This window comes from Aquila chrysaetos, chromosome 11 (assembly GCF_900496995.4).
Source record: "Aquila chrysaetos chrysaetos chromosome 11, bAquChr1.4, whole genome shotgun sequence".
In the NCBI taxonomy this organism is placed as follows: Eukaryota; Metazoa; Chordata; class Aves; order Accipitriformes; family Accipitridae; genus Aquila; species Aquila chrysaetos.
The window spans coordinates 18,544,601-18,688,779 of record NC_044014.1 but is presented as its reverse complement, the minus strand read 5'-3'; the positions used below and the strand labels follow the sequence as shown (position 1 = coordinate 18,688,779).

General features: G+C 40.5%; 3 protein-coding genes across 10 annotated transcripts; all 3 read right to left on the bottom strand.

Moving 5' to 3' along the window:
• Positions 1 to 17,880: 17,880 nt before the first annotated feature.
• LOC115348542 (cytochrome P450 26A1) lies at positions 17,881 to 20,965 on the bottom strand. 2 transcript variants are annotated; one of them, XM_030031404.2, is made up of 7 exons: positions 20,762 to 20,965; positions 20,352 to 20,576; positions 19,951 to 20,238; positions 19,681 to 19,830; positions 19,229 to 19,363; positions 18,863 to 19,015; positions 17,881 to 18,678 (listed from the first exon to the last, which is right to left on the bottom strand). In XM_030031404.2, exons 1-7 carry the CDS (start codon positions 20,948 to 20,950, stop codon positions 18,337 to 18,339), a joined length of 1,482 nt encoding a protein of 493 aa, XP_029887264.1. In that variant the 5' UTR covers positions 20,951 to 20,965; the 3' UTR covers positions 17,881 to 18,336. The 2 variants fall into 2 exon arrangements, with proteins under 2 accessions (XP_029887264.1, XP_029887265.1); XM_030031405.2 differs by having other exon boundaries at positions 19,951 to 20,202.
• Positions 20,966 to 23,841: 2,876 nt separating this feature from the next.
• Positions 23,842 to 32,260, bottom strand: LOC115348541 (cytochrome P450 26C1). Of its 2 annotated transcripts, XM_030031402.1 has the most exons (6): positions 32,056 to 32,260; positions 31,755 to 31,979; positions 31,350 to 31,625; positions 29,541 to 29,696; positions 25,483 to 25,989; positions 23,842 to 25,197 (listed from the first exon to the last, which is right to left on the bottom strand). In XM_030031402.1, exons 1-6 carry the CDS (start codon positions 32,245 to 32,247, stop codon positions 24,835 to 24,837), a joined length of 1,719 nt encoding a protein of 572 aa, XP_029887262.1. In that variant the 5' UTR covers positions 32,248 to 32,260; the 3' UTR covers positions 23,842 to 24,834. The 2 variants fall into 2 exon arrangements, with proteins under 2 accessions (XP_029887262.1, XP_029887263.1); XM_030031403.1 differs by lacking the exon at positions 31,350 to 31,625.
• A 910-nt stretch (positions 32,261 to 33,170) lies between these two features.
• EXOC6 (exocyst complex component 6) lies at positions 33,171 to 131,706 on the bottom strand. Of its 6 annotated transcripts, XM_041127107.1 has the most exons (25): positions 128,990 to 129,121; positions 110,888 to 111,059; positions 109,546 to 109,593; positions 109,330 to 109,420; positions 108,364 to 108,409; positions 100,071 to 100,275; positions 98,743 to 98,898; positions 98,006 to 98,074; positions 94,571 to 94,654; positions 94,435 to 94,481; positions 93,927 to 94,047; positions 91,886 to 91,957; positions 91,171 to 91,268; positions 89,931 to 90,036; positions 89,122 to 89,193; positions 86,247 to 86,356; positions 85,104 to 85,215; positions 83,338 to 83,472; positions 76,404 to 76,583; positions 73,308 to 73,337; positions 67,302 to 67,443; positions 59,041 to 59,114; positions 35,274 to 35,386; positions 34,767 to 34,778; positions 33,171 to 34,294 (listed from the first exon to the last, which is right to left on the bottom strand). In XM_041127107.1, exons 1-25 carry the CDS (start codon positions 129,070 to 129,072, stop codon positions 34,162 to 34,164), a joined length of 2,511 nt encoding a protein of 836 aa, XP_040983041.1. In that variant the 5' UTR covers positions 129,073 to 129,121; the 3' UTR covers positions 33,171 to 34,161. The 6 variants fall into 6 exon arrangements, with proteins under 6 accessions (XP_040983041.1, XP_040983040.1, XP_029885847.1 ...); XM_041127106.1 differs by lacking the exons at positions 73,308 to 73,337; positions 128,990 to 129,121 and adding an exon at positions 131,260 to 131,706; XM_030029987.2 differs by lacking the exons at positions 89,122 to 89,193; positions 128,990 to 129,121 and adding an exon at positions 131,260 to 131,703.
• Between the last annotated feature and the right edge of the window lie 12,473 nt (positions 131,707 to 144,179).

The window sequence follows — 144,179 nt, the reverse complement described above, 5'->3', positions numbered from 1 at the left end:
TAGGAGAATATTAATATTTCCTGAAGCCTGGGGGTTTTTTTTAGGACAGATCAACTATGCCAGGTCCCTATTACAAAGATTTAATCAGTCAATAAATAAAGATGATATTTTGCACAACTCTAGTCACGAGAATTTTTTCATCAGCTTTGAAAGAATTTCATCATTTTGATTCCGAGTGGAGAAACCAACAGATGAAAAAAGCAAGTCAGACAAGCATTTTAAAAAAAAATTCTCCTGCTACTGCATTCTATCCCCTCTGTTACAGGAGGAATTAGCTATTGAATATTGCACTGATATAGCACAAAGCCGCACCTGTTAACAATACCATCACCCATATTTCAGATGCATACATTTTGAATTTTTCCTGACAAGTTAAGAATTGTTTCGTAGGAAATTGTACAGAACCAACATATGAAGCTCAGCTCTACCAGTGAGAATTCATAGTAAATATATCAGAGTGGGTGAGACATTTTATGATGGTTTGTTTTGAGAAAATTAGAGAATTTCTGGGCACAGCAAAAGCCTGCAGCTGAGCACTTGATGCTATGCTTCATAAGTGGTTGTTAGTTCAGGTAGAGAAGGTAGGAGTTGAGAAAGTTGTGAGGTGGATGAGAATTTTGCTGGGGGGAGGTGCTGAAAGGAGGAATATTTGGTCAGAGGTGGTTAGAGGAGAAATTACTACTGTAATTTCTCAATGATCAGTTTTGTGACCATCTTGTTTCATAAGATGACAAAAAGCCAGATGGTAGTGGCATCCAAAAGAGAATGATCAGAATGGCACATGAGAAACAGATGCTCTTGAAGACTACAGTAGCAAAAGTGGAATGAAAAGTAATATATAGAGTACAAGTATATATTTAGCAGCTAATAATGAGAATTTAAATTAGACTAAGGGTCTCATCAACTGGAAACAACAGAAGGAAAAAAAAAACAAAACCAAACCATCAGGAGGTATTACCTGATCATGGAAAGACTGAGTTGCCAACACGATATGGCTGTGAAAAGCTGAAAGTGATCCTGGAATATATGAGGCGAGGCATTTCCCGTGGAAATAGTAAAATATTCGTAACACTGGAGAAGGTGGTGTTTGAGCCTCATCTGCAATACTGTTCACATTAGCCCACATTTTAAATTAATCTTTGTTCAAAATTGAATGACCAAAGAGAAGACTAGCTGCACTTGCAGGATCCTGGAGAACAGAATGAAAAGGCTTTGAGAATGGGTTTTGTGACCAAATAGTAGTTACCTGCAAACAGCAGTGTCAAAGAAGGTCTCTGTTAGTCCAGCGCTATGATAACATATATTGCTTATGATAAAAATACTAGCTCTGATATAAAAACTACCTCATTGTTGCCAATATTAAGTTACCTGTAAGATAACACCTGCAAGGTATTGACATATTAATATAGTTTCTCTCAAAATTCAAATCTAGAAACAACAGTTCTTTTTCTTCCCACTTACTCCCACCACTTGCATCAGCAGATACTAAAGTTCGCAGGAACCACTTTACCAAGCAACAGTAATGGTAGGAATATATTACACAAAATGTTGACCTGGTTATACTGAAAGTTTGGTATATTGTTACTTCCAAAAGAAAACATACCTTAGAATGTGGTGTAGTGTAGAAAGATCTTTTTACAGTCAGTGTGAATATTTTAGTTTCTAGTTTTTGTGGCACGTGGTGATACTATGCTAAGGAGTTATTAGTCTGTAGTGCATGACTTACTGCCCAGTCCTGCTGTTTTAACTCAAACAAGGCGATTCTTTTACATTAATTGTGCATTTGAGTAAGGAATGCAAAATTGGATCCCCATTTACTACATTGAAATAACATGAACAAACCAAATGGGGTATGAGAGAACAAGGAATTTATATTTTGCATTGATTCAGTCCATAACACAGCTGTTTTCCAGATTTAACTCTCATATTCCGAATTCTACTACTACTTGATAAATCACTCAGAAAAGTTCAGGTCTATGAATATCTTTTATTCAATTCCTTTTTCCAGGTAGAGATAATAAAGTGGACGATGTTCACATTCAAGCATGGAAACATTGGTAGCCCATTAGGAAATCTGAGCATTTCTGCAGTAAGTCAGTGTTGCTGCTTCTTGCCTCGCTCTTGTCAGTTTTAACTACTATTCCCAGGACCACAATGAGCAAATACACAGCCCAGGGCATTGGTCTATAGTGACATCATAGGAAACAATTGAACTAAATCATGGAGGGTAAGACTTGAGCCTTTGGAATTAAGGTCCCTAGGAGCTTAGCTTTCATCCTTTGAAGTATTCTCCTCTCAGAACTCAAACTCACTCATCATTAGAAAGGTTGAGTGTTTGTTATCCAGTGCTAAGGTCGTAGACCGCCATGTAAAAAGGAGATAGAGCTGAACACATCAACTCCACGCTTGTCTAGCCATCTCAACACCAATGACAAGATCAAACTCATCCTCAGCCTAATCAAGCTTTCTTCAAAAGACGTACAACTTCACAATAAGTTTAGCCAAGCCCCTCACTTTCAGACAAGCACCCCAACTCCTGTGTTAGAATCCTGCTTCCTGGCCAGACCAGTGAATACTTATAATCTTGCTCTGGCACAATTGTACCAGGCAAAGTCAAATTTCTCCCCCAGAGTTGAGCACTCCACCATGCTGCCAGAGGCTCTGTGGTTAGCAATGCTTCCCCAGCAAGGGGGAGAAGCGTGTCACCCAGCCAATGTATGACTTGTGTTTCCTAAGTCTTGGATGGCAACTTTCATTAGTAGGCAATAAGATGAAAAGGAGACACCATTGCTATTTTCCATCCTTCAGTTGACATCCTGAGCATATCTAGTAGAAAAACAATGCATCTAGGGCCCTCAAGACCTGTAGATTACTGAGCACAAAGATGGGGCAGAAAATACTTTCAGACTTCTAGTCCATGCTTGAGATTCCTAGATGCTATGACAAAATTTTAAATAGTAACAACATAAACAAGGATAGGCTCTTTATAGGACTCCTGGGTAAAGACTGGTTTGCTAGAGAAGTCCTGCAAGAAATTTTGGCTAGATAGAGCCTGGCTTTTCAAATTCAAGTAGAGTTTTGCTATCAGCTCAAATGAGGTTCTCTCCCATATTATACCTTGCTTTTGTATGTAACACTGCATGGTCTCCGTGTTAGACAATGCCATCTTGACATCTTATCGTTATCAATTATCGATTAACTCGATTTGACTGTTTTAGCAATTTCTTAGCATCAATTTAGAATAACATATGTAACAGGGATTGTTTGGTTTTATTATTTTGAAAGAGTTTGGTGTAACTCAGCAAAAAGGTAATAATGCAGCAGCCTACAAATACTGACAAGAGCCTGGTTAGGATTCACTTCTGAATGTCCACCTAAAATTCCAACCCATCAGAAATCAAATTTTTCTTCCATAGTCTTCTATATACCAACATACATATTTTATCTTTTTTGGTAACTTGTCCAGCACGTAAATATATCAAAATCTAGAGTTTCTAACATTTCTGGTTTTCCAGCTTTTTTCATATAGGCAGCTGCGTAGGGTACCGTGACTTTCAGTTGTGGCACATTAGATGGTGTGAACACAGTAGCTGTTACTGCCTTCACCTGAATGTTACCTGTTCCTGAAGGATTCAGAAATGAAACAACTGGGTGCCGGTTTTTCTCAGTAAAACTAGGCAAACTTTTGATCTCATTATGATCTCCAGAAGCTGCTCCTGAAAGTACACTGGATGTGAAAAGCCCTCCAGAAATTTATCTCCCTGCCTTTGAAGTGACATAGTTACCTCCTTAGATTCAACTTGTTCTGCAAAGGCCTTCTGCATGGTGGAGACGCTGGGCAAGGACGAGCTAATGTGCAGAATCTGGTCAGGAGAAAAATGCAACACCATCTGTGTTCCTCAGCCTGCAACTCTCACACAGCCAATGTGTTTGGATGAATGACCGTGACTTCTTGTAGAAACTGTCAGCCTGGGGAATAGAAGTCATACACTTTCCAGTAACTTAGAAAATAACGACCCTCTCTGTGAGGGAAAGGGTCTGATGATCAAAAAATGCTTCTTATGAATTTAGCACTGTTAAGTTATCAGGATGCTGAGCAGGTACCATAGTCATATAAAACTAGAAGGGGTGCTTTGTATCTAATATCCCCCAAAGAAAAAAAAAAACCTGTCCTAAATTAAAAGTAATCCTTAACCAACATCTCACATACCTACAGATTCAGGTAGAACACACCATTTAATATCAACTTGAAATTCTATCGAGTGCTCAGTCATCCATAATATGAACTTATCAGTCTATGTCATAACTGGCACATACCAACCAGAATGTTCATCTGGAAAAAATATATGCCACAAATTACCCATGACATGCTGACACTTTTCCTTACTTCATTTGTACTTTCAATTGAAAACGATTAGCCAGCTAAACTATTATTAATAAAGTTTTCCAAATACTGTGTATATTACTGGTTGCACAGAAACTGTGAGAAAACGTTCAGCCTTTTGTCTGAAAAACCTGACCCACTGATCACTTTCTGCTACCATAAAATATTTCTGTTCTGGAATTACCAGCCAAAGTCAGATTCCATGCCTCCACAGTTAGCAGGCAGAGCAAAGTCTCCCTCCATGGGGCGGAAAGAAGGGATATGTAATACTTCTTACGCAGCTCCCCTTACAACAAGCGGATAGTTTGGGTAAGCCTAGGCACCTTCCCTTCAATGAATCCCATCTATTACTCTTCTCACAATTTAATGGACAGCTGATATTGCTACCATAATTTTACATTCAAATTAAAATATGTGTAAACAGAGTTCTGTTTTGTTCTTTCTTTAATTTTTTTTTGTGAAGATGTATGTAAAAGACTAACAGAAACAAAAGTTTCACCTTCCCCAAAACAAGTCAATGACTCCATTTCTCCGCCTGATGAGACGAAAACCTACACGAATCCAAGATGGGTGCTAGTGTCATTGCTTAGTGCACTTTTGGAAGATGCTCAAAGTGATGAGCACAGCAAGAGAACCTACACAGAACAGATGAAAATCTAGCACAGAAAATAAACAGACTTCTGGACTCAAGCAGCTAACATGAAAGAGCTGTTGGTACAGGTTTGCCTACAACAGCATTTTGGGCACTGGCTTGGCCTGTACGCACCAGCGCAACAGGCAATCTCTTCTTCCTAGCGCCAGGTCATTCTGATAACAACTTTGAATGGAGAAGGGTTAATGGTCAGGGACATCTGAACAATGTTTAAGACATCGTTTTAGTCATATTACTGCATTGTACACCGATGATAATAATGCCTACCATCCAGTTACATGTGTTCATAGCTCTTATGCTTTCAAAGGAGAAAAACACTTTCTGCAGGGGCAGAGAGACATGAAGAGACATACTAAAGGTGACAAGTAAGGAATCAGCAATCCCAGGAAGGGAACTCAAGCCCCAGCTGAGCAGCCTGGGACCTACTCAGAATATGTGGAAACCTCTTTTCTCTTCGGTAAAGAATGGTGAAAAGGGCGCACACTTTTGTCAATAGATAGTGCTGCACTCCATGTCAAAGCGGTGCTATAATTGGCATCCAGCAGCCTCCGCATAAGGCCACATGGTTAGAAGAAATTGCTAAATTATTTGACTTGTAAACCCAGTTTGAAATGCTAACTGCAGAGTATTTGTCTGAGTGATAAACTCTTTAAGGAGAAACCTTTGATCTCCAGTCAAGTAAAGACCCTTAAAAGTCCTGAAGTCTGCAGCAGCCAGCCCTAAAGACCTTTGTTTGCAGCCATCACTGGAAGAGGGGGAGGGAAAAAGCATTTTGCACAGTGATTGCCCAGAAGTTTGGCTTTGCTTGTAAAGCTGGAAGGTGAAAGGCCGTGCAGCAACCTTCCCTCCCCCCAACAAAAAAAAGGTTATCCAGCTTTATGGTATAAGGCAGTCCTTAACTTTAAACTAATGACTTGGGCTTAGCAAAGAAGACTGTAATCTGCAAAAAAAGGTTTATAGACAGTGAATTTTCTTGTTCATGAAAAAACATTTTTCAGATCAAATTTGAAGTGGCCCGTGGTATCCCTTAAGCACAGCATGTTGCAATGCATTTTTGGTTTCTAGCACTAAAATGGGAAAGAGTTCAGTCTGCATACTAGCTCTGGTAGAAACACTTATTCCCTTTATCACTGAGTTCAGATCAACAGGGCCAGAGCTTGCACGTGTGCTAACCGTCATTCTTCAGCCTCGCTCAAACAAAAAGCGGCAGAGTGTTGGGCTGCCGCTGCAGTCCTCTCAGCAGAGTAAGAGGACAGCTGAACCATACGTGAACTCTCTCCTGCCACCGCACAGGCAACCTCTAGGCCAGACAGGCAGGGTTACTAACCTTTTCTGCCTCCTGAGTTTATTCATGGATAATATTCTCAATTTCCAAAATTGCTTGTGACAGAAGGAACTAGAGTTAAAAAAATCTACCAGAAATTGGTACGGCCCCCCGAGTGTCACTCCTCCTACTTCCTCCTGTGTCCTTTCACCACCACCACCCTCCCCCCGGACAAAAGTTCACAGCTGACTAGCAGTGTCTGCGAATGGCAGATCTTTTACTGCTAGCTTTAGCCTCTGCTGAGCTCCCAAATGGGGTGGTGTTGCTTGATGGGGTCATCTGTTTACTTAAAACAGGACTGGGATCAAAAGTTCATTTTCATAGACCATTAAATGACAGTGATATGTTAACAACCTCAGCCACTGCTGAGCTGGGCTGGATGTGACTCGTAGGTGAATGACACCATATGCCAGTCACCCTGTTTCTTACAAGATTTATCTCAAGTACCTTCCCTATACCTCTTAGGGAATAGGGAATCAGCCATCTTCCATACCAGTCTACAAGGTGTACCTGTAGGCAATCTCCGACACATTATCTTCCACTTAGAGGTCACTAGCGATTCATTACAGCGTATTTACAGACATCCCATCAGCCACTGGGATTTGTTTCAATGAATCAGTAACACTCAATTTCTGACCAGCAAAATCTTACTCATCTTCCACTTTTTTGGTCACAAGGAACACTCTGAGAGACTTACTGCTTGTGGAGTATTAAATACTAAAGTCAGCACTTGTGATCCAGACAGAGGGGGGGGGAAGAGAAAGAGTGAAAAATGTAAGTAATTTTGAAGTCTTCAGACAGCAGAACTGAAAAAAGTGAGCAACAATTTACATTGCTTCCAAGAGGCAGCCCCCTGAAAAGTGGAAGAAATATGGCAGTGAATGATTTTTGGTGTAAAAGCCCAAGTTATTTAGGCTTTTAAATTATTTGACAGTGTTTTTGCCAATTAATGACAAAAGCTCCAGTCAAATTTCTACAGAAACACAAAAGAAGACTTCCTTAATCAAATAAGGACACTCAGAGCGTGCAGCTGACTGACACATCTGCTGAAGGCCCAGCATCTGCCTGTAAAAAATGCATTTTCTCCTGGAAAAGTGTGATTCCCCCCCCCGCCATGGCATGTTTAAACACACAAGAGAAAGTAAGGGCCCAGGTCACCAAATGCCACCCTCCTCCGCACAGCCACCCACCCAGTGCACAGCTAACTCCAGGAAGACATGGAGCCCTGTCTGCAGCTTCAGCTGTCAGTCCTTCCCACGCAGGTCAGGTCCTGCCCAGCTCTCCAAAGCCCACTCCAGAGCCAAAGCCTCAGGTCTTTAATGACACATCGTAAGGCCTTTTCTCAACTCGAGGGTGTTTCTCCCTCTGTAGTATGGTGCGTTTTGACCCACCAAATCCCTTAGAAAATGCCAAGGAATGTTGTAGACCAGTGCCACACTGGAGGAAAACCAGAAAACTGGGAAGGGAGAAGTGGGAAACCCCTGTGCCCTGGGCAGCACTAGCACAGCTTAAGGGACTTCGGCTACGGTCTGTAGATCACACAAGTGTCTGGTGGCACCCATTAACTGCTTTCAGCATAACAATGGCTCTTTCTCATCTCTGCCCATCCTCCCCGTCCCAGTTAAATGAGCTATTTCCCAGACAAATAAAGACTGGAGAGACAGCCTTCACTAGGTGTAGGAGGCTGGGGAAGGGAATTCAGATGGGAGCCTACTGAAAGAGCTGGGGAGACCGGGCCAGCCTGAGCACTGCTATGGGAGATGAGGGGAAAGGGAAAGCCTGCCGGTAGGAAGGCCTGGTACAGGGGAAAGAGGTGCAGGGAGCATGAAACCCTATTTACCCTCTGTCCAGGGATGTGCAGGAGGGAAGGGAAGCCACGGTGCAGGGGCAGATATTAGGGATCAGGGACACGCAGGAGGTCAAAGGAGGGTGGGAAAGGAGGAAGCTGACAGTGAGGTGGCCCCGGTGACTGCACCAGCTCAGCTTACAGGAGCTGCAAAGTGCAGAAGCGTTCAGTAAAACCAGCAGGCAAAGGGCTAGGTTGCTGCTCTCCTCACTTACTGTTTTCTTAGCATACCTATGTCCTCTCCGTCCAAAGAAATTGAGCAGGCAGGAGGGCAGCCACACTGACCTTGTCCCAACCTGGTGGCCTGACCCCACTCCTACCCCTTTTCTGCTTTGGCTGCAAGGACAGTGCGTCTGATACAGAAGCTTCTTCTGAAATGCATGTTCTTCCTCCAGCCTCTGGGAAAAGCAAGCAAAGAAGGAGCAGCAGGCAGGTGGGGGACACACTGCTTTAGAGGTGACAGGTCAAACTTCAATTCCACAGTGTATCTGTGTTTCTTTGCGTAGTGTGGGTAATGTGAAGATAAAAAACTCTTTACATATTTCTACCCGACTTTATATAGCTAGATGTATAACATTTGTATAGCGTGGGTAAATATTTCTCTGTCTAACCTGACTGCAGACTTCATGCCGTCAGATAAAGGAAGGAGTCAGTTTTAAGGAATTCAGGAATACAAGATTGGTTTGTAATATCACTATTGTATTTTTGCCCCTTCTACTGAAAACAACTGTTCCAAAACCACAGCCAGCCACAGTGATATAGCAGAGCCCAGAAGCAGGCCTTTGAGAAGTATGAAGTTCAGTATATGAAGAAAGAATAGCAAGACAAAGACTTAATTTGTTAAAAGACATTGAGCAAAATCTTTCTCTACAGCAATGTTAATTATAAAAAAGCAATTATCAAAATAGTTCAAAGAAAACCACTTTGAGTCTGCATCACTGTAAGCCAGCTCAAGCGTAATAGCTGTAAAGTAAAAAGCTTTGGGACCATCATTACTGGTGTATCTAACATCTGTAACCCAACAGTGACCTCCTAAGCATCTTTGCTAAGGCAGCCACCCTGGGGATTGAACCTACTATTTTCTCCTGTAAGAGTTTTGTTTACAACCCTGCTCTCCTCTCCCTGGGGGTGAGAAACAAACCTCTCTGTAAAGTGTGAGGTTGCACCTTTCTTGAAACAAGGCTGCTGGACCTATGAAACTCTGTGTGGCAGGGCGCGAGGAGAGAAACCCCTGCAGTACTGCACAGCTGCTTGCTCAGCTGGCTGAGCTGCGTTAGGGGTGAGTCCTGCAAAGGAGACTCATCTTAGGGGTTTCTTTTAACTCAGAGGGTTCGCTGGGAAGCAGCTGTCAGCAAGAACACTGTAGCAATGGCACCTCTTTAGTCACCCAGAGGGCAGGGTTAGAACACATGGTGGTAGTCCGGCAAGTTCAGAGAAGGTCTCCAGTTTACCGTGAGGTCTGCTCGGTTTTGTAGAAGATAAGCTGTAACGTTGCATCCTGCCCAAATCTTCCACACCAATCTTTTCCCTCCTTGTGCCTTCCCTAAACTCACCACTGGCCTACGTCCAGAGTCAAACTAGAGTAGGATCTTTTGGCGTGAAAAAGAGTCTGACACTAGGAGTGTGGCCTCATGGGCCACTGCAATGAAAGTCCTGTTTTAATGGAAATCGTTCATTGCCATCACTATACAGGAACTAGAAGATTAATGCACCGCTGTATTGTCACAGCTCAGAGAGGGCATAGAGCCTTGGGGAAGACAGTAAAAGCATATTTGAGAACATTTTGATCACAGACCTCCTCAAACGTAATTCTCTGTTGAAAGGATGAAGCTGATCGGCACTGCAATCAGAGCATTACTGGCAGGCGCTGACTCAGCCTTTCCCAGATATCTCCTTCCCAATCCAGCCGCTCCTTAACTCCCTATTACACATGTGCTGATGCTTCTGTACGCAGGACAAGCCTGCTTGTACATGCATCTCTGCTCACCCTTTCCGCAGGCCGCAGTAGCAGGGAAGTTAGCTGAGGGCATACTCAGAGGAAGAACGCTTGCAGGAGAGAGCTTGCAGCGCAGTTTCCCCCTTTTCTCTTCCAAGTGTACTCTCTTCAGTATGCCCCGTCTTAACATTGCTGTGACTTTCTTTTCCCCTTCATGCTGCAATACTGGTGCTGAATTTTGATGAGACAAAACCAGGTGCAGCCAGTGGCATTTATTTATTTAGAAGCAAATGCAACATTTTGATAAGTATTTTGGAATTACCAAGAATACTAGGTCAGCTGCTTCTCTCAATCCAGAATGAGTTCTTATATTTTTATGTGGTCAATTAAAGGAAACACTTGCCTTGAATCCACAACTGTATTTTTTCTTTTAGGTATTCCAGATGCTTTTGGTCATACATTAAAGTTAACATTAGCTTTTTATATAATTCATACAGTAGCCACAGGCACCAAAAAAAAGTTAATTTCTTAACTATAGCTTTCCTCTTTTTATGTTTGCAATTTCAATTAACTGTTCTAAATAACTGACAACATGGAATATAAAACATTCCTGCAACAATGTAGGTCTAACAGCAATTACGTTGATTTACTCTGGACCATGTTAAGTTCAGGGAGTAGGATAAAGAGACAAGAGTTTAAAACTTCTTTCACACTGATGTAATAAATTCAGTACATTGCTTTAAAGTTAGGGCAAAATAGCTGGTAACTGAAAGTCAAAAAAACCCTTGTTTTGTTTTCCACTGTGATAGAAAACAATAGATTATGGGAAAGTTCTTCAGAAGGTGATCAGAGGAAAAGTTCACCAGCATCTATCATGGACTGTGTCTCTGTGGCCTGCTGGGATAGGAGGGAGGGACATAAAGGTGTCAGCAGTTGAACTGATACGGTAAATCACAGTAGGGCTAGTAAAGCGCAATGGCAGCCTAGTGTAAATGCCTTCAGACTTCTATTTCTTCTCCGAGGTTGTACTCGGGACACGTCCCCTCTTTGTGACCTTATCTCTGGGGCAGTGGGTTGTGCACTGGTCTCTCCTCTTTAGTTTACGAGGACTAATCCATTTGCAGGTTAATAAAAGGTGAAAAGAACAATCACCAAGGAGCCACCAAAATAAACAAGTAGTACCTTTGACTGCTTAAGGATTCTCGGTTTTCCTCACCAGCATGCTTGGCCTGTCTCCTCTCTCTCCTTCCAAATACTTTGATAACAAGTACATCTGTAAACCGTTGATTAAAAAAAAGTACTAACACTATGCAAAACAGGAGAACGATAAGGTGATTCCATAAAAAGTGGATGGTTCCACTTTGCAGGCGTGTAACTTGTCTCTGTAAAATGTACTTTTCTGTGTACGTCCCCGTGGTTGAAACTTGCAAATTTTTCTAGAAATGCTGACTGACAATTAGTGCATTTCAGTGACCAGCGCATTCTCAGTCCCAGTTAGAGAAAAGCTTCCCTCAGAATTGTCACAAATCTGAGCCATTTTATTTCATACAACGAGCAAAAAGGTCACAACATGCTGTTACTTCAAGCAATCTGTTGATAAGATTAATGAACTTTTCTCTTTAACTGCTAGATTTATAATGTGTGCACTAGCTTGCTGCAGTGCTGTAGGCAGCATCATTAACATCAATAATGTATATTTAATATAACGACACCAAGGAGCAAGAGAAGTTGGGACAACAAGGATGACACTAGGGTGAAAATCACCACTGCGTTATGCAGCCAGGGCTGCGGTGCCGTGCTGGAACGGTGGGGCTGTTTGCCTCGCTGGTGGTTTCCCTTTGTTCCCACCCTATCTCCTTCCATTCTTCTCAAAGTTAAGGACGATTCACAAGAGAGGAGACTATTGCCAGGTCAGGGAGCAGTTTCCCATTACTCTGTGGTCCCTAGGCTTCCAAGGGAAGCTTTGGAGAGAAGCAGGGTGTTTTATGAGTAGGTGTATGATGTAGACTTATAAGTAAGAGGAAAAAAACCCAACCCTATTCACGCAGGCTGGCACTACTATAGCTAGCAGGGCACTATCCAGGATGTGGTTAGGTTGTTATTTCAGAGGGACCTACATATGAAATAAAGGCTATTAGGTGAAGCATACCACAGCCCCTTGCTTCTTTCAGTCAATTAAGTCAGCAAGCCAAGAAAACCGAGACCTACTATCATTTCACTGCAAATTCAGATCTAATCCCCAAAAGATATTTGTTCTGCTGATGTTTTACAAAGAAAAGCAGTATATTTCTGAGATACAGATATATTAAATTAATGTTGACCCTATACATCTAAAGCAGGAAAAAAACCCAAACTAAGTTGGTGCTCTTCCCTCATAACAGTGATTCCTGGAGGAAGCTATTTCATTTAAAGCAGCATTAACAAAGATGACTTAACACAATCTTGGCAGATATGTGCCTGTGCGCATCTCCTCCTTAAACTGTCTCAGCTGTACCTATGTGGCTGCTCAGGACCCAGATCTCTGTATGACACCGATCTTTTCAGCTTCTAACCACCTCAGAAAGTTACTGACCTGCCTCCCACCTGAAAGAGTGCAAATGGGACTGCTTTTTGGTTACTTTTATCTCTGAGGAGATCCTGTAAGGGGCCCTCAGCTCTGGAATTTATTCCCCCCTTTGCTCAAAAACAGCCTCCAAATATCTTTGACCTTCTGAGTAAGCTGTGTGGCCCAAATCCAAGGATTTGTTTTGGGAGAGGAGTAAGAAAGGTTGGCATTTTTGGGTGTGGTAGGAAAGCATGTTGTCAATAGCTGCTTCAGTCCTTGGTTTATAATTTTCTTGTGTTGTGGCAGTTATCCTGTATGGCGGTGTAAACTTAACGCGTGGAGGCTTAGGCTTTCCTAAATGGTCATAAACTGGGGGGGGGTGGGGGGGGGGGGAATGCATTTAAATCAACCAGTGTATGAATGATTGTGTGTTTGTGAACAACATGACCTGGCAAACAAGTACGTCATAAGTCACTTTTGCTAGAATCGTCCTTCTAGCCTTGCAAATCACACAAGTTCTGCATGTGTCTCTGGGCCACTAACAGCATACATAAGTAAAACAGCGTTGTTGGGACTGCTGATAAAGGAACAAACAACACTTTAATTAACTGAGAATTCTTAATATGTTGCCCTGCCTATGTTGCAACTGAAAGGTGAGCTGTAAACACCTATTAAAACAGCACTATTATGTCCTACTACCAAAGTTCTCTTGTCTGTCACCTTTTACATATTTTAAGCTGAGATTCTTTAAAAGCTGTCTCCGCTGCTCTTACTCTTTGGATGTAAACAGATTTGTTAAATATATTATTTCTAACCCACCCACGAAGTTACATTAATTTACATAACTTAATGAAGGCTGCATTATTCATTGAACTTCTCATATAACATTTTTCATAAGACATTACTAAACAAGTGAAGCAAGCCAGTCTAGTAATGAGTCTTCTCTAAACTTGCTGCCAGTTATGTTTCCTTTCTCCTAATCTATCACTCTAATGGTTGCAACTAATAAACTTTTCAAATCTTTGCTGCTAATCTGTATATGTTTTGCATTGCATGCTGGATAGTATAACTTGACAGAGAATTTACAATACAAACCACCTGGCAAACAAAACTGTCTAGATTAACAAATGCTACCCAAACCTACCCACTCTTTTTTGTTGTGATAGAGAAGACAACTACACGTAACGTAGTACCTTTAAGCCATAAATAAAGTAACTAATTTGGGGCTGGAACATACGCTGCTGAGCAGTGTGTCCCAAACACAAGATGTGTGACTGGCTTTTATAATTTCAAAAACATTGCCAAAAGTCAGTAGATTGAAGTTTGGTTTACGTCAATGTTCAGCAGAGTCACAGCCTTGTAGGCTGTTCTAGGAAAGATGGTATGCAATAATTTTAAGGTAAAGAAATTCTGCAATGGGTTGCTTGCACTTGGGCTACTTAATCTGTATTTGGGACTAAATCAAAAGTAGTTAGATTTTCAGGGAGCCTGAGCAGTGCAGGTCCCTTTGAGACAGATAGCAAATTTTGAGAATTTATAGCTCATAAAACCAAATTCTAATGCTTAAAAAAAAAAGACAGACGGATCCAGGGTCTAATTTTATGCACATTAGTTTTAAATGACTGGAGCATATTCTTTTATCAGCATCCACCCTGAACACCTCTGCCGATGTGTAGAATTAACAAAACACAGCAGTGTTCTGTTCTCAAATGTGACTAGACCCAGATTTGTAAAAAAAGTTTTAAAAACTTCCTGTAGCACTTAGGACTACCACTTGAAAGTCAGAGATGGAGTATTTTACATATTATTAAGTATTTTTCTTGGTACCTTTCCAAAGGTTATTCTAAATCACTGACTGGAACAAAATAAGAAAACATACGATAGATTGAAATGGGGTAGAAAGGAGGACAACCTTTTTGTCAGCCTCTCATCTTGCAAGGTCCGAGAAAAGACTCCTGTAGTAAAGGTAAAAAATAAAATAAGATGTCAGAAAAGTAATCGCAAAATCTTAAGCATACAAGGCTTCAAATTATACTGTCCCTTCAATATGTGCTTTTATGAACCAAAAGGAAGAAATCCTTTCCCAGCTCAACTGCTGGAAACAACATGAAAGTAACTAGGTTTCACTAGGACAAAATAAATAAATCTGACCAAATTATTTTTAATCAATCAATATTTTTTTCCCCAATAAGTCTTCAGCATTCATTTGCACATTTTTTTCTCACTCATATAACCATTACCAAAATTCACTATTACCTGTTCTGACCTCATTTGGAAATACTAATGCCTTTCAATCAGGAATTGATTTATCAAGTAGCATTCCTCAATGTCAATTTACACCAATGCCATTCTTTAATGTAATTTTTAGTCAAGAATGGATATAACTGTGTGTTGTTAATAACCACACATTTAGCATCACAGAGATACTTCAGAAATTCTAAGCACCAAAGATGCTGCTGGCTGGCAGGAGCTATTATTCAGGTGGGTTTAAGAGAAGCGTGGGTTCCAGTAACTCACCTTACCCTCAGAGAAGAACCAGCATGCTACATATAAATCATGGCTTTTTACTCCAGGACCAAAGCATAGCACCAACCTAACTGTGTGGGTGTTTTTGTTTGGTTTTTTTTTGGTAGAGAGACCAAGTCAAAGATTTTTCTTTTAAATGACAGGTTAACTAAGAGGAAGAATATGAAATACCCCAAAAAGGACCAGTTACAAGAAGGGGGTGAGCACTCCTCACCAAATCTGGCCCTTTAATGTGTTTCAGCTTGTGAGCCTTGGAGGACCAATCACTTACAGCAACACGTGGCAACACTTGCAAAAGGAAAGCTAGAGCCTGGCTCTAGGAACTACCTACCTGTTAGCAGAGGAGCAGGCTGAAGCAGCTGCTCCCTTTTCCTGCCCCCTCCATCTCTGCCGCAGCACCCCAGCACAAACAATGTTCACGCAGGGAGTTGGATCGAGGACCTGGTCTGCCCAAAAAACAATTAGGTTTTCTGTAGACAATTTTTCAGCAAGATCCTTTACTAGATCCAACATACCAAGAGGGGTACAAGCTGCGGGTGCAGGAGCTGGTCAGCCCTTAAATAGCAGCCACAGTTTCAGCGTGTGCCCGCACCGGCCGCTGCTGAGCGTAATACATAATACACACCAGAGCTCACCTGAAACTGGTCTGCAGCCAGCATCTAAGCTGTCAAGATACAGCTGCATAGAGGAGATTAGCAGGGGTTGTAAAACCTGCTCAAGAAGTTGGGCAAATATTTTAGCAATTAACCCACACTGAGCTCCATATTACCGGAGCTACACCGCTACCATTTCTTGGCACAGCTTGTTTAAAGCTAGCTCCAAGATGCCTAAATTACACAGCAGTGACAGACCGTTTAACTACAGAGATAAATTATACAGGGGCAGTGCCTAACACAGGTTATGTTGTCGTGATTTACAACAGCTGAGGATGTGCCCCCAGATGTCCAGACAAAATCACATTAGGTATATGTTTTTTTTTTTTCCTCCAAACATAAAAGCCTTGCAAACTTGACTCAAAAATAAAAAAGTAAACAGAGAAATGCATCTATGATCTTAGACTTACACTGTGAAAGTATTCAAATTCTCCATATAGCATTTAGATTCCCATTCTTTATAAAAACAAAATATAAACTAAAATAATATGAAGACCATGCAAAAAGTTCCCACATATAAAAGACTTCAATTAAAAATAAACAAAACATTTAAAGAATATCAGCATCTATTTGGATTTGCAGAATGTTGTAATGTTGAGGAAGAAAATGTTAACAAGGAATACCAAGACAAGAGTCTTGCTGTTCTCCAGACTTCATATCACCTCCAAATCAGGATCAGGGTTTGCAATTTTCCACTACTACATGGGTAATAAAGGGGTCTTAAAGGGGGATTATTCATCAAATCCCTGAAAAACAAAATGTTACAAGAGGTTTGCATAGTAAAAATTATTTAATATTTTAAACACTGCCAAGAAGACTCAGGCACAATCTAAAAAGAATATCTTTTGTATTTTAAGACTACAAAAAATTGAATATGGAAAAGTCTTGATAGTTACGCTCATACGTAGGTTGTATGTAAGGTCTTACATTAGAAGCTTATGTATTTAAAATGCTAGCTGGAAACACATCAAAGGTATTATAGAAACACTCCTTCAAAAAAAAAAAAAATCCAAACCCTAGATGCTATTAAACACCTGCAGTGATTTTGAGCAACTTAACTCCATCCTTAATTTTGACCTTGGGAGAACATAATGAAAAAGTGACTGTTTTCCAGAAGCAAACAAAAAATTAAATTAGTCTATATGGTGCTATAAGTATTCGTGATGCTGAATTACATTGGTTTACTTTATAGATGTTTATAGAGCCAGCCTATGTTGTTTGACTTTTGAGGGAAGACTAATAGGTGTAGTAATGGCGGGGAGGGGGGGGAGCACAAAAAACCTTATGGTTAAGCCAAAACAGGGGTCATGCCTAGGGCATTTTATCTGCCCTGCTTACACACCCCCAGGGAATTGCATCTCAACAGTTGATTCCCTGTTAATCAATTCACATTAGTGCCTGCCTTTTAGTTTTCACTTTGCTGAATTCCAGAAAAGAAGTTTGTAAACCAAATGCATGATCTTTCTCTGACCTAGTAAGAGCTGTTGCATTTCAAGAAGAAATCAGCAGATTTTCTAAGAGACACCTTCATAAGTAAAGATTCCTAGCCAGCAGACTCAACACCGAACAAGATCCAGTGGTCTGTTTAATCAGGTCAGCAGTAATATGGGAGGAGAGGACATTTATGGATTTTTTTTTTTTTCCTCAACCTATTTTCTCCAGCTACAGAGAAAGACTCATGTTACACATTATTCTTCTGCTTCCCTTTACTTTCTTATTTATATGGCTCAAGATTATGTGCTTGATAGAGAGAGCTGGAGCAGTTGCTACCACTCCATACTGTTTTCAGTGAGCATGCATGTTTTTGCACTGCTATTGCCACTTTCAGGCTAAAATTTAAAACAATTTACTATTCACAAGTGAGAACCACATTGGGTGTGGGAGACAGGGGAGTTATGAGCATAGAAATAGCAAATAGCTCATTTACAAAAGCAGATCTGACTTTACAACCAAACCCTTTAGACCCACTGGTTAAGCTGCTCTCTAGCATACACGCAGATCTTCATACAGAGGATCATAAAAAATAAACTTTATTATCAAACTTAAAATTCACACATTCAACATAAGATCTAGACACAAATAATACTGAAAACATTGTTTAACAATAACCATTTTCGGTAATTAGGACAAGTAGCTAGTTACCATTGTTTCAGATGCCTTTAAGAATATTTCTTAATACATAAACCATTGTGAAATGTCTTCAAATGCTTAGCTGGCCAGTTTTCAGTAAGATTTTTAAATAGGGGAAAACTTATTTCTATAGAAATAACATTATCTAATTATGAATCAGAGACCCATAATTGTAGTGCTTGGGGAAAAAATATCATAGCCTTTTGAAATATTTAGAAGACATAAATAACTATTGTAGATTTACAAGTTTAAATATTTAAAGGCCTTCGTTACTATAAAAAGTTACTATGTACATATTAGATGCTATATAGAAATCCAGCCGGAGGCAAGCGTTGAGCTCTCAGATTTGGCCGCTGAAACCTATGAATTTGGTAGGCAGATTGTCCACAGGGTACACTATGGGGCCCGTTTTCATTGTAGGAGGTCCATTCAGCAGCTGCCAGTCACAGCTCCGAGCCAACTCCACTGTAAATATTTTTAGAAGGACTTTTGCAAACTCTTTGCCCACGCAGCTCCTCAAGCCCCCACCGAAAGGAATGAAACTGAACCTAGAGGAATCCTCTGGAGATGGAGACATGAAGCGATCCGGGTTAAATTCATCCTTGTTGGTGAAGAGATCTGCCACATCGTGGGTATCACAGATACTGTAAATAACATTCCAGCCTTTAGGGATCTGGTAACCCTATCAAAAGAAGAGAAAGGAGACATGAAGCGCCTTGCTGTCTTAAATAAGTGTCAGCACAGGACACGTGGGTGCACCCCACCTCCCCTCCTGGCTTCCTGCAGGTCACTCTAAGGCAGACGGGCTACATGAACGCGTTAGCGCTTTGCAGCTGCTCCGAGGAGTTGAGCCAAGCCCCGCTTACATTTAGCTCAAGGGTCTTGAGCGCAATTCGAAATCCTCCAGGAACAGGCGGGCTCAGCCTGAGGGTCTCTTTGATGACACAGCCCGTGTACTTCAGCTGCTCCAAGACCTCCATGTCCAGCTGCTTCTCTTGGTTGGGACTGCACAGTAACCCCTAGAAAGGAAGAGGCTGCCATGACATTCATGGAGCAGGCAGCCAGGGCTCCTGGCACTGCAAAGCAGCCACCCCTCAGCGAGCGGTGTTTTCGTGCCACCCCCTAAAAGTAGGGCACCACCTGGGTCGAGGGGAGCCCTGTCTGGGACACCTCTCCTGGAGGTACCTTCCCAATGCCCCCTCCTGTGGAATGGCTCTGGGGAAGACACACACCTTCACCTGCAGCTCTTTCCTCACTTTCTGCAGGACGTCGTGGTGGAGCCCTAGGAAGGCGATCAGCGACGTGGCAGCACTAGCAGTGGTTTCATGGCCCCCAAACAGCAGCTCTGTGGCAGACTCCTTCAGCTCCTTACACAGAGGACAGAGGAGGGATAAAACAGGTTTTGAACATAGTATCTCTGCCAGGCCCGCTCTACCACCATTGCTCCCAGACTGGGGCAGACACCCAGGGGCCAGGACGGGGGTGGTGCTTATGCTCCCGGCGGACGCAGCTCCCCATCCGATGGCCTGGTTACAGCCTCTGCACCCCAGTGCACTACACAAGCTGGTTTATTTCAGGGGGAGAGGGAGCACCTCCTGCTCTCTCCTTTTGGCCCCAAAAGATAAGTGTGCTGCTGACAGAGGGACTGGGGGAAAGGGATGGATCTGGCCCTGGGGAACCTCACCTGCATGTTGAGCTGCTCCCCGTTGCCCTGTGTGTGCTCCATCAGCAGCTGCAACGCATCCTTGTAGCCGCCCTCAGGCTCCTTGCGGGCCATCTTGGCACGGATGTTCTCCTCGATCTTGGCGTGGATGATGTTGCGTGCCCGCAAGCCCTGACCGAGCGGCAGGGAGAGCAACGTGGGACTTGGGCCGTACTGCCCTCTCTCCCCTCCGTTCCCTGCTGCCCCGGCTGCAGGGGCACCCCTCTCCTGCCTGCCTGCTGGGAGCCTTACCCGGTAGAGCCCGCTGAAGGGCACGTCGATGGGGAGGGAGAAGAGGTTGCGGATCATCTCCTCGAAAGCCTCCACCAGCTGCTGCTCGCCGTCGGGGCTGGCCTGGCGGGGCTGGAAGCCCAGCAGGATCCTCATGGCGATGCGGAACATGAGGCGCTTCACCTCGGGGTACACCAGCAGGCAGGGCCCGGCGGCCCCCAGCCACCGGGCCAGGCAGGCGCTCACCTCCTCCTGGATGACGGGCACGTAGTGCTGCAGGGCGTCCCGGGAGAAGGCCCGCATGATCACCTGCCCGGGGGGACGAGGGGGAGGAGGAGGAGGAGGAGGAGGATGGGGACACGGGCTCAGCCGCCGCGCCCGGGGCGGCCGCACCCGCTCCCCGCCCGCCGCCGGGGCCGTACCTTTTTGCGGTGCTTGTGCTGCCCGTTGTGGAGGTTGGAGAGGCAGCCCGAGCCCAGGATGGTGCGCACCGAGGCGGGCCACTGCACGGAGACGAGCCGGTGCTCGCCCAGCAGGATGTGCCGCACGTTCTCGGCGCCCATCACCCGCACCGTGGGCCGCCCGAAGAGGTGAGTCTTGTAGATGAAGCCGTATTTCCTGCGCTTCATTTGCAGGAATTTCCGCCTCTGGGCAGGGGAGGGGAGGAAACAATGAAATAAGTTTTGAAAAGGAGGAGAGGAAGGGGCAGGGAGAGCAGCTCTTTCCCACCTAGGCACGGGAGCCCGGCGAAGCTGCCGCTCGTCCCCCGCCCCTGCAGCCAGAGGAGGAGCCGGGGCGCTTCTCCGCTCCCCGCGGCATCGCCTCGCCTTACCTGCAGCACCATCTGCAGCGTCTCCCCGAAGAAGGGGAGCCCCATGGTGCCCGGGGGCAGCGGGAGCGGGCAGCTGGGGTCGCGGCCGCTCACGCAGTACAGGTCCCAGAGCTTGACAGCGGCCAGAAAGAGCAGCAGGGGCAGCAGGAAGGTGCACAGGGCGCTGGCGACCAGGGCGGAGAAGCCCATGGCTGGGGAGCGAGTCCAGCCCGGCCCCCCGGGAGCTCCGAGTGCGCGGGCCGGGCTCGCCGCGGGCCGCCTTTTATAGCCTTCCCAGGTTGCTGCCCACCCTACCTTGGTCCGATAAATTAGTTCACCCAAAGTTCATCTTTAATTGCGGATTGCGGCCTGGCTCCTCCCCCCGAAATCTTTAACTATTTGCTTTGCGCGGCACATCCTGCCCGCCGCAGACAGCCGCCGGGGAAGGAAAGGTGCTGCCGGGCGCGGCGGCAGCGGCTCCGGGCTCGCTCCCCGCTGCACCGCGCTCAGCCAGCGGGCCGCGGGACGCCGCCGACAGCTGACAGCCGGGGGCCGGCCGCCTCCTCGGATTTATCGCCGATGCTCGTTGGAGGCCAGCAAGTTGCGCCGAGAAGCGTCCCGTTCCAGCACCCGGGGGCCCGGCTGCCCGGAGGCGCCCACCCCCGGGGCCGCTCCCCGGCCGGTACCGGTGCCGGTGCGCTCTGCAAGCTGCCGAGCTCCTCCGCCCGCCCGCTGCCGTCGCCGGCAGGGAACGGCGAGCCAGCGGCCAGAGCTGGGGAGAAGCCGGGCCGGTTCTGGGGGGCGGCCGGACGGGGCGGGCGCTCCCCCGTGCTGGGGCAGCCCGCTGGCCCGCCGGACAGAGCCGCAGCTGGTGCCGCCGCATCGGCGGAGGAGCCTCCGCTGTCCTCTGGTTCACCTCGAAAGGGCCGGCTTGTATTTCTGCCGGCCGCGGAGGAAGGAGCCGCGGGCAGCAGTCCGTCTCAGCCTCCCGATGCAGGTTCAAGCGCGGGTCACCGAGGGAAAGGGAGGTGAGCGCGGAAAGGAAACACCATACCCGCCGTGCCCGGTTCCCCTCCCCGGGATCCGCTGCCCGCCCTCGCCTGGGGCTCGCCGGCAGCCCGGGGCCTTCGGGGCCGCCGCGGCCGGGCAGAGGCGCTCGGCACCGGCCGGGCACCCCGCCGGCAGCCGCGGTTCGCGGAGGGGCTGCCTCCCGGAGCCGGCGGGCAGGCACCGGGGGTTGCTCGCCGAAAAGGAGCGGCGCGGCCGGCGGGGCTGCGGGGAGGCTGCGCTCGCTGGGGCTGCCGCCGGGTCCCGGCGCAGGAGCCGCCGTCCGGGGGACGCGGCCGCTGGGGAAGGGGCGCCGGCGCGGACCGCGGCTGCGGGGCCGCGGAGGGAGGGACGGGACCGCGGAGCGCTCCGCCGGGCACGGCTGCTACCAATAAACTATCGTGCTCGGGTTTTTTCCCCCTTTTTCTTTCCGTTTTTTTCCTCTTCCCTCCCTGTTACTTTTGCTTTCTTGCTCCCGGACAAGCTCAATAAACGCTGGAAGTTGAGTGTGTGTTTGTGTAGAGGAGGGGGAGATGTCACTTTTAATTACTATTTTTCTGGCAATCAACGCATCACACGGGACCCTCCCTCCTCTTACGATGCCTCGCGGGAGCGGGGCTGCCCGCCTCCGCAGCCCCGTGCCCAAGAGGGACCCCCCCGGGGGTGTGGGGGTACTTCCTCGCCCCGGGAGGCGCGCAGCCCCTCGGGGTACGGCGCGGCTCCCGGCCCGCGCTGGCCCGGAGCGGCGGCCGCGCCCTGACCCGGCGCTCTCCCCTTGCCGGGCGCTGACCTGCTTGTGACCTACAACACGGACCGTGACATCTGCGTGAACCCGGCCGGCAACCGCGCCAAGTTCACTGTCTATCAAAATAACGAGATACGGTGGCCTGAGCACCGATAATTGCCACAGGAAGGCTTTATTATCTCCCCAGCTGTGTATTCCCCAGCCATCGGCTCGAAAAGAATCAAATGGTAAAGAGTGAAAGGGATAATTAAAAACATCTTGGAAGGGGGTCAAGAAATTAACAGCCTAATATGAACAAACTTTGATTACAAGTAACAATTATTACACTTCATTTGTAAATGCTCGTGTTTATCTGCAAACAAAATCAGTTTCCAGTCTTTTTTTTTTTTTTTTTTTTAACTAGATTCATGTTACATTTTTCAGCGGGTGGCTACAGGGCTCGTTAGCGCTCGGGGTAATTTTTATGCGGGCTGCTGGAGGAGCCCCCTCCCTCCCATACCCGGTGCTGGGCACTGCAGACCCAGCCCTGCCCACAGCCCTGCCTGCGGTGGGAGCCTGCATCACCCGTGGGTCACAGCCACGCCAGCAGCTCTTGCTAATTAAAGTTAGTCATTGCCACTTGCAGCCACCACCTACTGATTTCACCTCTGATAGCCAGAAAGATTCACCTTTCAGGACAAGGTCAGGAGGGGCAGAGGCTCTGGTTCACTACAGGGTCGGCCTGCCAACGGCACTTAACTCAGCCCAGCAGTTCAACCTCTTCCAGATTTGACCTGTTGCATTTGGGAGCCACATTTCTGCCCCAGGTAGTGTTGTCCTCGTTACGCAGCCCTCTGACAGCTAACGGCAGCGCATGCCCGGCTGCAGTGCCCCAGCGTGGATGTGCAAGGGGGACTGGCCAGGGCGAGGTCATCTGTAACCTGGCGTTGAAGCAGGATGATGACAGAGATTCAGGGGACAGGGGAGCTCCCCAGAGCCTTTCCAAAGGGACTCTGTCCTCATGCCACATATCTGGCCTCGCAGGTCAGGCTGCTGCTGGTTCTTCATACAGAGCACACTGTGCCACCAGGCCCAGGATGCACTGGAAGGACAAGGCAGATGGTTTCCCCCACTGCTTCCATGCAGGACACCTGATGGTGGAGAGCAGAGGGGAAGCTGAAAGGAGTTTATAAACACATTGCAGTGGAGCAAGGACCTGGGCCCAGCTCTGTTCTCAGTGCACGAGCAACAGGACTCACTTCATTTTACATGGGAGAGAAATACCCTGTGTCTCAGTGAGGCTCAAAAGCCCCCTAAAAAAGGTGCCCTCAGCACCCAGGCTTAGTCCCAGGTACCACCCCCTAGATGGACCCACAGAGCTGCTGTCCTGGCATTTTCCCTGGCAGAGTTAGGCTGCGGGAGGTGACATGGTCAGTCTGGCCAGCCAGTCACCATGGGGCCGGGGTCACCTTGCAAATGCTCCCTCTGGGATGTGAACAGCATCATCAGGAACAGGGGACTTTCCACCACAAATCAGACATATTCAGGAATGTCTGTTTTGCAAATGTTTATTCCCCAAAGCCCCCTCAGTCCAATCCCTCAGTCAGGCTGTGGCTGGGGAGCGCATCCTGCAGAGACCCCAGAGGGGTGCTTCATGGCAGACCCCCAAGCAGCAGCACGGTGCTCAGGCACAACATACACAGCTACTACTAGTGGGTGAATGAGACATGTCCTCTTTGTGCCAGCTCTAATGGGAAGTGCAGGAATGAGATTAAATATTTACAATAAAAACCACTTTGCACCCTATTATTCTAGCTACAGCTGACGCCATGGCTTGGGCAGCCCTGGCCTGTGTTTTCCTGCAGAACCCCCCCATCTTCCCTCTTTTTACATCTAAAAAGCTACAGTGTGCAGGATGTCTGTCCTGCCTCTCCTATAACACACCCACAGGAGATAACCCTGGGACAGAAAAGCTCTGGGAGCCTTAGCTGTGGGGCTGGGAGTTTTGCTCCCCATCCCTGGTGGCTGGCGACCTGCGTGGGGCAGGGGCTGGCTAAGCCCCTGTGGGGGATGCTCTCTGTCAGCAGCTTCAGCGGGTTTTGCGCCCGGGGTGGGGCTGAGGCTCACCCTGATGCTCAGGAGCAGGATTCTGCAGGACCCTCCCTACCAGCTTGCAGACCAGGAGGGGAAAAATAAAAAGACCTTTGGGGTTTTGTTCTGCAGTGACCCAGTGCCATACCCAGCCTGGGGCAGCAGAAACCTGTCCCTGGCAGCCGTGGCGGGGCATCGATGCCAGGGCTGAGGGGGGCAGCGTACCCCTGGCTTAGGCTTCGCTGCCGTGGCCGGGCTGCAAGGGGTGGAAGTAGAGCTGCAGCCCGTCGTCGACAGGGTGCACGATGGGCACGGTCTGCATGGCGGGGTAGCCGGGGGTGGCCAGCTCCCAGCGGGCCGTGCTGACCAGCTCGATGGCCAGCAGCTTGAGGATGGCCTGTGCCAGCTCCTTGCCGATGCAGCTCCGTGCCCCACCGCCAAAGGGGATGTAGTGGAAGCGGCCTGTGGCCTCCATCCTGGCGGCACCGAAGCGGTCTGGGTCGAAGCCGCTGGGAGCGCTCTGGTAGATGGCGGCTGTCTCATGCGTGTCACGAATGCTGTACATGACGCTCCAGCCTTTGGGGATCTGGTAGCCCTGGGCAGGGGAGAGAAGAGGGGAGGAGAGGAGCATTACACACTTGTGCAGCCGGCTGTGCTAGTGGAGGGTGAGCAGAGGGTGCTTGGGGACAGCCCCACCACATCGCCCATCTGCTCCACAGCTCCTTTTCTCCCCAGCCCAGCTGGGACCCACAGAGGTTGCTGGGTGCCACCTTCCCCTGAGCTACACTGCCAAGCACCACCACTGGGCCGGACGCAGGGTACTTGCAGACAGTGGCAGGCAGCAGCTCCCTAGCAGCCCGTCGGCGTGCAAGGCACTTACGTCCAGCTCAAAAGTCTGCAGTGCCGTCCTGTAGCCTCCGGAGACGGGCGGCAGCACCCGCAGCACCTCCTTAATCACACAGTCCAGGTAGCGCAGGCGGCTCAGCTTCTCCAGGCTGATGTCCGAGGGGCAGCGACAGCTCTGCCCTGACGGCGCCCGGAGCTGGGGGCCAGCACAAGGACCGCTCTGGGGGAGGGTGGGCTCTGGCAGGGTGTGAGGCTGGGGGAAACCTTCCTCCGTTGGGCACAGAGGCTGGCTCTGGTCCTCGTGAGCATCTTTGGCCGTAGGGCGGAGAAGTGGCTTCTCACTGTCCCTGCTCCGGGCAGTCAGGGTGTCTGGGCACGGTCCCACAGGGCAGCGCTCACACTGCTGGTACAGCTCGTGGGACGTCAGCTCCTGCCTTATTTTTTCAATCACTGAGGGGTGCTTCAGTAGTAGGAGGATCAGAGAGGTGCTGGCACTAGCCGTGGTGAAAAAAGCAGCAAATATGAGCTCAATCGCTGACTCCTGAGAGAGGAAGGAAGGTGACAAGTTTGAATGCCATTTTAAACTGGTTGTGATTCAGACTGTTCTCACCTTTTGCAGGTTTTGTCTCTGTGCAGAGGGTCCTGCCCCCCCCCCCCCCCCCCCCCCCGCTCTCCACAAACCTGCACCTACCCTGGGTTGGCAGGGACCAAAACAAGACACCTTGTTCTTCCATTTCTGTACAAACTGGACATCCTTGCCAACTAACTGATGCAGAAACACAACTGAGATGAGTATGCATCACCTCCAATCCAGCTCTTCTGAGCTTTCCTCCCCCAAATTACAAATTTTAAAGAAGCATTTTAACATGCATTTTAGCATACTGAGTGAAGTTCATTTCAAGCATTATGCTTTTTACCTTCATCTGCCAATTCCCCTTTGCGCCCAGCTTTTACCTTTTTGCCCAGCCAGTGGTTATGAGGCTGTGTGTTTATGCATAAATCCTAGATGTGCTGGCAGCTAAAATGGGTTGCATTTGATCCATCTCCAGTTATAATTGACCATTTGCTTGTCTGGGAGGGGACTCAAACCAACAGAGTTGAAAAGAGAAAGACCTCCCTGCTATAGCAGGTCAGCCCAGGAGGTGCCGTAGCCGGCAGGGAGCTCTCCCGCAGGGATGCACACACCAGGCAACGGATTTGCTCGCTTTTCAAGCTTTACAGCCTGAAGCACAGCAGTGTTCCTGATAGCTCCGTAGCAGATGTGTCCGTAACAAGTTAGGAGGTTAACCAGCTCAGACGGACCACAGCACAGTCAAATCTGTAATACATGCCTTGTCCCAGCTCATGGATCCCCACGCAGCCTCCCAGTCTTTCCGGGACTGTCTGCAGGGTCTATATGGCACAGCACATGTCAGGTTGCTGTGGGCTGTTTGCAGCACCCTGTGACCAGCTTTTGGCAATTGTTTTCCAAAAGTTAAGGGTTGCCCGGAGCTGGGTCATGGTATTTCACATCTCTGAAAGCCAACATAATGCTCAAAATTACAGCACCACCTGAAGCTGCCAGCGGCTCACTGGGCTGGGAGCGCTGAGGCCAGACCCAAAAGCCATGGAAGAAGCCCAAGGGAGGAGCACAGGGACCTGCCACCCCGGGAGGCGCTGGGACCTGGCTGGCACTATCGAGCACTAATCGCTCCAGCGAAGGGGCAAAGAGGAGCAAAAGCCCAGGGAAACAGACCAGTTTCCTTTCACACAGCTATGTGTCTGGATTTAAAATTGTTCTGACACAACTGGTTTCTGGAGAGGTGAAGCCAAAAACACAGGGAAGGACACCTGAAGCCTGAAGGTACCTGGAGCCAAGTCTGGTAAGGTCAAGGGTAATGTAACAAGGATTTCTCTTTGCTACCATCCCCAGCGCCGTATATTGACTGGACTGGAGGCTTTTGCCAAAGTGCAGCTCTCAAGGGCATCTTTCAGATGAAATAAAACCTCTGAAATAACAGATCCCTGTCGACCCCTATCGTACCTCCTGCAGGCGTTAGCAGGAATTTTTACATTCACAAGATAGCAGGCCCAGATGAAAAGAAATCTCTCGGTTCCACCATTTGCAATTAAAACCCAAGACATTTCAATACAATGTGAGGAATTTAGGGGAGGCTCTGTGATTTGAAATAACAGCCTTTATGACTCCCTGCATCAACCTCTGACAGTGCTGCTGCATAAGTTGTGACACCGAGCTGCTGACTTTCCCTCCCTGCTTTTACAAGGCCAACATAACTGGTGACTGGGAGGCAGCATCTTCCCACAGCTTCACCAGTATTGTCCCTGTACTACAGCCTGACTCCCCATCCTGGGAGGCAGGACTGGTGGCGTTACAGTTCCACCTGTCCAGCCAGAGACAGCACTATTACATAGAATGTTTGTTTTTTTTTTAAATCCTTCCAAGGATTTACTGTTTTAAAACAGTACTTTTGGCAAAGTGATATCTTTTTAACAACGTTTACACTTCAAGGGTCCTGCTGAGTTCATGCCAGCAGTGCAAATCACAGTGTATTTAGGAAAATTTCTGGGAAAACGGTGCTTCAAAATTGTTTGAACAAAAAACAAATTAGTAACTAGTGTGTGCCGGTGTTTGGAGTGTCTCTCAAAGTCAGATATATCCACAACTCTGAGAGAGCTTTGGACTTTTTATGAGAGATCTACTACTGTTTTATTAGAGTGGAGAATATTGGCATAATTGCAAGCATAGGCAGTTTGGTTTGCAAGTCATTTTGTTAAATACAGACAAGGTAGAAATTTTCTAACTGTAAAGGTACAGGACAGCATAGGAATATACTATCATTTGAATCAGCTAGCCTGAGGTCACTGCCACATGACTCCACGTTACGTTTAATATCCCCTTATTCCTACTATTAGTGTCCATTTGTGGTCCGAGCCAGGGACACGATGAGAGATCATGTAATTGTTCGTGGGTAATATCCATGTGAATACTAACAGAGATTAATCAATCTTAATCAATCACATTTTGAGTCTGGCAGTTATTTTTTAAAACATAATGATAATAAAAACATTCTACTAGAATAAATAATATTTAGAATAAAATTACTTTAAGAATATATGCTAGTTCTAACTGTATCTAATAGTTGCTGTAAAGGCTTTCAAATATTTTAGACTTAGAGATTACACTTTTACAAAATATTTATAAAACATTAGTCTTTAGATAGTTTTCCTTACATACCTAAATAAACAGTAAAACTATGTATGTTCAATACTTTCAAACTATATTCAGCTGCTGAAGCCATGCAAAACTGCTTCAAAACTTGTTATAGAAATGCAGTGCCATCTGTCATCCACGGACACCAAGTGACCTGGAGCTACAAATGATGCAGTACCAATGACAATTTTTTCCCAAGATCTTTGGCAAAATACTCTTCACATTCAGTTGGCAGTTTTGGCTCAGTAAGGACTACTGGGTTCATCCCTAAGTCACAGTAATGCATCATGTTGCATCATAGCAATCCACAAGCTAGATGATCTAATTAATGATGAGGTGATAGGGAATGACCCGGAGTCCGTCATTCCATCCCTGGACCCATTTTGACATACTGCCTCAGAGACTTCTGGGCTCACAGCCCTGAGGACATGATTTACACGCCGTGCCATGCTAGATGCTGGAGGAGGTTTGAGGAACACACAACGAGCTCTAAATATTTCCAAGATCGTACCTTGGAACGAGGTTACTGAGTGCACACTGACGTACAAAGCCTTAGCAAAGCCCCATAACCCTAACAGCACCCTAAGTCAGGCTGAAGCCCGGTGGCCATGAAGAGGAAAGGTAGAAGAGGCATTTATTCCCATTTTAAATACCAGCTCTCTTCTAATGCCAAGAGACACAATCCTACGGGAGCATATGAGCACGCTGAGTCCAGGCATTCTCGCTTGCGCTGGAGATAGTGACCTCAGAGTTGGTAAGAGGAGGGCAGGAGCCAGCGGCTGGTGATGTGTCCCCACACAACCCTCCTCCTGCCCCTCAGCCCGGGTCTCTCAAACAGCCACCAGGTCAGAAGGGACACTGCAAGGGAGGGTTCGCCTTACCTTTAGCTCCTGCATGGTGAATTCTTTGCCGTGTTCCTTGGCACTGTTTATTATGAAATCCAGAGCATCGCTGTGATCTTCAGGGTTGTTTCTCTGCAGTTTTTCCTGTATAGCCTTCTCCATAAACTCATGTAGCATGTCCCGTGCTTTGATTCCCTGCGGGAGGCAGACACAGTTCAGGAGAGCCTTAGGAACCGTCCCCCTCACCAGAGAGACCGGGGGACCCTGAGTGTGGCAATCCTTAATCCCAGGATCTGTAACAGCAAGAACTGTTTAATCTGTTGCCCAGCCCCAGAGCCTTGCAAGAGGCAGCAGTTTGGGGAGAACTGCTGCAAATTCAGTTGCCTTGCTGTTGTGAATCAAATACGACAAGTCCCAAGAAACACTCTGAGAGGAAAAGACAGCAGTAAACCCACAGTACCGAGTCCAGAGGTGTCTGTGCCAAACAAACCCACGGTCTTGTCAGGTCCAAAAGAAGCTTGTCCAAAGGGACAAGAAGGGGTAACTTAATAAAACTGAGTCCGAAGCAAGGAACATCTGAGACAGGAACAAATGAGTGGCTTTACTAGAGTATATTGGATAAAGGCACGTGAATCACGCCAAGCTCATCTCCGGTTGTGTTGCACTCCTGTGCAGCAAAACGTTTAGGAAGATGTCAGTGAGTCAAGTGATCAGCAATTTCTTTGCAAAGTGGGGATGGATGGAGTCACAGAGTGTGTGGCTGTGTAGCAAGATGCCTCCTGCAAAAGTCAGAAGGACCAGAGATTTGGGATGAAAAATGGCCATGACCAGATGTTGAGAAGAAGATACAAAGGCTGGGAGTTGAGGTGGGAAGGACTGGACAAAGGAAACAGGACAGCGAGCAAGGGGAAGGACAAGGGGACTTAAATGCCAGTTGAAGAGGTTGGTTTGGGGCCAGAAAGGCTGTGGCTGACTTGGGAGAAGGCAGGGAGGGATAGGATGGGGGGTGAAACCTCGCACTAGTGACAACCTGCAACGGGGAACTGGACAAGGAAAACAAGAGCTTTGAACTGGTGGAGAAGAGCAGCAGGGAGGCTGGGGGAGAACTGGCACCAGAAGGGTAAGGTGATCCAGTGGGGCAGAGCTCACAGGGGAACTAAGAGATTGGGTAAGCCCCGGCTAAAAGGGGCAGGAGACTTGAGCTGTGGTAAGGGTGGAGAACCCAAAGCCAGAGGAGGTAACACAGACTGAAATGGGAGGGGAGGGGTGGGACACAGGATCGACACCTAGAGCCGGAGTGTGGGGAGGCAGGCAAAGAGGGTCAGGACAGCAGGGAAGAAACTGCGGGTTGAAAGAAGCTGTCTCTCTGCTGCTGAGGGACAAGGGACCAAAGACCATAAGTGGGTCTTGAAGTCCTCGGCCTGCCCTGAGGTGCACAGGGAGTGCTGACCTGAGGCGTGCTGTGCCCACCTGCCTTTGCGCTCATGCCCATGGACCCCTCTACCGTGGGCTACATGAGTCCAGGCGCGATGAGATGGGACAGGACCAATGTGATGGACTAACCAGAGCCAACACAGGCAACATACGGGGTGAGGGAGGAAAGGAGCCCCTCGCTGTACAATGAGCTGGAGCCAGCGCAGGGAGGTGCTGGAAGCCAACGAGGAGCAGGTGAGAAGGGGAGACGGCTGGGGTGGGCGAGACACCAGGCCGTCAGACCAGTAACGGGGTGCTGCAGAAGTCCCGGCCCATCAGAAGTGCCCCTTGGCGGGCCTGGGGACGGGGGGGGTCTGTGCTGCCAGGGCCCGGGCCCCTGCCCCCAGGCAGAGGGAGCGGGGCAGGCAGCAGTACCTTGCGCAGCCCGCTGAAGGGTATGTTGAGGGGCAGGGAGAAGAGGTTCTCCACCAGCTGTTCAAAAGTTTTGGCCAGGTCCTTGAACTGCTTTTCCTCCAGGCGGAGCCCCAGCAGAATCCGAGCTGCAATGCGGAAAGTTAAGGTTTTAGCGGAGGAATAAACTGCGATGGAGCCCGGCTCCATGCACCAGCCCCGCAGCTCCCAGCTCACAACCTTCTGGATCCGTGGCAGGTAGCTCTCCAGGGCGGCGCGGCTGAACACTCTGGCCAGGATCTAGGAGGAGAAGGGGGGGAACAGAGGCAGGCGGTTAAAGCGGGGGGCCCCACGTGCCACCGAGACCCAAGCCTGGGCAGGACGTGCCGCCCAGGCCGCGCGTCCTGTTGGGGTGGCGGCGAGGCTCACCTTGCGGCGCTGGCGGTGCAGGTCACCGATGGAGCCGAGCAGGGTGTGGGAGCCCAGGATGATCTGGGTGCTCTGAGGCCACTGCGTGCTGACCAGCGTGTGCTCGCCCAGCAGGATCTTGCGGATGTTCTCGGCGCCCGTCACCCGCACCACCGGCCGGCCCAGGAGGTGGGTCTTGAACACGTTGCCGTACCTCTCCCGCCGGGAGCTGTGGAAGCGGGAGCCCTGCGGACGAGCCGCGGGTCAGCCCGGCGCTCCTGCCGGCCCCTTCCCTCCCCGTCGCCCTCCCCCTGCGCCTTACCTGGAGCAGCCAGTGCAGAGTCTCCCCGAAGAAGGGCCAGCCCATGGAGCCCCTGGGCAGGGGCAGGGCGCTGGCGCGGTCCCGGCTGAGGCTCCAGCGCAGCGCCCACAGGTGCCGGCACAGGGTGACCAGCAGCGCCAGGGCCAGCAGCGCCGGCGCCGCCGCTTCGGGCCAGGAGAGCCCCGCCGGCATCCTCCTCCCGGGCGGCGGGAGACGGGGCGGGCGCGGGGCGGCGGCGGGTCCCCGCCCCGGGGGGGCGCGGGCGGCTCGGGGGGCGGCCCCGGCGGCTGTCAAAGGCAGGGGGCCGGGCGCCCCGCGACTCCGCTGCCGGCGGCGAGCGCTCCGCGGCTGGCCCTGAAGGCTGCTGCCCGCCCGGCCCCGCTCGCCTCCTGCTGCCGGTTCGCCCCTCGGCCACATTTATATAGATATTGGCCACTTACGCCCGATCCACCTTCGGAGATGACGTATCCGCTGCATATTTAAGCAGCGCGGCCAAGTGCGGTGATTGGAGCGGGAGAACCGGGGAGAGTGGCTGAGGGGCGCGGGGACGCGGTCAGGGCGAGCGGGGGCGGCCGGGACAGCCCCCCCACCCCTCCTCGGGGCCGGGGGCCCGCCGCCCCGCTCCCGCCCCCCGCCCGGCCCCTCGGGGCGCCCCCCCCCCCCCGCCCCCGACGGCACGGCACGGCACGGCACGGCATGGCCGGCCACGGCGCCCCCCCGCCCCAGCCAGCGCCGGCTCCGCGGCGGGACGGCTGCCCCTCGGCGCGGGGTGGCCCCCTCTGCCCCGCCGGGACCCCCCCCCGGCGCTCCCTCGGGCCAGCCCTTCCCGCCGTCCGCGGAAGGCCGCGAGTGCCGCCCCGGGCTCCCCCGGCCGGGGAGCGTCCCAGCCCCGCTCCGCAGGCCCCGCCGCCCCCAGCCGCCCCGGACTGCCGCGGCAGCCGGGGGGGGAGGGGGGGGATCCCGCAGCCCCCCGGGCCGCACCCCGCCGTCAGGGCCGCCCAGACCCCCGCCCGCCTGCCCCGGGGGTAAATCACCAAGGGCCGGAACCTGTACAGGTCCCAGCGATACCAGCTCTGAGGCGCGTTCTAGTGCGTGAAATTAAAGAGGAACACGGGTGAGGTTTATATTACTGTATTTAGACCGTCAATAACTTAAAAATACAGCGAAAATGTACATTATTTTTACATGTTCCATTTGGTTTGTATTTGTTAAGACATTCTCGTTGTGTCTAAAATAGCCAGGAGGGGACGGTGCAAAGAGACCGGCAGTGGGATGAAATGCTTATCGCTGGGATGTGTCTGGCGCTAGAAAGCGCATACTGACAAACAGATGCGGCACGAAACCAACAGTGGCAAATCCATTCTTTACTGCAACCTGGGGAAAAGAACCCGGGATCTTACAAAAGTACAGTTAGAAACAGTAACCCTGAGGAACAGAAACAAAACAAAATGTCACATTATAAAGAACTCAAATGGTTATTTACATTCACAACCTCGAGATTAAACCCTTTCAGAGAACAAAGCCTATAAGCCCTAATGCTAAATAAATATCAAGTCTAGTTCTCAGGTAGTTTTCAAAGGTACTAAGAAGATTTTTTCGTACCTCCAGACTACAAAATCTGGTATACAAAATTATGTCCAATCACTTTAAGGCTAATATACATTTAATGCAGGAAAACGATAGGCGGCATCTGAAACGCAAGTATCTCAATGCTTAAAAAACATCAAATTAGGATCATCCAGAAAACAGCAACTAAGGGATCATTTCTCAAATAATTCCTACCTGGAGCAAAATTTTGGACACCGTGTCTGCAGATATTTAAATAACGTATTTACAGTTCAGCGGTTCCATGTACAATACGATTGAGCTGGTTTTTATTGTACAGTCTCGTTTTTCACCATTTGTTTACAATATACAAAATAGTATTCAATCCATTAAAAATACGTACAAAGAATTGTTTGCTGAAGACTCTGTGTACAAGCCATCTACTGCATTTTTCCTTTACTCGGTCAAACAAATGTCCTAACTGATATCACTGTTTGCTTAGTAGAAATAGTGGCTGAGAAATACCTCTTGGCATGATGAGATACCGTCGATTTAACAGGCCTATGTGTGCTGGGACATACCATTCACTAAACTCCTAAGTTGCTTTACTACAGTCTCTATTAGCTTCTGCTTGTCACGATCATTCTTCCTGAACTGAGCAAAAATGTTGTTCTTTTTGCTAGAGTCTTTCATTCTGGAGAAATAAAAAAGCAAATGACACAGACATGTTAGAAACATAATTTGAAGACGAAAAATCCAACTATTTGAATAGATTTACTTTTGTTCCTCTTTTGATCTTTCTGCTAATAAGAACTGAAAGATTACAAAACCTATTATCTATGTGCTCTTAAATTAAGCTTCCACAACGCAGAACTCGTTCTAACAAATATTACTTCACAAATTGCCCGTAAGTATTAAGCAAATATCACTTCGGCAGGAAACTGGCCCTACCAATTGCGTTAGGAGGAAAGCAAACCAAAAAACCCGTTAGTATCATTTGCTTCTGTGGTAAATTCAGACTCGGCAAACGGGTGTGTTTTGTTCACTGTCAGATTACTCGGTATCGTTACTGCTGATCTCCCGTATCAATGGATTTAAAAAACGAAATTCGGGAAATAAAGTAAATTGAAGCAGCAGTATTTGGTAACAATATAGGCGATACGTACCCTCTGTGAACTCTGCAAAATACATATTCATCGCAGGCAGGAGAGGAGAGAAAACACCATTAGAAAATGCCTTTAAATCACAGTGTGTTTTGATGCAGTTCTTAAAAGCAGGTTGATACTCGGCTGGCGGCAATGCGCCCTCCCTTACCCTGCCCGCCCCAGCCCACTCGCCGGGCCAGCCGAAACGCTCGTACCGGCTTTACCGGCGGCGAAACCCCACGCGTTTCCCTTCCCTAAAGCGGCAACTCGGGCAGCCGCGGGCTGCTACCGGGGCTCCGGCACCGCCCGCCGCTCTGCGCGGCTCTCGGCACCGGGACAGCGACGCGCTGCCGCCGGGCTCTCACCGCCGCAGCTCCCGGGAGGGCGGCCCCGGCCCCGGCCCCGGCCCCGGCCCCGCAGCCGCCCCGCGGGCGCCGGGCTGGGAGCGCTGCGGCGCCCGTCCCTGCCCCGCGCCCGCCCCGCCGCCGCTCACATCCCCGCGCCGGCGGCCCCGGCCCCCGCACTTACTTCTCCAGGAGCGTGAGGGCCGTGCTCGGATTGACCCGCAGGTACTTGGAGGTGGCCTGCCCGTAGTCAGCCAGGTAGGTGGACCAGTCCCACACCATGAAGAGGTCCAGGAGCTGCGGGGAGGGGCGGGGGGGGAGAGGCGGGTGAGGGAGCGCGGACCGGCTCCCGCGGGGAGGAGGCGCCCGCCCGGGCCGGGCCCCGCCGCAGCCCCTCGCCGGGAGCCCAGCCGGCAGCCCCTTCACCTGCCCATTTCTCTCTTTAACGCCGCCTCGCCTCCCTCCCTGCGCTGGGAGGCGGCTGTGCAGGTTCGGCTCTCGGAGGGGATGCTAACGGCTTCAGGCTTTGGTGTTTCAGGAGCTTGCTTTACCGTGGGGAGCAAGAAGGGGATACTCGTGTCTGTTGCTGAGTGCTCACAGTAATTTAAACCAGAGGTTCAGGTAGTATCAATTAAGTGAATTAAACAACCCCTGCTGCACTCTCCATGGTGACTGATCCTTGTGACTCAACCCCAAGCCCTGGGCACACTTCTGGCCCAAACAAACCCCAAACATTTAAACAGGAGAACAAAAAGCCTCCAAGCGCAGTCCTGCATGTGGCCGGAGTTTCGAATCAGGCCTTTGACTCACAATCTCAGAGCTGCTGTTCAACAAAACAACCTGCTTTTACAAGCGGCCGCGATGCCTAACCTTCGGCAGCCAGCGCCCTCGCAGCTCTCAAAGCCTAATTCCCCCTCCGCCATCATGGGGTGCAGGCCAGGCACCGCCGGGCACCCTGCCCAGGCTGCCCCAGGCCAGGGCACAGGCGGCCCTGGAGGCTCCGTGGAGCCTTTCCCACGGCTACCTGCAGGCCGGCGGGCCCTGCTCCCATTGACGTCAATGGCAGGGCACCCCCAGCTTCCCCCCGCGTCTGATGCCTGGCCTTGTCTTGCTGCTGAGGGCTAACGCGGGCTTGTTCTCAGGCTGCCCAGTATTAGCCAAACCTACTGTTAAAGTAAGCGTGGGGAACCATTAGCAACACTTTGCTCGCCATGCCCGTGGCTGCTCCACTGAGCCGGGTCCTCAGCGCAACCTGGAGCCCCTGCTTGCCTGGAGGCCTTGCTACATCGGTAATGCTGGAAAGGTGGGGTGGAACAGGATTTTCTGTAACAAAACCACTTTAAGAAACGTAACAGACTACTGCAAGTCGTACCGTTTTGCTATTTAAATAAAGAACCCTGTTCCCTTTAAACATTTGCTTCTGCTAAGCCACACCGGAGCTGTTACAACCAGGGCACAAACAGCATCGGCCCCTGCTCTCACAGGCAGAGCTGCCGCAGGCGCCCGCTCCTCTGACTTCGCAGACTACGCCAAGAGAAGGGCTGCACCTCCGAGAGCCTTGCCTTACTCAGACTTCTCAGTCTGATAAAACGTCACAGGTCTCCAGTAATGCTCATCTCCAAAATTATAACACCAACTTCATTACAAAATAAAAGCATACACCCAGTCTTCATAGCTTCAAATTCATATGCCTCTTTTCTCCAAATTTTTCCACTTCCTAACCCCTTTCTTATGTTATTTTCAAATAAAATATCTCACTTAAATTCTTTTCTAATTAATTACTCCTTCCATATTCGTAGTACAGTCTTTTATGAATACGCAGTAACATTTCCTGGCTTTATAATGGACCTCTGACACAATTACTGCTCTGTCGTTCCGAAGTCGTTCAGGGACCATTACAAACCTCAGTGACATCTAGATTTTACATGTAAAATTTTACATGTCTCATATGGGTGAAAGGTGTATGAAAAGCAAGGAGGCTATTTAATTCTCTACTGACTACGTATCCACGACAGCCATCAAGGTCAAATGCAAATGATTCTTTCTCACAAAGCACCTTCTCAGGATGGGCACCTTCAATTCTCCTACTGAGCTGAAGAGAACATGCCTTTAGTCACTAAGCAAACAGACTTGGGAAAGCTCTGATAACTCAGGAATTAGTGGCATTTGTGAAACCCACAGCCTCAGTTGCTGCTGCGTATTATTCATCAGTTCTTATTACCTGTGTTACAACAGTTGGTAGTGCCCAGTCCTCATAGAGGCTGTATGAAATATTCAAAAGCACAATCAAAAGAGTGGAAAGAGAGGACAGGCAGATGCGCAACACAAGGTGGGAGGATAAAGCTGACAACCACAGGAACCCAACTGGAGACTTCTTGTTTCCTCTCTCTTACAGAGAGGCAAACAGAATGTATTAATAAATTACTACTAATTACAATCCCACTCGTCATGGGCTCCACGTGGGAGATGGTCCTTAAGAAAGAACCGTGCCAATGCTCCCGCAGCAGTTGTGTTCAGTAAATGAAAGGTGAAAGATTTCATTTCTTATCCGTATTGTAACATTGAAATTGAGGATTCTGGGTAAATTCTAAACAACCCTGAAGCTCTGTATCCTATTGGCAATGTGTGGCCCAGAGCCATTGATGACTGATACAGTTACAGTGCTGACAAGTTCAGAGAAACTTTCCTGCCAATATCGCATGAGCAATTTTCATACTGTACTTCCAGTGCTTGAATCAAGCATCTGATTGTGTTGTGGCTCTGGGACATCTCGGTGATACTGACGGCTGGGGTGGAAGATTACACCTCCTTTGTCACCTGACCAAACACAGGTAGGCATGTAGGGCTCTAAACAGACACCATGGAGTCTGCTGCTTTTCAACACATGAGGTAAAACAAATGTCCCAGGACAACGTGAAGCATATTCTGTGCACTCCGAGACAGTCCTGGCTCTGAAGAGTGCACACCCTGAGAGACATTATCGGCAAGGGGGAACGTACCCAGAGCCTCTTCCCTGCTCCACACTTGGTCAAAGAGCTGCACATAACCAGGCTCATGCTAATAAACCTCCTAAGTTAAAGCAGCTGTCACGACATGTGGCAGGTAACATGAAGGACCAGGGACATGCAATCAAATGACACGCTTCTCAATCATAGCTCCCTCCCCTCCTTCCACGCACGTGTTCAGGGGCTGTAGTGTGACAAACGTGCCCTGCTGCTGGAGTAAACGCAACAGGGAGCTGCAGACTGCTGGAGACTGGACTGCTGCTGTGCACAATTATGCATTGTGCATTTCGTCTCCCTCACAGCTGCAGCTCTGCACTGTGGCATATTGCTGTACATAATGGGCTTTGACAGCACGTACTGTACGCTGTGGGTGGGCAAGAGCTGCCTGGTGTGCAGCTCTTCGGATCTGTGTCCTGGCCATTCATATCACCTGCATCTGACTTGGCACTTGGCAGATGTACAGTCAATGCAGGCACTTTGTGAGGGGAGCAGGTTGGCGAGCAGCCAATGGCAGCAAGGACAGTCTAGCAGAAATGAGCTGCTGGTCCCAGGACCATCACGCATGTATGGGAAATAACTTCAATCCACCCAAAAAAAGCTTCCCTCGAGCACAACCCCAAATTCACCTTCACTCCTACAGCCATGCTGCAGAGGTATCAACCCTACAGTCTGCTTCAACCTCTGTTACTCTCTTCCTTTCTGATTTACACTGCCTTTTGCCACCCAAATGTGTGCCTTACTTAAATGAAGCGCATTAATTCCTCTTCCTCGTTTATAAAGACCTCTATTACAGTAGGACTGTGTTGGCCACAGGCATATGATCTAGAAGACAGCCTGTCCATTCAAAGACGCAGAAAAATGTTTGGGCTACTTCATGTGATTTGAACATACTCTCGGAAAGACAAAACTGTCAATGAAGTACTGGCCTACATAATCCTTTGGTAGATGATTTTTATTTTAGTAAAGGATAAACTTATCTTGAAATTTCTACATAAAGATTACTGAAGAGAAGAACATGAAGATGCAAAAAGTCTGGGTTTTAATTCATGCAAACAGATAGCTACATGAAATTCATCATGAAAACTTGGCCAACTCTTCAATAGAGGATAAAAAAAACCCCAAACAACTTCGTCCCTATATTTCTGCTGTATTTTCATTCACAATAGATGCATATTAAAATGATTTTATAATGTGACAGGGACTAGGTGTGTGCAAAACCACAAGGAGAGGGAACAGCCTTTGGTAATGTTACACGGTACTCAAGGTGAAGATATAATGGAAATACTTTGTGGATTTGGCTTGACATGCTGACGTGACTCATACTACAGAGATGTAATATGTGGGATATGTTAAGTTCCTCTGAAATAAAAGAAGGTTGTAAATCTCTGCAGTTTTAAATACTGTTATTACTACTAATATGGAAAAAGAAAAATTGTATCAAGGGCAAGTCTAATCGTAAAAGCGTTAATTTTGCCAAAAAGAGTATCAGCTACAATTAAAAAAAAAAACATTTAGAGGATTTAAGTTCAGGTGAAGCCCCACGGCTTCTCAGTTGTGAAGCATGAAGTACAGGAGAATTTTCTGGTAGTTCTTATTGTGGCAACTAGAATAAACCTAGTAAAGGCCAAATTAAAGCAACATTTCCCTACTACTATTTTATCCACTAAAACTGTCACTATTACTGAGACAGTAAGTGAAAATGAGATGTATTGTCTAGCAAGGAATGGTCCACACTGACATGCACTGTAGAAATACCTGCACAGAGTAGGTCCTGGCAATAAGTACTTTCCTGCCTCAAAAAATCAATCAAAATCCACACAGTGTAGCACATCACACTGGTGCTGCTGGCTGCGACTTCTTCAAGTTTAGAATGTGCATTATTTGCCTTGAAATTACAACAGGAAAAATGTTTTTTTTCCACATGCATCTTTCCAAAGTTAACACATATCGGAAATACTTCAAACCAACAGAAAGGCAATCTCTCCTGCTACTCTCAGAGTCTGGAGGCAGTGCAGACCATTAGCTGTTAGTTAGCCACTCAGCCCCACCTAAGGAGCCACCCGAGGGTGCTCTGTCAGAACCAGCTTATCACGCAGCTGAAACACTGTGAAGCACCTAATAAACTAGAAATACTACACTACTATGAAAGAACAATGGCACTGTTGGACACTCTTTATCCCATAACAACCATAAAAAATAAGCTAAGTCAGAAGCCCTTCTGACTAAGAATAATTTGCAGGGAAGTGTATGTACTTGTGTGTGTCTGAGTTGCTACCAAAAAAAAAAAAAAAAAAGGAACAAGCTTTATCCTTTCTAGTATATCAGATAGGGTGTCCAACAGACTGTCCACTTACTTCCATTTACAAGATAGATAGGGTATACACTTCTGCCTTACTTAGAGGATTTGCCTCTTCTAAAGATGTGATGGCAGGGGAACCTTTATCCAACATCTTGGAACCATCAGGGCTGACGATCAGAGAGCAGCATGTTCCTTTTACTGTATATGAAACAGTGTTGCCTTCTCAAACCTTCACATTATTAGTCACATATATACTTCTAACACTATAGATAACTTAAGCCTCTGGCTGCTGTTTTGCACTTGCATTTTGAATGACACCCTACAATACTTTGATTTTCTAACTTTTTGTTCATGTCTATGTATTTTCTAAATGCCTTTTATGTCTAACATTAGCTCTTTCTGCTCTAAACACCACTTGGAAAAAAAAAAGGTGTTTTTATATATATACACTTCTATAACAGGCTATAGTCATCTCCTACATTATACAGATAACACCGCTATTTTTAATTAGAAGACTTTTATTTTAAACACAACAATTTTGTTGTAAAATATTTTTTGGTTAAAAGATGTCCTACTTTAAGACCTTGATAGCTAATGGGTTTAGTTAACACAAAACATTACAATATTGATGCTACGGGGGCAAAAAAGTTCTTAAGACTTTAGGGACAGAATTCTGGTTTCAAATAGGGCACTTTGTTAAAGGATTTTCCAACATAATGAAGCTCAAGGCCTAGTTCCCTTTACAACTTGCACCTATTCTTCAACATCAGTACTCTTGCTTTTTCCCAATATTTAGGTGATATGGCCATGTTTGGACAGAAATTACTGGTAATCGTTGCTCAGTAAAGCTTTGTCTGATATTACCTAAAGTCCTGAGCAGCTCAGCCGTAGTCCTGTATTTAGGCCATCTTGTAATTATGTGAGAATCTTGGGCGCTGGGAACTGCTGGAATCGACCATCCGGCCCTTTCAATGCTGTTTGAGCCTCTTGTCACATCCTCAAATATCATACAGATGCCCTTTCCTTTTTACTTTTGGGCAACTGTCAGGAATAATCTCGGAAGAGAACACAAGTTTGGGAACTAGCTACGCACAGAGTCAACACAGCAACAGAGAGAAGGAGGAGACAAGGGCTTTGCTGAAGGAAACGGGGGCAGTGTCCATTAGACGCCACCAATTGTGTTGGTTATACTGCAAAAATCCTAACTGTAAATTATCGAGGTAGCTTGGTACAAGTTGGAGTGGTGCCATTATCTCTTCTGAAGTAGTAAGAGTGTCAGCAAATAGCTTTGGTTGGACAATAGGCACCAGTGATTCAGGAGCTGGAGATAAAAATGAGTTGTACACTTAATACCCTGCTTACCTTTCTGTGAAGTCAAATATTCCATCAAAAGAAAAGTAATTCTATTAACGTATCACTGTCAGTTATGTCCTTCTGGCCCACTCTCCTTGCTCACAAGCTGAATATATTTCTTATGCTAAGCAGTTTATTAACCCCTAATCACCCAGTTACTTCTGGACTTGATTGCATGTGTAATTACCTTTTGTCAGGTACAATTTGCCTGATAAACATGTCAGAACACTTGCTGCTTAGTCTGTTGAAACAGATAAATGCTGTCTTTCCACAGCCTTGGGGCATAATTAACAGGGAAAAAAAAGGCAGTTATAAAAACACACAGAAGCTGATTCAGTGAGGCAGGAGTTCACAGCATGTAGCCCGCCAAGGCCCATTGCCTGGCCCGCTATGCTTGCCTGAGCGCTTATTGAGTTCCAGCCTGCTGTGACAGGGCAACAGGGGCAGCCCTCAAAGACTGAGATTTAAAGTAGGTTTCCACGTGAACTTCAAAAAAGAGTGGGATGATGCCTGTTTGGAAAAAAAAAAAAAAAAAACCAAACCAAAAAACCCACAACAAAGTGAAGCAGCAGATGATGATATTGGTAGAGTCCCTGTCATCATTATGTATTATACGCTCAAGTAGACTCTCTGGGATGGGACCAGGAAGCAAAAAAATTAAAAGAAGGCAGAGAAAAAAAAATATCAGGAAAAGCAAACAGGGCAAGATTAAAAAAAAAAATAAAATCTTTGTGGCATTCTTGGGCTCAGCTTCTGATTTCTGCCCTGTAGTGTTTGCAGGTTATGTACCCACGCACTACAGGGAGTACAAAAAAAGAAATCCTTACCTGACCTCTGGATAACCCAAACAGGAGATTAGCCCATTTCCAAGCAAAGCAGGTTGTCACACTGTTAGGCCAATTGCTTCTATTGACACTTTGCATAAACATCTTACACAGGGTGATCAGAAAGGACTGTTATGCCATTAACGCTCTTTTTATTTTTTTATACCTAAGCCTTACAGAATAAAGGCCTTTCTGAGTAAGGGATAACAAAAGGGTCAAAAGGTCACAAACATTCTTTTAAGTAGGCAAAAATCAGGGAAGTTTAGATTCATCGAAAAGTGCAAATTGGAACTTTTTGCATCTTGCAACATTCCAGCATACTCAGCTTTTTCTAATTTCACTTCTAGCAAATTCATTAATCTACTTAATTATGCATTTTTACTTTTACTTTTAAATAGGAAGATGCTAAAGTCTTAGTTTTAGGAAATAGCACGCTGTCTAATCTTCTCAGCTAATCAGTAATCTAAACAGATTTAGACATTACCATTAAATCCTCATGAGGAACAGTGTGAAAATATATAGATTTTTTTCCTGAAGCAGTACGACTGAACAGTCTCTCATGTACAGTTTTCACCTATAATTTACACAGCATGGGGTTTGCACTGTGTACAGCAAAATAATCTATATTTTCCTTTGTTTTGTTTTTGCTTTGATCAGAGATGGAAACAATCTCCCTTTAATAGTATAAAAGCCACCTGCTGGGCATCGCAGACTACAGCTAATTGGTAAATTCTTTGAAATTTTGATATAATGGATTTTGACCTCTTTAATTAAAAAAATCCTGAAGCCTAGAATACTGGTGAACTCTTCTGGGAAATGAACAGTGCCAAGCATATACAACGGCAAGCTACACCCAATCTCTTTTCAGGAAAGAGCACAGAAGAGTAGAGAGAAATAACATTACAATTTTTTCCTTGAGGATGTGTGGCTTTTGACCCAGGAAAAAAAGCCCCGTGACTCTTGCTAGCTATGCATCATTTAAGTCATTAAGATAAAGGAATAGCAAATACATTAATATTTCAATTATTACTAATTTTATTGGGGTTTGAAGCTAAAAAACTCCAATGATGAAAGGGACTTTTCCATTTTAAACACAGTAAACTCACGAAAGCCTCTCACAAATGTCCCACTCCTCAACATTTCCCACCCCAAGGAGCTCACACTGTACCTACACACCTTATATTCAGAAGAACAAACGGGTTTGATGACCAAAGAGGAAGCCTGTCAACCAGAATCATTGCTGTTTCATAATTTCTGACATAACATTAACCTTTCAGGGGAGCTATAATCTCATCGGTTTGTGAACTCTGAGGCAGTACTGTCTTCCTTTTCTTAAAACACTTATTTATATTCTGCCCAGCATAATGGGACCATGGTCCATGACTGGGACTGATAAGCACTGCAATAACACAGCTACACAACAACGACACTTTCTTTTTAGTCCCTGTTTACGTTTTATGCACAAGTACACATGAATATATGTTACACAGGTACACACTTATGTCCAATGAATTAACAAAAAAACCCTGCATGAACATGAAGATACCCCTCCCATTAGTTCACCAAATGTTATCTCCCTGTTTATTAAAGCATGCACACCATGAAAGCACTTACTAGATTGGAACTAAAATGTGAAGGACCAGAATCAGAAATGGACAAAGACAAGTCTTGTTCACTCTAAGCATTTCCTGGTCGCAAAGCAACAACAGAAGTATTTAAAACATAGATATTTAAGTCCAGCTTACAAGGAAAAACGACAGAGTTTGCTAACTGTAGAATAACACCTTACCAACCAAACAGAATTACCACTTAATCAGTAGGTGTTTGTTATTGCTGACAAATATCTTGTTAGCCTGGTTAGCAAGTCTGCCTGCCACTTGCCAAAATATTTTGTTTTATTTACTCCTGGTGACTTATTTTGTGAATGTGGTGAATTTTAAAATCCCCCGCTGATCACATAACTGGAATAACACACACTGGTCTTGTATTTCAAAGTGTAAATTGATCTCTTGATCTGTTGAATGTCTCCCTATAGTTTATGCTACCTTTTTTCTGGATTGGTATAACAAATGCATTTTCAAAGTGATGTTACGGGGACTTAGCTATGCAATTCCCATTAGTGTCAATGGGGGTCGCAGGCTAAATTCCTAGGCAATGCTTTGAAAACTGAGCCCTGGATTTTCAAAGGAAGGATAGTTTGTGTGAGAAAGGTAGTGTCTTTCAGCTTTTAAGCCACTGCATTAAAACGTCTTTTTTTTTTTTTCTAAAGCACTATGCATTTAGAAATTGTGCCTAAATTGGCGACAGTTAAATGTTCACAAGAATGAAACAGTTTTCTATTTAAAGGCTTCCATCTGTTCCAAATTTATAAGTGAAAATCATATCTGTCACTATCTTGAATGTTGGGATACAATCTTTAACACATTCATAAGTGTACAATGTATAAACTCAGAGGTTATGACAACTGAACCATTGGGAATTGTTGTTACACTAAGAAAAATAAGAAGTTATTTGCATTCAAATAAATCCTTTACAACCTAAATTCTTCCAAAGGGCAGAATTCCTTCCTAAAATCTGGACCTTGAGGTACACTCTGAGAGATGCCTGGTCTTGTTATATTCATGAGCAAGCCCGAACACATTTTTTATTCTTTGGCACTTCAAACAAACTTAGACCTGCCTACAAAATAAAACACTTGCTGTTGAAGTCACGTGAACAAGCTTGTTGCTGTTACCATAACCAGAAAAACACTCACAATGTATAATTTTTATAAATCCTATTACAACTTCAAGCAGCCCAAGATGTAACATCTGAAGAAAGTCACTGAAAAATAGTCACTGAGGCAAATATAAATAGCTAGGCCCTATGTAATACACAATACAGCAACAAGTAATACCTCTTCAAAGATTTGTTTAATTACAGTGCAAATGTTTATTATGAAGTGTGTTGTTGTTCATCATTAAAGAATAAGCTGGACTGGTAGCAAAAGAACTGTCTTTTGAGTCTAGAAATAGGGAAGAGTTTGAAAAGCAGGAGCCTGGCAGACAGTCAGGCTCCAGAGGGCACGGGCTCGGGCCAAATTGCTCCTGTCAAGCCTGTTAGCCCGTACATGAAGTCCCTTTAGACAAAGCATAAAACTATGTCAATGGTAAAATTTGTGCGGACTAAAAATTGTGTATTATGCAATGGTCAGGTCATTCACCATTTTTTTTTTTTGTTTTTGAGCTTCTGACACCGAGGCGTACTTGCTCAAACAGCACGCAGGGGTGACAAGTGCAGCCCCCCAAAACAGGACATCTGCCTCTGACCTGAACAAGACTTTGAAAATACTATTTCAGCTGTTAAAATTATGAAGCATTTAATATAGCAGAGTTAAATTTAATCTGTCATTTTCATTTGGCTTCTAGTTTTTTTTAAACACAGGCTTGCCAGTAGTACTTAAACACTGACATTTACCAAAACCATTATTAACTGAAGAGGCAACTTTTACAGTTAAGTTTATTTAAACTTACATTTTCTATAAGCAGTTTTTTCAACTGCATGAGACTTATAACAGGCTTGCTTTAAACTATTTGCTTATCTATGAAATAATGCCATAAATAGCATGTTAAGGTAAGTTTCTTGGGGATTAAAACTGTATTGTTTGTCTGAATCCTTCCTGTAGAAACCCATTTGAGGTGTATCACTAAAAAGATGTATTCAAAAATTTCAAAATCTAATGTTAAAACCAGATTTTAACCACTTTCTGGGACTAATTTTAAAAATCATCTAACTTGGTGTAACTAGAATAAAATTTACACACAAAACACGTTCACTTCAACTTCCATACTGTGTTCTAGAATTGAACACTCTTGTCCCATCTGTTGTATTTAATATTTAGCAGTATCCATGTGAGTAACTCTAGATGCCTGCAGTCTCACCAGAGGTCAGCATATATACTATACCACGAAAAGTCATTATCTGATAAATGCTGTTATGAAGTAACTAATCCAAATTGTCCTTGTATACATGCACATCTAATCTATAAAGTCAGGCTGCTGTACCCTAGAACTAAACATCCGTAGTGGTCTGCCCAAGTATAATTACAACTCTAAGTTTAAATTTCAGTCCGATTACTTCTAGGAGCGAAGGAAGGAGTTTTAGATACATGGCCCTGGCGTGTGAATATAAACTGATGCCTACAGGAAGACAAGTAAGCATAGCACAGCTCCACAGCATCAGCCTTGTGCTCACAGGGGAGGCGAAGACTTCAGCTCTTTGTGTGAAGCTGCAGCTCACAGAACTGACCCAGGAAGGTGCCAACCTGGCCACAGGGAATTAGCGATTTGGTGATAGAATGGGATATTTCCTTCTCCTAGCCTTCTAGTTATTTCTTGTCATATTCTGACTTGGACCAAAACACCAGAGGAAATTGCATCTAAGAAAAATACTGAAATTACATTGTTACAGAGATTGAGGCTTCCAACCTAACAGGAGGATATACATCAGGTCTATAAGGTTTATGAGCATCTCTTGAATCTGCAGCGTTTGGTCACCACAGAGGCCCATGATCTCTAGTGTGCACTATGAAACACATCACTTCCAGTGAGGTAACCTGGGGTTCTACACCACGTAGGGGAAAATTGTTTCAACACAACAGTCTATTTTTTAATCTGTAACTTTTTGGTTTGGTTTATTTTTAAGATTTGTGTGGTTCTCAAAAAGCTGCAGATCTAAAATAAAAGAAAAATCACAGTCTCAGTGCTCCAGATTCTTCTCTTAGCTGGCCATCAAAGCCTTCAGCATTTTATATACAAAGTGTCTCTCTGAAAAGCCTCTGCAGGAAGCAGATACAAATATAGCAACTATTAAATAAAGTATCTCAGCTGATCTTGGGTGCCCAGTTAAAATACATTGAAAGACACTGAAATCTAAGACATAATAGGCCAGAAACCAGCATCATTTTGTTTGTATCCAGAAACAAAAATCCAATGCAATTCATAAGGCACAGACACTTACAGATGTGCTCATCATTAGTTTACTGTAAACAGAGTTATTTCTTCCAAAGTAGTGCATTCAGGGTATGGCTACATAACCACCCTTCATAGCAGATGAAGTTACATCCCCTAGGGAAAGCTATACTAGACCTGGGAACCACTGGACAAGGAATTCCACAATCAGTAGCTCAGGAATGTAAATATAGACAAGTTAAAAGCAAAGCCAAATTCACTAGACAAAAGTTTCATATTCTTTCCCGGATAACCTTTGCTTTCTTCTTCAGCTACTACAAGATGTTTGCTTCCACATTTATATCTATCAATTGACTTTAAAAATGTTTTAGCAAATACTACAGGCCGTATAAAATCCTGGTACTCATTTTTGTTTTTCTTGTCTAGATAACTTGGTTTAGCAAAGGCTTCTGAGCCCAGTAAGTTGCAGTAACAAGAAACCCAGAATTTATTTTTTGTTGTTTTTTTTGCAAATGATCTTTCTTCTCCTGCTGCTATGTTTGCAAACATATTAGTAAAAACCCTTTCTGCTTAATGTCAATAGTCCAATATTACTTCTTTTCTAAGAAACACATCTTCAATAAATTATTCTCCTTAGAAGCTGATCTCTTCCCTTTAGAATATGCCTTTTCTCCTCACTTCTCAGGTGACAGTATTTTCTTAAAATGTTTCATCTGAAAAATTATTTGTTACAATTGCTCTGAAGACAGAATAATTCCAAACTACATAATATGTCATTTGTAATAAATACTCTTCATATTTTAGCTCCAACAGATCCCAATATAGATGGAACTTTTGCTGAGTAATGATGGCACAATTCAGCCTCTAATGCCTCCTGCAATTTGAAAACCTCTTCCCCTGATTTTACTTGCCACTTTGAAATGTTATCCCTTTCTAGTGAGTAATCCTGTGCTAGATTCTTTTGCTTCTTAAACGAACATTATTCTCACCCTTTATTGACTGACCACATCTATTATCACATGTAAGCAGTGTTAATCCTCTAGTAATTAACACCCTTATTAAAGTAATTTTAACTCAAAGAAGTTTAAATCGCATTATTGGTTTTATTTAATTAAGCTATGGGGACTGTTTTACACTGTCATTTGAGTTTTCAGCTTGTGCCTTTTCAATCTACCAGTTACACAGGTTGCCCCCACCCCCCCCAGTTACCTGTGTATTTCTGTCTAGGAATTATTCAATATTATTCTGTTTCACTGTGAACTTTTTAAACTATCACCTATGTCAAAGGATGCAAGACTTAGACACTATACCGAACATATTACCATTCCCAAAACTATGATTTGGATGTGCATTTCAATGATATTATCAAATCTATCCTTCCACAGGGCTCAGTGTCTTGTCAGTGCTTAAAACGAAAGAGCCACTTTTAATGTCCTTCTCATATACCCTAACCAAGGGCAAAGATTTTTACTTAAACTTCAGACTGTCAAAAAGAAACGAGAATCTGAATGCACTGAGTTGTGCCACTTAGAGAGGCTGGCTCAGCACTTTTTCTGTTAATTTGAAAATAAGTCAGGTTTTAAAATTGCATTTTTCTTGTATGTGTCCACTACATGTTCCTTCCTATGGGAAAATATCTGATGGCCTATGTTCTCTTACGGATCTCAGGTAAGCTACTCAACTGACATGTTTGACACAGGGTCAAAAGATGAAAACTGTATTCTGGTTTAACTGCATCATGTTACACTGCTCACTCTGGAAGAGTTTGGGCTAATTGTGTGTCCTCCTAGAACGATTTCCTGGAGGCATGCCACTGAAGCTGGGAAAGCTTGCGTTCTCCTGGGAATAAGGCAATCTGATGGTTTCATGGACTTTATACACCATTAACTGTGTACTGAAAGTCCTTTCTTTCCTTTGGGTAAAAACACCTCTTCAAATTTCTACTGTTTAAAAAAGAACTGTTCTTAATAAGTCTCAGCATAAACAATGGACAATGATAAACATAGAAAGAAAAGGGTAAGAACAACAAAGTACATTTATAGACAGGAACTGAGTTTTTCTTTTTTTTTTTTTTTTTTGTCCTTCATCCCATATCTTTAAGTTCTTCTTTTCTCCCCATCATCTACTGCTTCCATCTACTTATCTTTTGACCTTTTTTTTTCCATTTCTTTGCACTTCTGTTCTTATTCATTCTTTTTTTTCTCCCACCATCACTCTTTCTATGATTGTGGGATCTTCTTAGTTGCACTGCTCTGTTGCTACTAATGCTCTAGAGAAAGTCCTCTCCAAGAGTTTTTCTTTAGGTTCTAAAACATAACTTATATGTGAATCTTCTATGCAAACTTTACTTGTTATTTCAATATTCTTTAAAACAGTGCAACTCGTAAGATGACAAATTGCTCCAAACCTGACACACCCGTAAGAGCCATGTATGTTAGCATGGTATAAGCCAATATGAAATAAAACTCCACCTAAGAACGTGCTGGTTCAGTCAAATTGTTTATAGTACAATTTCACATAACAGTATGAAATTCAGTAATTTCTTTTGCCACCTATTAGTATCTTTGTACTAACAGAAAGAAAATACGAGGGTTTCATCTCCCAGATTTCACTGACTGACTGGAGGCAGTCAGATAGTCTTTTTATTGTATTTCTGCAGTGCTAAAACACCCAGCTGAAGATCAGTGTCACATTATGGTACATATTGTACAAACACTTTTGAAGATATGATCTTTTTTTTCTAAGACACTATGATCCAAATGAATAAACATTCATTAACTACATTTCACTTACTCAAGTCCTTGCCATACTATGTCTATGCAGTTCCTTCCTTGTGTCATTATTGTACTGAAGCAGAGAACAATTCTTGTTTTCTTGTTATAAAAGATTACTTTGATTTTACTGGATTTTACACTTGCCCTATAGTGACTTCCAAAGAAGAGACAGACTAACTTTCTTTTTTACAGAAGAAACTAGGAAAAGGAAAAAAATGGAATATTCTGCCCGTTGTCTGTGATTGACAGATAATTTAGAGAAGGAATGGAACCTAAATATGTTGATTGATGCAACTGAAAAAATATTGAAGGCAAGTCTGTAGGGTTAAGGGGTTAGTTAGTGTTGCCCAATACATACTACAAACCAGCCATACTACCAGCTTAGTTAAGGCTGGAGGATGTAAGCAACCATGGGGCAGAAATTATTGAATATGCTAATGCAGCTACCAGTCCTATGGCTCCCTGATGGGAGACTAGGACTCATAAATTTTAAGAGAATACAAATAACAAGTAACTTGAAAGAAAACAATAATTTTCTTCTCTTGTGTTGTTCAATTACCAGTGCTCATTCAGTACTCATAGGAACGACATACCACCCACAGGATTCAGAGGAAGTCCTGTGGAGCTGGAGGCTCCAAAACTGAACTCCATTCATCAGCTCAGGGCTACAGAAAGGCCCAGACACAATGGTAGAGATCCTGCAGCAACTGGCTGTCAGCAGGAAGACAGCAGCTTGATATAATGTATTCACAAACTTCATGAAAGTCACGCACCCAAATCTTCCTTCCTTGCATTTACATCATTTCTTAAATGTCAAAGATAAAGGCAAGGATCAGATGGGGAGCAAAACTGTAGCACAAGAAAACTAGAGAGAGGCTTCATTCCACTTAATAACTTCCACTGAACGGGATGTGTATCAGTGACTCAAAGAAAGGCTAAGTAGGAGTTCACAAATGTAACAGGCATATGGATCAGTTTCTTCCAATTCCAGCAAGAGATTCATTAATTGAGAAATTATCTGAAAGTGAACCTTCTGAAACTTTTCTACCAAATGGTCCTTCTCCAGATAAAGCTTATTTAGTGCTTTCTCTCATAATGTCCTTGGAAATGACTGCTTCATAAATAGTCTCCCAGACATGTAGCATGCCAGTTACTGAAGAAATTTAGTATCTCGCCCAAGAAAACTGAAGCCGTTAGGTTCTGGCATTATGGACAGGTTATAATCAGGATATGCACTTCAACTACCAAGGATACAATTTTAGTGCCATTTAGGTCATGATCTTACATGAATTTCCTCTCTAACTATGGGATAAGCTTTCTTGAACAGAAAGGCTTTCCAGAGATACACAGTTTTCATCGTAAGGACAGCTCTAGGTTTTAAATGAATTGATTAACTATTTCTAAACCTTGTCTTGTGAAAATACTGATGACTAAGAAGAAGAGCTGAAAGCTGATTAAATGTGACAGTTAGTAGTATTCAGATAGGAACTCGGATATGTCCATCTAAATAGTCTTGACAGCAGCTTTTGCCTGCTTTTTTTTTTTTTTGTAATATCTGCTTTGATCAACCTCTCCAGTGAAACTTTTAGTAATTTCTGTGATGGTAGTATTTAGAAGCTGGAACTCCCCTTCACTACTCTAAGAAGTCAAGTGTTTCACCTGTACATGACATGTGAGATCAGTAAATGTTATTTCCTATCTCAATTCCAAAAATTATAAATTCACCTCCCCCCCCACCCCCCCAGCTTTTTCAACTAAGGCTCATGTTCTTATGCAAAGGCTGTTATCTGCAGGTCTCTAAGTCAAGCTGAGCCAGTGCTTCATGAGTTCTGTCATTTTCTAAATACACAGTACAGATTTCTTGTCAGCTCATCTAATTCTTGTGTATCTGGTTCGGGAAGTGGAGAACTAAGAGAACTGTATCCCTTAAATGGACTAGCTTAAAGAACAACACACAAATTATTTTCTTATTTTTGATAACTTCCATGGTTTAGGTACCTACAGCATTCTTTACTATCAATTAGGAGATGACATTCAGTTTAAGCATTACACCTTTCACAGCATAGTCTTTTGTGCACAGTCTACTATACTTTCCTCTGGAGAAACTGGTACAGTTTTTGCCAAAGGTAGAGTAGTGTATCTTGTAGTTAAATAGCCATATGTATATAATTTTAGTTAAGTAAGGCATTGACAGGGCTACTGAAAGTGAAGTAACAGCATTTGTACACCAAGTTTTTCAAACTTGTTTTCAGGTATGCACCCTCATTGTCAGTAAGCCAGGATCTAGAGCAAAACTTGGTAAGCTATCAGCATGTAATTTGCACTTCTCTGCTGAAAAGGGGGTGTTCAGATGTTGGACTGGATACAGTCTGTTTTGCACTGAATTTGATGAATGATTTAACATCCCAAAGAACATACATACACCTAATACCTGGCACATATACTTAGTTCCTGGCAGTTAACAGGGTAGGAATACCTACTGCCAGGAAATGACTGACTTGCCATCCTGCTTTAATTCTACAAATCCTTATCAAGATAGTGTATCCACAGCCATGCTTGTTTTCGACCCTCCGCTGCTAATTTCTGTGCATTTGTTTCCAACGCTTCCTAATTCTTACCAGCTGGCAGATATAAATCCCATCCCAGTAATGAGCTGGCCTGTTTCTGTGTACAGAGCACTGACTGAGCTCTTCCTCACAAATATCTATACACACAACTTGTGATCTGAGCCTACTGCAATTACCTACAGGCTTCACAGAATCTACTTGAAAGAGAGAAATCAAAAGTAAGGGATTCCATTGGGGAATATAAGTGCTTACAAACAAATTGTCATGTTTGTGTGAATAATTCCCATTTACTTTTAAGAATATAGTACACTGAAAAGACATTATGCAACCCCTGCAAGCCGGCTAACACACATTTAGCATGCAGTCATACTCAAATAACTGTGTCATTTTGAACACAGGTATACATATGCATGCTACTCCTGTATGATGCAAATACATGAGATATTGAGCCTTGAAGTGTCTCTGTTCTGCTCACAGCGTGCCTCAAGCCCTCCTGCTTTAGTGCAGAGTCAATTTATGGAGAAAGGGAAGGCCAGCAAGAACATTGCCTTCCTCTCCCCACAAAGTGAGGATCTATGGTCTGAAATCCAGAGAGGTGCAACTCCTGTTTTGTTGCTATCTGAAATCTGAGCTCCTTTCTTTAGCTGAAAAAGCAGCATTGCACTGAGAACTAGAGAACCACAAATCCCATTACATAGCACCCTGAGGCTGGGCTTCATGTTACAGATGTAACATGCTACTCTGCTTGTTCAGAGAAGCTGGGGAGTGCATAGTGGGGCGAAAGGGATCAGTAAGCATTGTGAAAGAGCTTCTGTGAAGATGAAAGTCTCAACAACCATTTCCCTCAGGAAGCAAAAGATGAAATATTCTATACTACTTGCTAATTAAAAATTCAAACTGTTGCCTTATGAAAGAGAGGATTACTTTTATCTTTAAACTCTGAAGTTTTTAAGACTTACTCCTAAACACACTGTTGGGGATTTCTCCCTCTTCAAATATCCTGATGTTTTTTCAGTTCAAGGCTCATTTCTGGAGTAGAGGCCAGGGGTGGGTGTACCCTACTAATTTCAAAGCCTAGGCACTGTGTGAGCTGGCAGCCTGTGAAGGAAGCCACAGCACACCTCTAGAGCCCTCGACCTCCAAGAGTCATGGTGGATAGGTTTGGCAACAGGCTGCAACTTATTCTCCGAGGTCTACTGTAGGGCTCAAGAGCATTCTCCACAGGGAACACAGATGGTGAGAGCTTCAGCATGCTGCATGTTGGGGGAATCAGGGACAAGCCAGAGCTGAATGTAGTTACTACCACAGGAAGTGAATTCAAATTAAACACTGCAAACAAAACAGTGGAGAAGACTGAGCTGTCAGCCTGCCTTTAGTGGCAGACATTCCCGTGGCTGGGATTGAAGCCCAGTGATCTGTTACACAGTTCCTACCTACAATGATTTACTTCTGAGTTTATCAGAATAACAGTATCACCTCTCCGTAATGAATGAGAAACAAAGAAGAAAGAGGAGGACTATATTAAGTACTACTAAGAATTTTCTTCTTCAAATGAACTTACATCTGTTGCATACAACACTACAGTTCAGAAGATTAGCAATATTTCTCACCAACAGTACACCAGAAAATGCATAACAAAGCAAATGGACAAGCAACCCAAGAAACTATCAATGTAATTTCCATTATGCTTTTGAAAGAAGAAAATGTATTGTACTTTTAAATATCAGGTATCAATTTTAGAAGGAATACATACGGTGTGTTATCAGTAACTTGAGCTCACAGAAGTGCTTATCCACATGCTTATTTACATAGATCATAAACAAAAGTCTGTCAAAAATGTATCTTCTAATGTTTCCACAGTACATTATTCTGTATATTAATCACATTGATTGCATTATGACTTTATGTCTAATTTATCTCTAATGTTAGCAAAACGTTAACAGAAATTGCTGAAAATCTTTGAGAATTTTCTCCTATACATATGCAGAATTCATGGAACTTGTCATTCACAGCCCTTGGTCTCCCAGACTGGGGGACACCACTATCAAACTGTAAACTCTATGTTACCATGTGGGTGGAGATACTGCTACGGTGCTTGCTCAACTCTGGGGTTACCAACAGCATATGATTATGTTCACTTGAGATGGCTGCCCCTGTTGCAGGACCAGCACTGACAGCAACTGGGGGATATTAACAATGGAGGATATGTACTTAAGTGCCAAAAGAACAGTTCTCCTCACCCCTGGCAAAATACAGAAATTCCACAATCATCCAGCTAGCTGAGTACTTGTCTGAGACCAGACAGTAGAGGAAGAAGGCCTGTTTGAAACTAAGCAGTGCTCATGGTGGAGAGAAACATTAGAAACAACTTGTGAAGTCAAAAGTGAAAAAAAGTCAAGCTACAGTTGCAGCTTAGGTTATAACTCTGCAGGCAACGATCTGACTTCACGAATAGGCATTTGTTACCACCCATTTGGTTAAGAATCAGGAAATTTGCCCTAGGACAGCAACTGTTGACCTCTCAGACTACCACGAGGTTATCGTTCCTGTCCACTACACACTACACTGGCTCTCCAAAGAATAATGCACAAATTGTAAGAATCAGGCCTTTTCCTCACGTATTTAAGTGTCCAGGACACCTAAGAAACTGCCTCACATTCCAGAACTGTAACCCTAGTCTTTAGGCACTAAAGAACAGATCATAACCAGGACAAAACTAATTCATGTTGGAGGCTGAGCTTCCTCACAGACTAAATCAAGTAGGATGAACTAAGACCTGTTTACTTTTGAAGGTTAACTCCAATTGACCTAGGATCTGAATTGGTAGCAAAATCCCCAAAGTTCAGTCAGCCTCACTTTGGGCCACTGGACTCTTTACCCAGGCTCCCTACATAGACAGTAGCAAGAGATTATCTTCAGAGAGTGATGCAAGTCACAGGAGAGCTGGGTCATCTTCACGAGATGCCAGAGACCAGTCTCTTTACAGCACATGCCACTTTGATAATCGCCTTGCTGAGCTGGCCTGTCCCTCAGTGACTTTAAGTAAGTGGGGTGAAAGGGTGCATGGAGGTATGACCTCAAGTCATACGCTAAGACAAGTGGCATGAGGCATGATACAATTACTGCAGCTGTACAGAACCATGAATCTATCCCAATTTTCTTAGCAGCTGCTTGCTGCTTGAGGAGCTGCTAAACTAGCTGGAGCTGCAAGTTTCTAGATGCTCATGGCCATGTGATTCTCTGTTAGTATGCACTATGTGTGATTAGCCAACCACACCAAGTCACCTCTGTAAGATGCTGAGATATTATGGTTATGGGAAGAGTACAAATATCTTTATTCACCAGAGTTTCTACAGATTACTAAGATCCTTAAGGAGCATGTTAAGTATGACAAGAGGATAAGAGGGGATAGCATAAGGAGGAAGAGGTGGCTCATCAAAGGCGACATTGGTAAGTGCCTGCCCATTCGTGATTCCTGGCCTCTTAGAGCTTCCTGCTACTAACTACTGTTCTCTTCTTAGAAGCAACTCTTTCTTGTGCCCACTGTTTCTGTTTGCTCTTCTACATCTGTGGAAGGAAGAAGGAAAGAAGTGCGCTTGCTGGGGACAACATACTGTCCATACATTGTCTCCAGGGAAAGATGGAAGATCAGGAACTCTTAGGATGAAAATACCTATGGCAATTCTTTTCAAAGCTGCTGCTCCACCCATGGTAATAATCCAAGTGTAGCTCTTCCCTCTCTGTCTTCCAAGCTGGCTCCTTGTAAGTGACTTTACTTCTTTAGTAAAATGTGCTACAATATTCTACTGCCCCATCCTCATTAATCTTACACATTGCCCTAGTACAACAGAGAGAGAGTAAGCTGTTGTTGAGATAACTGGCTTCCATTAGCAACCATGTGATTGGCAGGACGATAAAGTCTTTTCCCTTGCAGGTCAGCTGCTTTTTAAGAAGAGGGCAATCCTGCTGATCCATCTTTTAGCTACAGTCTCTCACTGAGTCCCAAATCTCCTGCCTTTTAGCTTTGATACGGTTCAAGCTTTCCCCCTTGTATCAGCCCCTACCTGTCATCAGCTCCTCTGTACCAAACAGCCAATATCAGGAGTTTGACCTCAGGGCACAGTCCGGGTGGGCAGGTAAAACCTGACCACTGGACCTACTTCCTTATCTTTCATATCCTGCAATTCATGAAGAAGTATCAAATTCAAACTAAAAACCAGAAGCCTGACCTTTTATAAGAACTTTCTGAAAAAGGCTCTGTTGCCTTTCTAAGTATTCTTGAAAAGAACTGTCATCCACTCTATTAAGATAGAAATGGATCACAAATAAGGAAGAGAGGGAAAAGACTGCAAATCCTTACTAAATGGTAAACATTTTTGATGTGTGCTTGCAATACCTTTTGGTGAGGCACACAAAATATAGTAAAAAACAAACCAAAACAAATATACTAGAACTGTTCTACATCTACAAGCTCCAGTTGCAGCCCAGTAAAGAGAGTTGCCCAGACTGTTGCTGTTTATAAAATATCTGAAATCAATTAGATTCCTGTGGCATACAAAGCACCCTCTATAAAGTGTTACTTGCATCAGGAGATTTCTAAACATAAGTTGCTAACATAAACTGAGAGCTATCACAAGCACTATAATCCCTATTTATGTGACATGCTCGAGGGTTGGTGTTTAAAACATACAAAAATATTTATTTCCTGTAGCAAGTATGTACACACCCTGCCCTCCTGCATAGCTGGAAATGACGTTTTCCCTTGAAACAAACACAGGGTCTGCAAGGATTTATACCACTTAGGTGGATGACAGAAATGGTGCCAAAATCTCTCAACATCCTTTCCCTTCAACTAAACTGACTTAGTACAAATTGGAAGGTGTTTAGTCACTTCTAACACTGATAATAAAAGGAGAATAAAAAAGATTCCAAAAGAGGAAGGCTGCTAGTCAAGGCAAGACTTGTGGTATTTGAAGTCTGGCAGAGTACATCTTTACATACTGAATTCTGGAACTCCTAATGTAGAACTATCACATGAACAGATCTTATGGCCATGATCTATATCCTCCTCATGTAGTCCACGCTTATCCCATTGTAGATATTTTTCATTGTTATATTACTGTAAGAATGTAACAGACAATTCTATCTTTGAACTTTTTCATTTAAAAAGACACTTTAATTATGTCCTTCCTAACTATTAGGAGAAACTGGAATACTTTTGCCTCACGAATTTTCCCTTCTGAAACGCCTTTTCATAACCTTGCTGTGAAAAACCTACTAAACTATTAAAAGCAAAAATATTCTTACTATATAGATAATTTGGTATGGAATTCTTTCTACATTTCTCTTCTTTTCTGATGACTTTGACAGGTTCATAATGGTGCTGAAAGATATCACCAACATCTGCAGAAAGCTAAAGACCCTCCATGTGCAGTTACTGATTCATTTCACTATTTAAATGACACTTATACTCGCCATTTTGTGAAGTAATAAATCCTTTCTAAAAGCTTACTTCAAGTATGAAAAGGTTTTGAAAATTAATTGCTATGGGTGGATATAGTGTCAGAATTTACAGAGAGCAGGGAATAGAAGTAACTACATGAAATTAAAGTAAGTAGATTTTAGTCTGGAAAAACCTTCCTTTTGGCAAGAACTGTGGAAAAGTGCTTCCAATATTAGGGCATTTAAAATTAAATTTGATATAGAATAAACATCAGCCAGTTGGAATAAAGCTGCTTTCTAACAGTTTAAAAGAATTCTATGTAACAAATTAAGGAAAGGAAATGCTAAATAATACCATGCCCGATTCTGCTCTCCAGGGAGTAGTTTTGTAGACAGGAGCAATTGCTCAGAATGGAATCAGGCCAGCACACACCAGGGTAACATGTACACTCTTGCAAAAAGGCATCACAGGATCTTTACAAAATCATCAGGACCAAAATTCAGTCTCATATCCATGTAACAGTACCACCAGTAGCACAGTGCCCCCTAACAACACATTGGAGGAACAGTTTTATGCTAAATTACAGGGAATAGTGCCACTAATAACACTTCAAATAACCGCTTTTCAAAACTAATTACATGGGAATGCAAAAACATGAAAGGTTCTTGAATTTAATAACTTCAGCAATGGTCAAAAGGGGAAATTAGTAGGATAAAAAACAACAACTAGTGTCTTACTTGTCTGAGGTCGATGAAAGCTAACTGCAGGGTGTCTCCCTGGAATCCTGGCACAGGCTCAGAACTAGCAAACACTGCAAAGAAAGGTTAAAAATATTATGGATGTAGATTTTTTAAAATCTAACAGAAAATCAAGCTCTATGCAATATAAATGCTAGCTAGCATTAAAATGAAACTGGTTTGATAGAAATAGATTAAACTAATAACTCACAGTGATTAAAAACAAACAAACCAACAACTTTCCCATCATTTTTCCAATAATCCCAAAGAACAATACCTTTAGGAGTATTATTAGGAATTTTGCTTAAAATTCTAACCCAGTAATAATGCTACAACCACAGAAACCAACATCTTTTTTTGGCCTGAGGTGAATGATTACTGAAGAATTTAGAAATAATACCAATTCCATGGCTGTCAACAGATTTTCAAACATCTGCTTTTGTTACAGCATCCATGCTATAAAAAACCCACCTCTAGCCAAACAGCAATAACAGACAAACACTAAGGTGGGAGTTAGTTTAATGTGTGGATGACAGGTGGAAAGCTCTACGTGCCAGTCAGAGCAGAGCCGAAATGCCTGTTCATGCCTTTTAGCCAGCTTATCAATAATGAACAACTGCTGGTTTTGAACCCAAAAACAGGCTGTCAAAATTGGAAGGCAAAACTATATTCAAAATACAAAAAATGGCAACACTTATGGTAATGAAAGAAAGTCAGCTGTTTGTTTAAATTCGGAAACCATCAATAATTGTCAAACTTAAATATAAATATACTTTTTGTTGTTCTTATCCCAGTCCCATGTTAATAACAAAGACACTTGCAGAAGCACCCACTGCCTCACATCCCCACTCAAGTTAGACATCTTACTTCAAAAGAGCTTAAGAGAATTTTTCTAACGCTCTTCAGTTAGAGCTCTTAACAAAACAAAGTAGATATTACTGTAATAGTTTAGAGAGGTATCATCTGAGTCAGTGATAGGTAACATTTTTTTCCAAGTTTGAGAAACGGGTCATTCAATGGTAGAGGAAACAGAACGTATGTATCCAAAAAATTTCCAGATCCAGTGCTCAACTCTACTGTGCCACATGGACTCCTACTAACATTTAAAAGTAATATGAAATCCTTAATAGATTTTTTTTTTTTAATGACTAGCTAGAAAATTTGGATCATCAAGTGAAAGTAACATCCAGAAAGACATTGGTGTCTGAGCTAACATGATGGTAAAATAACGGGCTTAATCATTTACTTCTGAACGTATGGTTTCAACTTAAAGCAGACTAATGAATTCAGGTAGACTATTCACAAGTCTAAAAATTATTATATGGAATGCAATTGTAAATGAAAATAATAAAGATTCCTACTTAAGTGGTACAAGAAGTTACCAAGACCATCTCAGAATATCTAAGAATAGCTTAGTAATAGATGACTATAGTAGCAGAGTAGCAGCTTTACCAGTAGAGGTAGAATTTATTACTTGTATTACAGTAGTGCAAAAATTTTTATGGACGGTCATGTAATAGGAGAATGAATTAAACTGGAATATGACTTGATTCTTCATCAGCTAAAGGAATAAAAAATACCAATCAAACACCCTAGGGAGAACACTGTAATGTCACAGACAAGTATTCCTAACAGTTGGCAAATGCTCACTGATTACTGTATTCAAGTCTGAATTCTAAACTGTCTGGGTTTCCTACTTCATATGAAACACCAACTTTCTAGGGGAGTTTTCAGGGAGTTTCAATCTACCATAAAGATGCTTTTCAAATAAAAAAGAAGAAAGATAAAAAACAGTAGAAAAAGCATATCCTAACCCCAGCATTTTATAGAGAGAGTTTGCTTAATAATAAACTCTTTAAAAGCAGCAAAGAGAAAACAGTTTGTACAACCACCAACCTGCAGAAGAACAAAAGGATCTCCAGGCCTATGAAAGCACCCTTCTGAAAACCCTAGGCTGAAGAGTTGGGTGTCTCCATGGCTGTCTTCTGCAGGTATTTCACGGCCACTGGGACCACCCTTTCTTCAAGGACAGACAGGCCTATGATGCTGACCCCTGTGGTCAGCCAAACACAGCGTTTAAAATGGGAACACCATACTATAGCAGGGAATTCTTAGCAACGCCCCATAGCAAACAGCTAAAAAGAGATACAGAGGTTGTCAGCTATGGCAGCACACTAACAAGGAGGATGGTCAGAAGGGGTCTTTTCTATATCCCCTAAACAAGGAAGGAGAACCTGTCCTATTCTTGAAAGATAAGGCCCATCTGTATCTGATCCTGTATAACTGTCCGTTCATACACAGTACGCTGAGACCAGCTTCCCCCACTAGAACCTGAGCTCCTCCAGCCACTCTACAATGGTAGCACTGGGAGAAGGAAACTTTATGGCAAAGGAGTGGCTACAGAACTCAAAAGTGAACATAACTGAAAAGTGTGACCTGCCGCAAAACTTTTCAGTTAGCTACTGGCACTTTATACTTCAGGAGGTACCTTCCTATAGTGGGATAATTTTACTTGCCACACGGCAAATATTTGCATCCTTTCTGCAGCTCATCAGGCTAAGGTAGTTTGGAATTTATCCTAATGCATTAAATAACGCAGTATGATTTAGTTTCTCTACATAGTGCCTACTACCATTGCAGCTATAGAACAAGAAGCACAAAAGGTACCAAACTTAATTATTGTATAAGCTTTGTTCTCTAACTACAATTTTATATTATGAATGAATTTACAACACCAGGGACACCCATTAGAGCACAAGCATTTATTTTCACATTTGGGTCATTTTTGACAGGTGACTACAGTAGAATTTGTTTCATTATTACAATTTCATTAGTTCAAAGGGCAAAAAGATAATCTACTTATGGTAACAGTCCGACAGTTCCCCCTCCGCCCTCAGCTCAGGGCTTTTAAGTTTTGTTAACAATTTTTCAAAGCTAATTAAATATTTTCTGCTGCACAGCGTTTTAGGAAGATGTTATAAGAACAGGATTAACATTCTTAATGTCTTTGTCCTAAGGGTTCTTTTCCAGATAGTAATGAAACATTGTCATATATACATCTTTTAAAATATCTACCCCCTACATTCATTTTAGGCTTAAAGAGGATTTGGAGGGGTAGAGGGCTGGTTGGTTGGTTGGTTGGTTGTTTTAGTGTGCATAAAAGTGTTCAGGAATTTTATAATATATGAGAATGAAATGCAAAGGTCACCATTAAACTGTCACATATAGGGGCAAACAACTGGCTGCTTAGCAGTTTGAATCAGAAACTTCAATGGTTTGGGAAAAATAAGCTGAAAATATGCATTACATGAATCTGGTATTCACAAGGTTTTTGTTAACATCTTCTTTCCCTGCACTTTGCTGATACTGTGTAGACCTTTTCTGTGTATATAGAACAGGATCTTTGCCACAATGTGTGCCCACAATATGTATAAACTCAAGGTGCTTCCTACAACAGCCAGTTTGGGAATTTACAGGAGGTAGGATCTAATGAAAAAAGTATGTAATAATAGAAAAACAGGCTGAGAGGTAACACATACATGAGAATGGTAAATTTAAATATTGTAAAGATGACTTCAGTTCATTTTCTTTTTAATACTTTGCTTTGATCTTTTAATTACATTCTGTATTCAGGATATATGTGAATTGATATATATATGTTAATGGATACCTTATGAAAAAGGCTGTGTCTGCTAAAATGGAGTTTAAGACATCTTTAACTGTAAATTGTACTGAACTTCTATGCACTTCTAGGTTTATTAACAGGTCTCTTCATTTTATTCTCTGAATGTTTTAGCCATCATCTGGTTGTGCCTCTCTGTCGGTCTGGGAATTCAGTACCTAATTCCTGACAAGTACTTCCGCTGCTCAATGGCAGAAATTAAAATCAGAGTCCAGACTTTGGATCAAAAGCTAAATTAGGATAGCTTTACTTCAGCCTTATCACACTGATTCACAGGCAGGACAGCAAAGCTACAAATGTATTTTTAAAGGAAGAGTGGAGAATCAGGTGACTATCTCAGCAGCCCTCAGCCACTTTGCAGCCCTGTTGGATGCTCCAGCTGTTCAAACATGCCTGGAGGGGAGCCTCGCTGAGGGAGCTGCCAGCTGGCCGGGCAGCAGCCCCCAGCCCTGCCCCCAGCACCAGCAAGATCTCGCTGCTTCCCCTCACTCCCATGCTGCCATATGTGACCAGCAGATGAAGGATGGTCTCAAGTGAGTTACGTTAACCTGACTTCCCAGATGGGAGAGGAGGCAGGTAAAGTGAGGGGCCTTCAGAAGAGAATATAGTGCCTTTTCATGAAAAAAACAGGATTTGGGTTCCTCAGCTTCTGGTACGCCCACCTGGAGATTACCTTCATGTACGCTCAACAGAGAGCACTTGGGTCACGATCTCTCTTGCTCTTGGATACTGCAGCTCTCCACACAGTGGGTGACAAAGGGGGGACTGGCAGGAAGCCCTATGTAGGGCTTGTTAAGAAGGTATACTGCATCCTGCTTTGCGCTAATTCTCTGCTAACCCATGCTTATTTATAGGCAGGACCCAAAACGTTTTCATCCTTGCACAGATTCCTGTCTGGGTGAAGAAGGATGCCCACTGAACCATACCTCCTTCTGCCAATTAATCCTGTCTCACAATTCACTTATGTTAAAACACAGAAATTATAAAAATTACATTTAACTCTTCCAGCAACTTGAATTTCTGACAAGTTCTAATTCCTTAACAAAAAGCTGATGTAAGGTATCTAGATCTCAGTTGTGTCTCTGAAAAGCTCATTTTCTATTATGTATACCTTGCTTCTCAAAGTGAGATACAGCAACCCACATTTGAATTTCATCTTTAAGAAACAGCAAATGCCTCCCCTCCCCAACCCATTTCCCTCCTCAGGGCACTGAAATGTAATGTCCAAGCACAAGACTATTCTTTGGGTTTTATTCAATGGGATCTAGTACGTTCTATTTTTCTGAATACTGTTGTAAGAACCCCAATCATCCTAGTGGAAGATCACCACTGAGAAAGAATGGTGTAAAATACAGAGGTAAAAACACTGCTCTAGGTTATAAAATATGTAGAGAGAGTGGAGAAACACTTCAATTAGAAGAGGACAAACTGAAAGCTTTTGGAATGTTTGGAAGGAAAACAAAAAACTTATTAGAAGCAGAGCAAGATGATCGTAACTTTTTTTTGTTTTAAATAAATCATCAGAGAAGACCACCTGACACCCCTACTATTCTTGAGCAAAAGTACTAGATACTTCCAGATTTTCTGCTCTGCTTTTCAAAGTTAGGTACTTTGCATAGAAATGCAGCGCAGGATAATGAAATCCCATAATTCACCACAAAATCACCTCCTTCCCTTCCACCTTCCTTTCTTGGAAGTCCACTTACCATTCTACCTATTTGCTGGGACTAAGAACTTCAGCACTTACTGACTTTAATAGATTGCTGCTCATTAACAGATTCTTGGGTTGTTGGTTGGACTGTTGATTGCTTTTTAATGGAAAAGAAAAAAATCTGCCAAGTAATCACATTTTCCTGCTTTTATTTAGATCTCCTCCAGTTCATATTAGAAAGAATAAAAATGTAATGTTAAAGATCAGAATAAATATCTAGAATATTGCCAAGAATTTTAAAAAATATATCTTCAGATATTCATAACTTTCTACATCTCACGTAACTCCTTAGTTCAAAATGTGTCTGCGTATACTCCACTGTGCCTGTAAGTAAAATGTCAAACCTGTGTATGCAATACAGTAGGAAACTACTCAACAGTTGTGAATTATTTGCACACTCTAAGCACTAATTGAAATGTCACTGTCGTATCCATTAATCCCAAAGTGTCAAAGAATAAAGCTGGGGGAGGGTGATGAGCAAGAACATAAATCACAGGCATCACAGTGAAGCCTGGAATGTGCCTGTGATGGACCTTATGAATGAAACCACAACAGCAAAGAAGTCTAGGCAAAATCTTGTGTCGATCCCTTATTCCACAGATTGTAAGATGTCATTTGTTGCAACATACTATTCTGGCAAGCTTCCATAATTATATTTAAACTACTCAAAGCGCTTCTGTGGAAAACCAATTTTTTTCTAAGGTGCTTTAAAAGTTTTGCAGAAAGGAAGAATTAAAGTTTACTCTATTTGCATCTGTACAGCCCATGCGAGAAGTTACGCAATGGTGGGAAGAATGCATTTTTCAGTCTAAGTTACTAGTTTTCTGAAACTTTCTCATTTTGGCCCAAGGTTTCCCATGTCCCATCCATGCCATATGCTCAGTATAAAAGCTACATATAACAAAACACGTTGTCTTAAGGTTATAATTCAATCTTAAAATAATGAATTTTTTATTTAATCTAACATGATAACCTCTACTAACATCTCTTCACTGATTGAAATTTCCACTGTGCAGCAACCAAGGATAGTAGAAAGAGTGGTAATAGAAATTAGGATGGTACATAACAGGGCAGAGGATGAGAAGAAAAAGGTCTGAGAACAACTCAGAGACAGACGACAGCTGGACTCGTTGGGACTTCTCATTACTTTGCTGTAAACATACTGTTCATACTGTGAAAGTCACCTGCAAGGCATGCATTTTATCCCCTGTACTACTAGAAATCCCTGAGTGAAACAGTGAATTGATTAATCTATAAAAGTAGTGAAGTACTGTGTTGTTCACAGATGGTATTTTAAATATGAGAAACAGAATAATACTGTAGTGGGCAAGCTTTCTTCACTGTTACACTATTTGTTCAGAAGGCAGATAACTGTTTAGTAGGTGCACCAATTCAGCTTGTCCAGATGAATGATTATGGTGTCAGTATTATGAATACTATGGAATTTCTGTTTTTACAACTGGGATCTTTTTTACATCTAGGAGACTACACAAATGCACATACACACACCCCTGCCCATCTACCTGAAAAGAACACTACTAAATTTGCAACATCAGGCATACTAAAAGTAAAAAAAAAAGTCAAACCATTATCTGTTTGGCTAACTTGTGCAATCACAAGACAAACTTTAATGTCATGATCACAAATATTTTTTCAATTGGACCCTGATAATCCTGTCAGTTCATTCCACACACTGAAAGGCCTTAAGGCTGTATAATAAAGGACTGTCAGAAAGATGCTTGGTGTACCTGTTACAGAGTTTAGCTGGAATGTAACAAGTAAGGCAGTAGAAGGAAAGACAAGCATATGGTTAAAATGTCAAAAATGCCCCTTAACTCTGTCCCTGGACTCCCATAAGAACCCTTTGTGATGCTAACTAAATTGCTTGAAATCAAATTTCCAGTTTCCCATAGGCGGCTGGTAACTGAGTAGTCATCAATTTTTTCATGTGTCCAAACTAAAAACCCCAGGATACGACTTGCAGAACTGCCCCATTTTACAGCTGTCATCAAAATCATTGAGATCCATGCTTCAAACACATAAGAGGAAAGATACTTTGAAAAAACAGAGCATAAGAAACTAAAAATATGCATTGAAAAAAACACTAGTGAGCCTTTTCACTGTCTCTCAGTCATCAACTATAAAACCAGACCTAAAACCTATTCATAAGACAACGATGTTATGGAAGTAAATTCCTTCATATAGATTAACAGCTCACCCTCAGCAGTGAGCTCCATGCAAAACATGAGGAAATTAATCCTGCCTTTAGCGCTGGATTCAACCAGTTTTATAAAATAATTCTGATGCTGTATTTTGAACAGTGAGAATTAAACAACATCTGATGTTTACTAAAGGAGTACTATTATTCTGCACAGTGAGTAATGTAGTAGTAGAAGTCGTCGTCGTCGTCGTCGTCATCGTAGTAGGGAGGAAACCCGATGTAACAGCACATTTAAAATCTGTATCATAATAAATAAACTCAAGAAGGAAAATTAAAATTTCACAGACATTTGACCTTTTTTTCCTCAACTATAAAAGCACAACATTTATGTAGTGGTTTTGGGCAATTTTGTACTAGACTATAGTCTTTTTACTGGATATAGCAATTATGATCCCATTAGGAATGACAACAGATGTATGTTTCAATGAGATACTTCAGCTAAAAAAAAAATATTCATAAAAAAATTTCCCAGAAAAGTCAACATAACATTGATAAATACTTTTACAAGAAGCTGTACTGTAGTAATTTTTGTTTAAAAGAAAAAGCTTTAGTGAATTATGGAAAAAGATCACTATATGGATTACATTACAGAACTTTTTTGCAGTGTTAAGACAGATATAGATAGGAATTCTGGAAGATCTACTTACATTCACACTGTATCACATCTAAATTAAACTGCTGAATTGCTCCCATGCTTATTTGTTTTAATTCACTGTCCAGTAGCATCTGCATTAGGGACGTTGAAAGATGCTGGCAGGCTGACATGCAAGCTGTCTGGGCCACTTTTCCCTAGTAGAAAGAGCAACAGGTTTTAAGATAGAAACAAATGGTAAGTCACTAAAGAGCTGCTTATCTGATTTGACTTTAATATACACTCAAAGTCTTAATGAGGCAGGACTTAGATTAGAAGGAGAAAGATCACACTTGGTGTTATTTCTTTGACCTGTTAGCTTTGTTTCTATTAAATCAATCGGGGAACTAAATTAAATATATGTTAAAGCAATTATGGATATTTCTTCCAGAAATCAAACAGTCTTCATGAATACAAGGACATTTCCAAAATAATAACAATATAAATTGCTGAAGCATATGAACAGCTTTGTGGATTTTTTTTTTTTTTAACCCAAACAAAATGAAAGCAAGAATGTAATGAAAATCAACATGCTGCATATTTTTCACAATAGACAGTTAAAAAAACCCCAAACTTTATATAAACCAAACCCATTGCTTTCAGTCGGGGCATTTCTCATAACAGCTTGCACTTATTATTGGCACTTTAATAGTTCGAATTCCATCTCAAACCTTGTTGCTAAATTATTTAAAATATTCATGCTTATCCATCATCTTTTCAGGTGCTTAATAAATCAGTGCTGTCAGTAATCAACTACTTACAAAATGAAATGTAGCCCTCTGCTGTACAAAATAGAAATAATTTGCCAACCACCGTCTAGTTAGTAACATCTCTTTCCAATGTATATGTAATTCAGACAAATGATTTTCCAAACATAAGACCAAAAAAGAAACTACAAAATCAGACATTAATGTGATAAATTATTAAAAATTTAGTACAGAAAAATTGAAAGATATGAAAATTCTACCTTAGAATTAAGAAAACCAATTAAGACCAGATATCTGATCAGATGGCACCGTTCTATTCATAGCACTGCAATCTTTTAGAGCAGAGTGATCTTGACTTTCAAATGCAATTATATGAATCTCTGTAGTTTAATGTACTTAAACCATGCTTTTCAACTGACTTCTATGTTACAATACATATTGAAACAAAGGTAACTATTAACATGCTTCCACAAAAGAAACCATAATTACATAATACACCTACTGGAGCACACACCACTATCATTTTACTTATATCCATCAGTAAAGTGATGACACCTATTTCTCTAAAGCAATGGTTCCCCAGCTGTTTTCTGCAAAGTCAGGTTGATCAATTCACTGTTGACTCACAGAAACATATAAGCAATGAAAAATGATAAGGATAGACAGCAGTTCACTGTCCCCAAAAGTTTGGAAAGTTCTGCTCCAACATCTGAAAAGCCAGATCTTGTCCTTAATAAGACAACTTGCTCATATCATTGAATTTTCATGTATACATATAACAGAAAGCAAATTTGGCCCTAAATATTTTGTACTTTAAAAATCCATTCTTTGTTAAAACATAATTAAAATGTAGACAATACAATGGAAAGCATTCACTCTCCTCAGGTGTCACAGTGAAACATTAAATGGCTTTTGCTAATACCTCTTTAGTATTAGGACACCTTGAACTGTTAGGAGCTTTATATCTAAAATGAGATGTCAGTTTCTTAATTGAAAAATCTCAGAAAAGCAAGTAACATTTTTGACCAAAATAGATGAACTGACAACAAAGAATGTAAGAAACAATGCAAGAACGGCATGCTTAAAAGTCTCCCAAACCCAATGGTAATTACACTGGGAGACATGCAGCTCTATTGCCCAAGGAAAACAATATCAATATGAATGGAAAAAAAAAAAGAAAAGAGGAAAAAAAGGGGAAAAAAGAAGGAAAAAAGGAGGTGAGAAGGGGAATCAGTGGGCCACAGTTCATTTAATTACAGTGTAGTAGGTTTGAAATACTTAATGGAAATGTCATTTTGATTTAATGGAACATCTAGTGCATCTCTGTTTAATGTACTGCTCCATCAAATCAGCTCCATGTCCTATTTATGCTGCCACTATAATGTAATAAAAGTTGAACCAGATTAATAGGTTGTCAAGAAAATTTCTAACATTCAATTTATTTTACATGCAAACAATGTGTACTCCTCTTATTTTAAATAAAAGACAGAATTTTATATTTCTAACAAGCATCTGTAGTTAATTGTTACAGGCTGGCAAATATCAATAGTACTGGAGCACAAGATAATGGTTACAATACAGAAATGACATGGTAAAAGCCACTTGGACTTTAAATAAGTATCAATACATGTATGTTTAATGTTTATTTTAAAATTTCATAAAATGGAAACATCCTAACATTTAAATTATTTCCAACTATGTAACTTGAACTACAGGCTTATTGTTCACATGAGGTATCAACAAATAATAGACGTTTACTATACACAGTTTATACTTACTCAATACAATCACTTGATTTTCTTAAATCTGGAGAAAAAACGAAGCTATGTATATCAATCAAAATGCTGAATTTTAACTGAGAGAAATGTGAACTTTACTGTTCTCCTCTTCAAAATTCAGTGCTTCCCAGTTCAAAATACGTTGGATGTATGATATTCAGAAAAGAGTGGAATTCAAATTTGTGTTTGACAACTGAGATCTAGTTAAAAATCTATCTCCAAATTTCCACCATCCACCAATTAATCAATTCCTTGCCATTTTTTTGTAATGCATTTTGAAGAGGAAATTTAAGGATTCATGAACATAGCAATACCATATTTATTTTCCAGAATTGAACAAATCTCAGTTTTAAAACATTCCTAATGTTTATTATTTGTCAGTTTGGGTTTTTTTTAATTACTATTATTATTTTTTAAAGGAGAGTGGCCATGGTTACTGTACCTAGCAATTAAATACCTATATTCAATAGCATGCAGAGATTCAGCAGTCTTCTCACATTCGCTTGAGTTTGCCTCCCATATCTCCACTGTGCCTATGCTAATTGCTGCTATGTACAAAACCTATTCTTCCACTCAACCAATGTAAAGTTTAGGAAACAAGGACCCTATTCTATAAGCAAAAACACCTGCTAACAGTGTTAAAGGCAACTGTTTTTTCACCCAGCCTTCACATTTTGCTGAAATACAAGTTTGTAAAAAGAAAAAACCTTTAGACAAACTTCTTATATTTCAAAGGAGCTTGTAAAGAGAATCTGCTGACATATTAAATCCTTTTTTATAGGACCCAAAAAGCTTTTCTCCTAAGAACAATTGCAGTAAAGAGACATTTGGCTCCTAGGAAATTCCCAAAGGGTCAGCCATATGCATCCTTCCATGGCACCTTCGTGGTACTGCTTTCTAAGACCCATGCTAGCTGTCTCAAAAGCAGCTTTCATCATTCACTATGGTGTCAGTCAATATGATTTATGGACTGCATTCAACAAAGTCAAAGCATATAGAATGAGAAATATGACTACAATCTGCTAATTTGTTTTGTATTGAGCCACTTAGGAGTCAAAGACCTGATGTCAGGCTGAGACCAGCAACACAATTAACCAGCCAGTGACAGATTCATCCATCCTCCCTGCCAGGCTGTGCCAATCAAAGACAGCATGAAGCAGCATTTGGAGAAATCAGTAAGAAAACCCATTCTCTAAGTAGCCCGTGGAGGCTGTTGATTGACAGTTTTTGAATATAGCTGCAGAAAACCACCACCCCTTCACCCTCACTGCAAGCTGTGAAATTAGGCTTTTGCTGCCAATCACAGAAACAATAAAATAACACAAACTGCCACCCTCAGCATAAAAGGAAATAACAAAACTTATCTGTTAAATCTAAGAAGTTAAGCTGAAGAATTAATTTAACAACATGAAATGACATAATGAAAAATTTTCTGAAAATGCAAAGAAACTAAACATACAGATTTTATCAGTCATAATAACTAAAGCATTGTATTACTTAACATCAGGACTGAAATCCAACTTTTGAACTATTGATAAAATACTAGTATACTAAAAACACTAATGGAATTTTTAAGAATCAATTTTACTTCCAGTCTCTGCCTCAACTTCTACTGAAATAATAAAAAATACCTACTTGAAAGTAATTTGTAACTGTTACTTTTCAATAGTCATTCTTTACCAAAGAGTTGTCCAATACTAACTTTGTACTGACAAAGCACATATCTAGAACAAAACTTCAGCTAATTCTAAACTTCAATTAAAAACACTTACATATACACCCTCTATAATTTCAAATTAACTGATCTGAAAATAAAAGGTATGATTTTTCTTTAACTGTTCAAAATAAAAACTAAAAAAATGCAGGTCCTTAATAACAAATTTGAATATCCAATTGATTTAATGAGATTAATAGCTGTATAATGAATTTTTAATTTGCATTTTGATTCTAAATATATAATGGCACTATAAACTGCAACACGAACTTAAAATGGGCTGTAAAAGAACCTGAAAACAGCATTAATCTCAAAAGACTAAATTCTTGAGACTTTAGAAAACAGAACCATTAAAAACTGCATGACTGTCACATTATAACCTTCCAAAAGCAACGCAGCCTCTGTGCTCTGCATTGCTGAAATTCTGCTAGTGCTCAGTCATGACATAACCAGCACACTGACACCTATTCAACATTAACAGGAAGTATTTCTACACAAAATTTTCAATATTCATAGTGCTCATGACACCTAATTAGCTTGACAGTTCAACATGAGGCTGAGTATTCAAATCATAGAAATGTTCATAAAATGGAATGAACCACCAATGTCATCTAGTCCAACCCCCTACTTGGAGTAGGACTATTGCCAACACTAGTTCAGGTCCGTTGTCCTTTTTTCTGGCTGAGCCTTCAAAACAACTGAGGATGGGAATTCAACAGCCCCTCTGGGCAACCTCTTCCAACACCACATTACTCTCTTCGTGCAAACTTCTTCCCTAATGTCAAAGCTTCACCTCCCAAGCTTCTACCTGTGATCATACCCACATGTGAAATTGTCAGTCCTACCAGGAAGAGTTTGGTTCCATCACCTTTGTATCTGTTCTTCAAGCGGTTGTAGGCTGCCACTAGATCTCTCCCGAGCCTTCTCTTTAACAACCCTAAACCTCCATTTGTAACTCATGTGCTCTAGGCTCCTAACAACTTGAAAGCCCAATGCTAGATCCTCTCTCCAGATCCACAGAGCTACTACTCAGGCAATTGCTCTCCAGACTGTAGCAATGAACGGGGTTATTCCCACACTGTGTACTCCCAAGTGCCTTACGCATTTGTTCACTTAAACAGTGAACAGCACAGTATACATTTGTTGCTGTACGCTGCTTAAGTGAACATGATTCAACCACATTATTAGAAAAAATTAGTAAAAGTAAGTTCAGAAATTCAGTATTCAGAAGCCATTCTTAACAGAATAATATTATTTTCAACACTTTCATTACCATGGAAATGCTTATGCCAAATCAAAATAAACTCCTGATACAAAAATTGATGAGCTGAAAATAATCAAGGCTTGGAAGAGTTCTTAAACGCAATCCATCATCTTCTTAAAAAAAAAAAAAATAAAATTGAGCACACACATTCCCTTGACCCCAGGCAGATGTAGCAGAAAAATGATGGAACTTTCACTGATTCTTTATTCTGTTATACCACTCTACCCTCATTCTGTATTCATGTCTCATAGCTGCATTTTGATACCTGACCTCTCTTCCAAAAGGTCTCATAGTCTCCTCTAAATTATCTCATTTGGTATGCAAGGCATACCCCACCAACGTTCTGCAAGGTTCTTAGGGCTCCTGCTGTCTCAGTGTACGAAAGCCCAATGTTAGTCATTAATTTGATCCCTGCATGCAACCACACAAGGTACGCAGCAAGTCATCAGCAAAATAGAAGGGTCTTTTTATTAAATGATTAAAAATTGAAGCAATAAGCCTGCAGGCAGTTCATAGTTTTTCAGTTCACATGCTTTTTCTTCATCTTGCATCTACTTACCGACATAGCTGCATGGTCATTGTTGTTATTCTGAGAAGGAAACCAGTAAGGCAATCAAAACAAAAAAATTAAGATGTACTGTCAACATCAAAAAAAATAAAAGGAAAAAAAAAGAAAAAAAATTGGTAGCAATAAAAGGTAAGGAAAAGCTTCCAAAAAGAACAATTACAGCTACATTAATTCCTTTTTTTTTTTTTAAACCTGTGAACCTATATAGTATTTTGTTGAGGCATAACAAAGAGATTATAATTGAAATAATACTAATTTGGCAATAAAATGTTTTTCTGTAATAAGGAACTGTATGCCAAAATATCAAAGTAGCAAACTTCAAATGATGAAGCGTCTGTTGATATGCCTTTCCAGAAAGTTTTCATGATAAGAAATAATATATTCCAAAATACTTAGGTTAAAAAATAAATGCCACGTTTACCATCTTGGCTTATAGAGGCCATCTATATGTCATTAACATATTTTGTTCAAGCAAGACTTAGAATGGCTCAGGACAGTAAGAATCTAAATGTAACACAATCCATTAATAAATTTTAACATAAATCTAATGGTAATATAACTGCAGGGTGGAATAAAGCTATTTTCTTTTCCAAAACTGCTTATTAAGAACAGTAAACAAACACAGAGGAGAAAACTAAGATGTAAAACTTCAGAGAAAAAAAAAAGTTTCAGAGACGGAAGACATTTCCAGTGATTCAATAGAGATATCAGACCCCAACTAAGTTGTGCCAGGTTCAGTAAAACTGAGATCATGGTCTACCTGATTTAGATCTCTAATGTTCCAATAACAATAATACAAATTGCATAAAACAGATCTGTAATGTAAGATGTATTTTTTAAAAGTTAGGTCTACATTGGTACAGAAATAATTCAGTATAGCCCCACATGGAAGCACAAAAGGAGACAGATCCCTGTGCATTTACACAGCTTACACAGACAGCTAAAATAAAATAAGACTAATGACAGGAACTCAACGACTGCATCAAAAAACTGTTAAAGAACATACCATAACACTTCTACAGGAAGACTAGAGTTTGAAACAATACCAAAGAGAAAGTCAGCGACCCTTGAACGAGACTATGGAGAACTAGTGTGGCCAACTAGTGCCCCTAGCCCTAAGCACAATGCCCTCTAACATAATCGGATACGCTAAGGTAGGAAGAGAAGCGATTCCTCTACTTGTCCTGCTCTTTTCCTTACTACAATTATGGCCAGTGGCTAGGACTTTTGTTCCTTGATTTCTAATTACAGAAAAGGTTCTGAGAAAGTAGTGGAATGTTTCTGCCAGCCATACAAAAATTATTATGGAAATAACACTGTGACATTAATGGAATAATCCATTAATGTAAATGAATACTAAAATGATTCCAAATCTTAACTATGGCATATGAGAATCTAGCTTAGTTTAGCACTCCAAAGCATTTACTATTTTAATGAGTTATGGAACCTAGTTCTGGGCTTATCTTTGAAAATGCTTTTACTATAAATTTTCTCCTAACGAAAATACCTTACAATTGCAAATCTAACCAGAATCATCATAATGAAGCTGTATACACACTCTCATATAACCTTCACAGCTCATGCACAGCAACATTCATAGGACTGTGTTTCTACAATTGGCCAAGCCAGAATAAGGGAGCGATACACAGGACAAGTCAAAAATTACAACCCTCTTGCCAGACCAGACTAGTCATCCATATAGTTCTACATCCTGCCTGTTACCTGACCAGAGTTTGAAATTACCAAATAACCTCTTCATAAGAACTAGCTTTCTCCAAAGGTTGACTTGTGCCCCCAGGCATGTATTTCTATTCCTTTCACACTTTCCAAGTCCTAATGCCACAGCTGCTTCTTTCCATCCCTCTTAACACATTACTTTGTTCTGTCTGTGGCTCATTTCCAAACAGCTATATCACAACATACATTCATGACAGACTTCTGCACATCCTTCACTAGAAATTGCACATCCCTTAACTGCTATATGCACTGCTGAGGAGCAGTGGCATTGGTTCACACTGCTTTGTATGTTAAGTTACAATGAATTTAACTATCTAACAAACTTACTAGTCTTTATCAAAAAATGCTCAACTGATTTGGCATAGAAGCATGTCTCACATGTCACATTCACATCAATATTATGTGATACATTTTGAGTGGGTTATGTCTTTGAGTCAGTAAAAAAAAAGGCGACTGGAGAATCACAGCCCTTTCACATGTGATTTGGAAGACCAGATAAGCCCACTATGCCAGCAACTTCAACACCTTGCTGTGCATGTACAGAAATTATCTTTTACTTCCAGTCTGGATCCTCAAAACATTCTATACATTGAGGACTTATTCTTTATAGGCACTGCATGTGGGTAAAGCACTCAGACATCAGTATGACAGTAGCAACCAAGGACAAGCTGATGAAAAGCAGATGTAGCTTGAAAGATTTATTGAAGTTACTCCAGACCTATAAAGGTATAAACTAGTACGATGATAAATCAAACTAGAAACAATCTTTTTTGTCTTAAAGCAAGGGGAAATCAGACAACAGAATGTAACGATTAGTACATAAAACAGGTTAACAGTACCCTTTTACCCAGGACAAAATAACACAGAATATATTTGAATATGAACAAGGATTCATTTCAATGAAGCTCAGTTAACTAGAATCAAATGACTTTTTATGATCAAAACTATTTAGCTAAAAACAACCTTGGAGAATCCAAGACCTCCATAAACTTATACATAAATGCAGGCTTTGCACCAATTCTGCACTGTTTGAACCAATGCATGTGTACACAGAACCAACATGGTTAATTAAAAAGGCCATCTGTTGCTCTACAAAACTGCTTGAGTTCTTATGCTATTTGTAAATTAGCTGTTGTTAATAATATTACTAAAGTATTTGCAAGTATTACCATGGGTAAGCATCAAGATACTGAAACACATCTAAAAATACATCTGTACTGAAAAAAATTTAAAAATACATCTGCCAGTATGTGTACAATTAAAAAATCACATCTACCTTCAAAATCTTAGTATTTTAAAATAAAATAATGCTCCAATAGTTCGAAATTAAACTTAATTTTGAACACTTACAGGTAAATGAGTAAAAACTTGAAACGTGCTTCTTAAAAAGTTAATAAGGTCCATTAAGTATCCACTGGCTCTTCCATCCGATTCAGACATTGTCCAATCGTAATCAGCAATCTGAATAAATTCATCTATTTTTTGGTTAAGTTTTGTGTATATTTCTCCTTCTGCAGCATGCCTTGCATCCTGAAAAAAAATCATGTGCAATTGTCAGAATTCTAAAATATTATTAGAATGCAGACAAAATTATATTCATCAACAAAACTGAAGTCTTGTGTTTTTCTTAGATTCAAAAAAATATTTCATTTAAATCGATATTTTAACTTCTGTCTTACAAGAAGTCTGAGGCTGTGGTTTTTAAAATACTCCCATAATGTACACTACAAGAGTGTTTATAACAGAATATGCCTACAGAATAATCTAAGTTCTCAGAGACAAATTAAATGAATTTGAATTTAGAAACAAATCAATTGCTTCACTCTCTTCACAACAATCACCTTTAATTCAGCCTTACAAATTTATCAACCCCGACACAAAGTTTATTTGCCCTCTTCTACAAAGAAAATAATAAAAGAACCTAATTATTTTATATGTTATGGCTAGAGGTCCAGCAATCATATGATTTTTATGTAATTAATGTCTGAAATCTGCATATCTGAAGAATACTCATCATTTTTCATCCTCCTTTAAATATTCTGACCATCACACACCGTGATTCAGAGCATTCCCCTACTTCCTCCCACCTCTACTTTTTGTTCAGCCACCACCCAGATTCTCCTCTTTGGAACAGTAAAGTCTAGCATTTACTGTGAAGTGAGTTTATGATGCTAACTATCTGCCCTATCTGTTTAGGGGACATCCTCATAGATGCAATGGAATCTAAGTACAGATGCTGGATAAGGTGTGTTTTGCTGGAAAGGCATGCTTTTGCCAGCCTGGAGTTTAAAGATACTTGATAAATTCTATGTTCTAATTTGGGCTCAACATGAAACTTTCTTCACTGATCTTGCAGAATAATTCAAGACAGATATTTGAATTAAGTGAACTGGTCAGCTGCTGAAGCTTTTTAGAGAGTAAAAATAGGCTGGATATACTGGAGCAACATAAAGTGGATGAAATTCCCATCGCTAGTTTCCTCTGGGAGAAAACAATCCAAAACCATGGCACTTCAGAAAGCTGTAAGTAAGAAAGGCAAGAAGAAGAAATTTAAAAAAAATCAAAATTATCTGAGCTCAAAGGTGGTGTCACATTGAATGTGTCAAATGCACTCTTCAGTCAGGCCCCAGGCCATGAGGCACTTCAGGAGGAAGCAAGAAAGCATGTGGCCCTGCCATGCATAAATATCAAAGTACGATTCCCTAAAATTAGCATTTTTGCTGCCAAAGCAACTTGTAAAAGTCTCCACTGAACAGCTCTCCCAATCCAACACACAAGAATCTGGCAACCTGTTAACATGTCAAATAAAGGAATATGCTGACATCCACAATTTTGTAGATGGCTATGACAATAAAAGCTTCAATTAAAGTCAAGTCTATATTTAAAGTTTCTAATTAACAATGAGACCTCAGTTTCAACAATCTATAATGATGGGACTTGCAAACGTATCTGCTTAGGTTTAGTGCAATTGCTTGGATTTTTTGTTTGTTTGGGTTTGGGGTTTTTTTTTTGTTTAAAAACTAAGTCATTATGGAGTGGTTGTATCGCAGAATATACCCCCCTTAAACCAGGAGGAAATAGTTAGTGACCTACTAAGCCATCTAGACACTCACAAATCTATGGGACCAGATGGGATCCATCCAAGAGTACTGAGGGAACTGGCAGAGGTGCTTGCCAAGCCACTCTCCATCATGTATCAGCAATCCTGGTCAACAGGGGAGGTCGCAGATGACTGGAGGCTTGCCAATGTGACACCCATTTACAAGAAGGATCAGAGGGAGGATCCAGGGAACGACAGGCCTGTCAGCCTGACCTCGGTACCGGGGAAGATTATGGAGCAGTTCATCCTGAGTGCACTCAAATGGCATGTGCAGGACAAGCAGGGGATCAGGCCCGGTCAGCATGGGTTTACGAAAGGCAGGTCCTGCTTGACTAACCTGATCTCCTTCTATGAGCAGGTGACCAGCCTAGTGGATGAGGGGAAGGCTGTGGATGTTGTCTACCTGGACTTCAGCAAGGGCTTTGACACTGTCTCTCATGGCATACTCCTTGAGAAGCTGGCAGCTCATGGCTTAGACAAGTGTACTCTTTGCTGGGTAAAAAACTGGCTGGATGGACGAGCCCAGAGGGTTGTGGTGAAGGGAGTTAAACCCAGTTGGCGGCAGGTCACACGTGGTGTTCCCCAGGGCTCAGTACTGGGGCCAGTTCTGTTTAATATCTTTATCAATGATCTGGACGAGGGGATCGAGCGCACCCTCAGCAAGTTTGCAGATGACACCGAGTTGGGAGGCAGAGTCGATTTGCTCGAGGGTAGGAAGGCTCTGCAGAGGGATCTGGACAGGCTGGATCGATGGGCCGAGGCCAACTGTACGAGGTTCAACAAGGCCAAGTGCCGGGTCCTGCACTTCGGTCACAACAACCCCATGCAGCGCTACGGGCTTGGGGAAGAGTGGCTGGAAAGCTGCCCGGCAGAGAAAGACCTGGGCGTGCTGGTTGACAGCCGGCTGAATATGAGCCGGCAGTGTGCCCAGGTGGCCACGAAGGCCAACGTCATCCTGGCCTGCATCAGAAATAGCGTGGCCAGCAGGAGCGGGGAAGCGATCGTCCCCCTGTACTCGGCACTGGTGAAGCTGCACCTTGAGTACCGTGTTCAGTTTTGGGCCCCTCACTACAGGACAGACATGGAGGTGCTGGAGCGTGTCCAGAGAAGGGCAACCAAGTTAGCGAGAGACCTGGAGCACAAGTCTTATGAGGAGCAGCTGAGGGAACTGGGGTTGTTTAGTCTGAAGAAAAGGAGGCTGAAGGGAGACCTTATAGCTCTCTACAACTACCCGAAGGGGGGCTGTAGTGAGGTGGGTGCTGGTCTCTTCTGTCAGGTGGCTGGAGATAGGACGAGAGGAAATGGCCTCAAGTTGCACCAGGGGAGGTTTAGGTTGGATATTAGGAAAAATTTCTTTACTGAAAGGGTTGTCAGACATTGGAATAGGCTGCCCAGGGAAGTGGCTGAGTCACCATCCCTGGAGGTATTCAGAAAGCACATAGACAAGGTACTCCAGAACGTGGTTTAGTGGGCATGGATGATGGTTGGACTCGATGATCTTGAAGGTCTTTTCCAACCTATATGAATCTATGATTCTATGACTCCATGATCTTTACCAGTTAAGATGATTTACTGGCAGTGGCAAGACTAGTCCTTCAGTTTTTGTTTTGGAAGCCTGTTTTTGGCTACCTTTTATTTTGCTTTAGTTATTGGTTTACAATTGGAGCAGTGTGCTGCCAGTACTTTAAGCAAGGCATGTTGCTGTATTCACTGAGAGAACTGTGAACAACCAAGCAATTGGATTTCAAACCCAGAAGTTACTTCGGAGAAGCAGCACTGTGAATCCCATGCACAAGTCAAGAAAGAGTGATTTAGCAAGATTCAGATTTGGGATGGCTCCTAGAGGTAGATGAATTAACTCCATCTCTTCTTTTAACATGGTGACAGAATTGCATGAAAACCTTCTGAAAGCTCACCACATTTTCCCCCATTATAAAGTGAAAAGGGCAAATGATGTGGTTTTGTTAAGTGGCTTTTCTCTCAGAGGATGTCCTGAAGCCCTGCATAGCATTTGATGCTATTTATCTGGCTCTCCAACAGCCATTACACAGCTTAATGCTGAGACCCTGGGCTCAGAAACTTCTGTCAACTAGATCTGCAAATACATCTATTTATGCTTAGCATAACTGCTCATTTAAACAAAGGAAAACAATGGTCATGCAAAGCTGGAAAACGTGGCTATAAATATTGAGAGCAACAACATTTTTTAATATGATAAAATGAAACAAGTTTTGGTGGGTTTTCTGGGGTTTTTTTTTTTGTTTTGTTTTGTTTTAATTTCCACCCATGTGAAACAATGCTTGGAGAGTTTGAAGGACATCTTAAAATGAGATCTTATATACGAAAATAAAGTGGGAAAAACAGCCCTCTCAAATAGTAGCCATGAAATAGGTCTGAAGGCTTCTATTTAAAAAATACAGCGTAGATGTATTTATAAGATCATCTCATGGAATGTAAATGTGATCAATGCTGCTAATAAAAGGAGATTTTTGACCACTCAGGAAGAATGGAGGTGACATGATTTGCCACCAGGAGATGAATTTAATAACAGTAGAACATACCAAACTCTGTGAGGGCCCAGTTGGGGAACTGCAAGCAGTTTTTCATTTAAATAGAGAAGGGAAAAAAAAGGGATTAACGAGAAAAGAATTTTCTACTATAAGTGGAGAACATTGTGCTAACAAGTTCTCCAGGGAAAGAGACAGGAGAGAAACCATAAAAAAAATTCTCACGTTTGTCGGTGTTCATTCAATATTTTTCCAAACTGCATAGATACTAAGCTCACTAAACAGAGATACAATATTCTGTGATTCCCTCCAATAGAACTTAGGTAGTTTATAGGATAGTTAAACATAACTTACAACACAGGCAATCAGCACAAAATATAATGCAAACTTTCAACTGCATTTAGTAAATGAAATTCAAGGATAAAGAACATCTTACCTCTTAATGAAATCAAACACTGTGGCTGCATTAAGTGTTTTGTTTGAATGTTAAAAAGATTATGGATTGACCTTACACTATAGATAAGCAAATTCAAAGACACACATGCACTATCGGTACACAACAAGCAAACTAGGCAGCCTAGATCTTAAGGACAGGGCAAAATTAGTTAAACTACTGGTAGGGCAATGGTAACCTAACTACAGTTGCTAGGCCAGAACCTTTCTGTTTTGCCTTGTTCATTAAATCCTTAGCAAAACAAATGACAGTTAATGGGAAAATTGTTGGCAATCAACTGGAAATATGAAATGTCTTGCAGTGATGATGTCTTATTCCACCTCACCCACCTTTTAACGTCTATGCCAGAGGGGATATTATAATAGGATAGGCTACATATTGCATCAAGAGAAAAATGAAGTACAGAAAACAGAACTACTCTCAATAGGATTAGTCCTCTTTATCCCATAAATACAAGAAACCACCCTCCTTTGTTTCAGTGTACACTGAAAAACCCCCAAATACCTAAAGTTCAAGTTGCAGCTGCTTTGGAATCCCTGATGACTTTTTGTTTTGTTTCTCTTTCAAAAATTTCTGTACAGAAGCCCCAAGAGACTAAGGCAGCAACACACTGGCTGAATTAATGGCACAAGGTAACCTATACAAGATTAATTCTGTGAGAATGTTTTCTTCGGAAAGAAAACTCCATATCAGTCCGCAAGCACACACATTTGCTTCTATTCTAAACCAAAAAAGCTACTCAGCCAGGCTCGGTCAATGAAATAATTTCTGCCATACTTTATGTATATGAGTACCAAAACTTGCTTCTTCAATGTACGCAACCATCTGATGCTTGAAAGAAGTACCTGGCACTCAACCACCACCACAGCATGAAAGATCTCTAAGCACCTCTACACCCGTCCCCAGTGCCAGAGCGCAGGAGGGTTTCTCATGTTGGCCATTCAGTGGCCTGAGACCAAACCATCTTTGCACTCAGCATAGCTAGTCCAGCTGTTGGGATCTTGTTTTAGAGCTTACTAGGGTCATTATGACATAAAATAGCCTGAGCAAGGATCAGAATTTTGAATAATTTATCTTAGAGATAAATCTCAGTCACCTTGAGTTACCTGACATTATGTCTATGAGTTGTCTTCAGCAATTCATTTTTACGTGCAGGTTTCTCATTAACAACACATGTGTCTGCCTTACAACTGAAAAAGGACTAAGGCCTTTTGAGCAATATTGTGAAGAGGGACTTCAAAGATGAGGGTATGGGTTTTGCTCTGCCAAGGACATCAGATGTGACGATTCAAGTCACTTGTATTTTTACTTTAGTTTCCTCTTTTCAAAATCCTTCAGAATTTTTGTACAGACAAATGCAAGAACAACTAAACTAGGAGAATTTCACCTACTAATGAGATGAAGAGCCATCTACAGAAAGAAAACTACAACATTTTTTAATTCCAGGATTATTTTTTACTTAGCTTACAAATGTTGCCATGCTAATTGTTGAAATTACAATTGGCTATGCTGAGTATGCATCACCTATGATTTACTTTAATTTTTTGAGATATAAGCTTACATACTTCTGACATTTCTGAAAAATCTCAGAGAAAATACAGCTTGTGCAGATAAACAGTTGCCATACATTAGAAACAGTCAAGTTCCCAGTAATAACTTTAACAAGTATTACTTTGTATATAAAGGACATGTAAAAAAGATACGAATTCTAAAAAGATAATTGAGTAATTTATGCTTTGTAACACATTCTTAATACTGCTTTTAGATTACTAAATTACACAATTTGAAAATATACCACAAAATATTTCTATTGTAGAATAAAAATAAATAAATAATACAAACATTTTAGATTAAGCTAGCTGTTTTGCTTGATTCCATTCACAAAGGGGAGATGTTATACAAAGTGGAGCTTAATCTATTGAAAGCTTCTGGTGCAGTTAAGCTTAGCTTGTCATTTCTTAATTTAATAAAAGATGCATCTGAAAGACAATATTGATATTTCTCATGTACTGACATATTTCAGATCATACTGATAACATAAAACCCAGTATTTATCTGCTCAGTGTTACAATTGAATTCTTAACAGTTCACAACTGGTTTAGAGTAAAAAATGAGAAAGCACGCAGCTTTGCCCTCACCCCCTTTTGTTTTCATTTTGCTTCATTTATAGTGATTTTAATGTAACTTTTCAGACAGTCATATAACAGATGACATATACCATACCTTAAATGTAGAAAGTCCATAAAGTCTTGCAGTGTGAACAGACACTTGTGAAATATTTGTAATGTTAGATATAAAATCCTCAAGGTATTTACAAGCTTGTTCCAGGTGTGTCGTGTTTATGATGATTTGAACAAGCTACAAGAGAAAAAAAATTCTTGTAAAATCCTTTTTGTATTACCCATTGACATTTGATTTTGTGAATGGTTACTTCCTTCAACAACAATGCTACTAGAAATTAATTACAGTATTTCAGGTTACCACCTATTACTGGTTAGTTTTCAAGTTTGCTTTCAAATACCACTAAGGGGTAATACTACAGTTTACATACAAATGATGCCATTTTAAAAATGAAGACTGCAGACACCTCCTCAGTGAAATAAATCCAAGTGACATTTCAGAATTAAAAAAGGGAAAATAAAGGAAAATATATTGCCAAAAGCAAATTACTAATTTGTACCATAAAAATATATTTTTTAAAATTACTGCTGTAAAAAAAAATATTTCACAATATTGTCTGCAGAATGATGCATTCTGAAGTTAGGGAATTTCAAAAATAAGGTTGTTAAGTCCTTCCCTTCCCAACAATGGTAACAATCTGCTTGTACATTATATAAATGTTTTTATAAGCAGGACCTGCATTCGCATTCAGTTCACAAATTAGACAACGTACATAATGCACAGTAACTGAAATATCAGTATATTGTATCTTAATTCCCACTGCATACTGGCTGTTTTAGTGAACACTAATGTAATGGTTGGTAAAGTAAGTTTTCACTTTTTAACATTTTTCTCATAAAACATATTGAATTGATAATGAAACACCTCAAAAAATACTAGTAAATTTATTTTCATGTCCTTGAAAATATTCCTGTACCCATTTCAAGAACATAGAAAACCATATCTCAGAAAAATTGTATGGCTTGTCTTACTAACATGGCAATATATGATTTATAGGGCTCTTTCCTCATCTTCTTCTTCATTTCATCTATACAAGAGGTTCTTGAGTTTGAAACAACATTCAACATGACATGACACTGCTCTAACGGCAACAGCCTAAGTCCTTCTCAGCGTGTTTCAGTAGGTACCTGCTGTGTCCTGACACTGCATGTACCTGCAGTGAATGTTCATAGTGATTCATTGCCTCACCCTGTCTTATTCTGTCCAATAAACAAATTAAACCAAGAGGCCCAATGAAGAAACAACATGCACAAACCTACTAAAATATTTTAATTGCAATTACTACAGAAAAAGTTTCATTTGTTAGAGTGAACTTGAGATTTTAGATTTCTTGATCAGGTAGGTTTACTCTGAAACTTTACACAGTTCACGTGAGAGAGATTGATTTCTCACACACACACCTTTTTTTTTAACAGGAAGAAAAAGAAACTCAACAATGTGCTGCTAATTGCTAGACAGGAACACATGAACCATACTCCATACGCAGCCAAAGAAGTAAAAGTCTTTGGCTTATTTCTTGCAAATCTGTTTATCATACAGGAGACAGAACTCTTTCATTGTCATCTTTCTCTCTCAAAAGGCATCCCTGTGTAAATATACTTGCAACTAGACCCAACACTGTATTGTTATTATTTATGTAACAGATATTGATGCTTTTCATCTTTCACCTCTTTAAATGTTCAAATTTAAAGCAAACACTACTTGTTTTTCTTACACAAATCTTAGTATCACAGTGTATCTACATTTACAAGAACAGTTTTAGCACTAATTGTCTTAACACAGTTTTGAGTATGTTTTTTAAAACTTACCTCTGTTAAACCTATATGAGGTTTTTTAATTAGGTTCTGTAAACAACTACTTAGAGTTCTTGTAAGCAGCAAATTTGTAGATTTTCTGAGCATATCATCTATTTCTGTTGAGCTGAAAAAAAAATGTTTATTTTTACTGTACGGGACAATATTTTGACAGTAATACTTAATATTTTTATTTTTTTCCCTGCAAAGGGAGTTTGTCATGTTAGGAATTCCCTATATGCATTTAATTTCTGGTTGCTCAAAGTCTTCTGTGATCTAACACACAGAACGCCTCTTTCACTTACCAAATTATCCATTAACTGAATTTCAACACTGAAGCAAAATCTGTTATTTTTAGATTTTGGACATGTTTATTGACACAGCAGTTCGGAAAGAGTAATTTGTGGGTTTTAATGAGTTACTAAGGAGGTCAACATGCGCTCATTAGTACGTGTAAATTATAAACAGTATCAATTAAGAATGTGTGAAAGCAAGTAATTTACATCTTTAACAGTGCAGAAGTTGGTGACTGGCCACGAATACCTTCCAGATTTCAGATCTATGAATGTTATTTTATGTAATTAAAACTAAGCTTTTGAAGGCCACAGGAGGAAAGGAAATGGGAGAATTGTGATGTTTTCCATGAGAAAAAGGTGGGATGGAAGAGGGAATGAGGATGCACGTTTTGTTGCAGGAGAAATCATTGCTCAGTAAACTCAAAGCACTGAGAAGGGAAAGACCATTCGAAGTAATCAGGCATGCTACACAATTATTTCTGAAATGGTCAGTATCAAAGTATATTTTTCAGATTTTACATGCTTTGTTAAATAAATAAAATCTCTAGATTATTCAAACCAATCAATACTGTTTAAAAACCCCCAGCAGTGTTTTACACAGCTTACTACGCCAAGCTACATTCACCCATACAGACATACACATATTGTATATAATATATATACATGTATGAAATATACACTATAGCATTGGGAATCATAGATTAAATATAAATAATGATATATGTAAATTATATGTAAATTATGAAACAAGCACAGCTAACAAGTACACAAGAAAACATACTTTCATTTTGATATATATTTTTAGGTCACCTGGAAGTTATAGGTTACCTTATAGTCACATTCCTGATACTTTTAAGCTTACCTGCGGTGAAGTGACTCTGAAAACTTAAGGCTTGCATAAATAAATTCCTTAACCTGGATATAAATCTGAGGCACTGACTGAGACATTGGAAGCTTCTTTGGAAAGGATTGCTGTGAAAATAAAAGATAATACTATCTTACACTTGAAACTGATTCTAAAGGACAGCTTGGTATTAAACACAACAATTAGAAAGCCACTTCGCACTATCAATATTTTAATCTATCTTAAGCTTTTCTTTTTCTCATCAAATACAAACGGCGGTATGCATTGAGCTGACTTCTACATCTGTTTAAATAGCGTATAAGCAAAATAGAACTTTATTACTTATTTAAATTACAATAAAGTTTGGAAACTTTATGTAATTTAAGATCCCTCTGTAGAAAGCAATTTACTAACACACATTAAAAAACAGGTCTCAAACTGCTTTTAATCTGAATGAACAAGATAGATGTAAGTGGGATGGGAGGTTAAAAAATGCAGATTTTTTTTGTGCCAAAGAAAGCAGTGGGGGAGAAAAAAAGGTTTGAGAAGTTCAATACATCTGGGATTTTCAAAGCATCTTGACAATGTTTAGGCACGTATATTTACTATCATACATTTACTTACTTTCTCTCAATGGTTCACAAAACCAAAGCAGTTTGAAATCTTTTCAACAATTTGGATTAACATGTGAGAAATACTAGTAGTCTGTAGGAATAAAATCATGTTTCTTCAATTTTAAAGCTGATATTGTATTTGGGAGGACAAAAAGAAATAAATTCAATTAAATCTACACATACCAAATAGGTATTTCTGCATTTAATACCTTATTTTTGAAATCTGCAAAACAATTAATTTTCTGTTTACTCTATGACTAATAAATGAGAAAAATAATTAACAACTGGTATCATCCCTGGAGAATTTAATTTCTCTAAAAATAAAAAGCATTAATCAACAGGAGCTCAACATTTGTGTATTAAAAAACCAAGACAAAACAGATTACTTTGACGTTCTCCTAATCATACCTCTTTATTTAATATTAGGTGGTGTGACAAATATGTGGTGTAAGCGCCAGGCTTTTGTGTCATTCAATGATAGCAAACCTTTTTAACAATAAAATTTACTTCACACGTGTGTTCATCTGATTTAAGCAATTAATTTTGACAGATTAGACAAGTGTTATTACATAGAACTATTCTGGATCATCACAGTATTCTATAAGCAGGGCTTGAGTTTCAACCTTCATATATTCAACAATCTAAGAGAAGCAATTCTTTATCCTCTACAGTGTCTGGCCAATAAGGAGGACACAACACTTCCTGATTATTAAAGCAGGCAGCAAGAAAAAAAAACCCAACCAACAAACAGAGCTACAACCAATTGTTTCCCTTCTGAATACAGAAAGGGAGTAAAATTAGATGATATAATCAAACCATGATAGTTTGGCACATTCAATCTAAACAGCAGGGCGCAGACAAGACTGTTTTATCCAGTCAGATGGGATTTGCTATGTTAAATATCTAGTAGGTTCTGGTCGTAATTCTGCCTATATGCTGCAAGCAACTCCTATGATAAACCTACCTGTAAAATGTGAGGGTGATTCATCCTAACCTACAGTTAAAAATGAGACACACACTCATGTTCGTCTCTTTTTATACTAAATGGAGAGAAACAGACATTTTCAAAGGTGAAATTCCCCTTAATCTGTAAAAGGTATCAGAGATGCATCAAATGGAATTAGCCCTCTGGGGCGTCTATTCCTCTCGATCAACCACACAGGCTCCTTCAGCGACTAGCCTGAACTTACACATCTTTTTTTTTTTTTTTTTTTTTTTTTAAATTTTTTTTTAAAACATCAAAATGTAGATTAAATTAACCCACCCAAATAGGACCTCCCATTGCCTTATAGGCTGAGGCAAGAACAGAGAGGTGAAGTGGATGAAATTGTAAACAGCAACCAACAGAAGTGATGTTGGAGCATTTATAGTTTCCCCTCCATCTGGGTTCCCTGCTATCTAATAACACATAAGGAACACACTGCAGTCTTTCTTTCAACAAAGATACTTAATGATTCTTTCTCCTCTATTCCACTGCCTAGTTGACAAAACTTTTATGAAATCAATTACCTTTGAGACTTCTGCTCCTTTGCTAAGTTTGGTTGAAGTCAACTAAACTGCTTCAAAAATTGCTGGGATACAAGAAAAAAACCTCAGACTGCCTTATTTCTAATGATGTCCTTCTGCTTTACATACAGGTTTCAAAGCTCTTTTCAAAGATACGTAAAAAAATGTTTTCCCTGCTTTACAGATGAATTAACAGGGACAGAGAGATGTGAAATCACTTACCAGCACCACATAGCTGGTCAATGATAGAGTTGGGAACAGAATGCAACCTGATTGCCAGCTTTACTCTCAAGCTCACCAGCCCAAAACCTAAGCATCAGTGACATTCTGCCCATAAAATATCTACAAAAAGTGCTGCTCTCTATGAAATAGAAATCCCTCTCAGTGTCATAAACCAAAATAAAAATTGTTGGGTACAAAGAATACATTTCCCTTCTGGTGAAGTAAGGGCCAAAGCTTTGTATTAATCATACACGTATGTAATTACACATGCCCACACAAGTAATGTCCATACACGCATGCTAATGTATCAGACAGAGTGAGAGAGGCTAGCAGATAAAATTATTTAGTGCAAGTTAAAAATCTCCGTAATTTATTAGCAAAATATGTCATGCTAAATAGTATCTGGGGGGTGGTATACTTCCAACACTGTAAGGGATTTCCATTGTGTTTATCTTATTTTAGTATTATAATGGCTAAGTAAATGAATTTGATGGAGGAAACTATCCAGAAAGCACTCTGGAGTCTTATTAAAAAATCAGCATAAAACCCACCTTTCCTTTTTCATCTTCACTGCAATACTGTATTAATGACATGCAGCTGTACATTTGCCTGGTAAATCCCTGCTGAATCATAAAATTATAGTATCTTTTTACTTTTGCAGATATCTATAGCAATGGATCATGTATAAATCAGCTTCCCTCTACAACAGTTACTCCCACTGTCATGTGGTTCTTAGATTTAGTCCACCTCTACAGACTCCATCATGAGCCTGTTATTTCTTCATTGGTATTACGAAAACCATATTTGAATAGCAGAACATATTAATCACCTTTCTTTGAAAGGAGTTTGGAGTGAAAGAATGGCTGAGGCTATGAAAGAACATCCTATTGGAACGCTAGTATGGCAGAATTATTCACAGTCCCTTCACGTTTATTTTGCCCCACATGCACAAACACAAATAATTAATTCTAAAAGTGAAACACAAAAGTTGCCGTCTCTAACTGATCCATTTTACACATATTTTTGCGATAGTACAGCATATAATAGACTGAGTTACTAAACCCAATGAGTTGCAACAAAATTTAACTAATTAAAGAAAGACTGTATCAATTAAACTGTATTATTAATTTGTTTACAAAACAATGGGTTTCATTATTCACTCAAATATCAGAGCAAATTACTAAAGCTTTAATTTTCATATTTACTTATGACTAGATAATTACACACCAAGGTGATTTAGCCTCTTAATCTACCTAGCTTTTCAAATTTTAATTGCTTTTTAATTATAAAAAATCATTACTGTCCCAAGTGTCCTTAATTGGATTTCAGCAAACTTTAATAACATAAAACTTGTCCTTACCTTATCAAGTTCTGGATCTTGAAAAGGAAATTTGCTTATAACTATTTTGTATTCCTCTTCATTTGCTACAGGAATAGGGCTATAGTTGTCTGCTTCAAAAATATCCCTAGTGAATTAGTAAAGTAAAAAAAATTAGGACATGTAACTTTTTTACAGTATTTTCAAATGTTAAAACATGTAAAAGAATATAAATTTTACCACCATACTTAGGTGTGCAGCTTCAAAAAGTTATGACCTGCAATCATCATAATTTCAGATATCCAAACTATTTTTAGATTAATTTGAAAGTACCTTGTATATGCTAACTCTTTATACTGTGTCTAATCACAGAGAAAAAAATACCTGAAAGCATTTTAATATGTATGACTCAAAGCATAATACAGCAAAGGAACTTTAGATTAACTACTCTACTACAGGGTAAACCATAATGAGATACTTACTAATTATGGTAGCCTACACTTTGCCTACACTAAAGCAGATATTCAGAGAGTCTCACTTAGATACCTCAGCTACATATTGTCAATGGAGACAATTCAGAGAACTTCAACTAGGCATATGGCCACAGCGTTATTTAAGTACCTCTGGGCTTTTCTGTTACTCAAATGATGACACTAGGAGTCTAGAGAGCTGGAGAACCTTAAGTGGTCAATTTAATTTCAAGGTTTTCTGTAATACAATGTAACATATTTTAAGGTAAACAATTTCTGCACCTTTAGACATCACACCCTATCTGCAAACAGGCTTTGGAGTACAGTCCCAGGCTGCCGTGTTCCTGGGTTTACAATTTACTCAGCCAAATTATTCCAAGGAACAGGTGGAAACCAACCTGCATTAAAAAACGATGAAGACGTACTGACAATGTCAGTAGTCTGTCAGGGAGATACGCCTATCAGCTAACTGCAAACACTAAGACAACCTAAGTTAGGAACCTAATGCCTTATTGCAATAGCCTAGAGTTACTAGGTTCGTAATGAAGAAAAACAGACGTCTCCTCCTTGTTTCTCCAATCATGTCCTTTTGGAAACCTTCTTTCTCTCTGTTAACTACAGAAGCAGTACTTGATGGATCTTCTAAATATTAGTTACATGTGATGAATATCTTAGTCCTATCCAACCCGAAATTCATAAACAACTCTGAGTTAATAAATTCTTCCAGAATTACAAGTCTATCAAAAAAACTTGGAAGTTGGACAAAAACAATAGATGCAATACAAAAGGCACCATTATTTGGAAATACTAACCTGAACAATCCAGACCACTTTTTAAGAAGTGTTTCATTGTATTGGTCTCTTATCTCAAATAAAAGATCAAATAGTCGGTTCACAGGAAAACCATAGCCCTAAGGTATAAAAATACAGTCAATTCCTATCCCATGACTTCTGGACTCTGAGATGAGATTTATTATTCAATCTTGTCACTTTTATTGAACAAATTATAGTACTTTAAACACACCACTACAATTAGAAGATTATATATTAAATTCTCACCAAATACTTTATCCTATGTTACCAGTTTTCAAGTAGAAATTTGTCACATTTCTCTCTAACATTTTAACTTGTTATTTATGCATATAACTAATCTTTTTTTATCAGTGTGTTAAACATTGCAAGAACACTTGTCAATGATGTTCATTTGGTCTTTCAGCTGGAGAGTTAATGATAACTGGAATGCTATTCTTGCTTAAGATCAGAAGTAAAGCATTTATAAAAGACAAAAACGTACACAAATTACAAAGCTAACATTACTTTTGCACAGATATGAATAACTGGATGCTAGCTGGATAGCCCAGAACATTAAGTTGATAATACTGAAAAGGAGGAACCAAGGCAAGAAATACATATATTTTTTAAATATTCCTGTGTAATTTTGTTCTTGATTCATATATATGAATCAGGAAAACCCAAAGGAAAAATTTGACTCTAGGATTTTCAGTTAAATTACTAATATAGTATGTACCTGCAAAGTATCAGCAAATACTACAATGAGATTCTTCAGTTCCAGAACAAGGTCGGGATCACTGCAATATGACTGAAAGGCAGAAATTCTGGTTTTGTTAAAAGAATTTAAACTATGGGACTTATGTTTTCAAAGAATATTAGCACAGAAGGTTAAATTCTCCAGCCTTATCCCTTCACCTGACTGACTGCCTTAGTAAAAAACAACTGAGACTCACTTGTCTTCACTTAGTCCAGCTACATAAAAGTATTTGTTAAATTTTTATATGAACTATCAGTAGTAAAAAAGCTCAGAAAAAGTAAACTAAATATGAGATTCAATAAATATCAGTATGTTGTACTGAGATTCAAAAATCGGCAAATTACATTTATTTCAGTGGAACAGAAGCACACGTCAAAATGCTTTGCTAAATCAACATCAGAGAGGTTTCCACAGGATGTTCTTTTGAACACTAAGCCTGGGTCTAACTAGTGCTAACCGTGCCACCTCAGACAGCTTCCCAGCTGTATGGGGAAAACACTATAAAATACTTTCTAAGTAAGTTCAAATTACAAATTTGATGGTAAAAAGTCAAGACATTAAGTTATTTACTCCACTAAATGACTGAAATATGGAGGTGTGGAGTCATACAACTAAGGCTTTCACCTCAGCTTCACTATTTGCAATACTGGATAAAGTAAAAAAATATTTATATTAAAATAATTTAAAGCAGCATGAGAATATAGTATTGGTTAGAGACTATATATGCCTGTTTCACCTTTCTTTAATTTTTGCTCTTAGCATACTTTAGTAAAGTAAGGGTTTGGTTTACAATAATCCATAAGACCACATACACTTACCTAAATATTAGTCTGTACTAGGTTGACGTTAGAAAGAGATTGTGATAGAATTCGTTTTGATGGGTGTTATGCATTTTGAGAAGAAACAGTGATCAGCTACATGACAAGACACTGAAGAGTTCTTTAGAGATTACATTACTTTTACTCCTTAAATTACCATATTCTTACATAGGTGTATAAATCCATATGCAGACAATTAAGTTGCAATGTATTTAGCTTAAAAAAGTGCGGAATATATCTCAATTTATCCCAATCCTCTAAAATTAATTAAAAAGTATGAGAACATCTCATTTATCATAGAACCTTTACTGATCAGTGGTACAACTATAGCTGCAATTTGAGCTTTTTCCCCATTTTTCCTCAGCATCTATGAAATGTGAAATACTCCTTGAATTAAAGATCAATTGTAATAAAAATTAAAATAACATTGCATAAAGGAACTGCTTCTAGCAAACATTAAAAAGGGAAAGATAAAACTCTTCTATTTTTTTCCGATAGTAAAAGTTATACCAATAGTAAACTCTGAAGCAATTTACTATCAGTCAGTCAGAGTGAACAATGGTATTCCATTGGTCTTCACAGAGGAGTAAGAAATAGCATGCAGCTAGTCAGCATCATTGGAGCCAAGGTAGAAATGTAACTTTAGGAGACACACTTTTAACGTACTGAAATCCTCAGCTGATACAGAATTTTTCTAATACCTTTACTTCAACATAAACATATCACTACTATAGCACTGAAGAGATAGCTCCAAGGGTTTTGCTGGTGGAGTTTATTTTGGAAACACTGCATTTGGAATGATAATTAGGAACTATTTCCTGGTGGTGCTTTCAGTGCCGAACTATTCAATCTGATCTAATGAAGAGGTCAGTTGAGACTAATGAGGAAGGATTGCAATAATAACAGCAGATTAACTCTGCATATTCTAAACTGCTGGACTAAGAGAAGGTTTGGAAGACCCAGTGAGTTGTAAATCAGTGGAGGATTATGCAAATAGTCCATGGCTGCAGATCACAGCCTGATACTGTTGGGAAAAACAAAAGCTTGGCAGGCTCCCTCCCAAATCTGAGCAATTTTTAATCACAAGGAAAAGAAAACATGAGAAGTGTAATTTTTCACTTTGTTACTATCCCAGCTTTAAATATACAGAGCTCTGAAGTTGGAGGATTTAAACTGCAATACTGATAAGACTTCTCACTTACTGAATGTGTTCTAAGAACAGCAATGATCTTGGAAAGGGCCATGTTCCAGAGTTCATCGGTATATGTTCTAGTTACCAACCCTTGGGTTACATGTAAAATGTGGTCTTCTACTACAAAGAAACTAAAACAAAATAATGCTTAAATTATTAAGTTGTTTTCTAATATTAGAGCAAATTCTACCCTTTCACACACAAGCATAGTCAAACCCTTCCCCACTTGAGCAGTGACACTTTGGTAGGTTTGGTGTTCTGCTTTGCCCAGCATGAAGTCAATACGTGGAAAGTTTGTTTCATGCCAACTGCAGCCCAGGCTGCTGGGCGGTCCTTGTGGGGCACTGTACTGGTAGGATCTGGATGCTCTTCCCTGCTCAGACCCAGCAATAACCACCCGCATGATTTGTGCAGAAACTGAATCTTGCAGAAGAAAGTTTTTGGACAATGGGAGAACGGAGGATGAATTAAGAATCAATACAGTAAAACTGAAATAAATCTTAGTTTAGAAAACTTACCCTACAATTTGACTGAAGTATCTTCTATAGCCTTCTACTGTTTCGTGCTTTCAGTGAAAAAGAAAACAAGTTTAGGAATAAAAATACCACTAAGGACTACAACCCAAGTCAATGCAAAACCAAAAGTATTGGTTACCATGCTTGACTGTGGCTGCAGAACTAATCTTGCTTGTTTCCTTCTTTGTTTTCTGTAGTAATTTTCAAATATTTCTCCATCACCCTAAAACAAGACAGAAGTAGTTAAAACAAGAACAGTATCTCAGTATGAAAAAGGCACTTCTTAATTTAAGGAAATTCTCTTGAACTAAGCCACATATCTTGCATTTACTCCACACGTAGACCTCCAGCTGACAGCAGCAAAGTTTTGCATGCATTAAATATGCAGAAATTACCTTCTTTTCTTTTTTTAAAGTAGCCTACAGAATGTACTGTAAATAAAAATTTTGCTCATGTGCCTACATTTTGTCAAACAATATTACCCATTTTAAGCAATATTTATGTTTTTAAACTACGGTTTTTAGAGTATATTAATATTTATAGACAAGGCATATTAACTATTACTCTATAACTGAAACTAATTGTCTCCTACAGTGTTTCTCTAGGTTATTCAAGAAACTAACTGCGTTGTGAAGTTAAGTTACAAAAATGTTTCTGTGAATATATGATACATCTGAACACTGCCTGTGTTAGCTTTGCCTGAGAAAAAAAAACCACACATGAGATTTATTTAATATTTGCTTATTCTCTTTGGAATTGGTAAATATAATGACTGTGGATTTGGATTTTTCTCCTATCATGGTGCTCAAAAATACAATACCCTCTGTGCCTAATGATTATATTGTGAGGAATTCAAGTGACATCCTACCCATCTCATTAAGATGGCCATTCAGCAGAAACCATCTGTCCATTTGAAATCAGTGCTACATTGACTCATCTATCTACTGAACACAATGTAATTTGTATGCAAGCAGAATAAAGCAGCTTAGCGTTTTTAAGGTTTGTTTTCACTTCATGTGCCAATTATCAGGCTAGTGCTGTTCAGAATTCCATTACTTGGGCTTCCAAAAAATCTTCAAATGAAATTATTACAGAGATTGTACATTACTAAGGCAGCATTACTTACCTAACTCCTTTATAAGACATAACAAAGAAAGTTTAAATTTAGTATTTTAAGTTCATAATGAATATTTAATCATATTTAGAAATACTGCTAACCTAACAAAATGTAAAAGTAAAAAAGAGACTTGGCTAAAAAACAAAAAAATCCACTTGAAACTGAGATGCAAATTTACTAGAACACTTTCTGTTGCAGCAGAACTTTACACAGTGTGTTCTAATTCATACTAACCATTCACCTCCAGCCCAAATATTCAATGCAGTTTTCAGATGCACAAAGCCATTATTGAATTCTACTTCCAATGCCAAATCTCTACTCAGTCCTGACACAAGCTTCTCAAATGAAAAAGAGTAGCTGTTCTTCTCAAATCCACACCAAAAATGGAGATGTAAAATATCTTACGATTATTTATAGACCGTGCTATCCTATGCAGTCAAGATCAGCAATTCAGGCATAATGACTATTTTAAAGAGATGTTCTAAAGCAATCAGCAGAATACAGCAACAACCCTGATGATTCACTCACTGAATAAGCAAAGGAAAGGCAAGATAAAATATACCAAAGCAATGCATTTGTTTTGCCCAGCTTCCAAAAATTCATGAGTTTATATCAATAGAAATAATAAATCAGTTCACATTAGGTTATAAATTCTAGGGATAGTGCTCATATATCAAGTGTTGTTTCACACCATAGTTACATTTATTTTATACTGCTATATAGCATTTAGTTAAAAGGTAACATTACATGCTAAAGAGATCAAGGGTGTTTTCACCAGAATTTAAATATACACCATCTCACATAATATATGCATGAAAAAAAAAGCTCTTTATATATATTGCCCAGAAGTTTCTAGTCTAAAGAAAGGTTACTCATCAATCAATACAGTCTGTTTGGTATGTATGTATCTTACAATCACAAGCTACATAGTATTCTGAGGTATATAAAATTCTGCTTTCTTCTTCAATATGAAGAAGCAGAGTAGAAAACTATTGTCCTGCCTAAAAATAGAATATTTTCCACAATTTTGTAGCAGAGAGAGAATTCACTGAGAAGGTGACATTTGCTGTGAGATAAGTCCTTGATCTAGAAATGTAATGAATAGCCACGTGGTATCAACCCCCCTCCTTTGCTGTCATCATGAAGTTCTCTAAACTCCAAAAGGGATGGTTTACAACAGGAGGTAAATGAGAAGGACTCCAAGAAGGGGTTAATGCACAACTCTTGATAATGCTACCACGACTTATTAATTAGATTATGCTGGCAGGAAAGACAGAAGCCCTATTCTGAAGACATCAACAACCCTTTTTTGGTATCAGAGAGCACTCCAAGTTGTTTTCTGTCTCCAGTAAATTTGGAAGCTGGCAAACTTTCTGTGCAAACCCAAAGAGCATATCCTTGGATCAAGATTCCAACATCAGGATCCTTCTCAAAGTGAAAAACATACTCACATATTACTTTTAAATGTCATCTATTAATTTTACTTCAACTGGTGTATTTAACTTAACACATTCTTTTTCATATGTTATTTCACACTCATTTCCTCTGTAAAAAGAAATGGTCCATTCTTTTTTAATAGTTCTGGTAGCCTGTCTTTCTGTCTGTCTTGTTCTTTCATTGAGATGAATAATTACTCATGTAATTACTGATGCTTGTGTTTGGATTCTTTCTTTAAAAAACAAAGTAATTTCAAGATATAAGTTTCCATGTTACACAGCTGCAAGGATTCCATAAAAAGAAGATAACCCAGCCTGAATGCTTGAAGCTAGGTCCAGCTGAGATTGTAGGATTAACAATACTTCAGAGTACTTCATCTATATGCCCCGATATTATTTTATATGTAATATGACTTAAAAAGTAATTGAGACATAGGAAATGTGAGAAAATAATAAATAATTTATTACCAAGTTTCCCCAAAACAGTTTTTGTCCTTGTTAGCTTGTCCATTGTATCTCTTTTACAGCAGCTAAAATGGGCAATTATGTCTCTGCCACTGAATGCCACCTAATCTGCCTGAGCTCAGCCTGTCACAATCTCCAGTTTTTGCTTGCTATTTTGCTCTATTATTCCCATTTCCACAAGATTCAGACTGAATGTTCCTGTATTTTGTAATATTGATCATATCCCCCCAAACATTTAGGTAACATGGAACAGGCGGGGGAACTGCAAAAGTACTGATACCACTATTGAGGCAGACATGCATATTTTACATATATTCTTAAGAACACTTATGTAATTAATGTCTTGCTGTGTGTCCTTTATTATGCATATAAAATAAAACATGTATCCGTGCCCTGAGTATCCATACTCTACCGACCTCAACTGGCTCATCCAGAACTACTACTACTAGAAGCAATATGCTTGCTTGCTTAGGAACTATTACAGTATGAAAAATACAAAAATGAACATTCAACTTCAAAAAGTAAAATATCTTTTTGAGGTCACCTTAATACATACCAAAACTGAATAGATGTGCAAACACCTATAGACTGGAGAAAAGTCTACAAGATCTTGGGCAGTTAAAACCTGAAGAAGGAAATGAAAAAGAAAAGTATATAAAGCATAAAAAGCATATAACGTGCAAAATGTGATACATGACCAACAGAACTTGTCCCCTTAATAAGGACCCAAAAATGGATGGATTCTATCACAAATGTAAATTAATTGCTCGACTCTCCCCTCCCTTTGTACTCCAGTACTAAATTTTATTTGTGTTACAAGACCAGACTCCTTTCACTGTGTTTTCAGAGCACCAGATTTAAGGTCTAAATACTCGCTGTTTTATTCAGTTTATGAATACTGAATATTTGATAGTGGAAAGAGTTCTAACACAAGCTGAAGTCCTCAACACAGAAATGCTGGCTTTAGCAATAGCAGAATATTCCAGCGGGTGACATATCATTTACAGTGGGCAGGTAATACATAATGTAAATTGCAACTGAATTCCAGAATAATTACAAGTTCTATCCCATTGAATGTCCCCAAACATGATGTTAAAGCTAGCATTAGTACAACTAATACTTTGGCACTGTTTTTTCGCCCTAAAATGCTGATCTGGACTGGTGTCCCTTGAAGGTGTTCTCTGGTTCCTCCTAACTAATGTTGACCAACTACAGGCAGCGGAGTGCAAGTTTTGTTAAATAAATCTATAAAATTCACTTTAAATAAAACATGCTGATTTAGTATAAAGTTACCTCTTCTTCGTGTTCATCATCATCTTCAAACGTTCGCTTCAATGTAATTTCATTCTTGGATTCCAAAATTCTACTTCTACCTAAATGCATATTCCGACCATAGTTTAGATTATTCTGCTTCTGAAGAGCGGTACTAAAGGTTTTCTGCTGCTGTGCCTGTTTTAAGAGTAGCACCAATAAAGAGGGATGTAATGCAAATTTCATCATTGATGAGTGTATGCTATGACATGAAAAACAGGTGGTGCTATTGAACACACATCAGTGTAACTGCAAGATGTCTGTCCTCAGCCTACACTGATGATTTTGTCTTTAATCAATTTGGGATGTTAAATTAGTTCAATAGCTAATTTCTGCATAATTTTTCCCTAATCCCCAGAATACAATTTTAAAGGAAGAAAAAATAAAAAATTAAACTGTAATTTTCCTGATCATAAATTGCAAACAGAGAATCAATATTTAAATGAAGTACAGTTATCACAGTTTCCAGCTATTTGTTTGCTGTCTTCAGTTAAGTATTAGTGAGCAGACAGCTGCAGAAGCCAAATACACTATGTTGTCCTTACTACTGAAAGAAATGCAACAAGGTAGCACAGTATAATCTTGCAATTAAATTTCATTTATAATAATCAATGCTGCATTTTACAGGAACCTTTCTTTGATGACAAAATGGCAACCCAACCTGAACTCTGCCCAACAAAAAGTCAAATTAAAACTTTGCTTGCTCTCCAAATAAATTTTAAAAGCATTAACTGCTTTAAAGCTTGCCCAGTACCAGTGCTTTGAAGTGGCAGATTATTTTGTGACGGAACAGGCAAGGGCTCCAGCTGTCCCAGGTCTCCTCCTGGCTCTCACCTCAGTCCTCTGCATTAGTAGTACTTTAGAAAGGACGAAGCAGTTATCTCAACACTTTTTAGTCTTATTCATCCTTGCTGGCTGGCCAGATAGGCTGCTCTTTGTTTTGGTGTAGTAGCTGCTGAGTTACAAACTGTCTAGGAGTTGACTACTCAAAGTATTTCATAATTTTTCCCAGGGAGGAAACTACTTCTTGTCTAGGACAGAGATACAAATTTGGAAAGAAAGTTTGAGGCTACTGAAGTATCACACTGCTGCTTCCTGTGTTAGCCAGGAACCACTAGAATGACAACTTCATGTCCAGGAGAAGAAACTACCCAAGATGTCAGCAAGCATTTCACAGCTCTCCATCTTTACTCAAAGGTCTATGTGATGACTATAATCCTTAGACAAATCTTTTGGGCTAACCTGAGACTATCAACACTGGTATTTTCAGTAGACAACAGGACTGAAGTCATCCTGTTAGGTTGGCTTACCTGCTTCATGGCAGTTTCCCCAATTCTGTCAGAATGCTTTCGAATACTCTCCAAGAAATCCTTGAGATCTGACATGGATATTTCTTTTATTTCTTCACGCAGTTTTGGAAGATTTTCTATCATTATCTGGCAAAACCGGTATTGGCTAACTCTAGGAAGATATAGATTTTCTAGCTGTTCCATTGTTTTTAAAGCAGAATAGTATCTACAAAGAGATTAAAATCAAATTGTGTAGCTTCTTATAAAATTTTAATAAAATACTTTGTATATCAAATATAGGATATCATTACCACACATGCAATACATACCTAATGAAATTACCCTGTTCTTAGAAAAATTAAGAAACAAAAGGTCATCCATATAATGCTTTAGTTTGGAAAAAAAAAACCAACAGTAAACTGTGAGAGTGACTCAGTCAAGTCAAAATTTTAAGTAGGCTCCTATGGTATTAGCTGTTCTCATCAATAGAGTCCTAAAACCACATGGAGCATCCTGCAGAATTGAGGCACTAAAGTCATAACAATTATTTCCCCTTCTAGATTGGATTTATTAGGGTTTTTTATGAGTTCTTTTTTCTGAAACACAAATTGCCAATCACCCAACATTGCCATATACGCACCAAACAATGAAAAAAATCTTGGAAAAGTGTGCCTGTATGTATCTGCCTTCTTTAGGTACATGTGAACATATACACACATCCACACCCCACCCTCTTTGCATCATCCTTAGCTGGAAAAGACATCTATACGCTTATCTTAAGCAATATTTTTTCCAGCAGCATATCATATTTTGCTGTAAAGCATGAATCTATTTACTCTTCTGACAAAATACAGTATATCACATCAAGAAAACAACTACTTTGAAAAAGCATTAAGGTCAGAGGGTTTTAAAAAACCCAAACCAACAAAGACTGCTTAATATTCTCTATTCTTCCGTGTTCTATTAGCCTACAGACTATCTGTAGCAGAAATATGGAAGAATGGCCTGAGAGGGGGAAAAAACAAAACACCAATAAATACTTTCTCTCGTGTCCATACACTGTGCAGATGTTGTACCATACATTCATAACTGTGTTGTGAAATTTTATATAACGGACAATGAGTTTAAAGAAATACTCAAGCTTAAACTAAGTGTAAAAAGTGATTTAACTGCAAAATAAATTTAAAGAAAGACTTGAACAATTTTGACAACAGAAAGCTACCAAATACTGAGACATCAACTCTAGCTATTACTACAGTTATTTACCTCTCTTCACTCTCAGTTCTCTCATAGATTACAGGGGTTGTGGGGCCAAGACTTACTTGCTAAAACCATTTATCAACTTCAGGCCTGTAGCATGTAAGTAAAATCTTGATGCTTTCAGCTGATTTAGGGAAACATTTAAAGAAGGAAATTTTAATTGAAGGAAATTGGCTTTCCATGCTTCCTCTTATAATCAGTAGAGAGATGAACACCACAAGGAGGTGATTCAGAGCTGAGTCAGGCTCCTACATGCCTATTCCTGAAGTCAATACCCTTCTCTTTCACTTGCAAATGTCACACAGGTTCGTAAGGCAGAATGCTTGTGAAAATTTTTACTTTACTGAAAAGATGAAGCAAAATAGAAGTGGGTCAATACTGAGATACACAGCTAAACTAAGAAGGCAATAAACAGAAACACCATGATCAACGAATTTGTGATGTCAACAACGTTTTAAAGAGAGGTGCAGGAAACAGGTTAAACATGAATAGGACAGCAATCAGTTGTAGATGTGACAGTAATTTTCCTTTACGCAGTATTCTTACCAGCTACTCAGCCGAGGAGGCTTTTGGAAAAATGCATTTACTTTGGCCTATTAGAACAGAATAAGGTGAACCGATGCCTTCTAGCTTGGTCTTGGAACAGGAAAAGTAGAAAAACTGAGATCAGGATAAGCTAATTTGCTGTCAGTTCCAACCCTTTCTTTCCGCAAATACAGGGTAATATCCTCAGCCCATTTTTAGTTTCTCATGTTATAACCTTAGTTTCTTTTTCTTCCTGAAAGTCCTACACAATCAGTACTGGAAAATTGCCAAATCATTTTGAAAGGGAAAAGCTGAATATGAGGAAAGTCCCTTCAAATGTTCAAGAAAACCTGGAAAAGTGTCCTTTCCAGTTCTTTCGCTTCTGGATATTACTTTGTAGATATATTGAGTAAACACTTTCAAACTGAAATACAATTCAAGCTGCTGGCTCCCCTTCTGTAGACAACCAATAATAAATTATTAATACTACAGTCATAACTTCTTGTTCCATTCTGAAATAAACACATTGTTTCGAATTTTCTCAATCAAGACATTTCTAAGTTAACAATTCAGCATAGCTGGAGGATGGGAAAAATCTTCTCTTTTATTCAAGAACGCAACTGCTTTCTGGACACTGCAAATAAAGAGGTTTCAAGTGTAAATTAGGAGCTTTTGTTTATTATATACTTGGTTTATATAAAATATACATAAGGTGACGGGAATGTTGCAGATAAGAAGGAGTCTGGGGGTTTTATGTGTGTGGTTTTTGTTTTTTTAAATAGTAAATGACCAAGAGTGCCACATGGTGAGACTTCTGGGGAATAAAACCATAATAGCATCAAAATCGTATAAAAGGTTTTTATTTAAATTATACAGATCAGCTTATCAGAACACTGTTAGTTCATCTGGAAGGTTTTTGGGTGCTGTCTCTAAGATCAGAATTAACATAATCCATTTTAAATCCATTCTAGAGTCCCTTACTAATTATATATATATATATGGAGCTCAGGACCTTGCCCTTTTAACATCTGTTCTGATAAAGCACTGAAGCCTTATTAATTTGAAGGTCATCTGCAGGTCAGGATTTAAACTAAAAAGTTTTGCATATCATTTCATGGAATGATGTATTTGTATATGTTGCTTTAAAAACATTCCATAGATTTAACTCAATGATGAAGTTTTTGACAACAATATTATTAGTTCCCATCATATATTATCAATCATAAAAGGTGAAGATTGCCCATTTGACTGCAAATGAGTTAAAGAAGTATCTTCAAAGTTATTTTTTTTATATAAATATAGCAGTCATCTGTCTATTCTTCTGAGCTAATCTTGTAAGAATATGTTCCCCAATGCAGAATTTATAATGTAAGCTTTGAAATTGAAGTCACAAGTTTGAAACACCAATAGAGGTCATATGATAAGACTGTTCAGTACTGATCCATCTTGTCATCAGAACCAGAAAACTGCAAGATGGATTTTACCAGCATCTCCAAACTATAAAAATGGAAACTTCTAAAACTAGCAAGCAGCAGGACTGGAAGAACAACAACAACAACAACAACAACACCCCCCCAAACCAACCAACCAAACAAAAACCCCCACCAAACAGAAGATCAGTGGTTTGCATCATCTTATTCTAAAATGGAGCTGGCATTTTACAAAATGTCCAAGGCCCAGGCACAGAGTAGTCAGGTCTGTATTAGAATTTGAAACATCAACACACAAAAAATCCAAAAGAAAAAGAAAGTGACCATTACTTTAGAGTACACTAAGTATTAAGTTATGTTTTAAATGACAGAACTTTTAAGATTTTTATCAGCAGAGTGTCATTTGGAGGCAGTTAAGAGAAATACCATAACTTACTGAAAAAGTCCCATCAAGATAAACTAGAGCAGTCAAGAACCTACACAGGACAAGAGCAAGATGAACTCAAAGGCTGTGAATTTTACTGAGAATAACATATTTCTACACAAGCCTTTTGAGTAAAGAAACATATAGTCATGTCCCAAAATTTCCTGCTGAAAAAACAAGAGGAGAGACAATAACTTTAAAATTGTAATTTTATTTTAATTAAGGAAAAAAACTTAATTTACAAAGAAAAAATAGTAGTGTTCTTCAACTTTTGTGCTTCCCTCAGAGACAAATACTGTATATTCTTGTTTACTACATTTCCACTGAGTAAATATGGAAAACTTTTTGTACTCTACTAAACAGATTTAAGGGAGTTCATTGGCATTTTTCAATAATATTGCAGAAAAGTCACATTCACAGAGATCTTGAAGATGATATATTGAAATTACAATTGAAAACCATTCACCACAGGAACAACTATCTATTTATTTTGTTTTTAGATCTAGTTGCCTTAACAATTCTAAACCTAATTTTAAACTTCCCCAGCATACCAATTTTATCAGTTGCCCCAAAGGACCACAAACTGAGATCAAGGCACTACAAACTAAAACTTCTGTAAAGTGAGTCAAAAGCTCAATATTTCTTAAAATCAGATTAAAGAGTTGCTGTGTGATAAAAACAAGATCTGTGGAATACCTTCATCCATAATGATGTGGTAGGAGATTTTAAACAGAAATTATCAAACAAATAGGGTTGTGAAAACAGTGAGAAAGCAAGCAGCTGACAGTTCAGTATCAAATATATATTTTGATGGGGTTTTTTGCCAGATCCATGGTACCTCTGGTATTGATTTGCAGTTGGTAAAATCCAGTGTTTCATTTTGACATTGTTCCAAAACAATGCAGAAAACCAAAATCAAATCACCATCGCTTGTATCTGTTCTAATATCTTTCCATACAGACATGGGTAGAACCAAATTATATAAATTAGGAAGTTTTCCTATTTGCTTCCTTTATGTCTTATGGTTTATTTGAATGCTTGGAAGGGCTGCATGACTGTCTCAGTGAGACTTAGTAACCTAAATAACTAATCAGCTCTGTCTTCCCCACCGTTCAGAAGAAAGCTTATAGTAAGGTCAGAAAACAAATCCAAGTCTTTCAGGGCAAAAAGCTCAAATCTGAAGACCATGCTCTTTCTTTAGTCCTTCCCACAGTAGATTCCAGAAGATTCAGCAACCACCTTAGCAGATTGATTTATTGAATTATTTCCATTGTATGGCAGGTTTGGGGTTTTTTTGTAATACTTATTGTGCAAGAAGACTTGCAAAAACACCAGTTCTAACAATTCCCCATTAGACCACAATCACTTGAAGCAGCTGGAAACTTTCTCCAGAGACACATATCAAAATCCAAATGCACAGGCCATGGTAACAGAGTAATGGTAATAAAATGTGTGATGATCTTATCTCTTACTTAAAGATCTAGGTAGTTCAGTTTAAATGCATGGCCCCCACTAGGTGTTCTGGAGAGCAGTGAAGAAACCACGCCTCTCCCCTGTGCTTCCTCAGCTAAGACTTTAAACCCTCCATAACTCTTTCCAGCCAATTTTGTCTGTTTAGAGCAGATTCCGCCGTTCCTTCCTCTCACAACTATAGTTCTTGTCAACTTGTGTTATCCATGGCTCAGGAGACAGATAAATAGGATACAGAGCCTTTCACCTCTAGGTTATCAGTTCAAACGTAGCCCATGTTCATAGGGACCAAAAGTTGCTATCAATAGATGGCTTCTTGGACTCCAGTAAACCTCCATTCCATCTGCATAAACCAGTATGTATTCCACACCCAAAATCCTGCATTATCTTAAAAGGTGTCTGCCATGGAGAAAAGGAAATGGAATTCCAATCTTTACCCTAAAACAACTGTCCCCAAAATATACAGAATAGCCACACTTTCATCTTCCCTTCCTTTAAACATTAGAAATCCTATGTTACTCACAGTGCAAGACTGTAAGACAACAGAATAACAAAAATATATTCTGAAAGGCTGCAAGCAGAGAAAGTCAAAAGAAAAGAGGTCTTTTTAAAAATGACCAGTGAAAGCTTTGCTGGATTAACAAACCTCAGTGAAGGTTTATGAGAAAAATTATCTTTGCCTAAAATAAACATTCCTCATTGTTTTTGTTAAGACAGGCATTGTCAATGCTCCTCTCTCTGACTCTTCCAGGAAAGCTTCACAGCAAAACTTAGGAACATAAGTTTTGAAATTCCTTGTATCTGCACACATCAGCTATCAGGTCTTTGCACTGACACTATGGGTGTCTGCTATTGCTCAATCAGTTAGTGATAAAGGCCAGGATACACTCACTCTTTGGATTTGTGGCCTGCTAAGCCACAAGGAAATTACCACTTGAATTACCTGCAAGTTTCACAGGATAGCTACCTCTAGGCTGTATTATAGGGAATTTTAAGTCACAGGCAAAGTAGTAACTGTAGCATAGCTAATGAAAGAGATACCTAAGCTGGAGCAGTAGCCTGCAGCAGAGTCTAAACCTTCTGCACTCCATGTGATTTCAAGGTATGGTACATCAAAGCTATGGCATCTCCCCTCTCCCTTAGATCTTTTTATGGTATGACAATGACATGTCCAAACCCCTTAATTCAGTATATCATCCTTTAACTTTTAAGACTTCCTGTCTGGCAACTCCTTCCTCAGGAAAATTATCAGATCTGAATCTCTTAAATAACAGAAATTCAGTTTTAGATTTAAAGAGTACTGATGATTTCTCAGAAAGCACATCAACCATCAGTGGACTCTATAAAACTCCTAGCAAACACGGAGTCAAAAATGCTAAAAGCCATCTGCAATTTTACCTCACCTAAGTGATCTCTCCATGATGACATTAGGAACTACAACTTCCCTTGCAATTCTAAAGCCGGGATGCTGCTTGTCTTGCCTAACAGAGTAAGGGAATGGCAGAATGCAGGCCTTAATTCCAGTGTTTTCGTATTTTCAACATGCTAAACATAGCGTGCTCTACAGACCACCTTGCAGACGGAAGCAGTGCGATTCAGACAGCACACCCTGCAGTCTGTTCTCTGACCAGAGTAGCAACAGCACTGGACTGTTTACATCTTTCTGCCGAGCTGCTCCAAGAGCACTGCAACAACATGCTGCCAGCTACTCTAAGCAGATATCAAATCACTGTCCTGTTCAGAGGAAATAGCGTATAGTAGTCAAGCTGATAAGATCTACCACACTGGTTCACATCTACCAAGTTTTGATTGGTAATAAGAGACAGCATAGTGCCATAGCTATTAGGTTATACTTAAAGCTCTTCTATTTCTGCAGCAGACCTCCCAGACAGCATGTGTGCACAGGTATCAAGTAGGACACATACCACTGTCAAAGATGCATCAGATTTGCTGCAATGCTGATTGATCTGATGTGTACAGTAGATCTGATGCATTTTGGACATGTCTGCACACAGGCTTTAGAGCCGATTTACTCATACACAGTGGCCTTTGTTGAGGATTTTCAGATGTCCAGTGGTATGGCAGGAGGTGTTGGCTACCCAGACAACAGAAATCCAGACAAACAGTCCAAAGTAAATCTAGATTACACAGTAGTCCTGTAGACACCTTACTATGCATAGCTAGTTCCAAACGGAAACAGGTCCAGACAGACTTGTTAGCAGAAGCTTGCTGCAGTGGTGCCAGGTGCACAAAGAGGCAATGACAATGATCATGAATCCCGCAAAGGAAGACACAGAGCAATCGGTGTGACTGAGGCTGTATGAAAAGCAGGCAGGGATGAAGGTGGCAATGATGCTGTAGAAATCAGGAAAAGAGCAGCAGTGGTATTCCTGCGGTGGGTGTGCATGAGGTACAAGGCGGCAGCAGCAGCCCCAGTGGGACAGGATGACAGTTACAGGGGGGCAGGGGCAGCCAAGCTGTCACACAGAGAGAACTGGGAATGCTGGGGTTACAGCAGCGGTAAGTGGCTCTCTGAGAAGATGGAAAGCGAAGACACAACAGAGGAAGGAGCAACTGGTCATGTACCAGTTCAAAACCATTATTCTAGAAATTTATTTTTAATTATGGTTTTCATTTTTTTTTTAACAAGTCAGTTTGTCACAGAAGGAAAACAACACAAACACCAGCACATTTTCTGCACTTCGTTCTTGTAGCCCCATGTACACAAAAGATTAGCACAGAGATACCAGATAAATCTAAAGAAAGGTATATGAAGTGAAATGTCCTTTTTTCTTGGATTATGAATTCAATTCAAATACATTATGACGGATTAATCAGGTATTAAGGTACTCAGAAATATCTTAATTCCCTAAGGATCTTATGATTCTTGCTTCTTAAACTGTTTTAAGTATTAAAAAAATAATACACTTCACATTTTATAATCGTAATTTCACTGCATGTTATGCTTATTTAAGTAAACATTATTTTTCATGGCAATCACTAAGCTCCTAGAAGTCTTTATATTTAATATAACATTTGTTCACTTGCAGTGACATTCTTGAAACACAGACAAGGTATTATGAAAAGATGACTACACATACCAAGCTACAGGACTTAGAATACTTACATGTCTACATCAGTGTTTGCTATTCTATCAGTTTACTTACAAATGTTGTATTTTACTCATAGAAGTAAGTTCACTCACCTTTTTACATTCATCTGTTCTTTTAGTTTGCTGTACATTTCCAGCACTGCATAAAAACAAGCAGATTAACCCATGGATCTTATTGTGGCTTTAGTTAATCAAAGAGAAAAATATATACTGTAAAGGACAAAATAAACCATAGAAAAGGATATGCTAAATTTACCTTATTTAATTCCTACTGTAACATAAATGTGATAAAACTAGCAAAAAAAAAAAAATTCTAGAATGCAGCTAAGAAAAAAGAACTGAACTCTTAACAGCCTTTAAATGAAAAAGAATTAAGATGAAACGTAACAGTAGACACTATATATATCAAGCATATTCATTCACTTACTACATACCATAACTTTATCTGCATTACGAGCCTATGACCTGTCTCCATTAAATGGCAACAGTACCACCTACTGTACTCATAACAAGTCAACAACAAGACTTTGCAAAGAAAAATTCTCAAATCTGTTTTACGCCAATATCACAAACAGGATGAAACCCTTGTAGAGCTGTGTGCAATCCTACAATATGACCCTTCTGAAACATCATTTAGAGCTCTTATGCTTTATAAAAAAAAAAAAAAAAGCCTGTAAAGACACAGAGCTGAAAGTACAACGTTGAAACAGAATCATTAGTATTTTCCCTAGAATTCAAGCAGTAAAACCCACCCTCTTAAGCAACAAATTCATTGTTTATCATATTAAAATATTATTTCATTTAAAGCTGTATGTGGCTACGTTGTTTGCATCATTTATATCTGTCTCACTGGCTTCTCACAAAGTGTCATAATTGCTCTATGTCAAGTATTGTAAAAGAGATGGAACCTACGTGTTGACATTGTTTTAAAGCCCACTAATTTTTGTGTTGAACTGGATGTTACAGGATCACAACTTAAAAAATAAAATTCTTTTCCATTTTGGCTACTGTGACTTACTGTATTTAATTTGCCATCGTATTTAGCTATAGGTCACTCACCTGGAAGACACAACTGTAGTTTTTCCACAACTGTTGTAATATTCCGTTGCTGAACTCTACATCGGATGATTTCCTCTGTTTGGGCTATCACCTTAGAGTTTTAAAAAAAAAAAAGAAAGAAAGAAAAAAAAAAGAAAATCACAATTAAATTATGCAAATAAATTTAATTTGCTACAAATATTCATAATGCCCATATAGGAAGCACCACTTTCTCACCTCTTTCCCAGCATCCTGAAGCCTTCGGTTGGTATCAGTAACTTGGACCTTAAAAATAATTTCACCTTTGTTAGACAAATATGCATATATTGCCCTGATGTGACTGCTCACCCTTGTAATCAGATCATGCTTCATGAGAAACTTAGAACAAAGAAATGCAAATTCAAATTAACTCTACAGCTTGAACTTGAACTTTTGATCGCAAAGGGCTTTTGTTAACTTCAATTACTTATGACAGTTCTTTCTAACAGATTCTGTGGCAAACTTCTCAAATTTACTTGGGATTTTTGAACTTTCCTTGTTTCTGTAGGTCTGTCAAACAATTCAAATCATTGACCCAATTGACCACTGGTCCCTTTTTGATAACCTCAATGAGCTCTATGGGCCATTCATTGTCTGTAAGAAATGGTGATTGCATTTTATGGTAATTAAACATTCATACTTTGCTGAATGCAAACACTGGGTGGTTGATTAACATCAAACGTGGAAATCTCCAAACCACAGCAACATTTTAATGCTGCAGGTGCAGGCAAAGCTCGACCTCAGATTTTCCCACATAGTAAGTGACTCATTAGGTCATCATAATAAGGAAGCACATTCTAGTTTATTAAAAATCTCATTAATTTCTGAACAAAGATGCTCAATGACCTCATTGATGCTGTATTTGGTCTCTTGTTATCTGAATATCCTTTATATAATGCTCTTCTAATCATAACCTCTGATGAACTATGCTCATTCTGTCTGGTGTGCATATTTTGCTCTCAAAAGTGTAAAGAGAGCTAAAAGGGACGGATCTCATAATTCACTATTCTGCATTCTGGTTTGGGAGTAAATCTTAGTTCTCATTTCTAATGAAAACTACTAACTCCACCTACTCTCCTACTCATTACAAAGTAAAGAAAATTTATTTCTCATGAATAACTGCAGTATTTTTATTTTTCTAATCAAGATTTTAAATTTTTCTAAGGTCTGACATATATACACAAGGTTAGAAAAAGACCTATGTAAGAAATATTGGTTTTGCCATTTGTTGTTCATTACCTTCTGAGAAAGCCTTTAAAAAGGGCAAAATAATTTTGGTAACATTTGCTGAAAACATACATTAAAAAAAAAAAAAATCAGAATTAGACCTAATAAAATACTCAGCTTTGTAAACATAAACTACTGGATCAGGCAACAGCTCTAATCACAAATCTTAAATAATCCACTTTTAAAAAATTGTTGTAAACATCAGAGTGTATGTGATAATCACTAAATTCTTATTCTTCAGTAGAAGAGTCAAGTTCCTTCTTTTAAATTCAAAGACAATAATATATAAAACTCCAAAAAACTAGTTCCTTACCTTTAATTTTTCTGCATCAGCCCTAACTTTAAGAAGTTCTGTAATAGCATCCACAAAGCCCTGATGGTGAAAATTGCACATCTTTTCTATCTCCCTGTCATGGTTACGTATGCAGGCATCTAGTTTTTCCATAAACCTCTGATGTGCATTTGGTTGGTCATCATATACAGACCTGTTAAATACAAATAAGAAAATCAAAGTTTACTTTTCCCCCAGCTAAAAATAGCATGCAAGGATCTTTATTGAAATCCCTCTCTTAAGAAGAAAATAAAAGCACACAAACTTGATGTTACGGTGGCATCATTTGTGATCCACTCCACCAAAATCATCATCAAAAGAAAGAGATGGCGCAAAACTGTGAACTGAACCCAGCCCTTATGGCATTAATCCAGGTGCTTAACCAGTTACATCATGGTTGACCTGAGCCTCACTGGTCTGTTATTTATGCCCTAATACTATGGGTACAAAAGAATCAGTTTCTCCAACCACCTCAAATAGCATGGATCGCTTTTCCATCAAATTCCACTCTTTGCTAAATATAAAGAAGTGAAAACATACAAATTTGCTTTCCTGGTATTCCTGACACCAGACTTATCCAACTAAATCAGGGTTGGATGCTTCCAGCCATAGCGACCGGAGCACTGTGTGGCAGCAGCCGGACCTCTGGCGGAAAGCAATCCCCACTGCTCCCTGCCTCTTCCTGCCCATGCTCAATGTCTCCCAGAGCAAAACGATGACATGCACATGCCTAAGGCTGCTACCTCAATGGGATCTAACTTTCAGGAATGGCTAAAATCAGGTCTTTTGGTTTATTTTACTAATTGTTTGAATAGTACACTTATAGACCTCAAGCAGGAAACATGACTCCTTGAGAAATTACCAGCGTAGCTTGTTGGGTTGAGTCAGAAATAGAAAGCTGCAAGGAAAAATGCTCAAGCATGAGAACAAGCAAAGGAGATGGGGCCATTTATAGCTTTAGACTTTAGCAGAGGACGCAAGAAAAGAGGTATTACAGAGAACTACTGGAAATCAAAGGTATAAAGTCTCCCAAGAAACGTAAGGCACAGGCAGTTCCAAATTTTTATTAATAGCCTAATACAGCAACAACAGCAAAGACAGGTAATTTTTGAAGCAGCTTTTCAGATAGAATGAGAGCGGCAATACGAGGATGATATAGTCATACATATATAAACAGGTTTCTACTGCAAAGTACAAATGTTCAAAAACATCAGGAGATCAAAAATCTTTAAACTGCTTTTTTTAGCCTCTAATTTCCTTTCATAATTACAAAGTTTTCTCCAGAAATCTGTAAGGAGAAGCTGCTTTTAATTAAAAAAAATTAAAAAAAAAATCTTTAAGATGGGGGACGGGGCGGGGAAAGCTGAAGTTCCAACGGTCTCAATGTTGCTTGTAGAAGTACAGTCTTAAGTTCAAGATCCAGGCAACAGTGAGTCAAAGCCTCTAAAACTCTTGAGGAGAGAGAAAGTACTTCTCACACAGTCTTCTTGGAGAAGTATGACTTCCCATATTCTTCAAGATCCTCTTTTCTAACCAGACAGCTGTGCTCTGCCAAGATCTGGGGTCATCATCACCCATTCAACAAACCTATAGCTGAGTGTCTGACAAGAACTTGACCTTTCAAGGAAGAAAAGGGTATAGAAGAGGTTGAAAAGACTCTTGTAACTAGATTCTTCATCCTTTTTGAGTTCCTTTTGACCTTGGACAATATACTCAGAGAAGCAACTGAAGTTAGAGAAATGAGAAAGGTAATAAGCTGTCCTACATGCCAAAGGAAGAAAGCCAATTCCTGATAGCCTGCTTGCTATAGGTATTTTCTCAGGGAAAAATCTATTCAATAAAATACTCCTAGAATATCCCCCTTTAGCTTATGATAGGAAAATAAGGCTACAGTATTGAAAGGCAGGCTCTTTCCTCCAAAGTGCACCAAGGGAAAAATGTAAGATTGTTGACCCATGAAGTGGTTCACAAAGGGAAAAATACCCCTCACCCTCTCCACCACTCCAGTTTGAAATGACAGCTGGAAGGAGCAAATGTGTGACAGTCAGTCTCTCCTCTTGAGGTTCCTGTCAGGCTGCCTGAAAGAGACCCCTCAAGGCTGCCCAGGACGACTGAGGTTTAAAGGGCTACGGTGGAAGATCATGAGTGAGCCACACCTGTCAGTGGGAAACACCTGCACCCAGAACCTGGTGCTGGCTGGAGGGAGAAGCGGCAACCTGGCCTGGAGGGAAATAAAGGTGCAAGACACATAGTCAGCATTAAGTGATCTCTCATTAGGCAACCTAACGTTCTGCATCTGAAGACATAGTGAGAAGCATGTAGACAGTATCACTGCTACCTGTAAAGAAATGGGAAAGGGGTGAGAGGAAGATTCAAGAACTGATGTTGTAGTGCTCCAAAATACACAGTACAAGCTGGTGACGTGAGTGCTGCTCTGTCTCTATAAGAAAAGGGTCGGAGATGTTGGAACCTACAGGGTGGACACAGAGGGACATCCACAGGTCTCCAGAGTACCATTACTGGAGAAGAAATAAAAAGATTAGGAGGACCAGAGGCATCAGATAGTGCCTTCACAGATATCGGGCATGCATGAGCTTCCTCTGAATGGGCTGGACTCGCCATCTATACTGCACTGGATGCTAAAGCAAAAACCAGAAAAAAAGTTCAATTTATTACTACTTCCTCGAGCCTTTTATTTAAGGGTGGAAGGTGTCTACAAGTTCAGGTCTCCTTCCAGTGTTCTCAAAGGGAAGTGAGAAAGGCGTATCATTATCACAAAGATAGGAGACTTCCATCTATCGCTATGGACTCATAACTGTAAGCTGTGTAACATAACCGTAAGTGAAAACAGTAGTAAAACACATACACACACAGACCAAATATACCTAAAATGAGAACAAGACTGTAAAAAGATGGTGCAAGAGGAACTCCATACTTGAGTTTGTACCACCAAACTTTCTTTGGTGGTAGCAATGCACTGTCTTTTTGGACTTAGTTATTGCCTGACGATTTTGGGGTATCCAGTAGCTCCAGTTCAGCATGGCTGTCTTGATACCTTTTTATCAATTTCAGATCTGTCAACACTGGCAGACATGCTGTTAAAATACTGAGAGAAGGAAATAATTTGTCATCAGGAGATTTCTCTTTAAAATGTTGTCAAACAATTCCAGACAACATAGCCAGAAATCCTGGAAGCACATACGATATAGCATAGGCAATACAGTATTCACTGTTATAAAAATCAGTATTTATTATTTTTTCTCAGTATTAAAGCTACTTATACTTCACTTTAATGAAAATAAATAAAGTACTGATTGATAATTCTCAGTGGTATTATCACAATATTTAATTCAAAATCATACAGGGAATAAATGTTTAAAATTGGGGAGGAAGAAATCAATACTGTGTACATCCCGACACACTGCCTTAACCACAACATTACCCCACCTTATTAAAATAATAGTTACTATTTTATGTTCTGCATTGTACTGTTTCCTGCAGGGATACTAATAAAATGGTGATCTGTGATCTAAACCAGTATTTTGACAGAGCTCCTTAAGATTCACTAGTGGTATAAATTCCATATTAATTACATATGTAGACAGCTCCATCTTGTGGGAACAATACAAATCAACCCTCTTCAGTACACTAGTGAAAAAAAATCCTGAGACAGAACTGCTTACCTTTAAAGAAAAAAATCATCACAGTATTTAAAAGAAATTCACACTTTGTATCACAACTCTCTGATCTAGGTGAGAAGTAAGAAGGCAAATTAAACAAGTTCACTAACTTCCTTAAGATGGTGTACTCTTAGGACACTATACACATGCTATTTCAGAGGCTTCAGAAGGAAGTCTGACCTAAAGCACTGGCCTTTTTGAAAGTATAAGTGTACTTGAGAAAGAGCCATGGACAGAAATTAGGCTTTTTCTCAAAACTGCAAACACAACTGCAGCAATGCACACCTAATTTACCCATTATGGAACATCACACATAGTACAGTATGGTTTAGTTCTGATACTGAAGCTTATTTTCCATACATACATTTCAAAAATTACCTACACTTACCTAAATAAAGTAATTTCTACCTTTGAATTATTATCTGAAGGTGTACATTTCAACAGATTATGGCACTGCAAGCAATTATGATAGCAATTCTGCACTTTTCAGAGTTAAACTACCAGGCAGACAAATCACCATATTGCAACATCTTGGAGAGAGACATGGAATACTGAAAGCATCCTACAGCTAATTCTTTTAAATTACAAGACAAACTTAACAGAATTTACAATGCACACACACACAGAGCTCTGTTGGGAAGACAGTGAGGAAATGGTAACCCTTCCAGACGCATTTCTTCAGGAGATGACTATTACATGCACTTACGTCTACTCCAGAAATCTCTCTCACTTTAAGTTGCTTCACATACGTCAGTGGGAAGTGTCATAAAAAGGGGCAAACATGCCTAGGCTATCAAGAGAAATTTTACGTGTGTACTATATAGTTCTTTCAATTTTTGTTTACATTTATACACCTCTGAATGAAGAATCCCAAGGATCCTCTTCAGCTTTATGGACCCCTGAAGTGGATGCTGGTGATCTGAAATATAGCACAAACCTGAACTGAGCCAAACTGAAAGACCTGATCAGTTTATATTACAATTGCTTTCAACCTCTGATCTATACAGCTATAGAAACCTACAGACTGCTAGTGGCTGATTCACACCATGAAACTCTGAAGAGCAAGCTTTTTCTCAGTATGAGTCTTCAAACTGAAAAAAAAAGGGGGGGGGGAGAAAATCACTGATGTTGGAGACAGAAGTTTGTACTTGATTTTGGCACACACAAAAAAATACGCAACATACCATCTTAATTTTCAATCTGGAATGAGAGAACATTCACTTGAGTGACTAGTTAGACACCAGTACCGTGAATCAGTGACAGGGCATGTACTATTTTCATTCCTAACTGATGGGGCAAGCAGTGCATCCATGAAGAGCACAAGCAGAGCTGAAGGATTTTTCTGGTAATGTATAGCAGGTTATTTGTCTATATTCCTAGAACTCTGTATATAGAGACTTTTTCTTCGGACTTATCCCAACAAGTGGACAATACAAGTCATTAATGCCAGTCCAGGTAAATACAAGATACTGCAGAAAGTACTTGAAAGAGGAAAAAAAAATAACTAGCAATAGTCAGAGACAGCTTAACCTAAAGGAGAAAGATGTCTCAGTCAATGGCTCAATTTTATGGCAATAAGGATATTTTTACCTTGATCTTTTCTTACCAGCTGGGCTGAAGGGAGAAAGACAAGCATAAGTAGATTTGAATTCAGTTCTCAGTAAAAAATTAAGGAGAACTTTCAGATATGCAACCATTTTCCAATTGAAGAAAATCAAACAAGGTTACTTTATAACATAAAAAAACCTCCCTAAAATTTTTATTTTCAAAACTGAAAAGGTCTTAATTGACAATTTTTTTGTTTACATGCAAAAATCTATTGAAGCACCAGAGGGCACTATTCTATCCACAAAAATACCAGCCGCTGAGCAAGCAAAAAGGCTAATCTCCAGAGAGCTAAAATTCAGCCAAGAATCATAAAACCTAACCTGCTGTGAATTCCACCTCACCCTTTACAAATTAATGATTTTAAAAAATCAACTATCCTCAAATAATCTGATCCATTCTGTAATGACAACTCCATACATATGCATTATCACTGCAAGCCACTATCGTAGATCTCTTCACAAATGGTGACAGTACAGCTTCAAAAATACATTTCTGCTATCATTTAAGTATTTTCTGTACATGTAACCAGGATACATGTCATTAAATGCCTGAGTGCAAATGGGATTGAAAGAGGATCAGCATTTCACTAAGGAGGAGGGAAATAAAAAGTTACAGGCCAAAAAAAATCATAAGCCCAGAAATTAATTTAATACATTGACTGGACTACTGGAAAGATAGGCAAGGACGTGCATATAGACTAGTAAATATAAAAGCAGAGAAGCCTGAAAATATTTTTTGAGAATACCCCAAATTTGCTTTTTCCCTCCTTATCCCTTCACATCTACATCATCTTCCCACTAGAAAATGAGAATAATCAGAAACCTGAACACAACTTCCACTGTAATCTACTTGGTGGGAGTTTAGCATGGAAAAGTGAATTGCAAGAGTAATCAGAATGAGAACTGAAATAATTTTGTCCCTTATATCTATGGCAATAGCTGTAACTTTTCAATGGTAAGCAGAACTGGCTCAGGTACGCAGGCTTCAGGCAAAAATGAACTTGAAGAGTTTATTTTATTAAAAATAAAAGCTCCATACTTTCATATGAAAATAATGATGCAGAAGACAATATGAATTCCTGGTTGGTGATAAATAACTCTGTCAATTGAAAAATCACTACTGGAATGGTCTATTAGATAAAGAAAAAAAAATTTAATAAATCCTTTTGGGGTTTCAAAAAAATCTGTTATTTCTTGAAGGTTTGGGGGTTTGGTTTTTTGTGTGTGTGTTTTGCTTTTTTAAATGGGCAGTGATTTGATTTTTAACTGCAACCCATAATCACCTGAAACATCTCTGAGCTTATGGAGCATTACCGTAAATTTTTAGAGTGAACAATTCTCTTCTTAGTAATCATTTATAATAATAGGTTCTAACAGCAGCAAAGGCTCTTAAAACAGATCATCTATCTAAAAAATAGGAAAAAAAAAGTGTCAGAAAATAGAGAAAAAAATACCGATCTTTTTACTGGACAAAGTAGCTCCTCACTAATGACTTGCCACCTTCCACCATTTTCATACACCCCCAACCCATCCTGTTCTGTCCCATTTCTAGGGCAAATTGCAGGTTCCCCACCCCTGCCTACACTGCCACAAAGTCTTTCATTTCCTGATTACACAAGACATATGAAGCAATTAAAAACTGTATACACACATTCTTTTGAGGGTACTGATAACCACTTAGTAAGTGCCAATCAGTTACATCTCCATGAATGCTGTGACGATGACAGGAATTGCACATATCTGCACAGTTGTACAAGTTTGACATGGAACGTAAGCCTGACCATGCAAATTCTGAACTGCAAGGGATGCAAGTAGAACTTTAGATTTAGCATTGTGAGAAAAAATAAACTTTTAACTGATCGCTTTGATCAGTTAAACCAAGTCACAAAAAATAGAAACTCAGACATAAATTTTTTTTCTGTTTTTCAAAGTAATACTTAAAACAAAACAAAAGACACACACACAAATAAACCAACTGCCAAATGAAGAAACTGTGCTTGTGGAAAACCATGGGTTTAGAATTCGTACCTTGCTACCAAAGTCAATTTTGTACTAAGGCTAGAGATGCTCTCAACTAGCTCCCATACACACGTTGCAAGTAGTGGCCCAGTAGATGTTTGTCCTCTCCCTCCATTTCTTATTTGATTTAAAAAAAAAAAAAAAAAAAAAAAGAGTGAGAGATTAAATAAAGTTATAAAATAAAATATTTACAATTCAAATTTGCATGATGAATTCAGTGGGATTGTTGCAAGCACAAAACACTGACCATGCAAATTAAGATTCTGCCTTTAAACAGACCTGTCATTGTGACTATAACCATGGCATCCCTAACCATGATACTGTATCACACAATCAATTTAAGCTGCAATTTCACAGGAAACACTGCAGAAACTTCCTTTGTCTTACAATAAACAAAGATATTTTCTGTTTACACAAACTGCAAACTTTGTAGGGATTTTTCCATGGAGTAATTTCATATAGGTTGCTGCATACACCCTAAAAAGCTTTATAAAATAATGTCCAGGTGTTTCCTGTAATTCAAGTGCAGTTATGGTAATAAGCACATTTCTTAAAACCTAAGCAGCTTTTCTATGCCAGGTGCTACCTAGGGTCCAGTTCTGCCATACTTATTCATAATTACATCTCACCACTCTATTTAAAAGATTGCATTACATGCTAGAACGACATAGAACTCAAGCTATGGCCTAATCAGAGAAAAGATTTTATTAATCTTAGTTTAGCTGTTATGCTTTGCTTGCCTGGTTTTCCTGGATGTGCAATTTCTGTGAATTGTTCTCACTAATAGTATCCTGCTTCTATGAGCAGGAAAGGGCTGAGTACAGTTTGTTAGTTAACATTACTTCCTATAAGCAGGGTCCATATTCTGTAGTAGCAGCACTACAACAGTCATTGTTCATGCTGGATAAGCAATGGATCACGCTGATGGCTGTTAATGGACATCCTCTGCAGCGAAACATGAACTGATAATCAGTAAACCCAGATTTGCAATAGACTTCCTCCTTCCTGTTTTTACACTGCTGACCAAGGAGATGCCTCTTCCTGCTAAGCCTTTGTGTGACTTACTGATGTATGAAGCAAGAAACTGAAAAACAAGTGCTGTGCTGCTAATTTTTTCCTAATTTTGGGTTGTAAAAGTAGATTAAAAAGACAGCAATAAAAATGCCAGCTTCACTCACTTTGGTGCTAGCTATCGCCATGTAACAAAATGCCAAGTCTGGCCATCTGTTTCATATACCTAAAGAGATACAGTGGACATAGTTGGAACGTATGTGATTTTATAGAAAATAAAATAAGAAACTGGAGTTCATATAGCAATATTCTTATCTTCCCTTAATATTTCCACAGACTGTAACATAAATTGTTCCATTTTAGGAGCAATGGATTAATCTATAAATGAAATTGTGAGCTTCTAAGTTTTTTTTAAAGATTTGATCAGATTGCTATTACACATTTCCCACAAATAATTACCCATCTATTACAACCTATAGTTAATCTTTCTTCTTTATCTGGGACACTTTAGACATAATCTTCAAGATAAATACGTACCCATCATTCCAGTAGAGACTACAGGAGACATACGAAATAGAACAGAACATTTAATGTCACAAATGTCTAAGTTACTTATTTCAGTAGGCTTTGAATACCAACACTACACAGATGTAAATATATTATTTTAGAAATCAAGAAGTTCCAGATTAAATAAAATATCCAATAATTAAAAAGTTTCAAAACCAATTGGATTAACAATGTATTGTATTCAATACAAACCAGGTAATTCTTTGATGTGTCACATTCTTCTGCAAATATATAACCAAAACATATATTTTCTAATAATTTTATATTATTAATTTTTGTTAACTCTATGAGCTCACAGAGCCTATACATAGAAAATCATCATGTATATCTCTCATGCAAATCAACAGCCTGTACTGTATATCCTTTGCATATGCACGTCACCCAGGATCACTGCAGAAAATGAAAAATGACTTTAAAAAAAGTCTGGTTTTAATTCAAAAGCCCAACTAAAACTAACTGACAGTGTTTCTCTCTGTCGGGAAGCAACTAACTGTGTTGAAGCAACTGACTTCTACCACTCTTTGTTACCTTACTCCAGTCCTCTACCTGCTCGATAAATAGACTAAGCAGCAGAAAATCTGTTCATGCCTTAGGGAAAAGTGACACTCCAGCATGCCCCAGAAACTCCACATTTCAAGAGGAGGTAGCATGCATTGGCTACCTCATTACCGTTTCCTAAGTTTATAAAACCAAACAGAACATACATACAGTATAAAACAATATCATCTATGTTACTTTTACATTGAAATTAACTAAAACCAGAACTCAGAAGAAAATGTTGCCTCACTGAAATCAAGGGGTTAGAGATCCTTCAAAGTCACTCTACGCGTAAGTGTGCAAACTGTGAAAGTCCCAGTGAGAGCTGCTACCAAGAGAAACACCTAATGCCTGTAGTAGAAAGGAGAGTGTATTAAAATTGAAGTATGCGATACTTGAAAGTTTAAACACTTCTTTTTGAAGTTGAAATGGCTCAAATGTATTCCCCTAGGTACACATACTACAGTATATGCATTATTAATTTTGTATTACTCTGATTCATGGGAGAATTGCAAGTTGCACTCACTGCAGTTTTGCAAGCAAATTACTTTCTCTGAGACATAGTGAAAATCCCACTCAGTATTAGAGCTGAACACCTTTCTCATGCTATAGCCAAAAAAAAAAAAAAAAAAAAAAAAAAGGCCCAGCCCTCTCTGCAGGTCCCTAGTGCAGAAGTGTTCAAAGACATCTTTTAAGTCCTCTCTGTCAAATCCCAAGTCTTTCCATCAAGGCTGATGCACTCTAAAACCTGCTTCTTTCCTTCTTAATACCTCCATCAGTGATTAAGTTCCCTACTAGTTTGGTATTACTGGCAAAGGTTGAGGTACAGGAAGGGCTTCAGCCAGGCCCCAGGAGAGATCGTTAACTCCTTCCTGTATGGGACACAGTTTGTCATACAAATTATTCCTTAGTAGACATGGACAAGATGAGGAAGAGATGCGTTGTTGAGCATACTTTAAGCTGAACATCAAACTGAACATGATGTCATTGTTATACCAAGGTCTGTGGTGACAGGGATTAGGTCTGGGCATTTCAACTGTCACCAGGTAATAGCCAGGAAGACTGGCAACAGCTAGATTTTTTTTTAACTAGCCATAGCAAGCCCTTCAGTAAGATAAAATCTAATGTGATTACTTGATGCTGACGCAAAGCTAGGTTGATGTTTTTGAAGGAGTTAGTACCTAATACTTTACTACAACCCATAGAAATAGTTTCCTATTTGCGAATCCATTCCTGGCATTATCTTAGAAGCATTATTTAAGAAATATCAATCCTCATAGATTTTTTATGAGGTCATTTTAGTAGTATAATCTATAAAATGCAACATGACAAAACTTGCTTAACTGCAGTTGCTGCAATTTCAGCCCTGTATGTGCAAACACTCCAGCACTTACAGGTCAAAAACAGGTTTATATTTAATGGAATTATGCTAAGGCTCCTCAGGTAGACACCTGTATTGAGGAAACTGCAAAGTCTCAGATCAATGGTTCAGCAACACACACAGAAAGCTAGAGTACAGTGTATGCTGTTGGCTTCCCCAAAAATCTGCAAGAAAGTAAGTATCCATGTGACTGGTATTTGTGAAGGATGTAAAATTATGCATTTTCTATGCATATGGCAGGTCCAAAATCTGGGTCAACAGACACTAAATAAAATCAGCTTGAGGAATAAGTCAATGAAGAAACGGCATGAATAATAATTGGCTTTCCTGAATTTAACTGATGTTACAGTGAATAAACCATTCATATGATGAGAAGGTAAATTTAGATGAGACATAATGATACAAACTGCACCTATCAAGTACACTATTCTGGATCTCTCCGCAGATGATCCCTCTACTTTAAAAGCTTTAATGTATTTTGAAACATGTTTCCTAAACACGGGAACAATTTCAAGCTCTTTGGTAATGCTTGTGAAATTGGAGAGAGCTATTTCAGAAGTATTATTCACATAGGTTACTAGTTAGGTTAAAGCTTCACTTGGCAGTTGCCCATTTGGAAAACACTGCAAGAACTGAGTCAGAAGCTGATGCATGAACACTTAAAAAGATCAAGATAACCTGATTTGCAGACACATATTTCATGACAAACTTAATCAGCATTGAACCTAAAGATTCTTCACACAACAGAAAAATGCAGTGCAGATATGATTACCCACAAACAGTTTCAGGCTTTATAAGAAGTAGAGAAGTACTATGTTGAAACTTGCAGTAACGGAAGCAAATCTGCGCTGCCTTCTAAAACACTTTTTGTCACCAATGGCAAATCTGCCTGAAATATCAGGCTAGCCTACAGAAAAAACAGAATTGCAGTTTTGCCACTGAATATATAAATGCCAGCTTAATCAGTCTGCAGCACACACTCTTCTTATGCTGTTTGACTCTATGTAATGGACTAGCAATAAAAAAATATTGCTCCTTTATAGCAATATACGTGGTGATAAGACCTGCTCACATAGATCATTGCTTTATCTGACTGCTGCCTTTCAACTTAAACACTCAGAATATCATCAAATCCTGCACCAATTAAAAAAACCTGCAACCAACACTACCAGCCAGCCACCAGCTTTTCAGGATACACTGTTCTCAGTGAGCAGGCCATTCTCCTTACTCTATAGCAACCCAGTTGCAAAACAGGAGTTAGCTATTATAATAAAGATAAACTGATATACAAATATACATCAAAGTACACTCTGTGACCTGATCCAAAAAGAGCACAGCTAACACAAGGAATTTCTAGTTCCTTTCTTTGGGCTACTTTCTAACTTCAGTTTGAAAGGGAACCAGGAAGGAAACACATTAACTTGAAAACTAAGCAGGGCTTGAAGACAGACCATTAACAAAGATACAGACTACTGATTTTCAAACTACAAAAATAGCTTACAATATTGTATAACATTATCATACTATTTGAAATTGAAATACATGATCAAACCATTTCAATTCTGATTCAAAGCATTGGTTTGATGATCTCAGAGTCCTCTTACATTTGCTCTATATTTAAAACAAGACTAAGCTATAGACAAAAATGCAAACTGCTGGCTCATAATCCAAACCCAAAATAATGAAAAGGGAGAAAAATGCCTTTAGACAATCATACCTGACAAGTAAGACCACAGGGCAAAAATGAGGGCAACCACATTTTGTCATTGGATAACCACATCACAAATCCCAACAGCCCATAGGCAAGCGCTCAGAAAACATGTCTCCCAGCCTGCAACTGTGTTAATGCTGTACTATCTTCCCACACCTAGAGAAGTCATTCATACTGCCTATGCTACTGCTTACTAACTATTCCGCTAAAGATACAGAATCACATAACTAAATCACGCCTGCTAGTAATAATAGTATATACCTTCGGTAAAACAAGTTACATTGAGGCTTCAGAGTATCCTGTCATACTCCAAAGGATACTGTAGGTGCTTTGTTCACTTGGCTTTGGACAGCCCCCTCAATGGATACAGGAATATCTCCAAAATAGAAATTACAGCCCCCAGTCTGGGCAAAGCACCTGCAGTTGCAAAGCATACCACAACTCAGTAAAAGCAGCAGAATTTGACTCTCACTCCATATTTCTACCTCTGAATTGTCTTAGAAACCTTGATCAGAAGAGGACAAAACAGTCTTGCTTGGACCACTATTGCTACCTTTGCTTCCTCAATTTATTCCTCTAATGATGCCTTACTGAAGTATGCCTTTTACCTTGAGCTTTTCTGCAACAAGGGCAGAAGTTCAGAATGAACAGTTATCAATTACTTCTAACACTTCACCCATAATCACTTATGAGGCTCACAACAAATCTACATCCTACCTCTAAACTCTGTTCAACCTAAATGAGAAAAAAGCAGCACCATGCAGAGGTGATTTTGCTTTACAGCTGGGTGCCTCAGTGCTGCCTTTACCAGTGCAGTGTAGTCCTAGGTCAGTGGGAGGTCACCACAGCATATTGCAGCATCAGACAGAAACGCATTAACCTAGCAGCTCTTGTCAGTGTGACTACTGTAGCCAGAGACAACATGCCAGTGAGATGTCTTCATAGGAGTCCCTCTAATAACTCTGCAAAGAAGTTTCATGGCCAGCACAACTTACAACAACCTAGAAGGTGCTCTAACATCTACGAGGCAACAGCTTGGTGATGACAGATTTCAGGAGCAGAGGAACAGAGAAGTTGCTTAAAAGCATTTTTACACTGACTTTCGAGCAGTACTTTCTGAGCTGCAATTGTAGGTCAAAGCCACAGCGTACATCCCACTTACAGATACATCAGTAGACATAGTACCTCCTTATCAACTTCACCTTAGCTACAAAATTTCTGTCATCGATTCCTCCATAATTTTTAAATTTTATTTTACTTTTGTATTAGTTGTTCAATCAACTGATTGTGGGCATGGAGGTACTCCTCTGACAGGCTATACACAGGGATCACAGAACACTGCAAACTCAGTGATGCAAAGCTCATGAGATGAAGTGTTCAGAAAAAGTCTACCATATGCTTACACAATACACTGCCAAGCTACAGTTTAAGAGCTAATTAACTTACTTTCAAAAAAGGGCTTTGAATTATTACACATTACTACAAGCTCAAAGAAAGTCGTAGGTATAGTATATCAGGCCACTGCCAGAACAACATCTTCTACTCTATTGAGCTCCACTTTGACCTATTTCAACCAACATAAAACTAACCAACCAGCAGATAAGGTCAATTATTTTCTTCTGAATAGAATTTATCTTATTAATTACCCTGGCATGTCCAACAGAGTATCCAAGAAGTGTGGAGACACTCTTAAAAATTGACTCTTGAAATTCTGTTAATATGTATTTCTATGGAGTTCAGTGAGGGCCTTAAAGTTTTTTATTATTAACTTTTTAATATATTTATCTTTTTTTTTTTTTGGAGAGGGATATGGGAATTGCCTTTCTTTTTGTCTTTTTCCTTTTCCTCTATAAAGATTGGAAATGCACTGACAACTCTCCCTGGTTTTGCAAAGCCCAACAGTATGTATATGACATGAATTGTAAGACATTAACATGTTATATAAAAAGGTGAGAGTGACGAGCCTTTAACAGGTGTTGTCATTAATCTCATTTAGTTAGCCATTAAAGTTAGAAAAATGTTGATAAAAGTTTCACAGTCTGCTGAAAAAAAAATTAACCCTGGCCTGCTATATACACAGTCTGCCTATTTAATGAAAGGCATGTTACACAGTTGATTTAAGTCTCCTTTATAATGACTCAGTGTGTGTCACTAAATTTAAAGATGCAAGTTAAATACCAGCAATTTTAAATCAATAAATTCATTCACTTAAAATTTAAAAAGAAAATTAATTTAGTCAAATACAATACAAATAATTTAATCAAATACAATGTTTTCATTTTATATTTCTTCAGATGCAGAGCAATCTTTAGGAGCTAACTTACTCTCCTAAATAGTAAATAATCCCAGTTGTACTAGCTGTACATTGATTCCTCCTATAAAGGACCTGCATTTCACATTCCTATACATGGGTGGATCTCAGCACTAGAAAATCACCTGCAGGATCAGTCTGTATTTTGTTCCTTATCTGTAAATTACATACAAAAACATTATATATCAATATATGTTATTATTTTTTTATATCATAAGCACAATTGCTGCCACTCTTCTAGCAGGGTAGGAAACAGCACCCTAGCAGAGACAGCTATACCTAACTAGCAAAGAAAACACTGAAGAAAAACAAGAGGAGAAACGTGTTTCCATGGAATCTACATACGGCCCACAAAAAAATTACACTTCTTTTGTGAAGCATGGATGCATTAGGAAGATATTAAGCTCCTGATATGAACAATTAAGGATAAGTCAGATCTTGCCTATCCTGTGATCTTCAGCATTTAGTATTACCTCATGCTGCTTATCCAAACAGCTCACCTCAAGTCCGTTCTTTTGTTCTGCTATTTAAGTAGGTATGTTGGTACTTTATTTCATGTCACGATGCTGTAAATATTCTCGTAGCATTAAAGACCATAGATTACAAAAATATTCCATTTCACATAATGAAATTAATGTAATTTCAGTCATTACATGAGACAACTGGCATCAATAGCTTCTATTACTTGAAATCAATGGATCACTCTATGTTATAGCCTTACGCAACTGCACATAGAATTACTCAGTTCTTTGATTTATATTATTTAGCAAGTAAAACCTAGATCTTGTGCAGAAAATAATGCTCCATTTTATGTTCACACTTTTTTTCATTGAAATAGATCTTGAAATTAGATGTGGGATTTTAGACTTCTCAGTTTCACACAGCAATTCACAAATTTTAACAGGCATAGCTGAACAGATAGCTACAGTTTTGATTTTAAACATTGCTGTTCTTGTAGCAGCATATTTCTGTGATGTTGGCTGAACTTCTTTCAAAATACTCAGCCAGGTGTAACCATTCTTTAGCCTCATTTTTTTGATTTGTAAATGAACACTAGAGGTTAAATCAGACCAACATGCATTTTTCTAAAAATTCTGAAAGTCAGCAATGCAAAACTCCCCTTCTGAAAAGTCAGCAAGACAAGATAGATAAGATAGATGAGATACAAATAGAAAAAGAAAGGACAGAAGCATGCAAAGAAATTATGAAACTAAATGTCCATATTTATAAAAACTTTTTTAAACATTTTAAATGTTTAATATGGGTAAGAGATTCATATTGTACCTTCCCCCTTTTACATCCCTCCACCATCCACACTTGTGGTTCCCAAACATGCTTTCTTCCACTGTGCAGCCTAATTCTCTGTATGTCCTTTACATAGGTTCCTCTGATATAAGCTCCATACTGGAGATGATAGTGAAACTGCAATTATATTTAATATCTTGTTGCTAAGTTTTTTGTTTTGGTGTGTTTTTTCCAGACATAAGCTCCAACCTGTGTGGACTTGTTAGCTGAAACATGGCTAAACTGCCTCCAGGGACAACTCAAGTCTGAAAGCATCTCGGCTACTTTCTCTCAACCTAAGCTCACAAACTCTCAGAGGCGATGCTTCTTGTGATGCTCAGCTTCAACACTTCCACACTGTATTCCCAATACTGGCTGTATTTAAGGAACAGTAAGGGGAGCTCAGAGCACAGTTTGCTCCGAGCTGGCCTCCAAGACCAGGCTGACTCCACAAGCAGGCCCTGGGTGATGTCTGGGCCACTGCACCACACTCTCTGTTTGGGCTCTTTGAGGACTGATTAGCCCCAGCCTCACACAAATGCCCAGGCTGCCACCTCCCACACAGCCCTCCGTGCTGGAGGACCCACTGCAGACATACGAAGCCAACCACAAAATCATTTGCTGTGAAATGCGAAATGACACCTTTCACGTGCAACGTATATTTTTCTCCCGTCGGTTCTCGGCACCAGGTTCCCCATCTGCGTACCCCGCATTTGCCCCTTCCCAGCCCTGCCCGTGCTCTCCAGCAGGCACCATCCCCTCCAGGGAAAGCCGGTAGCATCGTGTTCACCACCCTGCAGAACGCTGCCACACAACCTGCCTTTTCCAGTTCCCTGCTCACAGGCTCTCTCCATCTTCCCAAAGAGATAACATGCAAATTCACAGTTCTCTCTCTCTCTCTCCCCCCGGTTTGACTAGTCTCCATGCTTTTTCACTTCTTTCAGGCATCTCTAATCAGGGAAGCATCAGCACAGCTCCAGGATGAAGACCCCCTTTCCCCCTGCGCCTCCTCCATACCCCGACTGACTCCCTCCAGGCCCTGCCCTTCTCTCCCCAGCTCAAACTGAAGGGCACTGACACGTTCCTCTCTGACAGGAAAGATTAAGCAAAACCTCTTCTTCAGCATGCAGGCTACGCCATTTGGCAGTATGTGGAATTGGAGGGAAAAGAAAAAAAAAACAACACTGAAGCCATGGCATTTCAGAAATGCCCTGAACACTGTCATATTTCCAGAAGGAACGTGACCGGGGCAGGGGATTTCAGACTGCGTTAGGAAAGGTTGCACACAGAGGAGCCCCGCAGTTACTGATGCGAACACCCACCACAACACGGTTTCGGTCCCCTTCTCAGCACAGGCCCGGGGGTACCGGCACACCCCAGGGAGATGCCCCATGCCCAAGCGCGGGACAGGAGCCCTCCCTGCCCGGGCGACCGGGTCACGGCGGGCGCCCCCAGCCCGGCCGCCCCCGGCGGGCCCAGCCCCGGCGCCCCGTCCCGAGGCCCCGCCGCGCCCACCCCCGCCGGAAGCCGGGCAGCGGCCCGCTTTCCCGGCAGACAATGACAGAGGGAGGCCAGGCTGGGGCATAGCCGCAGCCTCCGCTCGGCCCCCCCCCTTCCCTGGCAGCGCCGCCGGCCCGGGGGTGAGAGCCGCCCGCGGCCGCGCCGGCCCCGCTCCCTTCCCGCACCGCACCGCGCCGGCCCCTTCTCCCTCCGCCACCCCCGGGCGGGCCGGGGCGGGAGGCGGTGGTCGGGTCTCCGCGGGTCGCCCCTGGGGGCTGCGCTTCCCCGCCGGGCCCAGAGCGGCCGCTCCCGCCGGAGGCGCTGCGGGCGGCCCCGCGGTGTCTCTGGGGAGGAGCTGTCAGAAAGCGCGGCCGGGCCGGGCCGGGCCCCGGCTCTCCAGGCGGGCGGGCGGGCTGACAGGGCGAGGCGCGGGACCCTCGCCCGCCGTCGGCGCCCCGGCCCCCGCCGCCCCTCACCTCAGGGTGGGTCCCACGCAGGCCGTGTCGGTGCTCTCGATCTCCTGCAAGATCCGATCATGCTCTGGGAGACTCTCCGCCATCTTGGATGGGAGGGACCCGGCGGCCGCGCCGCTGCGGGAGGCGCCGGGGAGGGACGGAGGGCGGAGGCGGCTGCGGAGCCGGGCGGGGGGCAGCGGGAGCCGCCGGGGAGGGCTGCCCGGCGCGGAGCGGGGCAGGCGGCCCGGGCGGGGAGGGGGAGGGCGACGAGAAGCAGGTGGCACCGGTCCGCGCCCGCCCGGTTTGTCCCGTCCCGCCGGGGCCGCCCTGGGAGCCCGGCAGAGCCCCTCCGTTCCCTGGGCATCTCCGGGCGCTAGTGTCCGGTAGAGACCGCGGGCAGCTCCCGCTGCCTAGCACCACCCGCTCTGCCCCGTGACAGAAGAGGGACACCCAAAGTCCGACCCCTCTCCCGGCTACGCTACAGACGGACCAGCTGCCCTTCCCGCGCCCCGTTGCACCGCGCTGCAGAGACGGCTTGGAGGCTTATAGGGTCAAAACCGGCCTTTTCCTCTGAACTAGTTCTGGTTTGTTCCTTAGGGTGTTTGGTTTGGGGTTTTTTTTAATTTGTTTATTAGTTTTGCTTTGCTTTTAACTGCTCTCGCTCACGTACAAGCGGGCCGTGCTAGTCCCAGCAGGGAGGCGGCGGCGGAGCGGGCTGCCGGCGGCACCGACCCCCGACGCGGAGGCTCTGCAGGAGTTTCTGCGCTCAAGTTAGGTCACCGACTTGTTTCCTTTCTCTCCTTAGGTGATAGAAATTTGGGGGTCGGGGTGAAAATAGAACAACCAAAAAGTGCGCCTTTTTGTGCGTTGGCTTGCTGTGGTTCATTAGAACCTGGGGTATCGTTTCCTCGTGCCCTCGAGCATGTGTACAGAAAAGCTTCGTTTTTCAGTGAAGGAGGAATAGCCCATTTTCTATTTAAATTACACACTTTGTGGTTTGTGGCCAAAGATGAGCTAGTCCTTTGGTTTTGCATTCTCAGGAGACAGGATACACCTGCTTTCTGGGCAAAGTTACCTGCACACAAGTGCGAAGCCAACTTAAAGAAATAGGCCTGAAGTGTAAAACTTCAGGGTGATGTGTGGCTGCTGTTCCAGTCAGGAACTGACAGCAGTTTACAACTGTGAATGCATCAAAAGTCTAGACACCAGCCAGCTACAATTATGTTTGGCACCCTTCCAGTTATTGTAATGAAACTCATCATCTGTCCTGCCCCACTGCAACTACACCTGGACGCTAGTTAATAAATGGCACCAGAGACTGTGTACATCTTGTCTATGCTTGTGGTTTTATCATATTGAATCGGTGTTGATTCAGATGAATTAAATTGATGACACCTACTAAATCAACAAGGACTATTCCAAATGTAGACAAGTGCCTACAAAGTGCATGCTGCAGAAAGAAAGCAGGAAAAATCCTACAGGCTACTGCTGCAGTAGTATGTCCTTCAAGAAATGACTCAAATGCAGTAACAATCTTCCCACATATTGCTTTTTTTTTCCATCACCAAATTACTGAAGTAATAGATCAACACATATATTTTTTCAGGGTAAATTAAAATTTCTTTCTTCAGTCTGATAGTCACTGCAACCTGACACCTGCAGTGCCAGGCAGGCTATTTTTAAAACTCCTCTACAGATACCGACAATATACTTAGACACATAACATCATAATCTTTTATGTATTACTTTTTTATAGGGATGAATATGCAGAGGAAATTTTTTTCAGTTGCACTCTTACCATTAAACAGTTTCCATAAGCTGCAAATGAAAAAAATATTAAAATCTTCAGATATTTAGGAATATCAACAGTAAAACATTAATTAGTTGTCTTTAATGATTTTTAAAAGTTGCATTTATTAAAAATGTAAGAATAAGAAATGATTAGTCCTTTAAAAATGTAGCTGTTAACATCAAACTAAAACCACCGCTACACAAAAGAGCAAATGACCCCTTGTTTTCATGCTTAACAGTAATTTCTTTCTTCACAGAGAATCTGCAGCTAGCCTTCAGTGACAGATAGCTTTGTCCTGGTGAAAAGAGCAAGCTGGGTAGGTGACCTTGGTTTGCAGTTTTTCATTTAGGGCCAATCACTTTGAAATTAAATTCAATTTTCCTGTAGATTTCAGGGTCAGGAAAACAAAATTTCTAATATATTGGGCTGACTGAAAGAACAGCTATAGAATGGAACAAATCCATCATGAACAATATAATATTATCTAAAAGATGCATACCTTAGGGTGGTTCCAAGAGGCAGCTGAAAGGACTGGATCTCAGCAAGGGCATTTTCATATATCTGATCTTTGTTTTCTTCTAGATATAATTCTGACAGATTTGACTTGCTTTTCCTTGCCATAGATGAGCATAAAACTAGTCTAACTTTAGGAGAGGACTTTTATTCTGATTATTGTCGTTGACTAAGTGACTCTGTAGTCAGCAAAACCAGACATGAAAAAACAGATCCTGCGCTAACCTCGTGACTCCTGAGGACTTTGTGTCCAAGAATGGTGCACAGCTGCTGTTTTCCTGTCTCTGCTGGTAACATTTGCTTCATATGCAGTACCCAGGCCTGCACAGTCTTTTTTCTGTGTGCATCCAATTTATTTATCTTAACAGGAAATTTACTGGCAAAAATCATATTTTTACATCATTGTAATAGTTCACCAGTAATAAATATTAAGCCTGAAATGTAGTCCGTTTGAAAACACAATTTTAAAGTCATTTCAGACACTAGATATCAATGCTCAATTTCTCTGTTAAGTTTTATGAGATTAAAAAGAATAATTTATTAAAAATATTGTGTTTTTCCTTTTGCTGTATAAAAAGCTCCCCCACACAAGAAATTAGCTGGATTTATGAAGCAGGTTTATGGACCTTGTAAAGCAGACTGGAAAAGCAGAGAAACTTTTATTTTCTCATCTTTTTCCTTTTCAGCATTAGTAGATGCTACTTATAATAATAGAGTGCAAAAAATGCTCTGGGATAACTGTGGGTTTTATATGAGTGTGCAATAAACAAAACTGTTACTAATTCATTACCTGCGTGGAAGAAAAAGAAAATGGATAAACTACAAATGTTGAGAGCGGTGCTGCTGTCAAGTCATTGTCATTATGATGATGGCAAAGAAAATAGTTTGCACAACTGTCACCAATTACTTTAATTTCAGGCAGTTATTTCAGACATGAGACTGAAGTTTTAGATTTTTGAGTTTAAGCAACTTTTAGAAGCCTAATTCAATATTATGTGGCATAGTCAATCTTACTATCTTTGGTAATTTTCAATATGTCAAAAGTTTTAATCAAAATTTGGCTCCTATCTCAGTACTGCTCCTGACCAAATTGATGAGAGTCTTGACGCTCATGGTGCAGTCAACAGTTAAATGCAGGAAAACAGAAGTTACTCATTTCTGACCAGGGTGATATATTGTTTATTCACTTCTCCATGCCCAGCAGGAACACTGAGGAGATGACTTCACACCAGTAGAAGTGGGAAAGAGCTCCAAGGGCTACAATGAGTTACACACATACAAATCTGTAACGTGTTCCCTTGAATAAGCTTCTTTAATCACCTGTTTATTTTTAAAACAAAATTAAGCAATTGCTCTGTTAGCATTAATATCCAGTACATTTCCTGCTTTCGTGTTCCAAACAGAGTTGTGAGCCATTTTTACACCTTTCACAAGAAATGGGAGCCTGTGATTGACCCATCCAGCCACTGGATGTCACACAAATGCAGATGAAAGGATATTGTAACTACTCGTTCTAATCTTAACAGACACCAGTTTCAGTATTAATTTATCAATTATGAGGTGACACTGTGAAAGTAAACTGCAAAAATGATTACACTGAATAAGCTGAAGCTTAAGCTTATTCACGTGATAGAAGAAAGTACATCTGCTGCCACCGTGGCAGAGCACAGGCAGTAATTCGGAGATGCCTTGGACATCTACACCCAGCCATCACACACTGTGGCTTTCAAGAAAAATAGGATGCAGCAATGGGAGCATGATGCTTTTTACAGAGTGCTTTTGTGAATGTTTTTATGTGATTTTAAGTGAGTTAAATACTTGCAGAGGGTTTGGGTACAATTTCTCCTTCCTTCTTTCCCAAAAAACTCACACAGTTGCTTGCTTTGGCCATAAGTCAACCAAAATAAGCAGTACTCTCATCTGTTGTGCAAATGTTATTGTAGGTATCACAGCTGCCTGGAAATAAATATGTTTAATAACAAAGCAAAACAATGTAAAAAGAAGCAAACAAATACAAAAGTGAATGACCAAGAAATAGACAGGTGTTACGGTCTGTTCGGTTGTGGAAGTAGGTGTTGAGGTATCTTGGTTCTCTGTACAAAGTTAGACTAAATTACACCAGGCCGGGCTGCTTGGCTCTCCACAGTGGTTTACACCCACGCTGACCATGTGTAAGACCATGACATGTGGAGAAGGATCTAACGTATAGTGGTGGATCTGCAGCTGACCCAGATCCCTGGGCAGGAGTCCATTAATAACTGCCAAAAGCCCTTTCTCCTGCAGGTGATCCTGCTTCTTCGCCATGCTGCCTGTCCAACCTGCTCTCCCCCTCTCTGTTTCTGTTTTCTGCTACTCCCCACCTCTTCCACAATCCCGGTGCTGATTAGATTTGCCCAAAGTCTATGTCTTTCAGTCATACGTGGTCTTTTCCTTTTCCCAGCTGAGTTCAGGGCCACTTTGAAAAGGCTTTAGGGAACTGCCTTGTCCAAGGAAATAAAGCTTTTTTCAAAAAGACAAAAGGACAAACTCAGTACTGTGACATGACACAAGCTGATACATTCATCAACTTCTGGCAGAATAGTGTATCTTTACTTCACAACTATACATAACGTGCTCAGAGGCTGCAGCTAAATAGACTAACAGCAAAGACAGTGCTAAGTATTTAATTTTTTTTTTTTTTTTTAATTTATGGTACTCCCCATGCTGAAAAGGAGAGTGGCAATTATCGTTTCTGAGGCATCATACTTGTACTAGTTGAAATTTAACCAGACCAAGAAGTCTGAGAAAGTATTCATCTACTAGAAGTCCCTGACAGAAAAAGGGAAGATATTTTCTGTGCTTGTTAAATTCTCGCTATTTCTGTGAAGGAGCTATTTCATTGCCTGGACAGGCAGAAACCTCAGGGCCTGTGAGCTGTAAAGACAGCTGCTGCCATCTTTTCAATAATCCTGAGATTTTTCTTTGAAAAAATATGCCAAAGCACCTATTTCTTCCTGAAGGTGTAAAAATGGTTCACAACTCTGTATAGAATAAGAGGGGAAATTGAGGCAAATATCAACAAGATTGTGAAGCAAGATGCAGAGGCTTATTTCGAGCAAAACCACTTCCACCCATGCTTTCTCCCTTTCCTCCCCTAATTCCTACTCTTCCCCAACCCCAACGGGATACCAGAGGGCCAAGAACTGCTGGTTTAAATCTAGCCTGCCTGTGTTAATGCTTTAAAAAATACTTTTTACCCACATGACAATTACAAAAATAGTAGCATGTGCTGTAGTATAGAGTCACCCCTACTGGGTATGTAATTCCAGTGTAGATTACTTTTTCTTTTGAATTACCAGTGCAGATTAGCAGCATCAAGTCACCAGAGGTTTGTTTAATTTTCTTTCCCAGTTGGATTGGAATCCATTTTGATGATTCATGGAAAAGAGGGAAGGGGGAAAATGTCCACCCTCAAATGGAATTACTATAGATAATTTTCACAGGCAATGCCATCCATAACAAATGACTTCATTGGTCATTGCCCAGATATCTCCTCTTTACATCCCTCCACAAGGACAACAATGGTATTAGTCATTTCTCTGGCACCTCCTGCTCTGGTGCTGCCTCCTTTCCTGGGCTCATCCCTGAACTGGACCCTTGTAAACCAGCTCATTCTCCCTAGAACCTGCTCCGGCTGCTCCTGTTTCCCTTGTGCCTGCTTCTTTTTTGGTGGCCAGACCCATGTCTGCCTGCCTGTCAGATGAAGCGTGGTGGCGACAACCCTGTCAAATGGTTCTTGGGAGGGACAGGCAGACAAGGAGCTGCTGGAACTACCACTACCGTCTTTTGCCTTGATGCAGGTGTGCTTTAAGAAATTTTATTTAATCTGTAACCTGAATAACCACCTGAACTTCTTGACAAATACTGCCATCAGAGATTTACCAGGAGGAAGAAGGGAACTCTAACTTGTTTCTTGCTTCTTTCTCTACCCCCCAAATACCTCTAACCACCAACGTGCACTTGCCTGTACCTCACCATCAACAGTACAGCCACATCTAGCTCAGCCTGGCCCACTGGATCAGGACAAAATGATTTTTCTCAAATATACCGTTGAAAGTTTGGAATAGGAAGCTCAGGCTAATATAGTGCTCAAGGCTATGCCGCCAGGAATCTGGCACCTTTGCCCCAGCAAATATAGCAAGAGTAGCTATGCAGCAACAAATAATTCAGTGTAACCTATGCAGTAGTAACCTAGGTACAACATAGGCTGGGCTGAATGGACTACTTAGAGAGTATCAGCTTGGGCTGGCAGCAACACGCTGAAGACGGCAATCTTTTCTTTATAGAAAGGGTCTTCCGGTACCTTTCTAGGCCGCTTCATTCATTATACACAAAAAAATTATTCATGAAACTTTTCATTTTTTGAGAAAAAAACATGCAATTTTTTATGAAACAGGAGTTTTTAAATAATTTTAATAAAAAGTATAGTGGTTACTTCTTATACTTTTGATCTTTATAATCTACTGCTTTTTCAGATTAAATATTTCTTGGATGCATTAATAAATTTGATATTAACTTTTAGAAACTATAAAATAACCTTTCCCAGATTAGGTAGAAGGCCTCTGTGTATGATTCACGGCCATTTGATGCAAATGAATATGTTTTTTAATTGTCCCAAATGCACTTCATTATGATAAGGGTTTGCAGGACAAACTGTGCTTTAGGTTATTGCATATAAAATTGTTACTTCTATTTAAAACTAGCATTTATTGTCAGGTATTACATACACACATACACACCATAAGCCAAAGGAAGTGTGTTAGGAATTGTTTTAGCACTCAAAGCACTACCATGACTAAAAATCTGACTGTTCTAGAACTGAATTGCTACTGTCTCTCTACAGTGCATTACTACTAAAACACCTCTTTAGCAAGCATCTGATAAAATGTATTCTTTTAAGGTTGCTGACTTCCCTGTTCACTTCATACTGCCAGTATATTACATACCAGCAGGGAAATTACTTTGTTTTTTCAGAGCATTTAAGTGAATTATGCTTCCTGAATCATAGTCAAAATCTGTAAATACATTGCTTTTTGTTTTAATTACACTGGATTTAAGAATTGGACAGCGCACATAATCTTTACGAAAATACTGAGGAAATAACATTCTGTTGCACATTTACACCTGTTATTTTTATAGTAAATTGCTCAAAACAACACACATCTCTCCCATTAGGAGGGCAGCACATCACTAACTACTTTTGACATTTCATTGACATCTTACAAGTGCCTAAAAATATCAGGAGAGATCCTCAGCTGGTGCTGATGTTATCTTTGTAAAAGTCAATAAGGCCATCAAGACTACTGGCTGAATAGAGGCACTTCTGTCTGACAGCAGCAGGAATGAGAGGAGAATCACTCTCATCATATGTGTTTATATTTGTTTCATTGAGGAACAAATACTATTTCATTTTCATTGCAGCATACAGACCATGAAATAATGCTCAGCCCCAGCTCTGGGCACATACAAAAAGTAATTAACAGTTCAGACTAAATAAATACATCTGCTATATTTTAACACAACATTTGAATTTCAAATTTGAAGGAGACAGCACTTAATAATGCAGGACAATATAAAGTAGCTTCTTTATCGTTCTCCAGAACAAAACACTGATGCATAAAAAAATTTTCTCTCTGCTTACTAGTGCTTTTAAGGAACAGGCATCAATTAAAACCCTGAGTCAAGGATGTGCCCCAGGAACCTGAGGGCTTTGCTTCCTTGTAGGCAGTGAGGAGCTGTATTACAGATGCTGCCCTGGAGGACATTGCTTTTCTGGAACTGAAGGGCTTTTTTTCTCCCCACATTAAGAGCATCAAGCTTAGCTAGCCACAGCGTTTAAATTCCTTGTGTAACCCAGGAGAACTTTCCTTAGAAAATCAGCCCCTGTTCTAGTTTGGAGTATGAGCGAGTCAGAAATTAAAATTACTTTTGAGGTTAGGACAAGTGTATGATGGACATCTGACTGGCAATGGCCAAGTGACCCCAGCTTGGCGAGTTGCTCTGTCAGCTGGACCACAGTGACTGACACTGTGCCTGCTCTGAGCCTATCCTCACTGCAAACCAAAACGCTTTAATTGAAACCACCACGAACAACCCACTCAGAAGTTTGATCATTTTTATCATGGCCTATATTCTTTAAGTGCTTTGGAGAAAAAAGAAATCCCTTGTCTGAATATAAGCTTGGATCACTTTAGCTAACAATTAATTAATTAAACTAAATGTCTCCATGGGCATTTTCAGTGTCTCAGTTTATTATTTCAGTTTAGTTAGAACTCCACCTAATTGACTTAAGTGAAATAACTCTGCCTTTAAAAAAGGAATATTATCAGATAGCTTTTTGCACCACTTCTCTGCAGATCAGGCTTATGCTTCTGCTACATTCTCCACTCATGCTTCACTGAAGTTTGCAAGAGGGGTTAATTAACATTAGCTTACCACTGCATGATGGTTGGTATTTTAATTATCCTACTAGTCAGACCTGGCCAGAGGAAATCTTCAGAATTAATTTTGTTGAAAAGCCCATGCCTAACTATTTAACAGTGTTAACAACAATAAGAAAATTTAGAGGAAGTATCTTGACAATATCTCCTGCATAGATAACCTGGGTTTTATTACTCTGAAAGATCAAAAAAACCCCAACCATTGCCAAAGTACCCAAATAGTACCATACTTCAAGAGAAAACCTTTTTTCCAGTAAATGAATGCAGGAATTGTTACTTACAGTATCACACCGTACTAGCTACTTTTTGGTAATATTTCCTAGCTATATTCAATTAACGTAGCAGGTTAGACCTTGTAAATCAACACTAATAGCTCTGAAAGGAACCGCATGTTTTTGAGAACGTTCCAGTCCACAAACACTTTTTCCAGTGAAAAACTGAACAATTACAATAAGACTGTGTTTTGGTAAGAAAATAGGAAACGATGCTAAACAAAAGGGAATGTTTATTTAGAAATTCCAAGGCCATTAATTTGTATTAAGAAACTGTTTGTGCTCAGAGACTATAATCAAAAGGTGATGTGAATCATTGATCACAAAAGGACTTCATAGATAAGGAGCAAGTGCGGTGCTGGGTGATTGTATTATATATTAACAGCCTTCATGAGCAGCTTTTGCTGATTCATTTGGCAGGAAGTGAGCTGCCAAGAGAGATTTCTAGGGGAGGAACAATCAACAATATTTTCATATAAAATAACCTCCAGTTACTGTATTGTTCTCACAACATTTGATAATGAATGCTTTCCTGTTTAAGAAAAAAAACATAAATCACAAAAACAAAGGCAGATCTGGTTTAGTGTTACATGGCTATAAATACACATGCAGTCTGGCAAAGTAAGGAAAGGGTCTGATCAATTTAAAAATTGGAAAACTGGCAAGTATTCCTTGTGAAAATGCTATGGAGTTGGGAATTAAAGATATGGTAACTGCCGTTCTTTTTGGAGGAAAAAAAGTCTGTGCCTTTATCTGCCTTCTTGGTAGGAAGCTCACTGGTTGTGGCACGGCTGGGATTTCCTCCAGAAAGCAGTATTTGGTTTCCATGCAGGAGACCAGGACCTCCATGGACACCAAAGCTGAGTCACACTGGGGGCTAGCACCATGCTGGGAGGCTGTTACAAACTATAGGGGAGCTCGATGCTTCAAAAATTGAAACTGAATCACCATGGGCAGACCCAACACAACAGGACAGATCCAACACCCCAGGACATGGATGTCACCAAGCCAGCCCCAAGCCCACCAGCATGCTCCCAGGGCATGCACCATGGCACGGTGGCAGCTTGGCCCTACGAGCGAGACGGCTACAACAGCAGCACAGCAAGCCAAGCTGTCGGGTCCCTGCTGCTCTGCCAGGGGGTGGAGAGGTTGGTGGGGTTGCGTTACATATATATTGTATTACAGCTAGTCCACAGCGGGTGAACGTGATGAGCCCACAAGTCCTGTGCTATCTGGCCCATGCCAAGGATGCTTTGCCCACAACGTCAGCAGGGGTCATTCAGCTTTCTTAAACTCTTTTATTGCTACCACTGGTACAAATAGACAAAAAAATACAAATGCCTGTAACTAATCTTAGTTATAACTTGATCTGTCATGTGACTGCCCAAACACAATGCATTTGGGAGCACATGGTAGAGAAAAGAGGATGGGAGAGAGAGCATGTACCAGGGAGCCCAGGAGAGTAAAAGATGCTGCAGTATATCTTGTAGGCACTTGTTGTAGGTTCTGCTCTAACTGTATACCAGTTAGATGTTATTCACGACGAGTTTTGTAGTGCTTTAACACAGACTTCCCTATTATAAGAATTTCTACATTATTTGTCCTTAAATGCATAGTAACTAAAAAGGGGCAGATTCAGGAAGCAATCTATTAGAATGACTAATAAAGGTTTCAAAGAAATTAAGAAGCTAAAAATAGAATCCAAATAAGTTAGCAGTTGTGGATTTTAATTCAGCACAGCACCTGGCAGGGTTCTGGTTCAGCATCTTTCTTTTTTTCATTCTAAAACATATAGCTCTTCTCTGACCCAGGAAATACTAATTAGGCAGCTATGGAAATGTACTATTGCAAAGGAAAATTGCCGTGAAATTCCACTAATTTTACCACAAATGACCACCAGAGAAAGTACTGATTATCAAAATCCTGTCAGTCAAACTTACAAAAAAAAAGATTCTAAAGAAAGCATTTTGAGATTTTTTATTAGAACATCTTGAAGTGCTGTGATACGTCAGCAAAATTAATTAGCATAACTGGGGCCTGAAATCAAGATACAGCTTGTGTACAGTTCATGTAAATACAGACTTTGGAAAATTGTTTAAAATATCAGACATTGACGCCAAATAAATACTCACACTCTCACCTCTGCTGCTGATCTCATCCTGAGAACACGGACATCACATCTCTCAATAACAATCCATTATAAGATTAGGCTGTCTTGATAATGTAGCTCATCCAAGTGACAACTCAACCAACAAGTAACTATAGTCTGCCCAGTTTCTGCAGGAAAGACAAGCTTAAATAATTATGGCAAAACACAGATAGTGGGAACCTCAGAGATTCCTGATTTGAGAATCAGTTAATAACGTAAAATATTTGAAACCATTCACATACAAATACTGTAACTTACCAAGACAGTGAGGATACCTTAAGCAAAAAAAGTCACAAAATTGCAGAACAACAAATTGCATTCAACAATGCAGACAGATTTTGGTAATTAAAAATCTATTATTTAAAGTCCTAATGATGATTTAAATTGTATTTTCCCCTTTACATACAGCAATCTACCTGAGATATAGAGAGGCATCAAAAAGGTCGCAGGAAATATTATCTGTTCAGTGGAATTAATTAATAACAAATGCAGTGATCTAACACAACTTATCTCCAATTACCCAGGAAAGACAATAAAGATATCTGGGTCATGTTAAGAATAAAACCAAAGCATTTATCATGTCAGGCTTTACATTAGGCAGCAAGAGGGATGCATTGAAAAGGTGAGAATGGATTAATTCCTCCATTTATTAGCCAGAGAGATACATTTATAAGACAAACCAATAAAAGAGACATGCAAGATGCAATCCACAGAAAACAGGGTAATACTGAACCTTCACCAGTACTGTGAGGATTCAGATTTGCACTGCACATAGAGATTCTGAAGTTGAAAAGCAAACAGTTACCTGACTCAGAAGAATTGATAACTTAAGGATATTTTTATTTTCTCTCCTCTTACTTTATTACTAGTGGAAGAAACAGTCCTGCAGTCAGACAGTCCTATTTGCTTAAAAAATTGTCAAACTGAAATAAAGGGTGATTTAATACATATATAAACTCATATATTTTTATATATTTATATTTTATAGTTTTAGGTAGTTATAAAATATTTTTTTTTCTCTCTATTAACAGCCATTAGAGAAATGTTTAACTGTGGTGGGTGTCACTTTATAAAACAGGTCTTGACTTGCTTCATAGATTTCAAGTAAAGGAGGCATGTGCCTTCCGTGATTAATCTTCTCAGTGACTAATTATGCCTGGAGATGCTGTCCCACAAGAAACTTGTATGTTAGCCATTGCCTGCCACGCTTCTCCCCCATCTCTCAGTCTAACGTAAGCTTTACATTTACGGTTCCCTTTTCTTCTTAAAGGCCACGTGTCATTTTCAGAGGTTATAAGCCCAGCAGTGTAAATTCTGAAATGTAGCATGTAACATTGTGCCCCACGTTTTCTTTAAAACCTTAGGGGAAAATTTGCTCAATAGAGACACGAAGTAATTAAGGGCAATTAAAGCTTCAGCTTTTTTTTTTTTTTTTTTTTTTTTTTAATGCTTTGACTACAAACTTGCTTTCAAAAGGCACACAGGTGTTTTCCTTGCCCAAGACAAGCTACCGACAGACTTGGAGCCCACCACAGACCACTGCCCAGGCACAATGGGAAGGAAAACCAGCCTTAACTCTGAATTTTCCTGTGTGTTTAAATCAGACGCTTAATGATTTTTTTTTTCTTTTTGTAAATGTAGGGTTTGAGTTTGAATAGTACTTTAAGCACTAAACTGTCTCCTTAATGTTTGGAGGGGATTAAGTTCAGAGTTCATTGTGTTGTCTGTCATTTTAAAAAGATTAGATAGTTTAGTTCGGCTCCTACTGGCAATGTAAAAGTCTCTGTATTTATTGACTGTCTGGAGTCATTATCAAAGCTTCTAAAACCAATCGACACCTTGTAAACAAAAGTCCCATTATTTTAGCGATCCTGATAAGATTTACATGGCATCGACATTTTTGTTATGATTGATTGAACTGTTAGAGCTATTCATACTGTAACGGGTTATGTGATAAATGACTACAAATTCAATTAGCAAATTAATCTTTACATTGGTTTGGAAAATGTGAATGAATGTAACCCATCCTAGTTTATGTCAGATATAACTTCTAGTTTTGGGTTTGGATTGGGAAAATGCTGAAAGGTTTCAAATATTCTTCCAGGAAAAAAAAGATCCTTTCAAAGGGAGGAAATGGTATTTTAAACTTGGGGATTTTTCTAGTGACTGCTAGTAAACTGAGAAACAATATCATGTGGAGGATTTTGACATCCTAAAATAGTAGCTTTTGGTCATGTAGTAGGAAAGCTGTATACCACTAAACTACTACTATATAATTGTTAAATTCTATGAACTATTTATTTTTCAAATAACCATACAAAAATCAACTTGAGAGGCCCAAAGTTTGAGAATCATTCTCAAGAAATGACTGAAGGGTTTTAGTTGGTTTATAAAGTGCAAAGCTAAATGACAGGGCTGTTAACTGAACAATCACGTTGTAAATATTACTGACATAAGCAGTCCTGTTGACGATGCCCCAGGACTTGCATTTTTAAGTCAGATGCTATAAACACAGCAATGCATTGCAGTGTATTTCTGAAACAGAATGATGTGTTTCACTGTAATTATTTAGAAGAACGTAGATTATTAAACTATAAAGCATAACTGACAGACTAAGCAAGTTCAATTTGATTTGAGAATTTTGGCATAATTTTTATAACCATACTGTCATGGCAGTGTTCTTTTCACCATGATCATGTAAGGAGGTAAGTTAAGGTACTCCAGGAGAGGTAAGCGCTTTTCTTAGACCGGATGATATAGCTGGTTAAAAAACCCCAAGTTTCTGAATACCCATCTTATGCTGAGCACATATATCTTGTAGGGCTCTGACATAAACTGCTTTTAAGGAAAGCCTGTTCCTAATGAAGTTCAGCTCACATTGTGCAACAAGTCATTTTTTGTGGTGATCCTTCTGCTGAACTTTTGTTTGCTGACATTTGATAAATACTTGCTACTGCAGATGTTAATCAAATGGTGTTAATAAATCAAATCAGTTTGTTAAAACCTCATGTGTTGACAGTGCCAAGGTATCCTGTAATCTATGACAAAAGGATCAATAGAAGCACATGAAAACATCACCACTGTGGGACAAAATTGATTTTTGTCTTAGAAATACTTACTTAGCTCCTGAACCAAATAATTAAAATCAATGAAAAGCCTCCCATTGACTTCACTGGGCTTTAGGTCAGGTTTTTAGACTGACAATTCTTGATTCGGGTACTGTTTTTTAAGTTTGCAGGTGTAGAGCAGAATGGGGTCCTGATCCTTAATGCAAGTTCCAGGCATGCCTGTGATGCAAATAATAAGTACCCCCAGGGACGGTTCTATCGGGTGGTTTCTTAGGAAATACAAATAGGCAAAAATTTAATCTCCCTCCATTATTACTACTTCAGTTTGTGTGACTTGGTTTTTCAAACTTAAATCATCCCCTTCTTTGTTATATTTAAACACAATGCATTAAGTAATGCCCCTTCCCATTAGAATAATTTCTCAAAGAATTTATAGCCTTCAAGGTAAAGGTCTGTGTAATGGGATTATAACCATAACAACTACACAATAGCATCATTAAGGGTACTTCAGTTGCATTTACTTTCCCAGTGCTTGAATTTATTGCTACACTGTAAAGTCTCTATTCAGAAAAAAATACATTTAGCTCAATTTATAGAGCTGCCTTTGCCTGAGAGAGATTAGAACTAAAATGATTTGAGATAGAATCAAAGAATTCGATCTTTTTAATTAGTCTGTTAAAGGCAGGAGCACCTAATACAAATATTTAACTCTGTTGTTGAACACTACTGCCGAAGTCATGAAGAGGAAATTTATAGGGAGCTCTAAAGTCACTTGACAATTATTTTCTTGGGTTATGACTTCTCAAATTGCTGTTTATTGCCAATAGCACTACATTTCGACATAAACAGGATCATGGGATTAGTGCACTGTCCTGGTAAAGTTGTTTAATCTTCACTTTAAATGAGATATGGTAATTGAACCCCTTTCTTGCTGTAAG

Bases quoted from the DNA above. Each gene is read 5' to 3' on its own strand.
- LOC115348542 (XM_030031404.2), bottom strand. From the start codon at position 20,950: ATGGGCTTCTCCGCCCTGGTCGCCAGCGCCCTGTGCACCTTCCTGCTG. The intron at 20,239-20,351 runs GTACGGCCCCGG...CCCCCCGGGCAG, and splicing joins AGCACAAGCACCGCAAAAAG to GTGATCATGCGGGCCTTCTC. The intron at 18,679-18,862 runs GTAAGCGGGGCT...TTCTTTTGATAG, and splicing joins TCAAGACCCTTGAGCTAAAT to GGTTACCAGATCCCTAAAGG.
- LOC115348541 (XM_030031402.1), bottom strand. From the start codon at position 32,247: ATGCCGGCGGGGCTCTCCTGGCCCGAAGCGGCGGCGCCGGCGCTGCTG. The intron at 31,980-32,055 runs GTAAGGCGCAGG...GCTCGTCCGCAG, and splicing joins CTCTGCACTGGCTGCTCCAG to GGCTCCCGCTTCCACAGCTC. The intron at 29,697-31,349 runs GTACTGCTGCCT...TGCCTCCCGCAG, and splicing joins CCTTCAGCGGGCTGCGCAAG to GGAATCAAAGCACGGGACAT.
- EXOC6 (XM_041127106.1), bottom strand. From the start codon at position 131,381: ATGGCAAGGAAAAGCAAGTCAAATCTGTCAGAATTATATCTAGAAGAA. The intron at 111,060-131,259 runs GTATGCATCTTT...TGTATTTAACAG, and splicing joins CCTCTTGGAACCACCCTAAG to GTCTGTATATGATGACCAAC. The intron at 76,584-83,337 runs GTATGGTATATG...ATTTTTTTTCAG, and splicing joins ATGGACTTTCTACATTTAAG to GATGCAAGGCATGCTGCAGA.